Genomic DNA, 144179 nt, shown 5'->3' on the forward strand with positions numbered 1-144179 from the left:
AAAATCCTAAGTTTTCCTAAGTCATCCAAATCCTAAATCATCCAAATCCTAAGTAGCACTGGGCCACGTTGTTAAGACATCCAGAAAGCTTGATTAGGAGACAAGAAGAATGGCTACAAGCAAAACAGCTGAAGCATAACTGCTCAAGTGCATACATCGATTTTGTGGGTTAACCCCTGCAGGCAGCTCAGCCCCACACAGCCACTCACTCACTTCCCTACAGTGGGATGGAGGAGACAATAAGAAGAGTAAAAGTTAGAAAAATGGGTCAAGATAAAGATAGTTTAATAGGTAAAATGAAAATTACCCAGGCAAGCAAAACAAAATCAGGAATTTATTCACTACTTCCCAGCAGCAGGCAGGTATTTAGCTGTTATTTATCTGTTTCTGGGAAAGCAGATCTTCATCACGTATAATGGTGATTTAGCAAGACAAATGACATAACTCCGAACGTCCTCCTCCTCCTTCTTTCCTCAGCTTTTATTGCTGAGCACAATGTCGTATAGGATATCTCTTTGGCTGACTGGTGTAAACTCTCCCAGCTATGTCTCCTCCCAACTTCTTGTGCACCCCACAGCCTACTCACTCGTTGGGCAACGTGAGAAACAAAATAGGCCTTCACACTGTGTAAGCAGTGCTCAGTAATAACTAAAACATTGGTGTGTTATCAACAGTCTTTTGGTCACAAATCCAAAATATAGCACCGTATGAGCTACTATGAAGAAAATTAACTCTATCCTAGCCAAAACCAGTACAATCAAGTATCCAGGCACATGTAAGTCTAGAATAAGAGAGATTATATTTATCTGCAGATTCTGACAGATATTTGCAAAATTTAATCTCTCGCAAAAAAAAAAATATATATATACACCTCTCCCCTGATAAAACTATACAATTCTTTTTTTTTCTTAATTTCAACAGCAGATATACAGAACAGCAAACAAAGGTCTATCCCGTGTAAGGTGCATAAACCACAGAGCCATAAAGAAGGCCTATGTGTAAAGGTTGCTTTGGGGAGTGTTCTCATCACAGCTATCACTTTACTTTGAAAATGTCTGTTTAGTTTCACTCTTCCTTGGGGTCTCAGATTTCTCTGTGCGTTGGCCCTGACCCAGGCTGTCAGACATGCCAAAGACCAAGGTGGAAAGATTGTTAGTAAGAGACCTCAAATAACAATCCTTTAGCAACATCCCTGCCTAAGACTTGTTTTTCAGGGCCCTGAGTGCACTGTCCTGAGCAGCTTCCTCTAGGTCCTCTAACCAAACAGTGATCTGGGAGCTGCATATAAGATCAGGTCCTGAGGCTTGCTCTTTGCCTAAGCTACATTGTATGTATGTATGTATGTATGTATGTACGTACCTAGGTATGTATATGTGCACATGCATTTATTTATATATATATATAAACTGTAACACTCAATAAATAAAACCAATATCCTAATTTCTTAGTGGTCTCAGACAGAAAGCTATATGAACATATTTCTAAATGTATTCTTAGTTTCACTTAATGACACTAAATATCAAAACCTAGAGGAGATTGTCCTGAACCTTTTTAACATTTCAGAGTGACTTTTTGAAGCCTTCCTCTTCCTTTCAAGTGCAAAAATAAATTAGACTGAGTAGACTAAGTGAAGGGAGAATGGCTTATATAGTCCTTTAGATTTGCTAATAAAAGTAACGTTGCCATGGTAGTCCCTTTTCTCTGTACAGAGACCGTCTTCGTACAGAGAAACTGTGAAAATTAAAGAGGTAATAGAAGTGCAATTTTTGTTATGTTGACAATTTTGTATTTTTTATTTCTGTTTTTCTCTTTAGAAACAAAGAAAACTTTGCTTTACTGTATAACTTTATTGCACAAAACCTAATGATTTTTTTTTTTTTTTGAGACCACACCAAGCACGTTTCAAGAACTTTTGTACAGGGAGTTGGTTACCCAGATGGGAAGTTAGCCAGGAAGCCAGCCAATCGGAGCAGCTTGCCAGGTGGGAAACAGGGTAGCTGGACAGCTCTGAAAACTGTGAAGTGCAGTGAGATGGGCATACTGCCCATTCATAGACCAGGATGCCAGCCGACATGCAAGGGTAGGAGGGAAGCCTCTGTAACCCGCCTGGTTTGCATCAAAAATGCAGAGGAACCAGCTTAATCCCAACAAAATAATCATTTTCATAGAACCAGAATGTTCAGATGGGAAACTGTTTTGGAAGTTGTTCAACTAGGTGTTTTGATTTCCATGAGAAACTTAGTGTCAGGGAGCAGCACCAGCAGGGCTGCTCCACAGGGGAAAACAAGCCAGGAGCCCACAGCTCCCCATTGCAGAGGCAGGGCGGTATCCTCACCAACAGAACACTATCCCACAGGGTCTGAGCAGAGCCAGGGTGGTGCCAGTGGCAGGATCCACTGATGGCTGCAGGCAAATTGAGGTAACCTGTCACTGGGACCCATCCACAGAGCTCAGGCAGGCCAGAGTCAGCACAAAGCTACCTGTAATATAGGACCCAGGAGACAGATCTGGGGTTCCTTCCAGGAAGCTCAGGGCAACAGGGCACAGGGTTGGGCAGAAGGGAATCTACAGAATAATTCAGGCCAGGACTGGTTGCCCACACTAGGGCTTACATGGTGTGATGGTGTGCTCCCCACCTCCAACCTGACCACTTTTCCTGTAACCCTGCTCAAGTGATAACCACCAGTGATAGATGTTTCTGGTCCTGATGGTAATGGCAGCATCTGACTCAAGATGGATTTGAGGGAGATAGATAACAGCACAATAGCCAAGGATGGCAACGCAGTTCCCTAACCACAGTGCTGGTTAATGTCCAAGTCAAGTCAAATTTGGCAGAAACTGACATCTGAAGTTGGTATGCAAAATATGACTTGAGTCAGTAGTGAGCAGCCCAAGAGCCCTTTCAGCCTCTCAGGGTTACTACTTGAGGATGAGAGATTTCTTGCACAAAAGATTCTCAGTGAGTGACTAATAGCATGCTAAACTTCAAAATCTTAGCTAAGTGATGCAAAGGATTGATTGTGCATATACAATCCTTTAGACAAAAACCGTTGGTCAAGCCTGGAATTAGGACTGGATCCAGCTGCACCTAGACTCCGATCTAAGAAGGAGTTTAGAAAGCAAGGGGATCCTTTCTGAATCTCATGATTCAATGGGAGGGTCTCCCTGACAGTTTTGTCTGACACTGTCCTCTATGCTATAAATAATCCAGTGTGTATTGCCATTGAATCTTGTTTAATCACTGTCACAATTACCATTTACTATCAAACTTTGATAGATCATTATTTTGTATCAATAAAGTATATTATTGATACTCTCTTATGAGTGAAGTGTATCTTTCCCATTTATGACGCATGGAGCTCTCTGAACAAATGGACACAGGATATGTAGGTAGGGATTCAAGGTGGAGCTGGTAATGGCAGTTAAAGCCAGTTAATGCACTCATAATCATATCACTTAGATAAAGGTAAATTGTCATTTGTGAAGACACATATGTCACATAATGAGGTGGTTTGTTTGCACATGTTTATCATCTGTTTCTATTATGCATTAAACATCAATGTCAAATAGTAAGAGAAAGGATTTAGAATAAGAAAATATAATATGGAGGTTGGTAAACCCAATAGTAATAAATATATTCTTTCAAAAGTAGCTAAAAATGGAGAATGCACTCTTTGTGTACATCTCATACTTTCCACAAAACAATTTTACATAATGGTGTGTATTTTGGACTATGGCTTGTAAAATCCAATTTAAAAATCTATTTTTAAAAGTCTATACTGTCTTTGAAGACAACTCTGCACTGTAGCATATCTTTCTGATGTCAGAGTAGTCTCTCTAGGAGAGAGCAGAATACTTAGTTATATGTCTAATTTTAATCCACTGAAGTTGACGAGCGTGCTTAGGGCATTCTGTTGACTTCAGCTATCCTGAGTACGACTAGGAATATGGGCTACATTTCCAAGTCCTATAAACTGTCATGAAGAGGGTACAATGATTTACGCAAAGTATTATGTGAGTTCCCGGAAATAACACTTCCAATGTAAACTAACTTCTTATTGAAGTCACCAGGGTTTAAATTAATGCTTACATTGACTTATCTTTATCTCTATCTGTTTCACTGAACAAGAATGAATACAAGTGTATGCTTGAAACTGGGTATTTAATTCAATCAAAGCCTGTAAAGTTCCCTTGCCTTCAGCATGAATAACTGGGATTTTGATTTGCAGTGAAATTTTCTTTGTGGAAAGAAGTTGTAAATAATTTATTACACAGATGCAGCAGGATTCTCTTCCCTTTGTCTCCCTCTAGTCCTCTTTTTTGTTGTTGTTGTTGTGGTTTTTTTTTTCAAATAAAGATTCATTTTACTTTTTCAGATCTTTAATCTGTTCTCTTTTAAACCTGTCTTCTAACTTGTGGAGGTAAAAATGTGAAAGCTCTACATGTACAAATGTTATATTAATTTAAGTAAGGCTCAATTTGAATGTACAGCACTTCTTTCAGCTATGTAATGTTACCAGTACCAGAGCAAATAATGAAAATATGCAGGAGGGTAAAGCACTGGGAAACAGATTTTTTAAATAAGGATTTTGGAAATGGTTTTATATATATGTTTCCAATAATTATTAAGGAGTAGAAATAACTGTCTGTAGATGTCTGGCTGGTAGAGTTTCCTCCAGAATGAAAATTTAGATGGTGCAGTTATTTTTATTGCATTGTATTATTTATTCATGTCTTAGGCCCTGATTTTCAGAGTTATGGAGGGGCCCAAACATTAATTTAGGTAAGCTCCTGAGGGGATTTCCACATGTGCCTGTCCGACTGATACCTACTGAAATCCCACTGTCTGTCTGAATCTCATAGCATCTAAATACTGAGAAAAAAAAATTGACCACTCCAAATCTGGGTAATCCTTCAGTAATTTCAGTGTAATAAGGGATGGACTTTATTTCCAGTTCTGGAGGCAAGGTAAGATTCTTATAGCTATTCAGTTAGGGTTTAAATGTCAGTCCTGTGGTACTCATACAGATGGGAGAGTTGCATACCGTCCTGTTCCTGCTTCCTGGAAAACATCTAATTTCAGTTCTTGGTTAACCATAATTACCACTATTTTGGGTGTAGATAACATGGTTTTTGTAGCAGGGGGGCTGCAGGGGCGATCTCTGTGGGAAGAGGTGAGAGACTGTCAGTTCCCACTGGCTCCAATGGATCCACCGCAGGACACACCTGAGTCCATCAGCAAAGCTGGTGGCACCTCTGGGAAAGCATATTTTGAGAGGGAAAAAAATAGTGGACAGACAAAGGAGGAGGGAACAAAAAAAAAGTGAGCAACCGCAGTGCAAACACCAAGATAGAGAAGAAGGAGGAGGAGAAGGTGCTCCATGCTCTGGTGCTTGTATTCCCCTGCGGCCTGTGGAGAGGACCGTGATGGATCAAGTATTTTCCTGCAGCCTATGAAGCGACTCCATGCTGGAGCAGATGGAGGTTTACTGAAAGAACTGCAGCGAGTGGAGACCCAATGTTGGACCAGAATTTTTCCTGAAGGACTGCAGCCAGTGAGAGCTCACACTGGAGAGGGGAAAGTGTGAGAGGGAAGGAGCGGCAGAAAGAAAATGCTGTGTACTAACTCACCTCCACACACATGCCTCCCTGCACTGTTCAGGGGCAGGGTAGAGGAATCTGGAGTGAAGGACTGAAGCTGAGTTTTCTAGAGAGGAGAAGAAAGGTTTTGTTTTAACATTTGTCTTTGTTTCTCACTACTTATATCTATTTTAATTGGCAATAAATTAATGTTTTGCTCATGACATTAACTGGAAAGCAATCTCCATATCTTTGTCTCAAGCCACAACCTTTTCATTCCATTTTGTCCCCCTGTACCACTGAGCAGCTGGGTGGACATTTGGCCCTTAGCCAGGGCTAATGCACCACAATCAGGAAAGTCATATTTAGTTTATTTCCTCTCTCTAGGAGAAGGAAAAAGGCTCCTGTTATGATTTTGTGGCATCATTTGGATTCTTTTCATTTTCTAGGTCTGTAAATGATGCTTCTTCAGATTTTAGTGTCCAAAATTAAGTATGTCTTCCTACTTTTAAAGAAGGACCAAAACTTTGTTGCAGTACATCACTTGTACTCCTACTTACAATATTCTTCAAAAAACTTCACTTTCTATGATTCCAATATAAAGTCCATTAGCACTGCTAGAAACTTTTTCATTTACTTTGATGGGTTCTGAATAGAACTCTAAATGTCAGCATAGTTTTAAGAAAATACAATTTCCAAAGAGCAGTATGGGAAGTAACACTGAAGTTATAGAAACAAGTTAATAGTGAATATAACAAGACTTTATTTAAATAAATGATACCACTATATAGGGAAATCAATCACTTTTTTGTATCCTTTATTAATGTTCTGGGAACATGAAGATCTGGGTTGCTATAATATATATGTCTATGTATGCTGTCATATATAAGTGCGTATGTATGTGTATATATAACATATTTATATATATATAAAATAATGCATTTTGCACATCTTGAACAACTTCTTACAGCAAGCTAAATCTTTATTGCTGGGCAGATTAAAAAACCTGTGAAACCGCTGGTTTTAGCCAACAGCATAAGCATTTCCACTGACACTGGGAGTATGCCCACATGAAATATGCTGTCCATTTATTATTTCATGTTTTCCTGCCATATTTTGTTTTTGTGAATAAGGTGAATAAAAAAAAACATTATTAAAAAGTAGAAGGGTAAGGTGGCCTTCATTTGTGTACAAAGCTATCAATAAAAATGAGAAATGCTTATTTACCTCCTAGTCTTTACAATGATATCTGACACATCACCTCAGATACGGTAGTTTCAAGATATAGTCAAAAAGAGTAAGAAATTAAACAACCCAAAGAAAAAGAGACACTGTTCTATTTCATGTGTAAACTGTGATACATCATAAAGTGCAATAGAAACCTACAAAATTTTAGTAAAGCTGATTTAAATTAGTGGTTAATTTACCAAGTCTGAACACTAGATAATCCTTGCATGAAGCAACATGATTGAACCATGCCACATGCAGAGACCTTGTTTCAGTGTAATCACTACTTTTTCTTGGTTTCTAGAGTTTGTTCATTATGAATATGAATAGTTACCCAGGAATACATGTAAATACCTTAGGAATACAATAGAGATGGTTTATCCTTAAAGTCTACCCTAGGACTATATTAAGGGCAAAAATTATACCTCACTGACTAGCTCTGTGAACAAGGGGAAAGCAATGGATGTTGTATGCCTTAATTTCAGTAAGGTCTTTGACATGGTCCCCCACAGTGACCTTATAACCAAATTGCTCAAATAGAAACTTCATAAATGGACAATTGAATAGAAGAGAGTGAAAAATTGGCTTCCCATTGGGCTCAAATGGTAATAATCAGCAGTAAAAAGTCCAGCTGGCAACTGGTTACTAGTGATATCCATCAGAAATAAAAACTGTGACTTTTTCAAATCTGAATAACAGAAACAGCCAGATTTGCAGGACAGAAGTTGATATGCTGGTATTCAGAGAGACCTGACAAATGGGACTGGAGAAATGGGCTGATGGAAACCTCAAGGAAGTTAAAAAAAAAGCAAATGCGAAGTTATGCACTTGGAGAGGAATTGCTCCATGCACCAGTACGTGCTGCAGACTGACTGACTGGAAAGCAGCTGTATAGAAAAGGACCTGTGGATCCTGACAGTCGCTGCATAGAACTAGGCAATGTAGCCTTGGATCATCAGGAACGGAGCCAGCAGATAGAGGGAGGTGATCTTTCCCGTCTACTTAGTCCTGATGAGGCCACATCTGGAGCTCCGTGTCCAGCTCTGGGCTCCCCAGTAGAAGAAAGCATTGAGTATCCATAGCTCTCCCTTGGTGTCATGACTTCGCCAGCAACAAATGTTTATGTGCTAACTTTTATAAACATTGACTGTGAGAAAGAGGAACTCAGCTTGATTGGTGGAAAGAAGTGAAAAATTTTTACATGTAGATTAGTAACTACAGCAGCCTAAAAGTAACATGAAGTAAACAGCAACAGTAGATGAAAAGGCTGGATTAAATAGTCAAAACTAATATGTAATTCAATGACCCAGGAACTGCATTGGAGACTTACAGGACGAAGCACTGGAGTCATATTCTTATTGCTGGATCCATGACAAATTAAGCTACAGGTTGTACACAAATATGGTGTGCAGTCTGCACAATCCCTCCTTTATCATTGATTTGAGCCAACACAGATGCCCTTTCCCAACTGCCTGACAGCGTAGGTGCACAGAAGCATGACTTCCCAAGTGTAGCTATGGCACGCACTATACATAGGTTATATCCGTAAAAGATCATGTGTGAATGAGACTTCAATGTTGTAAAAATTATTAGAGGTCACTGAATCTGTTAGTCAAGGTTTAATGATCAATGAGGCTGAGCACATATTCCTATATGTGCACACATACAGGCAAACATAAACAAGGCAGGCCACACACATCGACATAGACACATGAGTTTTCATGTGGATAGTATTAAGTGTGACTTATGGCTACATTATTCAGGTATTTGTTTGTTTAAAAGAAAGAGAAATTTAGAAACATTACTTTTTTTGTTCTTGTTTTAAATTCCACAGTCTCTTGACGTTAAAAAAAAAAATTAAAAAGAAATATTGCAAGTCCTTGTAGCATAGGTCTGCCACTACATGTATTTCATCATAATACTTTCTACTAAAACACACTCCCTGTAGTTGTGAAGTATTTGGATACTGCACTCCTGAAGGAGTTTCTGGCACAACCATTCTTCCTTTGGGCTACGGCTTCTCAGGCATGGCCCAGCTCCTCCTGCTGCCTCCCAGGTGGGAGTATGTAGGAGATGAAGGGAAGAATGAGGGGAGTTGCTGCTGCTCCACCAGCTGTTGGGAGAACCATGAGGGCTGCCGGGAAATCAAGAGTTGGGCTGAGAGACTCCTGCTGCAAGGAAATGTTGTCAAGAGGAAAGTAGTTCCCTTTTCACAAGTGGTGACAGAGCACAAAAAATTTCCTGGACATTACCATTTTTGCAGGCAAATGAAAAGAGACAGCAATCTGCAGATTCACTATTAATTTTGTATTGTTTTCTCGCAATGGTTCCAATATTTTTCCAGCTTCAGTGGTAGTTAGATACATAGAAATGGAAAACAAGTGCTGTTTTTCAGATTAGAGGACTCAGACTAACATGTTTTTTTCTCTAAGAAAACAGTTTCTGTTTTCATGTGAATCAAATAATCTAGATAATTTCTTCCCGTCCTCCTTTTACCTCATGTACTGTGATTTAGTTGTTTTTTCTTCTGAGTGAGCATCGTTTTTACCCTTTACATCAAGCATACAATATTATGCAGTATCTTCAGTCACCTCACAAATTCATAGTAGCAGGAGCTCCATACCATCACAAACATCAAGGAAATGCTGCTATGTTCCGTATTTTTCTTAACATTAAAGTGTGAACAAAAATGAAAAACAAAGCAAAAGGAATCAATGATCACAAAAATCCCTGTCATACAAAAAAAAAAAAAAAGCCACCCAAAATACAATCTGACATGCAAATAGAAAAAAACATTGTTTAACACAAATGACTGATGTTGCAAATATATTCACTGTGGGTATTAGAAACAGGAGTATTAAGAATCCCTGAATTTTGCTCTTTAGCTTAATGTTTCTTGGGACTTTTTAGAATCCTTTTTTTAAAATGTTCTCCAAGAGAATGCATAAAACCAGGTGCCTACAGTCCTCAGAATTGCTAAGATAGTTTTTTTTTAATAGCTGTTTTTTACTCCAAGAGTGCTTTATGATCTGACTTTTCTGCATTGATAAAAAGTTAATTTCTATTGTCAGTAATGCTCCTAGATCACACACAGGCTGTAAAGACCCAGTATAATTAATTTCTGTTTGTGTTTTAAAGCTACCACCTTCACCCCCCCCCTCACTAAACAAAACCAGAACATTGTATTTCAACATGCAAATAGAAAATAATTGTTAAGTTGAATTCTGTTTTTCTTCACAAATCAATATTATCTGTCATTATAATTATTTTTGGAGAGTTGACAATGCTTAGGCCCGAATTATCAATGATTTAATCTCTCTTAATTTAAATTAATTTAACTTCTGGGGTATCCATGTTTTTTTTCTCCTTAATTTTTTTATCTTCTGCCTATTTCATTCTTTCTAGTTTGGCCTGATACAAAACTCACTGGACAAGACTGTTTTTCTGACTTATTTGATTCTGCTTCAGGATCTTTTCTCCTCCAACGTCTTTACTCTTCCTTGCCTGATCTGGTTTTCTCAAGTTCTCCATCTTTTTTTTTTTTTTTTTTTTTTTTAGCTGATAGTCTTCCTCTTTTTTTCTATCCCTGCAATCTTAGTATCAATTTCCTTCATCTGGTGATTTCATTATATTCTGCCTGATCTTCAAAACATATCTTCACCACTGCTTCCTGCTTCAAAGATACCTCAAAACCTCTCTCTCCTTTTTTGGGCATGTTGTTCTTCTGCCCCTTTCTTGTTTTGTCTTCTTTGATCCACGATTCACCTTTAAATATACAGGTGTAAAATTCTAAAATTTATATAAATGAATGAGGCAAGAACTTTTGTCTGGAGGTTCTTCAGCTGGAGATTTAATTTCTGGTCTCATCACAGATTTGTGTGACACTGGGCAAATAACTTCAATTCTTTTTGCCTCCGTCCATATTCTTCTTCTAAGTGTTGGGAATAACAATTTCTGTCTTTTTCTTATAGCTTCTGTGGGAATAAACAGATGTAGAATTATAGCACAGTCAGACACTGTGGTGATAGTGTTACGTAGAAATCTCAGACTGATGAGAAGTTTGTGGCATTGTACACAAATTTTGTATAGTCTCAGGACAGCAAAGGCATGTTTGCTATCTGGTGTATTCACTGAGCAATAGACTGAAAAGGATATACTATTACGTTCCAGAGACTACAAACAATAGATGCTCATTCTTCTTCACCTTATCCAGGGTATTATAACACTAAAGGTTTATATCCAACTTCCGAAAAACTTCAGTATAATCATTAATTATCCCAATCATTATAGATATGGAGATGACCCTACAAAAAGATTTACTTTAAGAGTGTCTACAGTTTGTTCTTTCTTCTGCATTTAGGGGAAATAATGATTAAAATTCATTATAATTTCAGAAACAAGAGCAGTTTTACTTTTGTTTTCAAATTATTGAGACAAATAAACTATATCTGTGTATTTTTGATTTTGTTTACCATCCTCTTCAAAAGGGCAAAGAAGGAAATGTTTTGAAAAATTTGCAATTTTATGCTAGAAGTTTAAGAAGTTCCAATCCCAAACATATCAGTCTCATTTTGGGCACCATACCTCTATAATAACTGTTGTTTTTCTAATGTGTTTAAGACAATTTTTTTTAACTTCTCCAATGTATTTGTTGTTTCCTCTCTTATTTCATCAAATCACATCATAGAATCTTTTTTTTTTTAAGACTGATTTTAATTTTCATTTCACAAATGTAATTTGATATTTTTATATGATGCAGCTGAAGGAGAAGGTAAAAATAAAGCAGTAACTAAAAAAAACACTTCCTCAGTAAATATGATCTTATACTTAAACACTACCCATAGAGGCAGTTGCACTCTTTTTTTTCTGCTTTGGTATGTTCTAAAAACCTGAACAAAGTTTCGAAATCCATCTGAAAGCAACTTTCCCTGAGGGAAACCTGTCTTTTTTGCTCTTCATAGATGTTGACACAGTAGGTCTGATGTTTAGTGAAGAGCTATTTTTAGCCACGTAGGAGGAAGAAGAAAAGACAAGTCATCAAGACATAGTCAACCTGTATGTTATTAAACCTTGGGGAGGCAGACAGTGTACCAGACATTGTCCATGTATTCTGAGCTGCAGATAGAAGAACAACTTTTTAGCTGTGTCCACATACATTCAACAAGTTAGTGAATGAAAGTAAAAGGGTTTATATTTGAAATATATATGTATTGCAACTATCCATTTGAGTAGAAGAAATTTGTTAGCAAAGCAGTTCTGAGTTAAAAAAGCCTTTTTCTGAAACAATAATTTGAATAAATGTACCTCCGAGCCTCCAGTATACTACTATTTAATGTGCGAGGAAAAAACAACCAAAAAAAGTTTTTATATAAGAGATCACTACAGCATGATTCTCTGGCTTCCAAGGCACACAGAATAAATCAAACAAATATACTAACATGTCAAATCAAAGTGATTCCCTTCAGGGAAGAGCTCTTTGTTCTGAAACCAAAGGAAGACAGGAAAAAAAAAAAAAGAATAATTGTGAGATGAAGGTCATAATTCTGTTCCACTGGTTTTGTTAGTAAAAGGCTGTAAGGTATGTTTGCAAATTCATCAGTAGCTATACATAGTGAAGTAAACCCAGTGTGAGTCATAAAGGGATTGCTTCATATAATCCATTTTATAGAGTTTCATTTTTTAAATATAAAGTTTTAATATAGAGTTTGAAAAACGCTATAACTAAACTCTGACTTCTTTCTCTTCTTTTCCTATTAAAAAAGAAAAATTAAGAAAAGAGTACTGCAAGTTCTTCACCAAGGAAATTTGAGCTTCAGCAGTTTGCTCAGAACTTGGGCAAAAAGCTCTAGGAGAAAATATAATAATGTTCTTTCTGTATGTTAGGTGATTTTCACAATACAACCTTGTTCTCATTTTATTTAGTGAGGGGGGCTACAGTGGCAGCTTCTGTAAGTTTCCCCTTTGTCCAGTGGACTCGGCCGGGCCTAGGGTGGACCTGCCACTGGCCAGGGCCAAGCCAATTGGTGACAGAATGTTCCCTGATAACGCCTCTGCAATAACGTATTTAAGAAGGGGAAAAAATAGGAAGAAAAAAAAAAAGAAGAGATGATATGAAGAAGCTGAAGTGGGGGCAGAGAGGGGGAGGTGTGAGCCTCGTGGGTCTTGCAGCCCTCACCCTCTGGTCTTGTGCTGGGCGGCCGTCTGGGCCAAACTTGGCACAGCCCAGCTGCAAGAAAGTGGAGAGGAGATGTGAAGAGAACCTGAGAGGCATCTGCCTGAAACAATTTGTGAAGAATTTTTTGTGAGACGAACGGCTGCAGATGCCAAGGTCAGTGAAGAAGGAGGGGGAGGAGTAATGCTGCTCCTGGCCAAGATTCACCTGCAGCCGGTGGTGCAGCCCATGGTGAGCCAGACTGTCCGCCTGCAGCCCATGGAGGACCCCACTTTGTGGCAGGCAGATGCCTGAAGGAGGCTGTGGCCCGTGGAGGGCCCGGTGGGGCAGCCATTCTTGAAGGACTGCACTCTGTGGAAAACATGACACATGCTGGAGCAGTTTCACGAAGGACTGCAGCCCGTGGGTGGGACCCCACGCTGGAGCAGGGGAGGAATGTGAGGAGTTCTTCCCCCAAGGAGGAAGGAGCAGCATAAAGCAACGTGTGATGAACTGACTGCAACCCCCACTCCCTCTTCCCCCCTGTGCTGCTTGGCAGGCGAAGAAGGTAGAGATAATGTTAAGCCCAGGAAGTGGGAGGGGTGGGGGGAAGTTATCTTGTTCCTCTTTCTCATTATCCTGCTTTGTTTTTAATAATAAACAAATTGTTTTCCCCAAGTCGAGTCTGTTGTGCCCGTAATGGTAACTTCAAGAATCTCTCCTTGTCCTTATCTCACATCTCGAGCCTTTTTTTTCTTTTATTATCTCTCCCTATTCCCTTGGAGGGTGGTGGGAGTGAGAGAGAGACTGCATAGTCTGGTCCTGATCAGGGCTAAACTAACGACAGATCTCAGTAGTGAATTTTCAATCTGTCCAAGAATCCTTCTCTTCTCAACTAGAAGCAAATGATTCTACATTATTCTCTGTCCTCTTCCTCTTGAAGCTAGAGACCACATTGATTGGATGGCCATGTACATCTAATATGCACATGGATACATACATACATGATGGACAGATTTTATCCTCTTTTCCAGTAGTTCTACACTGAAACTAAAACAATCCATGTTATGTACTTATCTTTCATGCATGGCGTGTTTAAGTCTATTTGGAAACTGAGAACGGATCATTAAGGAAAGAAATAGTAAAACTGCACAAAATTGTTTGATGTAGAGTCATGGTTTCCACTGATACGGTTTCATATCGGCCAAGTTTGGAATTAATGGCGAGGAGGAAAGCAGATGTAAGAGAAGGTAGCGCTGTTCCGTGAGGGTGTGGTGTTGTGGATGTTTTCAATAGCGAAGGAGTTTCCCCACCAAAGCCTGGACAGTGCGCTGAAGTTCATGGGGAGCTAATCAGACTCACAAAGGGAATCAAATCGATACTCTGTAAGTATTTAGTGTGGAAAGATCACTGAAAAAGTGAAAACAAGGTAAGAAAATATTGAAGAGAAAGACTGGAGCTATTCAAAGCTTAGTTGAAAAAATGAAATATTTTTTCTAAATATCAAGGACAAATGGAGGAAAATAGGACACCCTTTACAGTGTATCTGCCAGCAATGCATAATATTACAAGGAAGCTAATCAGAAGGCAGCTGTATGATACTTGTAGGTTCTGTAGCAGTTTATGTGGGACTTTTTTCACTTAGTGCAGGTTGTCACATTCCAATTTCGGATGAGAGGAAGGCCCCCTTGTGTTCTAGCAGACCTCAGATGAGTCTGGGAGGCTAGGGGTGGCTAGACCAACCTCTCACACACCGGAGTGTGGTTTTGCTCGTATTCTCAGGAACAGAATTAAGACTCAAAATGGAGTCAAGCACCAGGTAACTTTATTAACCCAACAACAAGTTTGCAAATGCAAGGGAAAAAAGAGAGAAAGAAAGGAAAGAGGGAAAAGAGTTTCAGTTGTAATAGCTACCACCACGAAGCTGCGGCATCCCGACAGTCCAGTTCACTTGGTGGGGGAACAATCTGTTCGATGTTGGTTCCGATGTTTCTCCTCCTCCAACAACTGCTTGGTCTCTTTTAATTGTTCTCCTAAGGATTCAACTGCCAGTTTCAAAGAATCTATTATGGCATTATCTTGACACAATCTCTGCCTCCTGTCTTCTATAGCTGCTGCCAGACTTGCTCCTAAAACGGCACAAATTATAGATTTTCCCTTCCTGGGCCTAAGTTTGGAGTCCTGCAATATCACGGTCCTATCCACTATACTCTGCAGTTGGAACCAATTATTTTTTGCCCATTCTCACCCTTGAAGGGACAGGCAAGCATGATAGTTTTCCAAAAGGTCATCCAATTTCTCTAAATCCCCATTCAATACTGTCGCAGGGATCTCATCATGAACATTTCCAGATTTGCAAGCACCCATCTCACCAAAGAGGGGTTATTTCATCCTGGGAGGGCCACACCACAATTTCCTACCCCAATTCCCCCCCACACACACTCTCAGGAGGCCTCACTTTTCAAATTTCACCAAAGAGGGGTTATTTCATCCTGAGAGGGCCGCACCACAATTTTCTACCACAATTCACCCCACACACTTTCAGGACACACCTTTCAAATTTCTCACGAAAGAGACTTGTCTTTTGCCCAATTCTATCACTTTGTCCTTCTCCGGCTGTTTTCCTCACAGACAAACAGAACTGCAGATCCGGACTCCTCACTCACTTCATACCAATGTACGTCTCAGTCACACACACACATACACACTAGAGTCTCTAATAAAGCAACTGGACACTTTCTGTTTCTCCGAGAATCCTGCCAACTACGCCAATTAAATAATGTCACGCTCTGATTTCAGATGAGAGGAAGGCCCCCCTTGTGTTCTAGCTGACCTCAGACGAGTCTGGGAGGCTAGGGGCAGCTAGACCAACCTCTCACACACCGGAGCGTGGTTTTGCTCATATTCTTGGGAACAGAATTAAGACTCAAAACGGAGTCAAGCACCAGGTAACTTTATTTACCTCAGAACAAATTCACAAATGCAAGAGAAAAGACAGAAAGAAAGGAAAGAGGGAGAAAATAAAAGAGTTTCAGTTGCAATAGCTACCACCATGGAGCTGCGGCATCCTGACAGTCCAGTTCACTCGATGGGGGAACGTTCCATCCGATGTTGGTTCCGATGTTGATTCCATCAATGTTGGTTCTGTCGATGTTGGTTCTGATGTTGGTTTCCTTGATGTTTGTTCCCCTTCCTCATGTTCGTTGTTTCTGTCCTTTTATTGTTTGTTTCATTGAATATTCATTGTATTCCAAGAGCTGGTTTTCCTAGCCGCACCCCTCACCTGGCGGTGATACGCATGCCCATTACTGGCTGATATGCATGCCCATTACTGTCTCTGGGCGCATGCCTGGGGGGTAGGGCTAAATTTCTCAGAATCAGCTCTGCATTCAGGTTCTTGCAAGATAATGGGAAGACTCTAGTCCTATGGTTTAACTGAAGTTCCATTGTTCAGGTGGTGGTTTGATGTTTCGACAATGTTGAGACAAATATTCAACACAGTCTTTTACACGGGTAGAGATGGAATTTTAAATTGTATTTGGTAAAATGAAGTGTAGTGCACACTACATAAGTGCAACAGCAGAGAGGTATCTTTTTAATCAAAATCCTGACAAAATAAATTGAGTCTGTAGGCATATGATGGTTGTGTTTTTAGTCCTGCAAAGAATTTAAGGGAGAGCTCAGCATTAGGTGGGATTTCCTTCAAGAATGACAATGCAATAGTTATTACAGAAAAATGTACTCATGAAAAGGACATATAAAGGTCATTTAAGATAAGAAGAGAGATGGAAATGCCTTATACTGGCTTCAAATGTAAACAAACAGTGAGAAAGCTATTAACAGTCTTTCAGTACCTCAAGGGGGATTAGAGGAAAGATGAGGAGAAACTCTTCAGTAGGGCCTGTAGTGATAGGACAAGGGATAATGTTTTTAAAATAGGAGGAGGTAGATGCAGACAACACATCAAGAAAAAAAAAATTATTATGAGGGTAGTGGAACACTGGAACAGGTTGCCCAGAGAGGTGGTAATTGCCCCATAGAGTAGTTTAGGTTGGAAGGGACATTTAAAGGTCATCTAGTCCAACCCGCCTGCAAGGAGCAAGGACATCAACTAGATCAGGTTGCTCAGAGCCTCATCCAACCTGGCCTTGAATGTTTCCAGGGATGGAGCATGTTTCCAGGGATGTTTCCATCCCTGGAAACATTCAAGGCCAGGTTGGATGAGGCTTTGAGCAACCTGATCTAGTTGAAACTGTCCCTGCTCCTTGCAGGGGGGTTGGACTAGATGACCTTTAAGGTCCCTTCCAACCCTAGCTATTCTATGTTTCTGTTGTCTATCTTCAGACAGGCATAACAAAAACAGTGCCATCACATGTGGTATAATCAGAGAAGATGGAATTGTATTTATACAATAGTAGAGGCAATGCTCTAGCAGAGCCTCAGAAGTATTCAAACAACGGTGTCAGGAAATTTAAACAGTGAAGTCACACAGTGATTGTAGTTACATATTGCTTCTAAATATCTGGAATTTCATGCTATACATGTAGTTTGGAAGAGTACAGAGTATAATGTGATAGAAACATCTTAAACAATGTAAAAGTATTAATGGTGGTCCTGCTAAGGTGATTGAACAGTAGCAAATCCATATAGTTATCACCTTGTAAAGATTTCTTTTTCCCAGATATTTTTGCTTGCTTTTCTTTAGTGGGATCCAGGTCTATTTGATTCATGCTAAAAACTGGTAGCAAAAACACCTCTCCACCTCAGGAGTAAAATATACTGAGCAATTTAATGACTTATTTGGGACCCTGAATATCTAAGCAATAAATTCTGATTACTTCGTAAAGAGAACTTGTTTTGAACAAAAAAAAAATTAAGACTTGTATAATACAAACCTTATAGTTGGCACTTATTTCTTTGTATTTCCTAGTAAAGCTTTAAAAGGTGTATAGCAAAATGTAAATGAGAAGGTAAATTTAAATTTTCCTACTTAATTTCAATAATCTGTTAAAGGAAAATCTAGTACTCCTATAGAACAATTACAGATTTTTTTTTCTTTCTCTCTACATGCTTTTATTTTTTTTCATTATATACATTAATACTTTTCAGCTCCACTAATTGGGGAAAATGGATTTGGTCTCAGAGGAAACTTCACATTGCATTTCAGTAGCAATGAGCTGTTTTCCAAAGTAGAGGCTTACCTTAACAAAATAGTTTTAGACATTCAGGGAAAGTGGAGGAAGAGGTCCAAAAAAAACCTCTAGAGACTGACAATGCAATATTACAATACCGATTTCTTAATTTTTCTTCATACCATTATTGCTGGGTCCCTCCAGCAATAGAGGAGCCAGCTGCAATATCATTGTTCCCTGCAATGCTTCAATAACAAATATGATATGTATTAAAATTGTAATGAAGAGAGACTGAGAAAGAGATCTAGGTTAATGTAAAGTGAAGGTTCAATAAAGATATTCTGAAATTTCACTCACTATTTATTTATATAATTCTTAAATAAGATGCATATATGTAAGTATAATTACAGTACCAGGAAAGCAAGGTGTCAATCAAGGGAAAAATATGTATGTAAACAGGGTAAGTAGTAAGTGAGATTATTCACTTTGTAAATTGAAGCATAGCATTTCTGGAGTGAAGCTTAAGATGTTTTGTTATTGGTATGTCCCAAGCTTGTTTTCCTTCTCTTCACTCACTCATATACACACACACAGATGCAAACCTTGAAAAAAGGATGAGCTGCTTCATTCCCTGTTGGAACACAGATGTTCGTAATTTTCTTACAAAAGATGATACATGCACTGAATTTAAGTCCTAATAACTACAGCAAAGTGGTAGATTTTTCACATTACAGATACAGTCAGTAGCAAAGACTCTTTAAATTATTTTCATAGCTTCTGTACATTAAGTATTTATACTTAAGTTGAAGTTGTGGTAGAAGAACTATTACTAGAAGAATCAGGAAATTATATCAAAAAGATGGAATGGACCTTTAATTAATTTTCAGTCTTATTTTAAGAGTGACATGGCTGAAACAGGTAGCCATACCTTATATGTAAAGAATTCTGGAACAAATGTCTTTAGGAATAATAGAGGCAGAGGGGACAATTTATAAAGTTAAAGCTGGAATGAAACTAATGCAATATTGAAAGAAAAACATTGTTATACCTTGATGTTGCACAGAACACAATTACTAAACTATCATTAATAAAACTAAGGCACTATGTATACAAAGCTCTAGTGCAATTAAGGCCTAGTGTGTTATCGCTATACAAATTTAATGAGATGAAAGAATACTCTGCAGAGAGTAAAAGGCCAAACACCAACCATGAGCAAATATATAGGTTGCCTAAGTCTCCATCTCTACAGTCCTGTCATTGGACATAGACTGCCTTTCGTAATAATTGATTTAGACTAAGATGATGATCACATTTTTAGTCTTTGTATGTACATGTGTAGTAGGGTAATAGCCACAGACTATCCTAATGGGTCTCAACACATATAATATCAAAGGTCTACCTATATTTGTACATAAGATGACCAATAACATAGTCTTAGAGGGCTTAAATTATCTTATGCTGATAATAATATAGTTTGTTTGGTTTAATAGCAAGCACACAGCTTGCAGCAGTTTAGCTTTAAAATTTATTGTTGAAAAAAAAAAATTGAAGTTCTGTCAGTTTGTGTACTGCTTTTGTTTTATTGCGTTTTTTTGGTTTCCTAATCTTGAGCCATAAGTAACCTTTTCCCTTTGAGACAAATTCAATGCACAAAGATCTTCATAACATATCAGTTAAACTCTGCTTAGTAGGATGCACTGAAACCTGGAATGCAGTTATTTAGGAGGAGTATTCCTGAATAATCTATTAAATCTGTAATGGTAGGAAGGTGAAATGTTACCAAACCAAAACAGGTAGCCAACCCTTGTATGTTATGAAATTCTGGAACATAAGTTTTTTAAGAAAAATGGGCAAAAGGAGGACAACTGATTAATTTAAAGCTGGAATAACTACTGAAATCGCAAAAGAAAAAAAAAAGTCCATTGAGTCATGTACTACTATTCAGCCACTAGAAGTATTTAACACAGAAATGACCCTTTGCTTAAAGAGCTTCCTCACTGCACTTACAACCCAGCGCGACTGTTTTGTGGTCACACCTGAGGTCCTGAAGAGCTTTGCTGCCCAAAAGTTGTGTGTTACTCACAGCTCTCAGGGCGTGCTGACAGGCCAGCTCTTCCACCCACCAGATGGAGGGCTTCCTCCCAGGGCCACACCACTTACTTCCGCTCTGGGATGAGGCTCACGTAACAGAAAAGAGGATATGGGAGGGAGAGGGAACCATCTAGAGCTTCAGCTTGACTTGGGGTCTGAATATGATCAGGATGTGTATCCAGGTGGTGCAAGCTGAGAAGTGCATAGAAATCCCAGAGTACAAGCACAACTAAGGGTTTATTTGGGGTATTATTGTAACCCCTAAAGAGCAGATTTTGTAGCAAATAGCTCTCTTTGTACAGACTACGTAATTTTTTTCAGGATGAGTGCTACACATTTCTCGTAAGTCAGACCAGCTCACTTTACCCAGTAGAAGCTGCTTAACTTTCAAGAGCAGCTGGGATGTTGCTTTACAACAAAAAAAAAGACATTTAGAGTGTGAGGATTCCCTATCAAGCTGCTGAAAAGTGTAACAGATTTAAATTGCCTGCAGCTGAATAGTCTGCAGGTATCTTTAGGGGAGACTTCATGATCTTGCTCTTTTTCAGCTTTTTCAGACTGATGGTCAATGCAGCTTAACTCTGACAACAATTTTTCTGTTTCCTACAGGAGTTTCTTAACATTCATCAATTCACTTAAGACTGTCATCTAAAGTGATTCTCAGGCTGCATTTGGTATGAGCATTTTAAGTACATAATCATGCTGAATTTTTAGAGCAGAAAGAATTGCATTACAAGTGAAAAAGAGGGGAAAGTTAAAAGCAACCCCTAAATTTCCCTCTTCAGCATTGAAAGGATGTATAATTTCTATAGGCATACTACAATTTGAGTAGGTCTGTTTTCATTTGTTTTCATTATAACAGCTTCATAAGAGCTAAACAGCAGTTGTAAGCATAGTGGTTACTCCATTAAGCAGCAGTAATGTTTCTCTGCTGCTACACTTAGACGATGACTTAAAAAAAAAGTTTTCTTTAGCTAATTGTCACCGTATTATAACATTCTCTATATCATAAGGGAAAATACAGAGATTGGTAAATTAATGACCTGGTTTATATAACACAGAAATGGGTGCTCTTACAGCCTCATTCAGACAAACATTTCTGCTGTAAAATTTTGCTGTCCCACCTTAAACAGACAAAAAGCATTTGCTTTGACAAGGAATTGAACTAAACCTGCTAGTTCTCTCACCTGTTACAATACATTGTTGGTTTGAGCAATAATCTAGTGATGACAATATTTACATGCCTGAGAGATGACCTTCTCATTACTGCTATGTCTACAACCAGGAGATGGCTAAAAACTTTAGAAGTAGATCACTTTATGCACATTCAGTAAATCATACATGTTTGAGCATACTTCCTGTCTTTTATTGACAGTTAGAACCTTTAAATTAGATAATCCTATGGGACCTGATGTGCTCTTGTTTTGAGGGTCAGGGAGCCAGTTTTAACAGGCTGCAATTTATTGGACTTATTCTTCTTCAGTGTATTCCATTTTGCTGTTCTTTAAAAATGCCACTTACCATGATGCATAAGTGTATTCCTCTACCCATCCCTCCCAGTAAAGAATCACTGCTAAATTTCAGACACTACCTTCTTTTTATTCAGTTTCTGTTAACCTCTTCCTAAGCCATTCTTCTCTCTTAATTAAGAGTCAAATCTGTATTCTATTCAGCAAGATTAGTTATTACAAGACCTGGCTATAGAAAACAGTTTGCTGGGTTTGTCATTTGCACAGATTCTTCTTTCTCCTCTGTTTGCTATGTGACAGATGGGACACTAATAATGCACATATTCTATAAACAAATCTTAAAATCCAAGATATTTTTGTTTAAAAAGCCTCAGATATTTAAGATATGAACAAAACATGAAACAGAACTATTTCAAATTTTAATGTAGCAGTTAATTTCCTAGCAGATGGGGTATAAGAGCGGCTTACCCGTAGCTCTACCCTTTCCAAAGTTTTTTTTTAACAGTTCAGCTCAGCAAGGCAAGGACTAAAAATCAAAGCAAACCAGATGAAATAAAATAAGTAACGTAAAATAACATAACCACCAGCACAAACACACATCTAAAGGAAGAAACCATTTTAGAACTTGCCAAGAAAAACTTGTGGAAATTGCCAGTGTGAATTCAGGGAAAGAAAATCTCTGTGGACTTCCACAAAACAGTAAAAAGACAGCAGTTATGCAGACAAGTTATGCAGCTACGTTCTCCCTTTCCAACATGGACTGCAACCTGCCTTGTTGGACATCATTCGTAAGAAAGTGAAAAGATGTTTTCTGTGACAGTTCAGCCACAGTCTTTTGTTCTTATAACAAATCTTGACCAAGTAGTACGTTCAGAAATTCAGAAGAATTGCACAAGGTGGTAATAAAAAGGGGTTTTTTTTTATCAGAACATTATCAGAACATTCTCATTAGTTGTACGCGAACAAGAAATGAGAGCACTGAATAATTTTGATTCCCTATGCTGGAAAGTCTGACACAACTCAGTAATTTGAAAATGAAAAAAAAATACCAAAACTCATGGCTTGCAAATATTCTTATTATCAGGCAAAAATTTGACCAATAACTTTAGCCAAACCCAGGAAGTTTTGAAGAAAGTTATGAATCTCTTGTAAACGTGCTTTTTCAGGATAATTGTAAATCAGTCCAATACTGATATGTGTTATGATGCAAAATGTGTACTGGTAATAAAACATAACTTATTGCTGAATAAAATTAGCAGAATCCTGAGACCGTATGAGGCCATGTCACATTCTAATTCTCTTAAAATCCACTATGTTGAAGACACCACTGTGCAATTTTAACAAGTCCTGGCTTAATAATAATGCTTCTGACAGATCCATACCATTCTATGTAATACAAAATTCTCTGTAAGCAATCAGTTAGGAGACAGGGGGATGCTGCAACAACCTGGCTATGTGCAGTTACAGTTCGGAGGGAAGACAGGTAGCATTGTTGAGGTTTGGCAAATATTCTGCAAAGATTGTTTTAGTATCAAAGTCTTAATAGAGCATGACCTTGAGCAGAGGCAGGCAATTTGTGAGAGACTTTCAGTATGACTGCTTGCTCAGCAGTACTTTGAAAAGATCCACCCATGCAGGTCACAATATGTTTGAAAGCTGCAGAGCAATAAGGTCCTTATATTCAAGCAGTAAGGTCCTTATATTCCAATCTGAACAACAAAAATACTGTATACTGTGCATTTAGGATTTTCAGTTCTTTCCTGGTTATAATCTACAATTCATATGAATCCTGCAGTTTCACAAGGAAGCACTAATTTTATGCGCAGATTTTTACTGTTTTCTGTAATGGATAAACATTGATTTCCAACAGTAAGCCTGTTAGATCTACCCTAGATTCCCAGGGCTAAATTTACAAAAGCTGAAGGAAGAGTTAGCAATTTGCTATGTTAGATCTGTAATTTAAAAAAAAAATACAGTAAGGCTCAATTAGCCATTGAGAAGAGAATTCAAACACTTGAGCAAGACCTTCATTCATTGTCATAAAGTTTTAGTTTTAGGTACTCTAAGCTGCAATTGCAGAAATTTATTACATTCTCCAATAAACATTTACTGAGGTCTCCTTTCATAAAATTTCCTAGAAATCCTCTAAAGCATATTTGCCACAAGCCACTTTCAAACCATGTTTAAAGTATATACTTCATCAATTATTAATCTGCTCTAAACTAGCTTTTAAAATTTTAAATGGCTGTCTGTCGTAGTTTAGCGCCATTCGAGATCAAGCTATGCAATCTCTCACTCACTCTCCCCACCCTCCAATGGGGAGAGATAATATAACAAAAAAAGGCTCAAGATTTGAGATAAGGATGTGGAGAGATCCTTGAAGTTACCATTATGGACAAAACCATTTATTGTTATTAAGAAAAACAAAGCAGGATAATGAGGAAGAGAAAAACATCAACTTCCCTTCACCCCTCCCTCTTCCCAGGCTTAACTTCATTTCAGTTATCTCTACCTCCTTCCCCTCCCCTGAGTGGCACAGGGGAATAGGGAATGGGGGTTATGGTCAGTTCATAGAAGAGTTGGGGTTGGAAGGGACCTTTAAAGGCCATCTAGTCCAACCCCCCTGCAAGAAGTAAGGACATCTCCAACTAGAACAGACTGCCCAGAGCCCCACCCAACCCAACCCTCAATGTTTCCAAGGATGGGGCATCCACCACCTCTCTGGGCAATCTGTTCCAATGTTACACCACCTTCAGTGTAAAAAATGTTTTCCTTATATCTAATGTAAATCTACTTCCTTCTTTTTTAAAATCATTACCCCTGTCCTGTCACAACAGGCCCTTCTAAAGAGTTTCTCCCCATCTTTCCTGTAGGCCCCCTTGAGGTACTGGAAGGTCTCTTCTCCAGATGGAACAGCCCCAACTCTCTCAGCCTGTCCTCATAGGAGAGGTCCTGCAGCCCTCTGATCATCTTTGTGGCCCTCCTCTGGACCTGCTCCAACATGTCCACATCCTTGTTATGTTGGGGGCTCCAGAGCTGGATGCAGTACTGCAGGTGGGGTCTCAGTAGAGCAGAATAGAGGGGGAGAATTACCTCCCTCAACCTGCTGGCCACGCTCCTTTTGATGCAGCTCACAAAGTGGTTATCTTTCTGGGCATATTTCACCATCCTGTATAATACTGTCTTGGTTGCTCTATTCTGGGCTTTGAAAAGACTATTGCGAAACAAATGCAGTAGCAGAAACTATCTGGGTTCAAGATGCAGCCCTTTTTGGTACTATTTCCTATAAGATAATGACTGTGGTGAAACTATTTGACAGAATTAATGCTCTTTTCTATGATGCTGCTGAAAATAGTGTAAATATGCTAATAAACAACAAGATATTCTCAGTATAATTTCAATTTATGTAAGGAAAACTTCTTCTAAGCTGTCCAACCCTATTAGTTTGCCATGAAAGATCAATATTTTTAATAAAAGCAGCTTCACATTTCTCAGTAATAAATCTTTTAACAGTTCATTCTTGCCTTGAGATGGTGTTACTATTATTTTTGTTCTTGTTAAATTACAGTTCCTGTATGTTCATTAATCCATTAACCCACTACACTGTTTTTGTAGACACATTTGGAAGTGTTTATTTCGCGCCCCCATACCTGCATTGTTTTCCAGCCACAAGTGGTGTTTCTTTCTGTGCTGTATGACATCACTTTCTCTTGAAGGTCAAAGAGCATGTTTAAACTATCCACATGAAACTTCTGGGAACAGCAATGAACAATTTACACATAGATGAAAGACCCGTCAAGAAGATTTGAGATTAAGACAGTGTAATTTCATTGCACTATAAAAGCTTTTTGTAGCTATGTCATGAGTTCGATGTGCACTTCTGAGCTGAATTATAAGAAGGATATTGCAGAGGAGGGTCATGAAGATTATTAAGGGAGTGAAGAAGCTTGATTACACACAGGTCCCCAGATTACTGTCTGGGCCCAACTTGGCCTGCCCCACCTGCAAGAAGTGAAGAGAGAAGATGTGAAGAGAACATGACAGGCGTCTGCCTGAGCCAATTGTGAAGAATGTTTTGTGAGAGGAAGTGCTGCAGACGCCAAGGTCAGTGAAGAAGGAGGGGGAGGAGTAATGCTGCTCCTGGCTGAGATTCCCCTGCAGCCTGTGGTGGAGCCCATGGTGAGGCCGGCTGTCCCCCTGCAGCCTATGGAGGCCCATGGAGGAGCAGAGGTCCACCTGCGGCCTGTGTCGGGGCAGGTAGATGCCCAAAGGGTGCTGTGGTTCGTGGAGGGCCCACACTGGGGAAGACGGTTCCTGAGGGACTGCACCCTGTGGAAAAGGACCCCACACTGGAGCAGTTCACAAAGGACTGTAGCATGGGAGGGACCCCAGGCTGGAGCAGGGGAGGAATGTGAGGAGTTCTTCCCCTGAGGAGGAAGGAGCAGTGGATAACCACATGTGATGTACTGATCGCAACCCTTATTCCCTATTCCCCTCTGTGCCACTCAGAGGGAGAAGGAGGTGGTGATAATTTGAAATGAAGTTAAGTCTGGGAAAGGGGAGGGGTGGAGAGAGTGCGTGAGAAACTGCATGGCTTGGTCCCAAATGGGGCTAAACTATGACAATATTATTGAGGCTTATAAAAATCAAGAAAATTATTATGATGGTGCAAATAGGAAAAAAAAACACCAAATAAGAGATAGCAGGCACTCAATAAAATTTGTAAGAGTTATTATTAAAGCAGATAAAAGGATTTCTCTATAGATCAGGTAGTGAACTTCTGGAACTTGCTGCTACAAGGCAGTTGTGGAAGCAGACACAGTAGCAGCAGATTGAAAAAGGCAAAATCATGCCCTACAGCTCCATAAGTAATAATAATAATAATAATAATAAAATAGGCTGGAATTTACTCTCTAACATCTCCAGTACAATAATTGTGGAAGAGCAGTGAACCAAAAAAGCTGGCAAGACCTGAGCATTTTCCCTAACTGACTTGCCACCTTTGAGGCAGAACATGACACTAAACAGATTGTTGACCTCACTAGAAGCACATTACTTATGTTCTCATCGTAGCTTTTCTTGTAATCTGAAAACACGAGTTAGAATAGGCAATTTGGGACTGCTGTAAACTGACCTAAAGTAGCCTAGATCACCTTCATAAGCTGATAATACTGTTACAAATTAATAATTTCAGCTAAGTTTGATCTTTCTCTTCAGCTATTAAAAAGCCTTTGAAAAGCTTCCTTTTCTTCCAAAAAGACCATCCTTATAAACATAGCTAAGAGAACAGAAACTAGAGTTGTTAATTTAAGAGGATATCAATTTTTCTGACAATTATAACTTTTACAAGATGTCTAGATCATACAGCTTAGATTTCAAGCTAGGGGTTTTTTTTCTTTTTTCTTTTTTTTTTTTTTTAATCTTCTGACTACCAAAGTATTTGATAAAAGGATTGAATCCCTCAATAGAATGATTTTTTTTTTTTCCTAGTAATCATGTCCCTGTTTTGCGGAAGTCAAAACATGAAGAAAAGTGAAAGAAACTGGTATGAGGAGTCTGTCTTAGAATGTCTTCCAGTACCCTCATTGGAATATAGCCAATGTTAATGAAGGCTGAACCTGGGCTCTCTAACAGTGTGACTTAAAATTCATTGTGTGCTCTCACGCTGATCTGTAAGAGCGTAAATGAGCCCAGAGCTACCCAGGTTTTTTTAAGATCTCCTTGTCTTCCGTTTGCAGAGCCTCTACTCTCCAGCAAAAAGAAAAAAAAAAAAAAACAGATCACTTTATCATGATAGTGCAAATGTCAGTGAACCATCTGTCTTGCTTTTTCATAAGCTTGAAAAAAAACTTTTGACCACATCACACCTCATATAAATGGCTGTAATACTACTTGTGTAAATGAAGGCGACAAGTGCTGCTGAATGACGCAGTTAGCGAAGCTTAGTTTTTTCTCTGTCTTAAACAGTAACACTTCCTGCATCCTGCTCTTGAAATACTGACCATCAGGCACTGATCCTAATTTTCTAACTAATTGGAGTACAGAAACCGTGCCTGTGGCAAATCATCTGTCACAGAGTTCTATTAGCAGATTTCAAATATTGACTAGTAAAAGAAGTGTCCACTTTCCTGAGATTGTTAACAATCTATAGGATAATATACAATATGTCTACAATTGCCATTAGTGGAAGATTGATGAGGATAAAACTCATTTGTAACAAAGTTATTGGTTTGCAAACACTTTATAAATAACAGACAAGCCTGATTCAATGAACAGCTCCTAATGAGTATTTCAAACTTTATTGATGCCAAGAAGTGAAAGAAAAAAATGCTATGAAGTAGTAATTTTAGCTGTATGTTTTTAGCTATATGGTTTACAGATGTAACAGTCGCCTTGCGATCCTAGCTTAATAAACTCTCCTCACTACACCAACACTCTTCTATATTTTTCTAAAGCATATGGTCTTATTTCAGAACACAGGCAATCAAAAGTGTGAAGCGCACAGATCCGTGCAGGTCCAAGAAACATAGATGCACAGTTTTTGTATGTATCAAAATATTTGTATTTGTATCATTTGTCAAGAAGAACTTTGCTGATGGATGTGGAAATACATCCAGTAAATATGGAAAAAGGTTTTTTAAAAAAGTAGTAATAGAAGTAATCATTTTAATATTGTAACAGGATCTATGCTTGTACTAATGAAACTAGAATTATTTTAACATCCATTTCGTTGTTCCTTAACTTAATTTTTAATGTTTTGACAAAATTTAATAATTCATCTTTTGCATATATTTATGTGATATGGCATATCTCTAACAGTTAAGTAGGTTGGAGCGAGTCAAGAGGAGGCCATGAAGATGATCAGAGGGCTGAAGCAGAGAGCTCCAGCAGAGGGCTGTCCTCCTATGAGGACAGGCTGAAAGGGTTGGGGCTGTTCAGCCTGGAGAAGAGAAGGCTCCAGGGAGACCTTATAGCGGCCTTCCAGTACCTCAAGGGGGCCTACAGGAAAGACGGGGAGAAACTCTTTAACAGGATCTGTTGTGATAGGACAAGGGGTAATGGTTTTAAAATAGAAGGAAGGAGATTTAGAGTAGATATTAGGAAAAAAATTTTTACACTGAAGGTGATGGAATACTGGAACAGGTTGCCCAGAGAGGCGGTGGATGCCTCATCCCTGGAAACATTCAAGGTTAGGTTGCGTGGGGCTCTGATCAAGTTGGACATGTCCCTGCTCCTTGCAGGGGGATTGGCCTAGATGACCTTTAAAGGTCCTTTCCAGTCCAAACTATTCTATGATTCTGTGATGATTCTGTATTTACTTAATTAATTTGTCTTCTATGATGAATATCAAACTTAAATGTCTATTATTTTTCCAGTATTGTAAGAAACTGATTAAATTAATATTTAATTTTTCACTGTTAAAACTTTTGTGTGTGTGTGTTTGAGGGGACAAGTGTACAGTAGCCTTCATCTCCAGACACAGAGAATCAACAGAATCCTGTAGGAATTGCAGAATCATAGAATCATAGAATCATAGAATGGTTAGGGTTGGAAGGGACCTTCAAAGGTCATCTAGTCCAACACCCCTGCAAGGAGCAGGGACATCCCTGACTAGGTCAGGTTGCTCAGAGCCTCATCCAGCCTGGCCTTGAACGTTTCCAGAGATGGGGCCTCCACCACCTTTCCGGGCAACCTGTTCCAGTGTTCTATAACTCGCATCGTAAAAAATTTTTTCCTAATTTCTAATCTAAATCTACCTGCTCATTGCCTGCTCATGTTAAGCTTCTCATCCACCAGCACTCCCAAGTCCTTCTCCTCAGGGCTGCTCTCAATCCATTCCCCGCCCAGCCTGTATTTGTGCCTGGGATTGCCATGACCCAGGTGCAGGACCTTGCACTTGGCCTGGTTGAACTTCATGAGGTTGGCACGGGCCCACCTCTCCAGCCTGTCAAGGTCCCTCTGGATGGCATCCCTCATTTTCCATTGAGATATCTCAGTAACATTTTCACAATTCTGATGCCAGAATTGTTCTTTTCTTGTTGCTCATCAAAACATTTATCTTTCTGCAAAAGGCACATCTTTAGAATAATTGTAAGAAATAGAATAACCATTACTATCTTTTCACCAAGTGGGACAACAATGTTATAATAGACTTGATTACTAATTGCTCTATAGCCTAATTTCTAGCTATTGAAGGAAGGTTTTTGTTAGTCAGCTACTCAAGCAGGAAATTACATGTTGTCTCTAAAGGCAACTGTTTTCCCCGGTCATAAGAAATATTTATTGTGTAAGGAGTCTTTAGAGAATAAATGTATTAGCTCTCTTACTTAAAATAATTTGTGAACCTGCTTAAATTTACCTCTTAGAAAAATCTGATGACAAATTAAGTAAGAAGTGATTTTCCATTTTTTGTAAAAAAACTGTTAAAAGACATGCCTTCACTAATTCTTAAATAAGAATCAGAGAGATCTTTGCTGAAGTTGCCTGTTACCTGTTTTCTTTTGTTGACATCTGTTTTACTATTCAAAGTTTCTTTAGATTGCACGTATCCTGTGCGCTGACTTCTCTGGGAAAAAGGAATAGACACCTCTGATTTAAAAATTCACCTGAATCCATCCCACACGGAAGAATAACTGCAGCATGTGGACAAGCTTGGAAACAGGACTTGCCACCATTAGTAAAACAAGGAGATGGAAGCTCCGAGTTGTTTGTTGTTCAGCTCATTGTCAAGATTAAAACACTAAAAGCTTGTCTGACTAACATTTATGCTGAGATGTCAGAAAATAGTAACTTTAAACACAAGATTTTGTAATTGCCTTTGGTCTGGTTTGTAGAGCCTGTGCCACATTCTCTGTTTCTTGGAATAAAGTTGGAATAGTAGGTTCACTGAGGCATAGCAGGGGCAAGAATGGAATCTTATACCACAGTCACAGGGGGGGTTTCTTCATGTAAATAATCTCCTTTATGTAGAAAACATCTCTTGAGATGAAGAAGGAGGAAATATGAAGACAATATGAAGTCTAGCTGGAGTCCAGTAACTAGTAGAATTCCTCATGGGGCAATACTGGGTTTTCATTAAGGATCTGGATGATGGAGCAGTGTTGTACCCTCAGCAAGTTTGACACAAAACTGAGAGGAGTGGCTGATACACCAGAGTTCCATGGTGCCATCCAGAGGGACCTTGAAAGGCTCCTTATGCAGTTCAGCAAGGGGAAGTGCAAATTTTTGCACCAGTGGAGGAACAACCCCATGCACTAGTACATGCTGGGAGCCACCCAGCTGGAAAGCAGCTTGGCAGAAAAGGACCTGGAGTCCTCATAGGCATGAAGTTGGACATGAGCCAGCAATGTGCCTCTGCAGAAAAGGTGGCTAATGGTATCCTGCGCTGCATTAGGCAAAGTTTTGCCAGCAGGTGGAAGGAGGTGATTCTTCTCCTCTACTTAGCACTGGTGAGGCCACACCTGGAGCGCTGTGTCCAGTTCTGGGCTCCTCAGAACAAGAGAGACATGGATTTACTGGAGAGAGTTGAACAAAGGCTCATGAAGATGATTAAGGGACACGAGCATCTCTCCTATGAGGAAAAGTTGAGAGAGCTGAGACTGTTTAATCTAGAGAAGAGAAGGCTCAGGGATGATCTTATATAATATCTGAAGAGAGGGTGCAAAGTGGACAGAGCCAGGGTCTTTTCAGTGGTGTCCAGTGGCAGGACGAGGAGCAATGGGCACAAACTGAAACACAGGAGGTTCCTTCTGAACATTATAAAACACCTTTTTACTGTGCCACTGACCGAACCCTGGCACGGGTTGCCCAGGGAGTTTTTGGAGTCTCCATCCTTGGAGATATCCAAAAGCCAGCCAGACATCATGCTGCACAACCGTTTCTAGGTGGCCCTACTTGAGCAGAGTGTTTGGATCAAATGGCCTCCAGAGGCCATTTCCTCCCAACCTCAAACATTCCATGGTTCTGTGATTATATAGTACGTATGCAAGGTCAAGCCTGCTTTCTGCAGAAAGAAGGATTTATATCATTAAATGGGTGTATATATGCTGATCTTGCTGTTAAAAGGACAATGGCATTGTTTTCTACCTCTTCATCTAATCTCCAGGCCTGAAAGCAGCAGACTGGATTCTTTAATTAACCCCAAAACAGAGAGCTGAAGTAGCAAGGAAATCACCAGTGGCAAACTTACTGGTATTTTGAAAGTAAAAACCAAAGGCAGAGAAGGGAAACTTTTTGAGGTCTCATGACTGGGCTTGTATAGTTTCCTTGTTCACTCTGCAATATACTTGAAGTCTTCTGGAAATAAAATAGAGATGAAAACTTGGTGAAAATAATCATTTCCTCACAATAAATTGTAAACATTCCTTAACTAAATAAGATGAAAATTCACATGTTCATTGTATGTCCAAATACCAAAAAGCTCTCGTAAGATTACACTTTTTGAAAGGAAATCTAGCTAGATTTAACTTCAAAAATGTTTGTGTTACAATTACAAGTGGAGGTGCAGATCAGTTGTCTTTTCTGTATCTACCCAATTCTCCTAATACATAACGTATAACCATTTCTTCATGGTATCTACATAGAATTACATAGTAATTATTCACCCCAAATATTTCCTTCAAAAATATCTTATGAACATTTATTTTTAAAAATAATCAATTTCAGTATTGGAAGCTGCTAGGAAATATAAATATCATACTCTGTAGAACTCCAGATTATGCTCCATCATGTCCATGATCCAAAGCAAACAAGAAATAATTTTGACTGACACTTCTTTAAAAGTTCAATTCTTAAAGAATTATTTTCTACTAGCAATGAGTAGAAAACAAGATCATTTTATGTTACAGTAGCCTAAGTAAAACTTTTAAAGTTAGGTATCTTGTCATTTGCTGTTATAAAAAATGTTATAGTACTCTAGCATTATTTTTTAAAATGTTTTCTCTGAAGAGTAAATGTTTAAAAAAAAAATGTGATATTGGTACACATTCAAATGTAAAGACAGTTTCACATTTGTATCACTCCTAAACTTGCTGTTAAGTGTTGAATCACAGAATCACCACATAGAATAGTTTGGGTTGGAAGGGACCTTTAAAGGTCATCTAGTCCAAACCCCCGGCAAGGACCAGGAATATCTCCCACTAGATCAGGTTGCTCAGAGCCCCATCCAGCCTGGCCTTGAATGTTTATAGGGATGGAGCATCTGCCACCTCTCTGGGCATCCTGTGCCAGTGTTCCACCATCCTCATTGTGAAAAATTTCTTCTTTATATCCAGTCTGAATCTGCTTCCTTCTATTTCAAAACCATTATGCCTTGTTCTATCCCAACAGGCCCTGCTAAAGAGTTTCTTCTTGTCTTTCCAGTACCTTTCTTTAGGTACTGGAAGGCTGCTATAAGGTCTCCCTGGAGCCTCCTCTTCTCCAGGCTGAACAGCCCCAACTTTCTCAGTGTGTAGGAGAGGTGCTCCAGCCCTCTTATAAACTTGTGGCCCTCCTTTGGACTCACTCCAACAGATCCATGTCCTTCTTATGTTGGGGGCTCCAGAACTGGATGCAGGAGTCCAGGTGGGATGTCATGAGAGCAGAGGAGAGGGGCAGAATCACCTCCCTCGAGCTGCTGGCCACGCTGCTTTTGATGCAGCCCAGGATGGGCTTTCTGGGCCGCAAGTGCACATTGCCAGCTTATGTTGAACTTCTCATCCACCAGTACCCCCAAGTCCTTCTCCTCAGGGCTGGTCTCAATTCATTCAATAATAATTAAAGCAAATAATTTTTCATTTGTTTTAATTATTACCCAGATATGTTTTTTAATTTAATATATTGCTGAATACAAACTACATGTTTAAAAAATTAGGACCTGTTTTTCGTGGTCAAGAATGGCATATATACTGTATTTCAGGAGTCACAAACCAATTTTGAAAAGTAAGAAGAAAACAAATAAGGATTCCATGTTATAAAGGACAGAAAAAAAATCTCAATCAGGGTGAAGTAATGAGCAGAATCGCAATGTTCTTATACTCATCTCTAGCAAGTAAGGTAAAGTTGCCTGCTGAGAATATAAGGCAAATCAAATACTTCAATATGTATCTGAAGAAATTTTTGTCTTATCAGATAATGAACTTGGGTTTTGTGATGAGAATACAAATTAATTCATTTGTAATGTGGATAACAATAATAAAGATACAGTGACTCTGTTGGAAAGATGTATCCTATTCTTTGTTAAAGTCTAATCAGAAATTAAAGTGACAGAAAAAAAAAACATAATAAAAAGACACATATCTAACTTAATAACAGCAACTTACATCTTTGAAAGCAAACTTTGATAATATAAATCCTGAGGTGCTAAGAGACAAATATAAGGAGTTAACTATTTGAACTCTAACTTATTTCTCCAACTGAAAGTTAAAGTAATGCATTTAGAATGTAATCCTGCAATACTTTTTTTTCAAGAGTAAACTTCTGCCCAAGCATATATTCAACCTCAGGTTTTTTATACAAGACAAATGTATATAATAACTGCTTTTTGTCCATAGTCTCTCATTGTTTCTCTGAAATCTGTCACAGATAACTAGTCATCAGATAATACTCAGTAAAACTAAAGAACAGCCTTCTATGCTGAAACCCTCAGCTCCCTTCTGTATCACTGTGGACATCACCATCAACCAGAGTCATCTTTGACTTTGATCTTTCTAACTTGTCACGTCCATTCTTTCCCCATTTAACTGTCTATATAATTATAAATTTTACCAAGCTCATATCATTTTATTTTTGACTACAGCAATGTCTTCCATTGTGGTCCACATAAGCAGTTGTCCTTGTGATTGCCATTCGGAATACTGCAATAAAAGCATTTTTCCAGATCAGAATGACCTTATTTATTCTCCGGCTGTCTTTCTAATGCTTTGTCTTCTCCATCACGTAAGAAACTGTGTTGGATTAGCCTTGTCGAAGGGCCAAAATGCCACCCAGCTGCTCTCTCACTCCCCCTCCTCAACAAGACAGAGGTAGAAAATGTGATGAGAAAGGTTGTGGGTCAAGATAAAGACAGGGAGATTGCTTACCTCTTGCCGTTATGGGGATAAAGACTAAACTTGGGGAAAATTATTTTCTTTATTGTGAATTAAATTAGATATGGATGGTAAAAAACAGACAAACATTAAAACAATACCTTTCCCCATCCTTCCTTTCCCAGGGTCACCTTTATTCCTTCAGTCCCAACTCCTCTACCTCTCACCTGCCCACCGCCCTGTGCAGGGGATGGAGAATAGGGGGGTTACAGTAGACCATAACATTTCTTCTGTGCTGCACCTTCCTTCTCATGCTTTTCCCCTGCTCCAACATATGTCCTTCCCAAGGGCTGCAATCCTTCAGGATAAACCTGATCCAGAATGGGCTCTCCCATGGGGCTACAGGGCAATCTCTGTTCCTGTACCTGGAACACCTCTTCTCCCTCTTTATCTGACGTTGGTACTCGCACTCCTGTTTTGGTTTTTTTAAAAATTATTTTTTCCCTCCTCTGTTGTCTCTACAGTGTTTTCTGAACTTTCTTAAATATATTTTCACAGAGGTGCCACTGACTTGGCTGATGCACTCAGCTGTGTCCTGTGGGTGGTCTGCTGCACTGATGGTTTTGTCCAGCACAGGGCAGCCTCTAACCCCTTCACAGGGGCCACCTCGTCAGTACTTCCACTGTCAACACCTTGCCACCTACATCCAATACAACCATGTAACTTCCCTTTCAAAAATCTTTGCAGTCTACTTTCTGCCCACTTAGGCTCTCTCACTCAGGGCTAGAGGATTAACCCTAACTAGCATTAGGTTCATGTAATCCGTTTCCATTTCTAACTGGATAAATTTTTCAAGCAGTTTTGCCTCTTTTGGCTATGAAAGTTCCCTATAAATATTGCCAAATGGATCTGTGATCCTACTTTATGTTGCACTTAAAACTCCTTTTTGCTCTGACATCCTCCAACAGATTGCTGGAGAGTCCAGCTACTGATATCCTGAAATCAGCCTTATCTCGTGGTTTCCATTCCCTGCATCATCTCACCTTTCTTCACCTTCTTTGCCTTAGAAGCCCTCTGAGTTTTTATCTTCTGCTTGTACAGCATTTAGCTCACAGAGATCCTTGTCGCTGACTGGGTTTCCCTAAGTGCTAGCTTAATCCAGCTATCACGCTAACCTAACTTGTAGGCAATCTTTCAGACTTCTTGCTTATACAGAAGCAATTAGGGGGGGTGATTTCTTGTGTTGTGTGTATGAAACCTCTGTAAAGATTTGTGGTTTTTTTCTAAGTAACCCAGAACTCAACGATCTAGTTCATAATCCTTTTATTAACATTTTCTGAGTAATATATTAAAAAAGCAGAAAGCCATATCTTCCCCTGATTCATATTAACACAAGATTTGGCTGCCATTGTACAGAAAGACCTTGAAGTTATTTTTGAAGTATAATCATATGACAAAGTCTTGTGAAGTAGATTAAGAGGGACGATAAATTTTGTGCAGTAAAATGGCAGGTGCCTGGCAGCAAGAAACAATATTTCTTTTGGTGTAGGATAGAGGAAAAAAAAAAAGTAATCACAATAGATCAAATGTAGAAAAAAAAATAATTAAAAAGTCTTGTAATTAGTGCATCAGCATGTAAATAAAATCTTTTAAATATATTTCATTTAATTTCTATAATGTTCAGTAATATATGAGTTATATAATTATACATGCCCTGTTAAAGACAACTAATTATTCCATCTATGAAAAAAACTGTAAGAAAATCCAGCTGTGCCAACCCACTTGATATTAACTATCTGAAAAAAAAAAAAAAACAAACCCTAATATAGAATCCTGATATTGGATTAAATATTGGTAGGTTCCTGAATTGTTCTCTTTTGTCACAGCAACATTGCTTAATAGTATCTGAAAGCATGTATTTACTCATTTACCTTTCTGTGACAATTTTATTTAGTTTACTGCATTACTACACAGTCTTTAGAGTCAACTAAGATGAAACAGGTTTCTTCAGAAATGCTTATTAAGCAAGGACAAGGAGTTATTCCTGGAGTAGGTCATGAATGAATTTAGCAAAAACATTACAGTGTAGCAAGCCAAGGGAAAGGAAAAGAGAAAGGGAAAGGGAAAGAGAAAGAGAAAAGGAAAAAGAAAGGGAAAGGGAATAGGAACAGGGAAAGAAGGGAAAACCCTCCAAGCCACTGGCCAGCAAAATAATTGATGGGCATCTGCCCAGCTTGTCATCCTTATCTGTGCATACTCTCCATTGCAGAAGGCGTTCCCCTGAATATTTTTTTCCACAATAGAAGTATGATTTCCTCAGGACTATTGCATTACAGTAATAGTGCCTATAAGAGCATACTTTTATCAGGCACAGATGTTGCACACACTGATTGGCTGTTTAGCTTTCTGCATCTGCATTACCAGCAAATGCTTATTGGCCACCTATATGACTATTATCTACTAGAGTTATCTGCTAAGATTTATTTGTTCCCTAGCATGAGATTATAAACTAAAAACTATGAAGCAAGGATTGGAAAAGGAAAATTCACATTTCAACGGCAATCACTTCCAACAGAACCCAGCTTTACAGATGTGATAATGTTTCCTGAATCTGCCAGTGTGAGGCTGTGAGGATAAGAGCCCTTCAGGATAAAAAAGCAAAAAGTACTGCTGTAACAGCCTGGGATTGTGTATGTGGCAGGTTGCACACAAAATTAAAGGCAGACTGTAGTTTCACAAGTGAAAGGCTGCAGACTTACAAATGTAAGACTCTTAGCTTTATATAAGTTCAAGTGCTGTGCAACACCAGCACTAGTGTGTGCTGGATACGAGCTTCTGTCACTCCCCCTCACTTTCCCTTAAAGTGCACTGCTCTAGTCCTGCACATAACAAGACAGAGTCCAGCAGCCATTCCATTCACCAGGTCTCGCAAAAGGGATCTCATTCATCATCCTTTCTTTCCTGAATAGGTGCACCATTTGAATTGATGCATACTTTTGCAAAAAAAAAAAACAAAACTGCAAACCAGTCATAGCTTTGGAGCTAAGTCAATAACTCAAATGTGCCAGTTCATTTCCAGCAGAAACAGATAACTTCAAATGGCTCAAGGATTAATTTTACAGATACAGAAGACAAAAGGGATGCATGTTGCTGATCGTCTAGACAGGAATTCATTTTCTTCCTTTTAGTCTTGCTGATGCCTTCCTTGCTACACCCCTGAATGGGATTCTCTAAGTAGGTAATTTTTAGGCATAAAAATTCATTCAGGTAAGTACTAGTCTGAACTAAAGGAGCCCAGAATTGACCCTAAAAGGAATGTAACCCTAAAATGAATGTATTGGAAATAACTTTTATTGTTCCTGATTGTAGTTGTTATGCAGACAGTGGGAATTTTTTCCAGGTATCTTGTAGATTTGAAATACAACCAAGGATGCTTGTTCATGATTGTTCCAAAGATCTTTTTTATGTAGCTTTCTCCTTAACAGGCATAGTTACAAGCATTTTGAACTATTGGTTAGGAAATATTTATGTCAGCTGAGTTCAGTTCCAAAGGTTTTCAGAAAGTATACATAGAAGTGGTCACTAAGGGTAAAGTTCATACATATGAAAACATTTAAAAATACTCGTGGAGGAATTCTTAAATATACCCAGTTTTATTAATTATTTTTCTTATATTCTTGGCACAGTTATAAGGACATTTTAAAGTCACGATTGCATGCTTTGTTTTTCAGATAGAAACATGAAAAATACTGCTGTTTTCCATGTGTCCACAAATGTTTCTTCAGACCTTTGAATGTAGTACCACTTTATTTAAGGAGGATATTTATAGTTACGCAGATAATTTAAAGAGTGGTCAATGTTTCATAAAGAGAAGGGCTACTTTGGAGACAAAGTCTATCACGCTCAAAGTAAGTTTATATTGCTAAAGTAAAATAAATTTACTATCCTTGAGTTTCTCATCTCCAAAGAACCTAGTTTTGTTTAAGTAGCCAGAATTCACTCTGATACTTTAGCTGCTGGCCTGTGCCCATGCTGCACCCTCTTACACATGACTATTTTTTTAATGATATTTACTTAGTTATTTGAATTGTTTATACCTGAGCCTCTGTCAGTTAATACCCAGTGAATACTGGGAGGACTAATCTGTCTTTTGCAGTACCTAGAAGAAACTGTGAAAAGTCCTGGAGAGATTAGCTGCATTCAAATAGACACATAGCAAATAGATTACTATCACAGAAGTTTTTAGACACACAATTTACTATGAAATCACAAACTTAACCACAAAGTGATAAATAGCAGACAGTGAAATATTAAATAGGAGTCAGAAACCAAAATGTCTTTGAGGCTGTGCTGTTAGTAGCAGATAAATTATATATTTTCAGTTCTTGCCTATACACATTACAAGAAAAATAACAATTTCTGCACATGATGTGACTAAAATGAAGTGAAATATCTGAGTTTTACTATGAATTAATTTTAAAATGAAAATATTTTTGTTCTGACTTTGTACTACTTTACCCAATAATATTTAATCTTAACATAATATTAATAAAATCTTAATAATATTCTTAAGATTTCCTAAGTAGTTATAAGGCAGCTTAATAATTGTGGTGGTTTAGCCCGAGTCATCACACAGTTTCTCGCTCACTGTCCCCCTACCCAGCAGGATGGGGGAGAGAAATTGGGAAGAAAGGAAAACTCAAGAGTTGAGATAAAGACAATTTACTAAAATAGCAAAGGAAAACTATAAAAATAACAGAATATTAATGAGACTTTAATGAGTCTTGGAAAGCCAGGCAGTGCCCTTTGTCTCATTAACAACAAGTTGTATCATCAGAGTGTTTTTATCAACATTCTTCACATACGAAACCCAAAACACACTGGCTACTAAGAGGAAAATTAACTCCCTCCCTGCTGAAACCAGGACAATAATAATGGAATCTAACCTTTAAGATTTCTTAAGCATATGGAAGACTTCCATAAATCTAGGTTTACACATGCTTTAGTGTTTTTTTGATTGCTTAGAAATGTGAAATAAAACCAAATAGTGAAATGGACTAGGTGATTCTGCGCAGTTGAACGAATGGGAGACACATGATGGGAGCCTACTTTCAGTACAGACAGGGGCCACTTCACACATATATGCCTTGTGTCTCCTACCACTGCATTTAAATCTGCTGCTTTGTAAAGACCACCCCTATCAACAAGCAGAAGCAAAACATTAGGAGAGCTGGATACAATTACAGCACTTGACTATGACTGCCATAGCTCCTTCACCCACCAGATGTGGAAGCAGCTGGTTTCAGCCTAAGTACAGATTTCCTATACTGTTTCTTCTCTCAGAGCTGAAAAAATATGGAACTATTTGGCTAGAGCACGGATAGTTTTATAAGGTTGAAATAAACTGTTTTAAACACAGTAATAATTATTCAAATCCTACAAGTGAGACAGAGAATGTGCTTGGATTAATATAGTAATTGGACTACAGCCCAAATATCAAAAGTTTATTCACACTTTTGACAAAAGAAAGCAATAGTTCAGTGCAAGAAGAAAAGGGTCATCTCATATAACAATGCCATAGCTTAAGCATTCACCCCTGCTTTCTTTTCAGTGACATGCTACTGAAACATATTCCTTTCTTAGCACAGCCTGGTCTATTATCAACAAACAGTGTGTAATATACATGTTCACAGGTTGGTACTGACAGAGGTTAATTAATGGCTCTTCTTACATAGATATCTGGACTTAAAACAAAAGGCTCAAAACCTACAATTAACAGTGGTAAGTAACTTATCATTTTTCCAGCTCCTCCACTAATTTTGATTATTATCCACTGCACATTTGATTTCTTGCTATTTTCTTTGACCTCTTCACAGCAGAGATGAAAGCTTCATTGTGAAGGTAAGAAAAGCACCATGTGGTTTCTTTACCACTAGGGACATAACACAGTACCTTCTCACAGTCAAAAAGTTTGTGGATTACTGCCCCACCAAGACGCAGGCTATTAAACATCCTTCTTCACCAATTTTGTTGCAGAAAACGTGCTTGAATTTAGTGGCCCTGATATTCATAGCTGTCAAATGAACTGCTATTAACTGGGAGTTAATAATTGAGTTGGCTTAACACCAGCTTCTGGCCACCTGTAACTCTGAAATTATTTAATGAAGAAAATGCACAACACATTTTAATCACAAAGTTAGGACTGAAGAATTCAGTTTAGGAAAGGTATACTTCTTAGCTTGCAATTTCTACATGAAACATCTTGTAAAAAAAAAAAAATAGAAGCGTAACCAGGAAAATATTTTACATTGCCCTTTTTTGGATTAACGTGCAAACAGTGAGGAAAGGGCTTTCCGGCCCCTAACCATTCTCTGCAGTGCATGTGGCAATACAAGTCAGGATCCTTCTGTCAGTATTTGGAACCTGAAAAATATTCAGAGGACATTAAGATAATAAACTACATCTAGTTAAAACAGAAGTAAAAGTGATCAATGAATCCTTTCAACGTCATGCAGTCAAGTACAAGAGTTTACTCTCACTGTCCAAAATTCATTACACTAAAAAAAACCTGAAGGTTACACTAGTTCTCACCCCTGAAGGGAGATCAAGCAGTATATGGCAATGACATTTTGTCCACTGAAGTCCCTTCAAGCTTCTTCAGTCTCTTCAGTAGGGGACAAGGAGGCAGAATTCTTCCCTGTCAATCACAAAATAAACATATTATGTTGTGGTGTATCAGAAAGAGCTCCCAGGAGACTAATTTTAGAGTTCACAAAAGATACATGAACTGTCAATCCTTATATGTCTCAAAATTCTGCCTATGGTTCTGAGCTTGCCAGAAACACATACACATACAAATACACATATAAACTGAATTATACTACCTTAGTTCCTTCTTCCTTAGCTAAAATCTGGAGTTTGCATCACTAGGTTTTGATCCAGGGAATTATCATATGTATTTCAGACACACGACACAGTGAATCCCATAGCAAAGATCCTTAGACTCTTCTCGCAGCGAAAAAAGAAATGGCTCAGATCCAATTGCCATATTCCTTCCTAACCCACAGTAGCTATGTGGAAGAATGAAACCCTTTGCCTAGAATGATGATTCATTGGGGTAGCCTCTGGAAGTATCTGTGCTTCCTTTGCCTTCCTGTATGACTTTGAACCATTTGGCTTGACCTCAGGATAAACTGAACTCCTGAGTCACAATATACCCCTAGTCCTTAGTATGCAGATTAAATTGCTTACCTTATGCAGAATCATTGATGCTGTTCTCAAAAGTATACTGCGATTTCTTCACAGATTGTCACAAATATAGACACCCAAGAGCTAACAGATTATTTCAGGCTGCCCATATGCATGACAGAAGTTACTGACAGTATATTACTCAGGCATTACTGACAAGGGATCTTTGTCTTCAAATAGTAATGAGATATTAGTCATTTTGATTCAGAAATATGGAATCAGAGTCATTCATTTGTCTATGAAAAATTATTATTCAACCTTTAAAAACTGCAAGTGTAAATTTCATTTTTAAAATAATATGAATATTTCCATATCCCAATGATTAACTGCCTATCCATGTCCTAAGTTAAGCACATAAACACTGTTAGCTTATCAGCCATATGGTATATCTTCACACATAATCCTTCCTAGCTTGAAGACAACTTTGTCTACCTTTATTTGGAAGCCCAATAAGCGTTCAGTTTTTGCCACTTTATACGGGAAGAACAACTAAAACTAGATTGTTTTGTTAATCCTTAGTTCATTGACAATAAATACATCCCTATGTTAATTATGGACAACTTTGAATCTGCTGACATGCCTGTCTTCCCTAGGGATTCTTAAATAAGACCTGTTCTCCAGCATGCCACATGAACTCCTAGAATAATCTCATTCACATCAATGGAGAAGTACTGGAAGACATATCATCAGATTAACTTGTGATGGCCATAATCCAGATAGTAGTACCTAAAACAATATCACCTTAAAAAACAAAGCAAAAACATTTGTGTGAGTTATTCAAATTGTTCCTTCTATTTTTCAGGTTCTTCACGGTCATCTTTATTGCAACAAACCCAAACAGTTGTATATTTCTTGAAGATCTTCAATCTTCTGTTGATATTTGCCAATTGAAAGAAGATAATCTATATTTGCTTTATATTTTGTCTCTTCCCTAGTTTTATGAATTTACTTTAACTTTTCTGCTCCACTTACTAAGTATACTTAATAATCTCACCACAGGTATTGCTAGAACTCTGTGAATGTTCAAGTAAATTATATAATCTTCTTCTTTCTGACAGTTATCTTTTGACACAGTCATAGTATTTTAATGGATCTGTCAAGATGCCTTAGGAAGAATATGCTTAAAAACTGAAGCATTTTGTTTCAAATTACCTGTCATCAATATAAGTCCTGTATAGCAACAGTAAAATTACCCTTGTTAAAAGTATATATGTGACTCCTGGCTGCTCTTTGGGCATATATTTTAGCTAGATTTTTTTTTTTATTTGTTAAATTCATAAGTCCTGAGAATCTTTCCTTTACTCTGATTCTGAGCTCATCTCACATAAGCAACCACCGAGGACTGGAGTTCAGAGTATTAGTTATCACACTATATTTTGTCTCACATAAATACCTTCCTCCATATGCATACTTATTCTACAGCACTTGCATAATACCTAGATCTTTTAATATACATTTTAGGACATAAGGACAATTTGGATATAAAAGGTAAACCAAATCTGTGAAACACAAGGTTCTCTCTACAGCATTACTACCTGCAGAAACCAGCTCTCCATTTTCCTTCTGATCCAGTAGATATTTAGACTTTCCATGGCAAGCGAAACAGCTTCAAGAGAACAGTGGAGTCTGGCTGCCCTGGTGGGCAGTGAGGACTGGAGCTGGAGGATTTGGGTGAGCTTGAACTCCTCAACCAGGATACAGATCTAGTGCTGGTGAATGCTCATATGATCAATGGACTAGAAGAAGTTATCTCTAGGCTGAGTTTCAATCAGGCTTTCAGGAAAAACAGGGAAGGAGTAGGTCCTGATAGGGACAGGGCATAGCACCTGGTGCACTGTTGGGAGGGAGATAAATGTTTCTTAGGGTCCTTCTAAGCATGAAGGAATTTTATTGGCAAAAAAAAAACCCATGACAAACACAAGATTTTGGTTATCTGCAGTGTTAGATGACGTCTGAAAAGAGAAAGTTGAGCACAGTTTTAGACACAAACAAACTGAAATAGGAGATAGGTGGGATTTAGCTTTTTAAAACACAAAATTAATCTGGCCTCAAGTCTCTCTTCTTCTGTTACACAACAGATCAGTAAAACTCTCATTCCTTCAGCTTCTGACACACTTAAAGGATTTCTTGGGTACTTAATCTGGCATAATTTCCATTTTACATTTTACTTGACATTGAGGAAATGACAATTTTTGGCATTGTTGTCCTTTAAAAGTTTCCACGTTTCTGGGAAAACTATACATAAGATTATAAATCAAGAAAAGTTATTACTTTGAAATATTAGTGTAATATGCAAAATCTGAAATGCATATGCATAAATTATGTTCAAGATTTACAGTTTTTTGAAGCCAGATTCTACCTTTTCAAAAGGTGATATGTGGTGGAAATTTTAATAACCATCATATACAATATTGTACATACTAATATTGTGCACAGATGTAATGAACTTTATGAAATGCTCTGAAAAATATTTGTATGCTATTGACTAAAGCCAGATATTCAGTAATATACCACTAAAAGTTTCTAGCAAAAGTCTTTGGTGATAGTGTGGTAGAGTTATAAAATCTGAGGACTAAATAGGAGCTAGCACTAAAACAGGCTAACAGTCATACACAAGTCCTTCTAACAGCTGAAAATGTTCACAGAAATTTTTACTCACACAAAACTTACTACTCAGATAATAAGAAGTCCGTATATCTACTCATGTTGAAATCCGTTCTTATCTGCCTTAGCAAATCTGAAATCCTTGATCTGAGAAGCAAACTGACATAAACATTAAAATTTTTCTCAAACATTCTGAGTTTTGCTGTGCACATTTCTGAATCAAGGGATGACAAGCTTAAACTACCGTATGAATCCTTCAGGATCAAGGAGTTTAGCAATCTGCAGGCTTACTGAATGCACATGTTTGTTACACATCTCCAGGAATATACAAATACTTGTAAGAATTTTGTGCCCTGTTCATGACTGAGGCTGTAGTGTGGGAACACTTTATGGTATATTCTCATACAGCTTCATATTTTAGCAATTTATATTTGTATTTATCTGTCCTAGAAACAGGAACAAACTAGATAGGTAAATGAGTACGATAGAATTTCATAGGTCATGGCTACAATAGCAAATAGTGGGGACTACCCATTGCAAATCTGTAGGGCAAAACAGCTGATGACCTGCTGTCCTCACTGTACACCCTTTTGGAAGGTTTTACTTCATATTAGTTCTTCTCTGATTTGCTTGACTGAAGTGGGTTTAGATGTTGGATCAAATATTTGGGTTTAGTTTTATCCTAGAAGACTCCAGTTGGTGTGCTCTGATTCTGGACTGTGTTGTGAACAAAAATTTAACAAATGGAAAGGATCAAAATATTTTTTTGGAAAGGGCATTCCTTTTCCAAACCAGTATATTAATGTAGAAGTACGCACAGATGCACTCTGGTATAGATAGATACCTTTTCAATACTTCACGTACTGGACAGTAAACTTGTTTGCTAAAACATGCATAAATATGAGAAAAAAAAAAAATCAAAGCAATGACTTCTGGGTCAAACTGTTAAGAAAAATCCTAAACTGCATTTTGAAAGAAATACTTATTCACGGAGAAGTTTACACATTCTAGTTGGTTCTCACATAAGCAGATGGAGTTTCAAAAGATGAATTTTGCTTGCACTAATGCAAAATATATAGATACCTGTTGCTAAGTGGAGGTGGGAGGGAATTCCTCTAGGATTACTCTGCAAATAAGTGCTTAGCTAAAAAGATTTTTTAAAGTGTAGCCATATAAATAAAAATCAGTTACTATCAGTTTTACCTGAGGAAAGTGAATTCAGATATATAGGACAGTGTGTTTTCAATTGGAAACATTAAAAAAGCATGAAGATAAGAAAAACAATTTTTTTTAATGAAACTTTCTGAAACAGTCAAACTGCAATATTATGCTAGTTTCTGAAAAACAAAGAAACAAACAAACAAACAAACAAAAAACCACTACCGATAACCTATTTGGATTAGATAGGCTCTTGTTGCTCACAGGACCAGCCTAAAGAGAGGCTGAAGTAACCTAAAACGCATTAAGTGTTGTACTGAGTCCTCAGCATCACCCGTTTCACTCTATGCATTCATTCCTTTTGGTCTGTGCTGCACCTTAGTGCACACACAGTCTTCCTCTTCTTTGCCCATTCCCTTTCCTTCTGAAATAAATAAAAGGAGAAGCAGCTGTCTGAGAAATATATGTCTCTCTATGCAGATAACAGCAGCTTTGGGAAAGCTAGGTATATATTAAAGTCTGTTTATTTAAGACACACTTCCTTAGAAAAGAACAAAAAAAATGTTTTGTTTTAATGAGTCTGCCTGCACAGTGACAATTTTGCCTTCCCCACCCTCCCTTTTCAAAGCTTTAGTGGGAAGTGGTGCAGCTGCTGTTAGGAGGGGTGTTGCATTGCTGTGCAGGCCTTCCTCCATCAGCTGGGCAGAATAGTTGCTGATTTGGTCTTTGCCAGGCTTTTCATAACCCTCCTCCTCCTGCTTTCCCCCAGTAATTTTGTTCATGAGCTAGATAGATCTCAACACAACTGTTGACATACAATAAAAAAAGATAAAAGCTAAAAAGACAAACCACATCCTCAAATAGAAGAGTATATGCAATATTAAGTGTTTTGCAAGGCATGTGTGGTATCTGACAAAGTCAGTGTAAAATGATTACAGTTATCAAAAACAATCTAGAGACTGAGGAGCTTTCTGCCTAGTTTAACACAGAGATTGTAACTTGTATCTTTGGGCAGTTTTTACACATGTAGTTTTTGTTAAAGAAAAAGACTTCTGTATTTGTTGTTTTATTTAGGCTGACTATGACAAGTCATGGTGACCTTAAATATCTTGCAATACTCTTTCACCTGACTGCACAAATCATACTTGTACAAATTTATGGAGTGAAGCTTGATTTTACTGCTCTGTGTTTGCTAGGTTTGAACAATAAAAGAATAATTTATATCCAGAAAACATATAAAGGTAGCTTTCATATTCAAGTGAGTCATTTACCCTTTAGATGAACCACATGAAAAGCAATTCCACTGTTTCAGGGAAAAACAAAAAATAAACCTTTTTTTTTTGCGATAAAAGGTAACATTTCTGGACAAAACTTATTTTCCTATACATGAACTTCAGAGGAATTCTGAATCTTTCTTAGAACAAACACACATACTTGAATCTCTCCTCTAGAGACTCTCCCCAGCTCTCACTTACCATCTTCTCTCTGCCTTACCACAGTCCCTTGCATTCTCTTCCACCTTCTCCGTAGGACATAAGGTCCCTTTACACTACCACTTCCACAATCTGGCCATTTGCACTGCTACTTCATGCTTTCATTGTATTTAGGACTCTTTACGTGGGGGAAAAGCAATACTTTCAAATTGTATTGAAAAAGGGGAAAAAATGCCTTAAAACTGTACACCACAGCTCACATAGTAGTGTCATATCGCTCCACACATGATAAATAACTTTCTATGATTATTAGTACTATACATCTGCTGACCAGATTTTTAATTGCAAATTCAACATAAAATTCACATCAGATACTGTTCTGTCTGCAACAACATGCAGCCTACAATGTCTCTGGTCTGTCTGTTTGTAAGTGTAACTTACCACACTTTAGTAAACATTTCTATCTACAGAAATAAATTCAGTTTGTTATTGTCCAAGCTGTAGTGAGTGTGAAATACATTTACAAAACAGCTCTGTTATTCAAACTTTGCATCTGTGACTCATTGTGTGCATGTAGTAAATCATTTCAGTAAAGAGGTGTTATCTTTGCATGGCACTCTAGAATACAGTTGCACTGAACATCACATAATAAGAATATGCATTCTATTCCCCTACTGCACAACAAATTTTATTCTTCAGCTCACTGTCATCTGCCTCCAGCTCTTGAAAAAACTCTGTAACTTCACTGAAGGGAAAAAAAACAAAAGGCAGATGAAGTTGGAGATATGATTTTATATTGTTCTTTCTTTCCTTTAATGAATTTTTGATTAATCAATTAAAATCGGATTATCAGGGCATACTTATGTCATTTTTTCTTATGTTTTTATTTTTGTTATACATTTCAGAGGAATATGTCCTCCAAGTGTTATTTCCTTGAATGCTACTGTCTATCTCCCTTTTCTCCATCAAGCAAACTTTAAAAGAGAAGCAGACTATGGAAGCATCTGTAAAGGCGCCTCGATGCACTCATCCAGCAGATCAATGCAGCAGCTTTAAAAGTAATCTTGTATAACTGCTGTAGCTACAAGACTTTATGTGGAGATGATTTTGAAGTTTACAGATCTGAAAAAAAAAAAAAAGACAATTATATGCAAGGCTTCCCGAAATGTTCAAGTGTGTCTATGACTTTGCAATGGAGATGGCAACTGTAAAAGTTCTAAGAAATTAACTTTAAACCAGGTCATTTACTATTACCCAATAATACTTTATATTGTTCCTACATCCAGGCAATATCATTCTGGTTTGAGGTCCAACTCATGTAATATTTACTTCCATTTTTATTATTTTCATAATACCATCTCAGAATAGCACTATACTATTTACATATGTGCTTTAAATAAAGTACTTCAAATAAACAATTAATTTATTTCTTGCCACTGACTGTAATGGAAATCCAGAAAACTGGCTCTGATATCAAATGACTGCATTTCAGCAGATGATTTGGAGAACTGATGCCACATGGCATGTGGTGTTGGTCAGAATCCGAGGATCTGACCCATCAGCTTCTGTGGCCTGAGAACCCTCTTTGCAAAATAATAATAGCTGGCCTGCATTCACCTCATTTAAACAAAGGAAATAAAAGCACGTATCAAATCCATGTGTATATTATTAATCTTTCGCAAGTACATGATAAATGCTGTTTATATGTCACAAAAAAATAACATATCTAACACCTGCTGCTCTTGGTGCTTCAACTAATTGCCCTGTTAGCAGACTGCTGCATACTTCAAAGACTGATGATTATGCAGCTAGTGATGGTGAGGCTCTGTAGAGGGAAGGAGAATAGTCGGGGGATAAGCAATTAGCAAATGTTTTCACAGCCACCAAAGACAGTTAGAGCAGTATCTGAAGATTACATTTATACATTGATTTTTAAATGACTACTACCAGTGCTGTTTTTACAGTGCTTTTGTGGTTTTGTTTTTTGGGTTGTTTAAATTGGTTTTTTTTAGCAGCCATTAAAATGATAATTCTCATTTTCTTTTGGTAAAGTCACAGGTAGATTTGTTAAAACTGCTTTTCAACTCCCTACTAACGTTTTATAAATAACTTAAAACTTGCTGAGTCTTTTCTTTTTTTTTTTAAACTCTCCAAGTTGTGAATTGACAGCTAGTGAAGCAGGAAAAATATTCTGGTAAATCTCAGCAGCCATAAGGACACAATTTAGTGTGCCTGAAAGCAACAATGGTTTGGGAAAAAAAAATATGGAAGGTTTCAAACACCTAAGAAAGACCTTAGGCCTGTCTGCTTACATTGGATAGTAAACCAATGACAGACAACTCCTGATCTGAAAGGTTATGGTAGGTTTCAAAATTTGAGAAGAAGGAAAGTACAGATTTAGGACACTGACAGTCAAATTATTTTTACACAGGTTTTGACCTGGACATAGCACCTTGTAAACATGAGACTATACCAGACAAGTACTTCAGCTCTTCTCACTTGAGTGTCCTGTGACTGGAAAACCAGGAAGTGTTCCTGCTGTTACTCACACTATCAGACTAAAGCAAATCTTTAATCCAGTGTCCAACTATTCTCAGGTCACTGTTTTCTAGAATATAATTCCCTCATATAGTAACATATATTCCTGCTGTATTATATGTATTTTTTATTCTACGCTTCAGGAAACCATAGCTGTCTTTGCCTTCAATCCTGTCCTTCTGAAGAACAACTGCCAAAACTTTGACTGAGTTTTGAGTGCTCAAGTATTTTCTTTATTTGGACTCCATTGAAGTTGAAGCAAACCGTGAACATAGAATGATAAGAGGTGACGGGAATAAGGCAAAAACCAGGATACAAATAGAGCCTTTCTTGGTTTTACTTGTTAGAAACTGTGTGACAGCTCTAATGGCAATGGTATCATTTATTACATTTTCGTCTCTCATCTGATTGCAGTAACTTTTAGATTCCTGGAAAAATCCCAAAGGGTAGTAGGAACATTTCAGTGGGAGAGATGCTGGCAGTGATAACAGTATAGTTCAACAATTGAATTCTTGTCCACATGAGAAATAACGTGTTCAGCCAATCCCTGTCCAGTTAAAATGTTTCTGCTAGAACAACTCCAGATATGCTCATTTTTCAGAAGATTTTTGTAGGTTAGGAAAATTTCCTATTCTATTAATTCTCTTTGAATACAGTTCCATTTGCTCTTCAAATACTTACAATAACAAAACTTTTGAAATAGGACTTTCCTTTTGCCAGCACTGGAGATACCTTCAGGACTCCATTTTATCAAAGGTAGAGCAGAACACCAGACCTTGTAGCCTCAGCAAGTAGAGGAAAGTAGGAAAAAATATAGGGGAAAATTGGTCATAAGAAATAATTTCAGGAGAAAACCACATTTTGCATATAAAAGATTTTGTCACTTTTTGGGGGAAATGGACCCTGTTATCTTAAACAAATGCAGTTCAGGTATACTGTCTGTGAGAGAAGTTCATGAGGGAATGAGGGAGTTAAAGAAATTGACCATCTCTTATTTTTTTGCTGCATCTTATGATAAAAACTGTTGAACAGGAAATGTGGAGATGCATAAACTGGTTTTGAGACAGTACTTTAAATTAAAGGGTTGTAGGGTTTATTTCCAGTGCTTTCAGGTAGCAAAATTGTTTTCAAGAAATATGCTTTTTATTGCCAGTTTTGAAACAATGAAATTCTCAATGGTTGATGAAAGTGTCTAAATAATATGGCTCAGTACGAATTTTTTTTGTACAAAATCAAAGGCAAAACAATTAGTTATTACTGAATATTATGGGAGCTCTGATAAGTAATGTGCTAATATTCTCCAAAAAAAAAGGACTCAAAATGCTAATTCAAGGAATAATCGATTCTTTGTTTCTGATTAGTCTTGGCCTTATAATCTGGTGTTAAAGCATGGTTGAGTAGCAAGACACTTTTCACTAACTTACGTACTTATCTGTTTTTGGGAGGAAACATGGCAATGTAGATTTGTGCAAAGGAATTTCTTTAGGATAATCTTTGGCTTCAATCATAGAATCATAGATGGCTGAGATTGGAAGATATCTCTGGAGATCATCTGGTCTAACCTAAACTGCTCAAGCAGGGCCACGTAGAGCCAGTTGCCCAGGACCCTGTTCAAATGGCTTTTGAATATCCCCAAGGATGGAGACTCCATAATGTCCTCGGGCAATCTATGTCAGTGTTCAGTCATCCTCACAGTGCAAAAGTGTTTCCTGATGTTCAGAAAGAGCCCCCCTGTGTTTTATTTTGTGTCCATTGTCTCTTTTGTGCCTCTTTTGAATGTTTAAATATAATAATTTGGGATGGGAACAAAGGAAGAAAAATCCCTCAAAATTACAATAGCTCACAAAGACTGTTTTCAAGCAAGTATTAATTATTTATTCTTTGTATACAATTATTCTGCCTTTTTCAGCATCTTCTTGAGTTTTTCAGTTTCAGGTTATCTACTGAAATGAAACTATGAACCTTGCCAGGTTAGATAATCTCTGCATTAATTTGTATTTTAGATTCAGATGGCATCAAAAAGACAATGAATTCCAAACATATTCCAAGTATATTTCCCTGATGCCTGATGAGACAAGAGTTTCAGTGTGTCCCTAATGTAACTCCAGTGACGTCAATAGAGTTACAGAAAGGATCAGTTTAATCCATGTAACAATATTACCTAAATTAAAACAGAAATGAACAAAAAAAAATTTCATGTTAGCAACTCATAAAAACTCTATGCAAAGTAGACAATTAAGAGCAATAATGTCGCTGAAATAAATGCATATCTGATAAATATGGGAGTGCTGGTTGATGAGAAGCTTAACATGAGCAGGCAATGCGCCCTCGTGGCCCAGAAGGCCAACCGCATCCTGGGCTGCATCAAGAGAAGCGTGGCCAGCAGGTCGAGGGAGGTGATTCTCCCCCTCTACTCTGCCCTGGTGAGACCCCACCTGGAGTACTGTGTCCAGTTCTGGAGCCCCCAACACAAGAAGGACATGGACCAGTTGGAGAATGTCCAGAGGAGGGCCACGAAGATGATAAAAGGGCTGGAGCACCTCTCTTATGAGGACAGGCTGAGAGAGTTGGGGCTGTTCAGCCTGGAGAAGAGGAGGCTCCGGGGAGACCTGATAGCGGTCTTCCAGTACCTCAAGGGGGCCTACAAGAAAGATGGGGAAAGGCTGTTTAGTAGGGCCTGTTGCGATAGGACGAGGGGTAATGGTTTTAAAATAGAGGCAGGTAGATTTAGATTAGAAATTAGGAAAAAATTTTTACGATGCGAGTTATAGAACACTGGAACAGGTTGCCCAGAAAGGTGGTGGAGGCCCCATCCCTGGAAACATTCAAGGCCAGGCTGGATGAGGCTCTGAGCAACCTGATCTAGTCAGGGATGTCCCTGCTTCTTGCAGGGGGGTTGGACTAGATGACCTTTGAAGGTCCCTTCCAACTCTAACCATTCTATGATTCTAAATCTTCTGAACTTTTGCTAAAATTTTTATCTAATATTTATGTCAAGAGTACTAGAGTACTGGATGAAACAAGCACAAGCAAAACCAGATGCAGATGGCTCTTTCTGGGAGTAGAGATGAATTGTAAATGAAATCTGAAATGTTCTCTCTAAGGTGGGTACTTCTGCAGCTATGGTTGGATTTGACCACTGGAGTAATATTAAAATTGTTATTTATGTGAGTTGCTCAAGCCCACCATTTTGAGATGTATTTTGAAGAGAACAGGCCTAAAGTAATATTTTATTCCCATCACTACCCAAGGCAAAAGCTGATGGAAAACTCCTGATAAATATATGTTTTATAATAATATCATGTAACCTTTCGGCTGGCTCCAGAAGTTAGGCAACACTACTTTCACAGTTTATAGATGTTAGTAAAGAAACCCAAGCTATTTATTTAAATTAAGTAGATATTTTTCCTAGAGCTTTTAGCAAGAAACAGAAAGTACTCATCTGAGTAAGAGGAGGGAAAAAGAAATAAATGTGAGAAAAAGTCCAGAAAAAGAAGGACATTTTTTTTAAAATGTTTAATTGAGTTGCACAGTTCCTGTGGCGATACCTCAATTTCAAATACTTATCCATGCCATGCTAAATGTAAAAGAAATATGAAACAAAGCAAAAGTGAAAATATTACAAACATTCAAAAATAGCATCTTCCTTGTGGATTTTACATTGAATTAGAAGCTCTGGTCACTCACTTTCCCTAATACATTTAATCTTAATGAGTATTCAGAATCTTTATCATAGAGGACATGAACATGGCATGCAGGCAAAATCCTGTCCCCAGGTAAATGGACAGACTGGGACTGGAAGCTGCATGCTGTTCCTTACTGTTACTGCAGCGCTACAAGTGCCACGAGTGCTCTAACAGGAAACAAGCGTATGTGTCTCTTTCAATTACATTAGAAGCATCTGATCTCATTTTAGGTCCCTCAATAAACTTGCTGCATGTAGCTACATGCCCACAGTGGAACACTTCCTCCTTTTTTTTTCTGAAAAAGCTGAAAATAAATATGTATTTATTCTCACCTTTTTTTCTCCCCTTTTGCTAAATAGGATAAAAATATTAATCCTATTTTTCAAGTAGCATAACTGAGCTGTCATAAGGCAGAGCACAGAGCCCACAGCACATCACAGAGGTTAATCACTGCCAGCCAGGAGCAGAGCTGAGCCTTGCAGCACTTCCCGGGCTGTGTGCTACCATTTCCTTGCTCAGCGTACTAGAGAACAGTTAACAGCTGCCTAGACCAAATCATCCTTGCAATCACACATAACATTTTCAACACCTACTCCTTCATCAGAATTCTAAATATCTTCCTTCTCTTTTTAATTCTCTCCTGGCATTTGGCACTACCAGAAAATAACAGCAAGAAAACACTTTTTTTTTCCTAAAAAAGGTAACTTGATTTTAGCAGAACTTTTAAAAAATTCTAGATAAGTAAATTTGTTTCTCCTCTGTTTTGTACATTACCTCCTTCAGTGGGATGGAATAGTATTTACCTCACTTCTGCTTCTAATCTCTTTTTCTTTTCAGTATTTTCCTGTGCTGCTCTTGACTAAAGAAACAGAAAGATTTGCAGACAGTTTGGATACAAGTCAAAAGCAAGAGGAAATATTTATAGCTGACAACACACAAGAATTTCAGCAAATTCCACACAGAGAATGAATAAAAGGACAAAACTTTCCAAAAAGGTTAGTGACAGTTTTTCTGAATCTAGATAATGCAGTGCCATTTTCAGGAGCCATGCGACCAAGTATCTCAGGATTCCTCCAAAAGAACTACCTAAAATCTTCTATCTTCTTCATCACCCCGTTCTTGTGGATGATCTCATTTGATGGGATCAGTGGGAGCACACACTGGAGGGAGCCTCCAAAGTCCCTTAGAGGGACTAAAGATGAATGGGATATATACCCCTTGCAACCCCTTTGAAATACAGTTTCTGTAGGAGAGTCCTTACTTGAGGAAGGAACAGGAAATTTGTCCTTCTTTATAAACTGCTGTGCCAACACTACAGGATTATGCAACCTATGGGAGAAGTGAGGCTGTCTGTCAGCAAAAGCTGTAAAATTGTCATCTATAGGGATCAGTTGTATGAAGGTACGGCCTTCTTCCACCACACGTCTGCTCTGCTTTTGTATATAATGTTGATAAGCACCAGTAGTATGGTGTATCTGATATCCTAGTAATGGCTGTGTCTCCATGACTCACATGGAGGTAAATGAGTAAGCACTTCCCAGCTGAAATCCTTACAAGACCTTTGATATTGGATTTGAACATAAAATTCATGAGTCTGGGTTCACAGCTACAAGAGGCTGTCCTTCCCATGCAGCTACATCTTCCCTACAGAAATCTGTCTTTCATGGCCTATAGTTGGATATTTTATTTTTCTGGGAAAATCAAAACCATTAGTTAATAGGAAGGTTCTGTGGAACATTCACTTTTCAAGCAAGTAAGTCAAGTGACAGAAAAACTGTATCAATTCCTTAAGATGACATGGGAAGTGTCTTTACCTGGCTTTAAATGTAATACAAATTTCAGGTTCGTTGCTGCAATCATATCAACTTCCTTTCGTAAGAACAGTTAGTCTAGTCTAAGCACGTGTGCTGAAATGGCTTCTTAAGGTGATGCTGCTCTGTGTACCTTGAGTAAAAATATGCCATCTCATTTAATAGCTTCATGTGCTTGATATACCTGATACATACACATAAACCTTCTCAGGTTTTCTGTGTAGAAAGACCATTATTTTTCACCCTGGTTGATACTGAGTCATTCAGAGGAAGTCGGTGACAAAAGAGACTAAGAACTTGGTCTGGTAAGGAAATGGAAGATTTTAGACTGTGAGAGAAAAAAAAAAAAAAAATTCCTGTAAAATACATAATACATGCCCCAGCACAGTCTGGATGTCAGTAACTCGTCCTACTGACTATCCAATCCACATGGTTTAGCGTGTTTTAAGTTAACTGGTTTTAGTTAAGAGTGTATATGTAATTGAAGAGTGTTGTAAAGTATTGACTATTACACAGAAATCTGTTGTATAATTCATTGTGCAGCTTTAATAAAAAGCAACTTAGACAGTTTCAAAAGAGGAAAGACAGACTCATGGATTTTGCAGGTACTAGAGTACTCGAAGAAAGCACTGAGGTTCAGTGCCTCCAATAGATAACATTGCACTCATACTGATTCACATAAAAAACTATCTTTGCAGGTTTATACAGTCTCCACAGGCTCTGGATGATCCAAATGTAGTTCACTTTGTGCTCAGAGAGAGGATGAAAAGAAGTATTGTTTGAGCAAGCCCACACTAAAAACGTAGATGGCATAGCACAACAGTTTATATATATGACTGATATTGCTACTCTTATCTTTCCGAGAGCTCAGGAAAACTACTCTGAAAGAAGCATGGGTTCACAATGTCCCATTTGGGGTTCTAACAACTTTTTAATAATAGTTTGAAATTCTGCTGCATGGTCAAAGGTGATACCTACTAAGAAAGACAAATAAGAACACTAGCAATTCTGCTGCTGGGGTGCCTGCCTTTAGTGGTGACAAATGGTAGAAATGACCTGTGCTGTACTGTCATGACAAGGCACTGCATCATCCCTGAATTATTTTGTTAACTTTGGATGGGAAGCCTGCTGTCTTTCATCCACAATTTATCTGCGTGATACTGAAAAACTGAGCCTACTGACAACACATGCAATACTTCAGAAAAATACCAGGTGAATAATGAAGATTCAGATTTTGCAACACAAAACTGTTTGAAGGTCTGGAACAGAGAGCTTGTAGGATGGGAATGTTTGGTCATTAGAGTGGTAGAGGATGGATTTTGACAGTATCTAGCAAAGATGTTTTCTGTGATGCTTTTTTCTTTTGATTCTATTCATAAGGTTAAAGGGCTAAATCTCACCCTGTTTCTGTGTAGTTTGAATAGTGAAAGAAAAAAAAATACAGTCTTTTAGTGGCTTCCCTAATTTTAACAAGGTTTTGAGGAGTCTTGGCAACTTTATCCTCAAATCTGTTTTCTGGTGTATTTAAATTTCACGATAGATTCTCTGCAATGTCTGTTTCAAATTAAACCTTTTAAATCTTATAAATGGAGAAACCATGCAAAGGTTTTAAACAAGGAATGTGCTAATTAGAGTATGAATTAGAAGCATGATTCAAGAGACTTTAAGTAAGAGGGGGGAGAAAATTTCTTGAGCATTGTGTCACTGTATGATGTCCCAGAGTCCAAGAAGAAGCAACAGGAAAAATAAGTCTTTCAAAAGGCAAATAAATGAAGCTTGTTTGACCTTAAGATAGAGAAGAGTATTAGGTAGATTTAATGATAGAGGGATATGTTTCAGAAACATTTTCTTTTCTTATATGTTATATATTCAATTATTTTTCCCTTTATATTTTTGAAGTTATAAACCCAACTCTAAATACTCTGACAAACAGCTCTCACACCACACCTCTGGGCACTGCAAAAACATTTTCAACAGCAAATTCCTTGAATGTTTCTCACCCTAAAGGTTGTTGTGCTTCCAAGAATCTATAGAATGGTCTACCACTAAATATCAAAGGCTTCGTTGCAAATAGAGTCATAAATTGTGAAGTTATGAACGGATATATTTCTTGTCAAGGGAGCTGACAAGTTTCTTCAGCAAGATGGGAGGTACTATGCAGGAAGCAGGTGAAACTCTGCACTAAAGGTGGGTGCCACTCCGAGCTCCCATAAGATAAACCCCACATTTTAGCAGTTACAGTTTGGGATTGACACTCTTGCACAGCCCCAGAATGTCTTTCTCTTTTTGCCTCATTTTCAGTGGTTAGGATCTGTTTCTTAATGTTATATAAATGAAGTCCCAAAAGATAATAAGATAGTTTGTAAACAAAGCAGAATAGCTCAGTAAGGGAGACTGAGAAATATGAACAGGATATGATACTGATGATTAGAAGTACTTACTAGGATCAAGTCCCTCTGTAATCAGTTGTTAAATACTTGTACAAAAATGAAACAGCTTTTATGAAAGGAACTGTAACAGCTCCTCTGCAGAACACTTTATCATCTAACAGGACAGTCATTAGAGTGGGTGAGGCTTATTTTCAAGTCAGTAATCCAGTCCATGGACATTAGGTCACTTGCATTTTAGGAGACAGCTGCCACCATTAGGTGATTGGTTATTCTATGCTTTAAGTTGTGGGATGTTCTCTCTCACTTTGACCAGGAAATTCCATTACAGAGGTAAAATCCTACTCAGCAGAGCTGACATATTCTTGCAAACATACCAAATAGTGGCTCAAAGCAAACCACGTTTATAGTACCCCAAAAATGCCTTACTGAAAATATCTGATTGCTTCTCATAGAGGCTGCTGTCCTCATTTTCTCTCATTGTCTTGGCTATTCTTTGAAGAAAGCAACTCCATTAATTTGGTTAGAACCAATGTTTTCCATCCTGATTTTTTTAAAAATTATAACAATGATAAAGCTACTCTCCTTCCCTCAAATCAAACTGTAGTATGGTTAGTAAAAGAGAAGCAGTGTGTTCCTTCCACTCTTTGTGCCCCAAAATAAGGTTGGGACTCATCTAATACAAAAAATTCCCAGGCTGTCTGAGATAATTAAAAAAGTCATAAAATCAGAGGAAAATGTTTTGAGGGAAAGTAAAAATGAAAATATTATCTATTCTGAGGAATATAAGTGATCATTCAAGACAACACAGCCAGGATTACTGGTGCGCAGAGAGAGAGAAATGCTAACTGCAGCAGAACAGCTGGGGCTAGAAAACAGAAATAACTCCCAGAACCAGAGAAGAGCAAGGGGACTGCGAAAGGCATTCAAAGGTGAGAAGTAACCACTTAAGAATGAACCAAAGCCTACCTCTCAAGAGCAGTCAGCACTTCTACCACAAAAGGTAATAATAAATGTAAAATAGATCAATACCATAGTTCCATGAATCAACTTCCCATATAACTCTCTTACACCAAACACACTCATCATTGCCACGATGCTTTCTCCCTAGTCATAACACATTACCTAGCAGTTATATAATTGTAAGAGTGCTGTTTCAGCCCATGAACCTGGTAAAAACTTTCTGAGGACACCTAAATCATTATGTTACTTTCCCCAGACTGTCCCTCTGCATCCCAAGGTCATTGAATGCGTTATTAAAGAGGCTCGGGCTGCAATTCCATTTCATTTTTTTTTTTTGTGTTGATGGAGTTTCAGCTCAGGCACCTGTATTTCAATCAGCTAGGCAGTATAATACTAGAAAATGTAAATTTCTCTTCTGTGTCCTCCATTTTACAGGTAAGCCCTTCAGCCCTTCCAAGAAACAAACAAACAAGCAAAGACAAATCAAACAGAGGTCCCTGAATAACCAACAATTTTAACTGTATAAGGTAGGGTCTTACTGACTTCCACAAATATTACAACAGGATGTTTGGGTGGTTTAAATCAACAGAATCTTTTTTTGCCGGTGTAGATTCATACATTTATACCAAATTTCCTAAAATGTATGACTGCTGAACATAATCTTAGCTGCTGTTTAACATTTGTCTGTTTCTAAAGACGATATTTCTGACAGTCTTCGTGTTGAGCTTCAGGGATAATTTTGCATTAGACCTCCTTTTCATTATATAAACTCACTGGTTCAGATGGTTCCGTTCAGCATCTGTATTTGGTGTCCTTGGAAAGACCTACTGTCACGGAGAGAAACAGCGTTGCCTCCTCCTTTTTCCACAGATCAATAGACATTCTAAATGAAAAACAATAACTAGGATTCTTCCATATGTTATTGCTATTTTATGTGGTTTGAGAGAAAAAAAAAAACAAACAGAAGATTTGAATTTTCTTTATGTGCTAATTATGTGTTGCTTTTAGTTTGTTCACTTCACCAGACAAATGCAGATTATGCAGCTATGTCTGTCAAGAAGCTGAGGGCAGTTAAACCTTCTTTCTCAATCTCATTTTTCCAAGGTAGGATATTTTTTTTGCATCCTTGTAATAACCCACACAGAACAGCACAAATTTCTGTAAATTGTTAGATGCTTTCTTTCATATTTGGTTATATTAAAATGAAATCTGTTATAAATTATTTTGGACTTGCTTATATTTAGTCTTACAAATTGAATTTGCTTTTTACTTTGTAACAAATGCACACTAACTTTCTCCCATTTTTATCTTGTAGCTGTTGGATATAGCCCTCATAACCTTCCTCTTTGGAGCAACCTTACAGCTTTCTAAAAATAATTTCCCTGCAGTTAACCCTATTTCACTGAGATTTTCCCTCTGATCTTGAAGTATGTACATTCAAAAATAGAAGAATACATTAATTAGATATGCAATTTACTTCATTTCCACTGCATAGAAATAAACATAAATATGCAATTTACTTCATTTCCACTGCATAGAAATAAACTCATAACTATTAAGCCTAATTTTCTTCCTAAGGTAAATCAAAATGGTCCATATTTAGGAGGACGGGAATGATTCTATTTTTTAGTATAAGCCTTCTCTCCAATTCCTAAATCAACATGACGTATATATTAGGGCTTTACCAGATGCCAAAAGGGTAGAAATGTGTGAGTGTGAATGTGTGCGCACATGCAGCTGGTGAGTAATGATTAATGATGATCATGATTATTACAGTCCTTGATATTTTGGGGATTCTCACCTCCCTGTCAGATCTAGAATAGATAATATATGTAGTACACAGCTGCACACTGCAATTTAGATGTCTTCTGCCTGCAGTTCTGTGATCTGATTATCAAAGGCACAGTTATCTCTAAGTCCTGCGGATTTCTATATAAAATCTAGGTGCTCAGAAAATATTTTACATGTCAGGTTTCTCTTTCTGTTTTTCTCACACTGGACATTTATACTATTTGTTTATAATTATGAATTATTCTAGATTATTACTTGATCAGACAAATTACATAGGCTAGGATCAAATAGATCTGCTGAAATTGTTTAGAACAAAAAGCTGTAACAGATAGGCAAATTCCTGAGTGCTGAGATGGCTGAAAATGTCAGGTGGAAAAAGCAAGTTCAGACTCCTTCAGGTAAATGAGAGAATGAAACCTACTTCTCATTCCCATTAAAGCATCATCCAGAAGATAAAAAATGGATGCTACTTCCCTCTCTACAGCAATTTGAATTATTTCCTAAATAGAAAACTCTGTTAAAAGTCTTTATTGAGTTCAATTATTTATGAAGTGTCATGTGAAAATAGTTCCAGGATAACAGAAGGTAAGTACTTTTTTTTTTTTTTCCAAATTTCCTATTACTGAAAATTCCCTCAGTGCACCTAAGTTTCAGAGATCTGACAGCTCAGTGTCTGCCATACCTTGTATCAGCAAAACAATGGTCATCTGAGGACAGACTCCTCTCCACTAAAATGTCTCCTGCAGAAGTTGGTTGAAGTAACTGACTCATCTACACGCTCTCTTATCCAGTAGTTCTAAGCATTTTAGTCTTCCTCTATATGAACAGACCACGCACACACATATATAGAAACAAAAGGCAAAGTAACATTTTTGAGTCTTTTTTAACACTTCAGTTATAAGGATAATGACTTGTTCTCTTTCTTCTGATAACTGCTTTCTTTTTTTGCCATCAATTTATTTCAGCACTAGCAGACATAAGGAAATTTGCAAGCTGACTTCCCAACAGATGAGATTTGCAAATACATTGTCTGGCTATTTCCTACATAAAATGTATTTTGTATATACATGCTCTGTGGCCCTGGAACAGGACACAGGTGATCCTGCCTTCCACAAAGCTTCCCCACACTCAGCAAAGCCCAAGTCTCAGAAGCCACTAGACCCCAAAGACTGTCACCCGCTACTGATGTGAAGAAAGGTCAGATTCTGCTATCTGCCTTAGCTTCCCTCTAATGGCAGAGGGAAAAGCCTTAGTATTTAGAACTTCACTGATGAAAACTTAACAAATAGTGAACTTCCCAACCAGTCTGTAACAGCAGCTCCAGAAGAGCACCATCATCTTCTCTAAGAGCTTGGTGTGAGAATGAAACCCCTCAGAGGAGGTGTTCACTAACTATCTGCACATTGTTATCTCGATTCGGCAAAGTCCATCAATGGTTACTGCAGGGTACATTGCTTATGCTTGCAGGTAACTGCAGTCTGCTTGTTACCACAACTGTTAAATCTGCTGTTTCACCATTAATATTGATATGATTAAAGATAAACCACTTTGAGCACTTTTAAATACTTTATCTTACAATGTAATAAAATGAAATAATGGAAACATTTTAATATCAAGGACATTATTTTTTGTCCTGCATCAGTCACATCCTCCTATTTATTTGGAAAAAACTAAATGAATTTTAAAAAATCAGTATACCTAAGTGTTACACAGTTTTGGAGATTCCTATCAAAATCAATGTAGCACATCAAAATAAATAAAACTATGGACCTTTAATTTACATTTCTTCAATTTTTCTGTAGGACATCGTAGAGCTGTTGTACAGTACATCGTTTTCCTTCTCCTTTTATTTTATATTTAAGACATAATTTGACATATAGGTTACAAACAAGGGACCCTGTGATGTTGTATCTTCAGACTTCGAAGGAAATGTTCTCACTTGCCAACAGACTGAGCTGGCTGGTTGAATCAACAGAAATTGAGTGTCCTATAATGGCTTAAATGAAATAAATTTACTCATTCATTCACAGAGACAAAAGTCCCAGAGAAAGAAGGATCATTAATTTGGGGAAGATTAAAAATTAATTAAATTATTGCTTTTATTGTTATATGGGAACATGTTCTTTCATTAAAATGGAAAATAATGAGAGAACAATATGTAATTTGCAAGAAGGAAGGCATAAGAACAAAAGCCTGCATTTCTAGCAAGCCATCTTAAGCAGAATCGTTAAGAGCCTATGTGCTATGAGAATGCAAGTGAAGAGGATAGGTAAAATATGAGCACATAGAGAGAAAAAAACAAGTTTCAGGTTTCCTTGTAGCTATTATTTCACCTTACATAGTAAGATAAAAGATTCTGTTATTCATAATCATTGCAGTTTTCCTTGGAGTGATTATGACTTTTAAATACAATTTGCAGCTTTCCTTCTTTCATTTATCTGTAAAAGTGGTAAAAACTTTGAGAATTTATTCACGCTTTTAGATATTTATATTATTTCAAATCATATCCCTTCCACCTAGTGTATCTTGTGGGAATGCTGAGTGTTACAGCTGTACACTGTGAAATAAGATGACACATTTATTCATCTACAGTAGGATACAGTAGTATCTCTACTCTGAACAGACAGATGAAATTTAGAATTGCAGAATTATAAACAAGCATCAATTATAAAAAGAAAAAGAAATGATATTAAGTGAATGATACACATTCATGAAAAGTAATAAAGCCTTCAGAGATGCTCTAGGTACTGTAGGAATTCTAAGGATAACAGTTCCATTAGAAACAGTACTGGAGAAATGGCTAATGCAACTAATGAAGTAATAAATGGAAAAGAAAAAAAAAAAGAAGATAATAGAGTTTTAATCCAATATTTACAGAGAAAATCCAACAAAGTTAAAGCCAGATCTTATTCCCTCCACAGTGTAATAGTTGTTCTGAGGGGTGATCAATCATTAAAGGCATAAGCTATGCATAAAATTCCTATCATGAGCATATGGTCCTGACTTACCAGTCCATTGTATCAGTTTTTCTCTGTTATAATTACATCCCTTTCAGTGAAGTCACACGGATGTACAAGTAGTATATCGTAGTATATCACATAGCCATTCTCCTAAATTAGAGTACGCTGAATTATTTCTCCCTCCCCTAAATAGACTAAATTTCAATTGTCCATTTATTATTTCATCTTGCTTGATCAACTACTTGAATAAATAGGAATATGGGGGAGGTAGAGAATGTAATCAGAGCAGATATTATTTTTTATTCCCACCAGTTCCAATCTACCTTCACAGAATCACAGAACAGTTAAGGTTGGAAGGGGCTTCTGGAGATCCTCTGGTCCAATTCCCCAACTCAAGCAGGTCCACTTACAGCCAGTTGTCCAGAACTATGTCCAGAGAGCACTTGAATATTCCAAGGATGGAGACTGCACAGCCTCTCTGGTCAGTTTGTTCTAGGTCAGACTGAAAGATACCACAAATATCCCACTAAACACGTGGGCAACCTGTACCTTTTGGTATCTCTGATCTTTCTGATTGAGTTTTGGTGGTAATAAGACAATAGATAAGAAAAGAGATAGATACGGGCCCTGTTGAATCAGATGCTTACCATTTCCATTCTAGCAAATGGACTTAAATCAGATATTTCATGATTTTGTTTTCATAGACTGGAAGGATTCTGGGAGCACTTAGAATAGTGCATGAGATTATGTGAAATAGAAAATAATCTTCTTTTTTTTTTCCAAACAATCAACCCTTTTCTTTGCTTTTAAAGTCCCAAAAAGAAAACTAATTGGATATCATTGCTGTGAAAGCAAAGAAAGATTTTTCCTCAAAATTTTGAAGATTAATTGTGATTTCCGTAAGAATTATCATTCCTTAATATTGCAAAATATCTTTCATCATTTAAAAAATGTAAAAAAATATTTTTTTTTTTGTAATTTCATTCCCATTCATCTCCTTTACTTTTTTCTCTCTTTCTTTTGTTTCTTCTTATGAAGAGAGTAGCATTTGAGCAAAGATAATGTCCTGAAAATAACCAAATCTTTTCACTCTTCTTCAGTGGAGAACATAGTTTAAAGGTTAAGAAAATGCTATAATTATGCAAAACCCCCTAATTTTAGATTTTATTTTACATTTAAAATATCATCTAATATCTTCAAAAGGAACCTAAGTAACCCATCAGGCAAAGCTAATCAAGCCATGCAAATTTCTGTGGTCAGGGCACTAACTGGAAATGTGTAATGGCTGGTTCTGACTCCCCAGATTACTCAACTGGTCTTAACTTTGCCATAAATCTGGATCAAGATTCTCAATTACATGAAGTTATTGCTGCACTGTGACTGCGCTCCTGAAAATTAAATTCTCCCAGTTACAAACTCAGCTTGCCTATTTATCCATCAAGGTAGCTGGCACTGAGCACTTCTGATGTATAATCACCTCTAGTAGCCTGTACTGTTTGAGACAAAGCAATTCTTAATTTGTCAGGCTCCTGACTGCATGGGAAGGGACAGGACACCTTCCCTTCTGCACATAGCCTGCTAGATGTACTTTAGAGATGGCAATGATCCTTGTTATTACACTGTTTATGGCATTATGTATTAAGAATACAACTCACACAGCTGCAAAAAGCCTTTGAAGTATACAATCTCTTCTTTAAGCTTACACCAGTGTTCTCACTTTTTTTTTTCCTGGCTAGTTGAATAAATCTTTTATCTTTATGTTCTTATTTCCTGAATAACACGTTATTATTATGAAGAACAGTAGTAAGTATTTTCAGTGCCTGGAACAGGAAAGGACAGGCTGGGGACTCTTCACAGCTCTGGAGCTAGACTATTGCTGAATTTAGCAAGAGGTGTGAGCCAGCAGCAGATGCTGTTCCACAGAAGAAAGATCTTTTCACTGTTGGAAGGGATGGGAAATCAGTTCACACTTCCTTATCACTTCTGAGCTTTATGGAGGCTGGGGAATCCCTCCGTTCATGGGACGTGAGTGGCCAGCTCTGACTCTGCCCGGGGTTTTGCTTTCCTGGTAGGTCAAGACATCCTAGTGGCTCTATCTGTCAATTAGCTTCTGCCTTTCGCAAAGGTAAAAAATCTTATTTCCTGTGTAGGATAATTATTTTGCTTATTCTTGTTTGAATGGGTGGTGGTGAGCCTTCTGTCAGGGTGCAGCAGGAGGGAGTTGCCCGAGGAGGCCGGCGAGGGGAGTGACAGGGCCATGGGACAGGCTGGTGCAAGGACCTCAGCCCATGGGCTCTGAGGTGACCAGAATTCTGCAGATGACACCGAATTGGGTGGGAGTGTCGATCTGCTTGAGGGTAGGAAGGCTTTGCAGAGGGATCTGGGCAGGTTGGATTGATGGGCCAGGGCCAATTGTATGAGGATTAACAAGACCAAGTGCTAAGTCCTGAACTTCAGTCACAACAATCCCATGCAACACTACAGGCTTGGAGAAGAGTTGCTGGAAAGCTGCCCGACAGAAAGGGACCTAGGAGTGCTAGTTGACAGCTGGCTGAACGTGAGCCAGCAGTGTGCCCAGGTGGCCAAGAGGGCCAGCAGCATCCTGGCTTGCATCAGGAACAGTGTGGCCAGCAGGAGTAGGGAAGTGATTGTGCCCCTGTACTCAGCACTGGTGAGGCCGTATCTCAAATACTTTGTTAGTTTTGGACCCCTCATTACAAGAAGGATATTGTGTTGCTGGAGCATGTCCAGAGAACGGGAACAAAGCAGGTGAAGGGTCTGGAGCACAAGTCTTATGAGGAGCGGCCGAGGGAACTGGGATTATTTAGTCTGAAGAAGAGGAGGCTGAGGGGAGACCTCTTTGCTCGCTACAACTACCTGAAAGGAGGTTGCAGGGAGGTGGGTGTTGGTCTCTTCTCCTAAGTAACTAGCTATAGGATGAGAGCAAATGGTCCTAAGTTGTATTAGGGGAGATTTAGATTGGATATTAGGAAAAAATGTCTTTATTCAAAGACTGGTCAAGCATTGGAAGAGGCTACCCAGGGGAGTGGTGGAGTCACCATCCCTGGAGGTGTTCAAAAAATGTGTAGATGTGACACTTCAGGACATGGTTTAGTAGGCATGGTGGTGTTGGGTTGACAGTTGGACATGATAATCTTAGAGGTCTTTTCCAACTATAATGATTCTCCCCTCCCCTCCCCTCCCTTCCCTTCCCTTCCTGCACCTTCCCTTTTCTTCCCTTCCCTTCCCGCACCTTCCGTTCCCTTCCCGCACCTTCCCTTCCCTTCCCGCACCTTCCCACACCTTCCCGCACCTTCCCTTCCTGCACCTTCCCTTCCCTTCCTGCACCTTCCCTTCCCTTCTCATTTTTCCTCCCACACAGGATTTTTATTTTCAGTCTTGCCTAGATTTGGATTCTTTGAATTGTTATTTGGTTTCAAGACCTTAACTGGACATTTCAATGACTCCAGAAAAAAATACTTATCACAGATAAGTATAACAAACTACACATACTGGAATTTTTTTCTCTCTGTATTTTAGCTCTTTAAACATTTGTAACAGTGCAGTTAATAATATAGTCTTTTACACAAACATACACATAGTTTTTTTCTTGTTTATTTGGGGATTGTGTTTGGTATCTGAAAAAACATTAAAAAATAAAACAGCTATACAATCTTCTGAAATAAATAGAATGTTAGTTAACTAATATTTTACATATTCTAGCAGGAAATTATCAAATTAAACTCTAGTGCTACATAGAATTAATTTCATATAATTAGAATAGCTGACAACAGAAGACCCCATATAAGTACCAGAAAACCAATCATTTTAAGACTCAAGCTAAGGAAATACATATTCCTCAGATGCACATTCATAATCAATTAAGAAAAATATATCTATCTTCCAAACCTCTAAAATATTATCATCACCCTCCCTTTCTCTCCCTAGATAAATATATGAAGAAAAGTGAGCTCTGTGAAGCTAATAGGTACTACCGAAGAGTAAGTTGCATTCTTCATTCCCTGCTACCACTTTTAGACCACCCTATGTCACAGAAAGCAAAAGCAGGGACTGGGAGAATGAAGAACTGCCCACTGTAGTGGAAGAGCAGGTTTGGGAACATCTAAGGAACCTGAAGGTGCACAAGTCCATGGAACCTGATGAGATGCATCCACAGGTCCTGAGGGAACTGGCAAATGAAGTCGCCAAACCGCTGTCCCTCATATTTGAGAAGTCATGGCAGTCTGGAGAGGTTCCTGATGACTGGAAGAGGGGTAACATAACCCTTATTTTCAAAAAGAGGAACAAGGAAGACCCAGGCAACTACAGGCCGGTCAGCCTCACCTCTGTGCCTGGCAAGGTCATGGAGCAGATTCTCCTGAAAAACATGCTAAGGCACATGGAGAACAAGGAGGTGGTTGGTGACAGCCAACATGGCTTCACTGAGGGTAGATCATGCCTGACTACCTTGGTGGCCTTCTATGACGGGGTGACAGCATCAGCGGACAAGGGACAAGCAATGGAAATCATCTACCTGGACTTGTGCAATGCATTTGACACTGTCCCTCATGACATCCTTCTCTCTAAACTGGAGAGACATGGGTTTGGCAGACTTGGTGGATAAGGAATTGGCTGGATAACCACACTCAGAGAGTGGTGGTCAATGGCTCCAAGTGGAAAACAGTGATGAGAGGCATTCCTCAGGGGTCAGTATTTGGCCTGGCCCTGTTTAACAACTTTATTGGTGACATGGACAGTGGGGTAGAGTGCACCCTCAGGAAGTTTGCCAAGGACACCAAGCTGTGTGGCGCAGTCAACACGCTGGAGGGAAGGGATGCCATCCAGAGGGACCTTGACAGGCTGGAGAGGTGAGCCTGTGCAAACCTTATGAAGTTCAACCAGGCCAAGTGTAAGGTCCTGCACATGGGTCAGGGTGATCCCAGGCACAAATACAGGCTGGGTGGAGAATGGATTGAGACTAGCCCTGAGGAGAAGGACTGGGTGTGTTGAAGAAGGGTGTGTTGATTAATCAGAAGTTGACCAGGAGCCAGCAAGGTGCACTTGCAGCCCAGAAAGCCAACTGCATCCTGGGCTGCATCAAGAGGAACATGTCCATCAGGCCAAGAAAGGTGATTCTTCCTCTCTACTCTGCTCTGGTGAAACCCCACCTGGAGTACTGCATCCAGCTCTGGAGCCCCCAACATAAGAACATGGATCTGTTGGAGAGAGTCCAAAGAAGGGCCACAAAGATGGTCAGAGGGCTAGAGTACCTCTCCTGTGAGGACAGGCTGAGAGAGTTGGGGCTGTTCAGCCTGGAGAAGAGGAGGCTCCAGGGAGACCTTATAGCACTCTTCCAGTACCTCAACGGGGCCTACAGAAAAGACAAGGATAAACTCTTTAGCAGGGCCTGTTGCAATGGGACAAGGGGCAACAGTTTTAAAACAGAGGCAGGTAGATTCAGATTAGACATTAGGAAAAAATTTTTTACAATGAGAGTGGTGGAACATTGGAACAATTTGCCCAGAGAGGTGGTTGATGCCCCATTCCTGGAAGCATTCAAGGCCAGGCTGGATGAGGCTCTGAGCAACCTGATCTAGTTGAAGATGTCCCTGTTCCTTGCAGAGAGGTTGGATTAGAAGACCTTTAAAGGTACCTTCCAACTCTAACTATTCTATGATTCTATGTATTGTGGCCTACAGACTCTTTAAATCGATCCAAGAGGAGCTTGTATTTTTGACCACGTACCATCCCAGTAGAGTAATATATTAATATACTTATCTCCTACACACAATGTTTTTTCAGTTACCCAGACTGTGTGATTGAACTCATTATGTCTGTGTATGCTGCCTCCCTAGAGGTGGCCATAAATTGTAGGTAGGTGAAGCTGCCGAGTTCACAGAGTTTTATTTACTGTATCCATGAGCCAAAGGGAAGAAATGTGGAAAAAAAGCATTTGTGCAGGGTCCAGATTCTGCAGTCATCTCATATAAGACCATGCAGCATACCTAGCAGAGAGGAAAGCATCTTTCAGTGAGAAACAGAGACACACAGGCTCTGTGCTGCCAGTTCCTTGGCCATGACTGTATTATAATGGAAAACTTACTCAGCTCATCTCAGTCAACCACAAGGTAGTTTTCAAGAAATGAACTCCAGAAATCTAACATATCTGTCCTGAACTTACACAAATGCAATGTATATTTTTTGCTTTTCAGGACCTGAAGTAAGTTGAGAAGAACTGAAAGAGGATGAGATGTATTATTGGACACAGAGGTGTCAAAAAACCACTCTGACCTACGTTTTTTAGATTTTCCACACCTTGAGGTTTTAATGTTTAATGCAAAATTTACATGGTTGAAGTTATTTAACATTGCATAGTATTTAACAGAGATATAGCAATCATGACACAAGTACAGCACTTTAATCACAAGTACAACACTTAGAGCATAGCAATTGCAACATGCATTTGACTCACAATACAAATGTGATTCTCATTACCGGCTTTTGTGATTTGCTCGCTCTCACAATGCCAGGCATCCCCAGCAGCCAGGAAGGAATACAGGGGTCAAAATCAGCTCAGGACTGGTGCCTGGAGCTCTTCTTGATTATTTTTTGGTGGGGTTTATACTCTCTTGGGCTGAGCAATGATACATTCCCCAGTGCTGGCTAACTCAGGAAGATATATACTTGCATATTTTTTTTATTAACTCAGGGATGTGTTAGGTGGTACCTGAATCCAGTGGGCTTTGAAGCCCAGAAGACTCCTTCTGCAGCAATCTCTAGGGCCTGAATTCCTTCCAGCCTGACCCAGCTGAGAGCAGCAGCTGCTGCAGCAGTGCCCTGGTCCCTCCAGTAGTGAAGATGTGTGTATGCTGCCAATAGGCAGCTCATACTAAACACTGTATATGTCTTTTCACATTGTTACTGACCACACACATCAACATGATTAGACAGACACACTCAGCACGTACATGAAGAGAAACAGCACCAATGGCCGCATCCTGTTCCCCTCTCTGGCCAACCCAGATAAAGGTCTATTAGTGGGAATATACACACACATATATGTATGATGTGGTTCCCTCTGGCAGCTGGGCATCACACATGGAATCTCCAGGAGCTCCCTGGCCCCTTACTCTCTGCAGCTGCTGGCACTTGGCTCATGAGCCCCCACAGCTGCAGCCCCACTCCAGCTGCTGGTACAGATCTTGCCCCTTGGAACACTGAGGGCCTATGGTCTCCCCAGCAGCTGGCCAGGACTGCCTCAGTACCCAGTGGCTAAATTTGCCCTGACCTCACCCTTATAAACATAGCTGGCTCCCAGGCCAATTCGTCAGCTCACTGGCTAGTGCAGTTTGATCTAGTGCTCACATATTCATTTGCGCACCAACACTCACTACAGGTGCTGCACCACGGACACAAAGACCTCTGGCCCCTGGTCTGACTATGGTGACTGGCACTTGGTGTCATTCCTGTACCTAGGCACACCTGGCCTCCAACCCACCATCCCAGCCCTGCTGCTGACACCAGACCCTCACCTGCTGCATTTGCTGCAACCACAGAAACATGGCCCCTCTGACCCATAAACTGACGCCAATTGCTGGCACTCAGACCTCCATATACACAAATGCACTCAAAACAGACACTCTCAACTCAGAGAAGAGTTGGGCATAATGTTTCATAAGAAGACAGAACACATTGCCATGATCAGGTCCAGAAAAATGTAATGATCTGTTCCTACTTATCAGCAACTGGCCCTTTTTATACACTTTTCTTCTGTTTTCCCATGCTTCTTCCTTCTCAAATCACATAGATCCCTCCCTTTCCCCACCTTCAGTTCCTCCCCTAAACATCCTATAATAAGTCTTATGCAAACCCAAAATATTCTTCCCATTTGTCCCATCATTTGCCCATACCCTTGAGCAACAACCTTCCTCAGGCCAAAAGGTACTCCAGCATTGACTCATCTTGATAAGTTTCACAGCTGGACATTGAAGAAGCAGCTCTGCTGGAACAGCCCTGGGAGGGACCCAGGCAGGGTATCCCTTCCTATGCATCTGTAATTTGAGTTCCCCTCTGCTTGCCACTGTGCCCTTGTTCTCCTCTGTGTTTGTGTGGATGGTACTTTGATGGGTTGATGGTACCTGGAATGGTTCTGGGAGCAGCTAGGCAGGGTATTATTTGGGCATCTCCTTGAAACTTCCCTAAGTTTTCAGTCCCTTCACAAGAAAAACAATATTACAATGTTTTTTTAAGTATCAAACCAACATATTACTCCTTAAAATTGCTCCTACAGAAGCCTGAATCTTTTATCTGTTTGTCTCTTTCCTCCCTCTCCCTTCCCCCATAAAGTAAACAAGAACATTTCAGCATAACTAAGTTTTTATAAGGACAGAAGCAGCTGAAAACAATGCAGAGTCAAGCCACTAAAATAACAGACGGTTTTAAGCCTTCCTTTCTATTTCTTTTGGGTGTCAACTTTTAAACTATTAAAAACAATGTATGATCTTAAGTAAAAAAGTCTCAGATACATCACAGACAGCTATAGAAAATAACCCGTAGATGGAAGACTACATAAACAACGATATATTGGCAAGATGTTTGTGCAACTGGATTTTTTTCAGTGTATTCATCTACAGCACTATACTGCAGCTAGCCCCAAATAACAAAAATTAACTGTGATATTCTTTAAGCCCACAGATAAGTTGAAAACACAACTTTGATAGCTTTAATGTCTTTTAACTTGGTCATCTGATATTTGTTGAGAGCTAAGATTTGCAAACCAACTTGCTAAAGGAACAAAAGAATGTTACATGTTCTTTGACTAACTCACATTTCACTAAGGTAAGTAGACCATTATGATTTTGACTTCCATTGGAATCTTTGATACTTTTGATTCACTTAAATTTGAAACATACTTGGAAAGCGAGAACTTTTTGTCTGTGGCCAAAAGGGAAGATGCAGTAAACTAACTTTATTTCCTCTACTTACAATTTATTTTAGTCAGCAGACTAGCACCTATTACTATAAATTATTATAAATTTAGCTATGAGAGGCAGGTAGGCAAAAAAATGTAGGAGAGGCTGAGGTAATAAAATTTATTTTAAAAAAAATAAAGATCTTTCAGACATTGCTGTGAACACTCATGAATACTGAGTTTTACTACAGTATCTGCAAAATATACTCTGTGCATAGGACCTACTGTTTCCTGTACACTAAATTAATCTAAACTTTTCTATAGTATACCTATATCACTTTCTAGCAAAAGACTGAAGAGACTGGCATGTAAATAAACTGCGAAAATATTTCATAAGCAGAAATACCAAAGACCATCCAGAGAATCAGTTGTGATGTTGTTACAAGGCAGGCCAACATAACTTCCCTCACTTCTGGAAACTTTTTAAAGTGTTGGCTGTTGACAGTAAGATTTATTTTCCATATATCTAAAGTTAAACATGTCCTGCCTGTAGAAAACCAGTACCAAACATTGATATCTTGAAAGACTTCTGTCTAGTAAGCTTTATATAGCAAAGGGCTATATAAGAGAGACATCTCTTCAGAAAGAATTATTCTGGCCACATATTTCCTATTGTTTCATGAAATATGTCAGGAAGAGTGAAAACACAATTGTGGAGCAGATTTGGAGATGGGGTCATGCATTTAATGGTAACATACAATAACAAAATTCTGGTCACTGTCAAATACCAGTGTAGGGTGTAATTACTGAAACCATGAAATATAAAACTTGTTTTTGGCTTCCCTGCTAATATTCAGTCATCTACCAATCTGCAGGTAACACTTACATGCTTTATACTCATCTACTGAAAAAAAAAATCATATTACTAATATCTGATCTGACTTCTGAGGATAAGAATAATTTTCTAAACACAATAAAGAAGAAAAGAAATCTTTAATACTGCATGTCTCCCATGGATGGGCTCCTGCTGAGAAACTGTGTTGTACTAAGTCAATCAGGTTACTTAAATCATAGTATGTGAACAAGTATGAAATGACGTATCAAATCATAAGACTGATGCAGAATCATCACAGTTATCACCATTTCCAGATATACTTCTTTCTTATGTATTTTTTAATTTGATCATGAAACCAAAGTATTTCAATTAAAAACAAACAAACAAACCAGTGACCACAAAAACCCCAAAACAAATCACCACCAAGGATAATTAAGCATTAGTACAAGTTGTCCAGAGAGGCTATGCAGTCTCTGTTTAGCAGTTTACAAGACCCTGCTGGATGCAGCCTTAAGCAATATGATTAGACCTCTCAGCTTACCTTCTTTGATCAGAATGTTGGACTAAAGATCTCCTGAGGTCCATTCCAACCTGAATTACTTGGGGACTTTATGTTGAAATTTTAAGACCATGAGAGAAATATTTTCAGTGGTTCAAAGAAGGAAAAACTCTCTACTGCTTTTGATTTTTATATACGTGTAGTATATATATTTGACATAAAAGGATTCTGAAGAATCATCTGTGTGAAATAAAATGAATTGGAGCATGCTCAGCAATGATTTGACCAACATTTTATATATTTTCTGTTAAACAAGTTTTTGTACAACTCTAGGGAATAAAACATGAATCTAGACATGAGATTCTTATTGACTGAGCATTTTCAGATACAAGCTTCATATTTAGCCAGCAGGTTAGCACACTTATGTATTTATGGTTATTATTATTATGGTTATTTATTTATTCAGACAAAATTATCTTCAGATTTCAGTGATATTTCTTGAGCCTGGAAAAGAACTAAAAAGTAAATATTAGCAAAAATCCCAGAAAAATTACTTTATAGTTTAGAATTTCAGGAATTAAATGTATTTTATGATTCACTGCAGTTTGTTGCTATTTCAGGCAGATCAGGAAAATGCTAAATTTCAATTTTAATGAAAAGCATCAGTGAAATATTTTTTACCTACTGAGCTAAGACCAAAAAAAGAAAATGTTAACAGTTAATACACTGAAAAGTTTGGATGAAGGGTGAAATAGCCCTCAGTGAACTAGTAGTAACACACTTAACTCTGTGAATACTACAGCATATGCATGAAATGCTTATTCTCTGTTCTGGAGCACAGTTTTCTAAGACAATGCTATTGAATAAATAAAATAAAATGCAAGTTTTGATATCAGCAAGTTACAAGAGCAACTAACTTTTATTCTATTCAGAATTCACCTTATATTTGGCTGTGAGAATAATGAGATTTGAGCTCCCATTATAACATTCAGAAATTACCTCTTCAAATTCTTCCAGGCAACACTAGGAAATAGAAGTTTTTCAAGTGTAGTACAAAGCTGAAAGCATGAGTCTGGCTCTGAGGATGCACTCACAAGTTTGTTGGTATATATGCAGGGTATTCTGAGACCTGATTCAGCTCTAAATAAAGTAGCTAGAAAATTTCCTCCTGATTTCAATGAAAGATGACTGCCTTTATAAGCTTCCACTTGTTGCTGATGAAAATAAACAATCTCCAGTTTCTTGTTGGATTAAAAAAAATATGTTTAATGTTTTCAGACTCCAGCAAGATGAATCTTTAGGCAGAGCTCCTACAGCTGTGTAGATCTATTCTAATAAGCTTACTACCAGTTTGTGTGCAGGCAGGAATCAAAATGGAGTGTTGTCTTGGAAGTTAACTCTGACTTCCTAAGTGAAGAATTTTCAATGTGTGAGAACAAATGCAGCAATGTAATAAAGCAAGAAAATGATGGCCCACAGCATGCAAATGAAACATAACAGATGCAATACTAACTGCTTAGTAAAGTTATATTTATATGAAAAAAAATAATTATTACAAGAAGATTAAATACTTTTGTCATAGTTCAGCCCTGATCGGGACCAGACTACGCAGTCTCTCTCCCACTCCCCCCACCCTCCAAGAGAATAGGGGGAGAATTGGTAAACAAAAGAAAACCAGAAAAAAAAAACACATGGGTTAAGATTGAACAAAAAGTAAATTTAACAGCAATAACAGAAGAAAACAAAACTGTGATGGAATACAAATACAGTATAATACCTTACAACAAACCTCCACACCCACTTTCTTCCAAGTAGCAGGAGACTTCCTTCAGCACCCTCCTTGCTTATATACTGAGCATGATGTCAGATGGGATGGAATAGCCCTTCGGCTAATTTGGGTAAATTAACCCCAGCTGTTAGCTAATTAGTTAATTATCCCAGCCATAGGGGCTACCAGCTTCAGTTCTCCACCCAGCTCAGGTGAATATTAACTCTATCCTAGCCAGAACCAGGACAACTTTTCATTGAAGTCTGTATCTGAATGTTAATCATAAAGATATTTAAAACAAAATATCAAAGAAAATAATGATTTAGTTTCGTGAATCATAAATATGGATAGTTCTGCTGTTGGATGTCATTATGTTTCTGGCATTAACTAAGCTCCTAATTGACATTCCTTATGCACAAAATGACTTCGGCGTGTAATGATTTTAAAGTGTGTCCATAAACACCATTGACTTCAGTGGTATTTAGGGGTATGTGTAATGTTAAACACATACTGAGTTGCTTTCCTGAACATGGATGTTTTCTAGTAATGAAGTCTAAGAGGATTTTAATAACTTTGGTTTTATTGATTTAATGGAAAGCAACTATAATTTTATCTAGCTATAAATAGTAACGAAATTAATAGGGCCATAAAAGAAACCATAAATGTAAGGCACCATGAAGAAGTACTTAAAACAAAAAAAAATCAGCCACAAGCCCTTTGTGAAAATGACTTGTACCCAGGGGAATCTTCTTACTCTTTGTAATGAGAAGTGATTTGTATTTTACTGAATAATAAAAAGTATAAAGAATTCTATATTATTATTTCAAACAATAATAGAAGATTTTTTTAATCCTTAAAAGGAGGTGGGAAATTCTAGGAAAAAATATAAGAAAAATAAAGTGTGTGTTTTTCAATGACAATTGTTTCCAAAAACCACTTAATTACAGTAAGTGAAAAAAAGCATGACAATATATGTATGCTTGTCCATTTTCTATTGGAATCAATTTGTGGATGTACTCATTATGTTTTTAACAGTGACCTAGAAAATCTCTATAATTGCATTTCACACTACATCAAAATTATGTCAGGCCAGAGAATTCTGAGAATTTAGCTTTATACTCAAGTCCCTCTCTTATTCATTTTTATGCAGACATTTATGTTATTGGCTACATATCAAAACAGCTGTTCAGATATGTTAGTAAAGATATGCATTTGGAGGGTACTCAGTGTTCTATAGTTATCTGAGAAATATCCCACCTCTGATTTTAATAATCTAGATAGGATTTAGGAACCATTGACTTGATTTAGGTGACCTATGCCATACACAGAATAAAAAGGTATTGTGCTCTGAGGTAAGAGTAGCGAGAATAGTTCAAGAACAGTTCATTATAGGAAGCAAATTTGTCAAATATTATTAACTAGTAAAAATAATCAATGCATTCATAAAAGCAAATCTTTTTGATGGATGATTTTTAATAGAAATAAAACATTGGTAAATTATTTTTAATCTGGACCACATCATTGTTTTTATTTACAAGATAGTTTACCTTTATATCAACAGAGTAGGGTAGGTAATAAAAGATAATAATGGAAGAGGAATTACATGTTGGTGATGATTACTTTTTCAATCAATTTTGTACTGAGAAAAAGATGAATAGCATTGTATCCTGAGGAAAGATTCAAATAACAGTTAACTTTAAGCTTGTACTTCTCTAAATAAAATATGTTGTATTTCTCAAGAACAGTCAAGTATCTTACAGTTTTATACATTGTTCTTTGGGGTAGAGAGAGGAAAATAGACGTGAAATCAAAATGTTTTTGTAACAGTTTTACTTATTTACTAATATGAACTGACTACCGTAATTTCAATTTTTTTAGGTGTTCTGTGGTATTGTCGATAGATAGACTATTAAATACCACTTTACTTGAGAATAACATAATTTAATTTTTTTTTCTTATTTGAAGCAAGAAAACGAATTAATATATCCAGTCTTAATAGGTGTTGTTAGGAGTTCAAATATTTAATAATGCTAAGTCATCTTATTTTGCACCTTGCTCTGACTGAAAAGTTTCTTGGTTTTTTGTGTTTTCCCATCGTTGCATACAATTCTAGATTCCATGAATTATCAAAAACTATGTTTTGGTTAGTTTGCTTGCACTGAAGTGTCAGAGGAACAAGCAGAGAGTGAGCCTGCTAATTTAGTTCACTCATGGAGAAGATACTGCTTCACATGTCATTTGACGGTTGGGTTTGTCTAGCACAAGACTTGTGCATCTTACTCCACTGGGCATGGCTAAATACACCAACTTTAGGTTGTTTCACATCTCATTAATTCCTCTTCTTGGCATCTGGCAAACACTGGACAGAACACTTGCTATTTTTTTCAAACGATTAAAAGCATAAGAGATGATTCAGTCCCAGCAATCCATGGGTTACTTTGCTTACTTCTTCCTCTCTGCTATGCACACACAAAGTGACAGAAGATGCTGGTATTCTTAGTAACTATATGATTCTTTTGCCCTTACTATGATACCATTCCTCTTTTAAAAATTACAGGCATTTGGCTAATATATTCTTGATCTTGTGTAAAAATATTAGGTACAGCATGTTGGGGCTCAGAGAAATAATCAGTTATTGCTAATGATGGCTAATGAAAAAGAGATCATTAGTAAAAATACATGTGGTGTAATCATAGAAGTGGCAATAGCTGACTTATTTTTCCTGTTTAACTGTCACAAACTGTGCAGATACGAAAGTTGTGTTCTAGTTCTTCCCAATTGCAAAGGAAAACATGCAGAATATTTTCATAACCACTAAAATTTCATAACCTCTGAGACCGGAAGATATAGCTAAAAGTTTTGCTCTCCAATTTAATATGGACAGATCATCATGAATAATACACCACAGTTGCTCCAGTTTGCTTTGAAAAACTAATGCATAGACTGCATCCCGCATGGCAGGCATTGGTGGTTTAGAACCAAATTTCTAAAGCTGAATTTATTCCTGGCTTTTAATAAAGTCTGCTGTAAACTGAGTGAAAGAGTCAGCTAGGTTTTTTTGTTTGAAGTTTCTGTGATGAATTTTTTTCCACCTTCAAACGTAATTGAACCTTCAGAATTGCTGTGAGAAGAGAATGCTTGCAACATCATATTCATTCTTCTTCACTCTCAGAGATTAAGAAAAGTGTGTTTACTTTTTTAGAGATTACCCTGTCTTCAATTTCAATCTGTCATCCATTTCCAATGCACTTTAATTCATTTTTATATAACAAGCTAGTCTGTACCAGAGCAACAATGCAACTGAATGAAGAGATAGAGGTATAGATGAAAAGTTCAGAGTCATTAAAATATAACACTTCTTCCTTTTCAGGACCACACTGAGGTAATGAAATGCATTAGTTTTAATCTAATCAATGGGAGTGGCAGCTTGGTAAGTAAGCTAAGCAATGCGTGAGATACGCAAAATTCTTACTGAAGAATTCCATTTTCCTGATGACTTGTGTTTTACTCTGCACAGTTACTTTTGTTTGATGTACAGTTTTCCCTTCACAGCTTCCCAAAATATTTTGGATCCAGACTGAAAAGATGGACAAATATCTGCTGATTCAATTGGTATTGTGTTAATCAAGTAATAATTTTAGCTGTACTTAGCAATAAAATACATTACAAAATCCTTATCAGTCTCCTTACACAGACCTCACTACACACAGGTCTGAGCATACAGGAAGGATCAGTAAAAACAGTGGGACTATTTATTTAGAATTGTAGCCCTTCTTAAGAGGTATTTGTATCTATTCTGAAAAACTTTAATTCCAGTTTAACAACAAGCAAGAGTTTCAGAAAAATCTTTCTCTAATAGTTGATGCTTCTTCTGATAGTAGAGTCATAGAGCCAAGAAGACCATGATAGTGTTCATCTTCTCAAAGTTAACTGAAAGCACTCACTGGAATTTCTTAAAGTGCAACCATGTAGTAGGTCATGGGGAATCGGAAGCTCCCTTGTTTTTATTCCTCCTGGGCAGCCTTTGATTGAAACTTGAGCGATTTGTTCTGATCTTCTTTTAATTTCAAACAAAAATTAAAGAGCAGATGGAATGTTTGGCAGCATAAATTTCCTGGGGTAAGACTTCTGTTAGACAGCTTCACAGAACTAATCACATTCTTCTCCAGCTTTTTAATAGTTTCAATTTACAGGAAATCTGCAGTAATATGCTTCTGGAAGTTTTCTTATTCAGTCATCCTCAAAAACAAGTGAGAAGGATGTAAAAGATTTTACCAGTTACAAATTCTGCATCCCTCAGCAGTTGCAAGTCAAAAATAAATAGTTTTCTACAAGTGGGTATAGCCAGAATGTTTTCACCATTAAACTGTTATCTGTAGGGGGGCATAGTCAGAACATCTACTCTATTGAATTACTATTCGATGGAAAATTAAATTTTCAGCTGAATGCATACATACAGAAAGATTTCCACACAAAATTTTAACATCAGACTGCTGTATAGCAAAGATAGAAGAGCTTGAAAGCTGAAAACTTCTCCAGGAGGGCATAGTGATTGGAAACAACTCTTTCTATCAAAATGGAGATTCTAGTTGGAGAAATCCTGTTAGCATCCAAAAGACGTAGAAAGTTTTTCAGGCAGGAAAGCTCCATAAGTCAGCACTGCAGATTCCACCCAAGAAATATCAATTAAACTCTGCAGACTATAGAGCTATTTAAATGTGATAGAACACCTTTCTTTTTTTTTTTTTCCCCCACACTATGCATCCTTCTGATTTCAGCTACAGCAGAAACTGTGAAGCTATTGTGACTAAAGTGCTCATAAAGAGTACAACAGGGTAGCCTGAATTTAACTGATTCTACACTGATGCAAGGAGCAACAGTTTCACTGGGAATAAAAGTTCTCAGTTTCTGGCTTGGACAAGCTACTTTTTAAATTACAAAAGTCATTTTATCTTAAGAACATTTTAAGACACCATAATGAACAAAACCTGTTATGTGTTGCCCTCACTTGAAGACAAGAAAAGATGTTATGATTAACATTTCAAACCACTAAACTCATTATTTTTGTATAGAAGAAATTCTAACATCCGCATTGGGACAACTCAGATCCATTGTACACATGACCAGTAAGTTGCCACAAATCAATTGTTCTGGGAAGTGAATGCATTAGCATAATAAGTAAGGGGTTTGTAGGTAATACCATGTATCTAATTACAATGAAAAACATATATGTGCCTGTCAAAGCTGAGAAAAATACCAAAGGCATTTTTCTTATCAATTTTACAATAATGTGGAAATCAACATTTATTAAGAATTAGTATATACTTATTTCTGACTCTATATCAATCATTAAACTCAGTTTTATGATTGCCAGTTTAGTTTATATCCACTTTTCATATCAGGACCAGTTAACTAATATTGGAAATAACAAAATATTGCAGGATTTTTTCCTTAAATGTTTTCAGCCAAGAAAAGATTTTTTAAAAAATTATTTACTGCAAAAGAGAATTCAGATTTCTTGGTTTGTCCATTTAAACCTAGGGCTCAAAGTCTCACTGTGCTACTGTTTCTCTGAGCCAAGGAGAGAGTTCTGAGACCCCTCTCTTTTGTATATCAACTTTTTTGAGAAGAGTCGGAATCTTATCTCTACGTTTAACCTGGAACAATAGAATCCTTTAACTTGAAGAGTTTGGGTATCTAGCTCACAGGGCGTGCTTTGAGAAGCCCGGGCTGCTAGGGGCGGATGGCGTGCAGCTAACCAAGTGGGGGAAGAGTGTGCTTGGACAAAGACTTGCCAGGCTCGTCCGGAGGGCTTTAAACTAGTGTTGCTGGGGGAGGGGGAGCATAGTTCAGCCCACTGCTGTCAGCATGGCACCAGTGCCAGCACCGAGGGTCCAGAAGCTGAGGAAGGATCACAGATAAGTGCAAATGAACCTAAACTGCGATCCAATAGCACCCCTGTCACTCCAGCCAGCAAGTCGGCTTTGTCGGGGGCCCAGCTGAAGTGTCTCTATACCAATGCACGCAGCATGGGGAATAAACAGGAAAAGCTGCAGATGCGTGCACACGAGCAGGGCTACGACCTGGTTGGCATCACGGAGACGTGGTGGGATGACACATACAACTGGAGCGTCAACATGGAAGGGTATAGGCTTTTTAGAAAGGACAGGAAGGGGAGACAAGGAAGGGGTGTTGCTCTCTACGTCAGCAACCGCCTGGAGTGTGTGGAGCTCCGCCTGGGGATGGAGGAGGAGCTGACAGAGAGCTTATGGGTCAAGATTAGAGGATGGGGACAGACAGGGGACTTTACGGTGGGGGTCTGTTACAGGCCGCCTGGCCAGGAAGACAGAGCAGACGAAGCGCTCTATAGGCAGATAGGAGCAGCCTCACGGTCACAGGCCCTGGTCCTCATGGGGGACTTCAACCACCCTGACATCTGTTGGAGAGACAACACAGCAGGGCACAGGCAGTCCAGGAGGTTCCTGGAATGCGTGGATGACAACTTCCTCCTGCAGGCGATAGAGGAGCCGACAAGGAGGGGTGCCATGCTCAACCTTGTGCTCACCAACAGGGAGGGGCTGGTGGGGGATGTGAAACTAAAGGACAGCCTTGGCTGCAGTGACCATGACATGGTGGAGTTCAAGATCCACGGGGCAGCAAGGAAACTACATGGCAAGCTCTCTGCCCTAGACTTCAGGAAGGCGGACTTCGGCCTCTTCAGGGACCTGATGGGCCAAGTGCCATGGGAGGCGGCCCTGGAGGGAAGAGGGGCCCAGGAAAGTTGGTCCATATTCAAGGAGCACCTCCTCCAAGCTCAGCAGAGGTGCATCCCGATGAAGAACAAGTCGGGCAAAAAGGCCAGGAGGCCGGCGTGGATGAGCAAGGAGCTCCTGGACCAACTGAAAGTAAAAAAGGAAGCCTATAGAGGGTGGAAGCGGGGACAGGTAGCCTGGGGGGACTACAAAGAGGCTGCACGAGTGGCCAGGGATAAGGTAAGGAAGGCCAAAGCCCTGGCAGAACTGAATCTGGCCAGGGATATAAAATGCAACAAGAAGAGCTTTTATAGGTACGTAGGGGACAAAAGAAAGTCCAGGGAAAATGTAGGCCCCCTCCGGAAGGAAACCGGTGTCCTGGTTACCCAGGACATGGAGAAGGCTGAGGTTCTCAATGACTTTTTTGCCTCAGTCTTCACCAACAAGAGTTCCTGTCCCACCACTCAAGCTGTAGAAGGTGCAAGCAGGGACTGCGAGGATGAAGAACCGCCCATTGTACTCGAAGAGCAGGTTCGGGATCATCTGAGGAACCTGAAGGTGCACAAGTCCATGGGACCTGATGAGATCCATCCGCGGGTCCTGAGGGAACTGGCAAATGAAGTTGCCAAGCCACTGGCTATCGTATTTGAGAAGTTGTGGCGGTCTGGTGAGGTCCCCAATGACTGGAAGAGAGGGAACATAACCTCCATTTTTAAAAAGGGGAACAAGGAAGACCCAGGCAACTACAGGCCAGTCAGCCTCACCTCTGTGCCTGGCAAGGTCATGGAGCACATGGAGAGCAAGGAGGTGGTTGGTGACAGCCAACATGGCTTCACCAAGGGCAGATTGTGCCTGACCAATTTGGTGGCCTTCTATGACGGGGTGATGGCACCAGTGGACAAGGGACGAGCAACGGATATCATCTCCCTGGACTTGTGCAAAGCTTGTCCCTCATGACATCCTTCTCTCTAAACTAGAGATACATGGGTTTGATGGACGGACCCCTCGGTGGATATGGAGTTGGCTGGATGGCTGCACTCAGAGAGTGGTGGTCAATGGCTTAGTGTCCATGTGGAGACCGGTCACGAGTGGCGTCCCTCAGGGGTCCGTGCTGGGCCCGGCCCTGTTCAACATCTTTGTCGGCAACATGGACAGTGGGATAGAGTGCACCCTCAGCAAGTTTGCTGATGACACCAAGTTGTGTGGTGCCGTCGACACGCTGGAAGGGAGGGATGCCATCCAGAGGGACCTTGACAGGATGGAGAGGTGGGCCCGTGCCAACCTCATGAAGTTCAACCAGGCCAAGTGCAAGGTCCTGCACCTGGGTCATGGCAATCCCAGGCACAAATACAGGCTGGGCAGAGAATGGATTGAGAGCAGCCCTGAGGAGAAGGACTTGGGAGTGCTGGTGGATGAGAAGCTTAACATGAGCAGGCAATGCGCCCTTGCGGCCCAGAAGGCCAACCGCATCCTGGGCTGCATCAAGAGGAGTGTGGAGAAGGTCCGGAGCAGGGCCACAAAGATGATAAAAGGGCTGGAGCACCTCTCTTATGAGGACAGGCTGAGAGAGTTGGGGCTGTTCAGCCTGAAGAAGAGGAGGCTCCAGGGAGACCTTATAGTGGTCTTCCAGTACCTCAAGGGGGCCTACAGGAAAGATGAGGAAAGGCTGTTTAGTAGGGCCTGTTGCAATAGGACGAGGGGTAATGGTTTTAAAATAGAGGGGGGTAGATTTAGATTAGAAATTAGGAAAAAATTTTTTACGATGCGAGTTATAGAACACTGGAACAGGTTGCCCAGAAAGGTGGTGGAGGCCCCATCCCTGGAAACGTTCAAGGCCAGGTTGGATGAGGCTCTGAGCAACCTGATCTAGTTGGGGATGTCCCTGCTCCTCGCAGGGGGGTTGGACTAGATGACCTTTGAAGATCCCTTCCAACCCTAACCATTCTATGATTCTATGATTCTATGATTTTGTGCACAGAGCAGAGGAAATGTTTTGGATGTTTAGAAATAAATTAATCTCTCGTACATTTTAAAAATTTGTCTTTCTTCTTGTATCAGTAGGATACAAAGCAGGATCTTGCTGTCTATTGGAACACCCGATAGGCAAAACTCACATTTAAAAAAATCTGAGCACATAGCAAATACGTTCAGAAGCTTTTAAATTTACACTTAGCAACTCTTCTGTTCCTCAGAGTGGGAAAAAGGAACAGGAATAGTACTGCTGATAAGAACAAAGTTACAGTGCATCAGATGTGTAGGTAGGTTATGGATACTGATAATTGTTGTGATGCCTTTGTCGAAATGTACGCTGTCAAATAATAGAAATAGCTCTCCATATGAGTCTTGTGTTGGCGTGTTCATCAGAGCTATAGCTTGCAGCTGTCAGAATAGAAAAAAAGGTAAATTTTTTTCATCACATTTTAAGCTGAGGCTCTGCGAAGAGTTTTACTCAGCGGTGAGACAGCTCGCGGCATGTTAGCAGTGCTGATGTGCAGCAAAAAGCACATTCTGACAATGATACATTTTATTCCTCTTATTTTCTTAGATTATCTTCTGCATATAGGCAACTGTATTTTTAGCTATTCAGGTTTTGTTTTTTTTTTTTTTTCAGGGGATAACCACTTTAATATACTCTTTATTTCCTAGCTGCTCTCAGTAATATTTCACTAAAACTTCCATTGATAGTCTTACAGACCAGAGAAGATACTTGTGGTGGGGAGGAGTGACCTAAATACACCGTATATAAAAAACAATTTCTACATATTTATATCTCCAGATTCAATCACATTGCTGTAATTATTAAAAAAAAACAACATTGTGTGGTGTTACTTAGTCTGCAAAATGTTGTACACGGGTTATTTCTGAAACACTAGTCACAAACACCCATGCAATAATGAAGTGTTTACATAAATGCAGCATATAATTAGTGAAATTAAATATGTACAATCACTGGTCTCTTTAAGACAAGAAAGTATGTTGGATATCTGAGGTGTGTTAACATTTGCTAACAGTCAAACATCCGCCCAGCCAGTCACTCAGCCCCACTTTGTGTATTCTTGAACACACAAAAAAAAAAATAGATGGGATCAATGACCAAAATAACCTTTCCTACCTCTTTCAAAGAGACTCACTTATCATTTCTATTACATATGTTTATTTTTCTTTGCTACATTTAGCAAACTGAGAAGAAGTTCTACTTGTGACTATTTTTGCATTGAGGATAAAGCTTCCAATTTTAAGGTGCACAAATTCTCTCTTCTGCTACATTATTCATGTGACAAAGGAGAAACACAACCCTCATTTTAAAAAAAGGAAAACAAGGAACATCCAGGGAACTAGAGGCTGGTCAATCCCACCTCTGTGTCCAGCAAGGTCATGGATCAGATCCTCCTAGAAACAGCCAACATGGCCTCGGTAAGGGCAAATCATGCCTGAACAATTTAGTGGCCTTCTATGATGGGATTACAGGATCAGTGGACAAGGGACGATCAACTGATGTAATCCCTTCCAAACCTAACTATTCTATGATTCTATGATCTACCTGGACTTGTACAAAGCATTTGACACTGTCCTGCACAACCTCCTTGTGTCTAAGTTGGAGACACATTGATTTGATAGATGGATCATTCAGTAGATAAGGAATTGGCTGGATGGCCACACTTGTAAGACCCTACCTGGAGTTACGCATCCAGCTCTGGAGTATCCGACTTAAGAAGGATATAGATGTGTTGGTGTGAGTCTAAAGGAGGGTCACAAAGATGATCAGAGGGCTGGAGCACCTCTCCTGTGAGGACAGACTGAAAAGTTGGGGCTATTCAACCTGGAGAAGAGAAGGCTTTGGGTAGACCTTATCACAGTCTTCCAGTAGCTAAAGGGTGCTTATGAGAAAGACAGGGAGAAACTTTTTAGCAGGGCTTGTTGCGAAAGGACAAGGCAGAATTAGGCTAGATACAAGGAAGACTTTTTTTACGATGAAGGTGGTGGAACACTGGAACAGGTTGCCCAGAGAGGTGGTAGATGCCCCATCCCTGGAAACATTCAGGGACAGGTTGGATGAAGCTCTGAGCAACCTGATCTGGTTGGAGATGTCCCTGCTCCTTGCAGAGGCATTGGACTAGTTGACCTTTAAAGGTCCCTTCCAACCCAAACTCTTTTATGATTCTATAATTACCACTTCTCATACCATAATCAAGACTTTCAGATCAGATGGAAGAGACAATATCTTTTATTTTTCTGATGCCTCTGAAAAAAAAAAAAAGATATCTTGTAAACATGCATACTGATATTAATTCTGAAAAAGAAGTTGCAGACTTCAAATTAAGAATGAAGTAAAAAGGAATTTATGTCTTAAGTCTTGTTTCCTTTTTCCAGGTACTTGGTCTAGTACCTTAGGTAACATCTCTCTTCCTACAAACCTTGAGCCATCATATTTACAACACTGTTATCAAGAGATTTAATAGGTTCTAAATGTTAAGTAAATTATTATGACTTAGTAATTTTAAGAACAGCTGAGAAAAGAGAGCAATGCCTGAGATTTGCTATCCCCAGAGATATTGTGAAGAAACCCAAAGATTCACATCTATTTCTTGCTCCTGGCGCAGGGGCAGATATTAAATTCTGCCATCCTATCCAAAATTCTGACTACCTTGCATGGACATACTGGCTGAAATCCACTGACTACAGAGCAAAAGAGCTGATGCTTAAAGGTCAGTTTGCCAATTCTCTGCAAGAAAACACGTTCTTGCTGTTGCTTATTTTTCCCCTTGCCCAAGGAAAGCAACTGCCACTCAAGGTACTCTAAGGACCTCTGTAATTCCTGTATATAAGACCAAAATACTCAGGGGACCTTTCTAGTTCTTGTATACAAGACCAAAATAAATGAATGCACTATTCAACTGCAGTTTCCCATCAGTCAGAAAATGAAGTGCTGTGGATTTGGCAGTTAGATGTGTATGCAGCACTACTGTAGTTTGTGAGGAGCCTCACAAACTTCAACTGGCTTTGAGTAATAGTTCAACTCCACCAATTTTCTGGAAGAAAAAAGAAAGGCCTCGATCTCATTTCCATTCAAAATAATGGGAAGGCCACCATGGGTGACTTTGGACTCTATGCTAGCCCTACGTTAAAGAAGGCAGAAGGCAGGTGGGCTGGCATAGGCCAGGAATAACTCTTTGAGGACTCCTTTTAACTCCAGTTTGTCCTTGGTCAGAACACTGATATGCTGATATCATTACCCAACTGAAATATCTCTGCTTAGACACAAGGATACGTGGCCTAAGTAGATAACGTAATATGAAAAGTCTGACTAGACATAATAAAAAATAACTGAATGTCTGTCCAACACAATGGAGCCTTGAGGGGCTGAGATGGAGTCCTGTGCTGTGGGCAGGGTGAGGGGCATCCCAGTGGGGCTGGGCAGGGACAGGCAGGGCTGGGAGTGCCTTCAGGACCCAAACATGGTGTAACATATATTTCCCTAGGAGAATAGTTCTTAATTATCATAATAATTTGTCAATTATAATATAATCTTAAGTCCATATTTAATCAGTATTTCTTCTCTACTATTGAATGTACTATGAAACGTCTATTCTTTCAATTTTATTTTATTTTATTAAGTGTTTAGCATGCGATTTTGCTACTCCAGTAAAAAAAAAAAGTAAATATTAAATCTTTCTTCCTCCTTTCCCTGTTTTGTTTTGCCTTCAATCTCCAAAACAGTAATTGAAAAATTATTAAATTTACATCTAAATAGATAACCTCTGTAATACACCGGTAATCATTTTCAAAGGAATATATAGAAAAAAAAATCCTTAGCCTTAGGAAAATCATACACAAAAGCCAAAGAACAATTTGGTAATATAAAGCATAGTTTTTAATTTGCCTTTCTGAAAGACTATCATTCCCTGTTCATTTTGTAGATTAAAAGACAAATAATCAGGTTGCAAGAGAAGATTTTGCTATAAGATTAACTCTCAGAGTCCAAGGCAGCTTCTTTCTATCTGCTGAGAATGAGCAGCCAAGCCTCTCACACAGCTCTGGGAGCTCAAGCTTCGAAGACCTGTAGGCTTAAGGAAGATCACCAAACCATGCCAGTCTCCTAACTGAATTCACTGTTCCTGTTTGCAGTCAAATTTTTAGTCTCTAACTCCACTTAGGATTACTGGTAGTATTTACTGAGCCTCCAGCTAGGACTGCAGCTGACAGAGTGCTGTCTGTGCACTGCATCTATAACACATTAAATTCAACGGTTTTTATTCAATGCTTTTCTATTGCTGCCCTGTTTTCTACCCTTAAGTCCATAGTTTTATTCTGTTTGACCCCTCCAAACTCTGCTAGGCTGAACACAAAAATCACACACAGAAGGCAAGTCTCACAAAACTCCTGTTTCTCTATCCGTCACTAGTCTTTGTTTCATAAATTCACAAGCTTAAAAAAAAATATTTTTATGAACATGAAGTGTCAACAGCTACAAAGGCTATTTCAGAGGCGGGGGGTTGGGGGGGCGGAGGAGACCTTATCAATTGTTACCACAAAAAAAAACCTTGAAACCCAAGCATTTTCAAGGTGCCCAACCCTTACTGCAAATGGTGGAAAGAAGTCAGTTTATATTAATCTTCCATGGCTAGTCAAAGCTGTATATTATATGTTGAATTTTAATCTTAATTTAAAACTAAAACAAAGACATCAGGGAATCAGCGGTTAGATATTAACGTGCTAATTGACAGCAGTGTTGCTGATCTTAGTGACAAAGCTAATAGTGCATGGTAACCCAGTGAATACATGTGTCTTGTCCAAATATGTCTTCCCACTCAGTGACCCAGAACATACTGGAGATACCACAGTCGCATAGTGGCCCATAATTAAGTCAGGTATTCAGATGAAATTTCACTCTAAAATACGCTTTCTGCATACAAAGTTCTCTCTTTAAAGATTATATATTAAATTATTTTCTCCAGGGCAGTTCTTTGAAATACTATTATATTAATTACTTTATGACTGAAATTATTATAGTAAACAACATATCCTCATTAACAAAGTAGATAGAAATGAGAAAATACCATTTTGCAGTAAAAACTTCTGGAATAAAACACTGATTCAAGAATAGTAGAGTGATTGCAAACATAAAGCAAACAAAAAGGTTTCCATTAGGATTTGGAAGAAGCTAGAAAATCATATAAATGAGCAAAGTATTCATTCTGAGACTCTGCTTAATAAGGTCTTCTATTTCTAGTGTGTCTTTCAGGGAGTTCGATAAACTAAAAGTTATACCTTTTATAGTAAATAGCACCTGATTGAAAAAAAAAAAACAAAACACCAAAAAACTAAAGAATCCTTTCCTTCTTGGGTAATGAAGCATAGCATCAATCCTATAGGAAAGACTAGCTTAAACTTATTAATTGAAAACTCAGAAAAGTACAGAAGATTTTCCAACCCAAAGCCTTCCAAAACATGCTCTAGCAATTGAGTGATACAGGAATTTTGTTTGATATTTGGCTGGAAAAAAATGTCAGATGAGTTTATGGATTAAGAGAGAGCAATCAGGTTCAGTTCAAGCTTAATAAAAATCTTCATGAGCTATGCTTGCTCTGAAGAAAAACAAATAACTTTAGGCACTCTCATGAGCTTAAAAAAGGGCCAGAGGTTTTACAGGCTGTCAATAAAGAACACTTCAAAATATATATTATTATTATATATTATTATATATATTATATATTATATATATTATTAATGATGTTTCTTCAGTATTGTAACTAAAATAGCAAGCAAATAATTCTTCGTAAATTGCAGAGCCTTTGTTCAAACAGGTGACAGTAGAAAAATGTTTAGAACACAAGCTCAGCAAAGCTTACCATATTCAATCTAAGTGCATTTACACATGAAGGACTGTGGCCTTGTTGTTCTGTTAAATGTCCTCACTGAAACATATCAAAGTCACTTCACTGACAAAGGTATGAAGGATATGTGCTTTATGATCATAGGATAACACAATAATTAACTTATGTGTTGTATAAGGCTCTCTGGACCCCTGTTGCAGGATAAGGGTTAGCATAACCCTACAACAATAAAATATGACCAAAAAAATATCATCTTTGCTTTGATGACATGACAGAATCATAATTTTGGTCATTGAAGACTTAAGTACGCACCTCATTGTATTCATTTTACAGCACTGGATGCTCGGTTTGGTCACCCTTCTTCACAGTGTCGACGTTTATTATCATATCCTTACGGATGAATAAGAAATGAAAAGTAGATGTAAAACTTTCAGGAATCCAGGTGATCCAAGTGGAATAGATTGCGGTGGCTTATTTGCTTTACTCTACTTATGTTTTAGTCAGCTTTATAATTATTGTATATCAGCTGATAACCAGGAACTAGAACATGTTTTTTTTTCCCGGTCAGTTAATAACTACCAGAAAAAAACGTAATCACTTCATTAATTCTTCAGAAAATGATCTTCACCAAAGTTACTAGTGCTTGCATCACTTCTGTAACCTATTTGCCTTTTTCTTACCTTGCACCATCAATCTTGCAGACTGTATTGAAGTAGGAGGCATGTTGATTGTCAGGTATTACTCCTGCATCTTGGGAATTAAAGTATTATTGAAGTAGTAAATGGTAATTTTAGATTTAGTTTGCAATATTGTGTCATGGTTGTAATTAGTAAATTACCACAGAGCTCCTATGGGAATCACATATTATAGCCATGTGATTACTCAATTTGTTAACTCACGATTAATACTATTACATTACACATAAAAGGAAATTATTAATTATTTATCTGCAAATTGCTTTATACAGCTGGTAATGGTGCAGGATAAAGAAGAATGTAAGTTCACCTATGTGCTTGGAAACTAGTTCACATAGATCAGGGAATCTACGATAGTGTTGATTAATTTTCTAGTGAAATGAAACAAAAATAATTGTCCTTCAAGGAAGAGTAAATACATACAAATTATATGATAGAATCATAGAACGATTTGAGTTGGAAGGGATCTTAAAGATAATTTAGTCCAACCCCCACTGCCATGGGCAGGGACACATTCGACTAGAGCAGGTTGCTCAGAGCCCCATCCAGCCTGAACATTTCCAGGGACGGAGCATCCACAGCTTCTCTGGGCAACCTGTTACAGTGCCTCATCACCCTCATAGTGAAGAATATGTAATTATCATATGTCATGTTACTTCAAACACATCTGTCAAAATACTTACATAAATGAAAAAAAAAATATTAATGCTTCTTTATACTCAGCTCTTGGAGTTTGCAGACTCTTAAGACACTTCATACACTAAATTTCTGGCTTGCAGCAGAAGCAAACAAAATAACAAATTATAGTAAGGTTTAGAAATAGGCCTGTTTATATATTTAATTACATAAGCAAGTTGTTTTTTCTAGTACTTTTGTCTTTCAGGTGTGTATATATTAAATAATAAGGTGGATATATTTTGTATTATTTGTTCCTAGCTAAATTGCTATAGTTTAGAGGCCTTGACACAAGATGGTAAAAGTCATTACATCAAATTTGCATTGTGTTTCTCATGAAAAAACAACATCCTCAACTTGCACTTTTCTGCTGAAGGTTCTTTTAAGGGTGAAGCAAAGACGAGAGGTGAATTTAGTGTTCATCCTGATTAACACGTTAACTCACATTAAGATTATTGTAGAAGATAGCCGGACCTGATAGACTTCAGGACTAAGCAGAATTCTTCCCAGCCCTGTAGAGATGACTTTGGTCTCTTTCAGACCTTGGAGTATGGTATCCACCATCCAAGATCCATGGATGCAGAGGCTCCCTCTGCAGCCAGCAGTGAGGTGGAGTACACATTTCTGGCACGCACACACACTTGTGCACATACACACAGACCAGAATGTAAGCTCACTAGTGGTTCAGTATACATACCCTCACTCTCTAGATTTACAGGCACTCCACATCCATAGATGCCTTGTGTATTAGTTATCATGGACTCCAAGTCCATCTAATATCTTTGCCCAAATCCCAGGTCCCTGACCCAGTTACTGGGTCAGATCTTGAGACCTTGAGTATTTCCAGGTGCTGGTGTCTTTCTACTACATGCTAGTCCAGCATGAAATCTGCTGGTGCTTCACCTCCACAGCTTCTCACACACGATATGGTTGCCATCAGTAGCCGATTCCTAGACCTATGGGCTCCTCAGACCCACAGTTTCTCTTTCCAGTGGCTGGCACTTAGATGTCTCATACTACTTACTGACTAGCCCCTCTTGAAGGTCACTAGTGATTCACATGCTCATATTCAGAATAGAGTGCACTCATACAGAAACTAGTTAGGAAGAGAATTGAATAAAAAGACAGGGCTTGACTAAAGAAGTATAACAGCCAGCAGCTTACTTGCTCTGGCTTGTATTGGCGTGTCTTGTTCCAGCTCGTCTCCATTTCCCATGTTTGTTTTTCCCATCCACCTTGACCCCTCCCTTTCTCCACCTTTGTTTCATCCCAGCCCACCTCTAATTACTTTTTCCCCACTGGACTCACTTCTGTTATATCTGTAGTCAAATTTGGTATCCCACAGACTATGGTTGCTGAGGGTCTGCTGACCTTCACATCTCAAAAGATCCCCAATTGACCTTCCAATTATTTATGAGATTTGGCTGTCTCTCACCTCACTCCCCCTTAACCATCTGTGAAATCTGACCATTTCTCACAGCGCAACCCATAAGGTTTGTCAGCTTCTCACTCTGTCATCAGCCATGTTCAGCAATTTCTCATGCCATATCCAGCAGCTTCTCATGCTGCGTTTAGTTAGCTAAACCCCAGGTCATATCCTAACATGTGCCACTGTGCCTCAACACCTGTATTCTCCCCACTCTTCACATAAGTTTCACTTCATGTTTGTCCACCGAAATGAGTTAAGAAGATACCTTTTCCCTGCAGGTCAAAAGACAGACAGATTGGATTAGTAATTTTTAACACTTACTGCTCAGCATCAGAGACTTTTTCTCAGCCTCAGTGACTTTTTCTCAGCCTCAGCCGCAAAGCCTGCTTGTGCCACAGGACTCTTAAAAGAGAAAAGCCAGCTTCAACCGTGAAGCGCAAGCACCCATTCTGCCAACCATCAGTGCACAGAAAAAGGGAATAAGCCAGAAATAAACTGAACATGGAAGTGAAGGCAAGAAGGAAGATCTGAGTCTTTTAGTTACCTCTGTTTCCTAAATATCAAACACATGATTGTTGGCGCATAAGAGATGAATTATTAAACAGTACAGCTTCTCAAAACACCTTCATATTCTCTTTTTAAAAGGAAATTTTAATTTGGAAGTTGTATTCAGAATATGAAAGTGATGCTGGTTGTAGGTAGGAGAAGCAGATAAAAATTTGTGTATGACTAGGGACCTATATTCCTAGAATGGATGGATAGCCTTCTGAAAAATCAGCATATAAATGGAAACCACACAATGCAAATGTATCAGTGTACAGGAGAGAATGAACACATAGTAGCAATACACTAACTGTATGCCTTCTATTTGAAAAGAAGACATGGAATCATAGAATAGTTGTGGTTGGAAGGAACCTTTAAAGGTCATCTAGTCCAACACCCTGCAAGGAGCAGACACAGCTGCAATCAGGTCGGGTTGCTCAGAGCCTCATCTAGCCTGGCCTTGAACACTTCCAGGGATGGGGTATCCACCACCTCACATATATCATGCTTATGCTTCTACAACAGCAGCAGAAAGGTCATACAGTGTCACTGTATCGAAAAAAAAAAAAACAAACAGTGCTAGATAATTAAAAGTTTATATAATCATTTCACAGTTTGATGTCAAGATAAGTTTGGAACCCAATTAAAGAAGATAATTTCTTTTTTTTTGCTGACAGTGTCATCTAGCAAGCATTTTCACTGAAAAGTTATCCATGCCTTGGCTTTCTTATTGCTAACCTGAAATATCATCTGTGATTAATCAGAATATTTTAAAGAAATTTATACTTTTCTCAGCGTTGTTGATCTTTGTTCAAATAATTTGATTAATAGTATCATCAGTATTTGAGCTACTACTATTAAAAAAATAAAATAACATCAAAGCTACTATTCTTATGGTGCTAAAAAACTGATAATTTAGAGTCTCACAAAAACACTGATGTGACATTAAGACCAAAGAAGCTGTTCTGGTGATCACTAGGCAATAATATCAAAAAGTTTTCATTGTTAGATGCATAAATAATATCAACTAGAATATATATTATAGATGAAAATTTAACTAGTGAAGTTAGCCTTACTGATCCTGAAAACATTATGTGTGTAAAAAGCAAAAAAAAAATTATTTTCCTAATTACTACCATAATTTTATCCAACAGCTATACTTTCTCAAGAGGACCTTAGATGAAAAATATTATTTGCCTGGCACTGACGGACTTTATGATAGTGTTTTTCAATGCATATATATATATAGTTGTGTCCTTCATTGAACCACATGCTTGCATGATGACAAGTCCAGGAATAGAATTTATTTCTGCCAAGATGCAATGGTTAAATGTATAATTGTTTATCTAGACAATGACATTATTTTAACTTTCTTTGCCTGAAATCTCATTAACAGGTCAGAATTAAAGGGAGGAGAACATGCAGAGACAGGAGGAGTTTGTAGGAATGGTTCAGCCCAGTCAAGCAATAGAAAGGATGAAAAAAAAGAACTGAAATTTGAGCAGATGTCTCAATACGTAATGTTTGGAGAGTTCACTTGCCTCATCTCTTGCTCCCTACTTATTTGGTATACCATACCACCTCAGCATTTTGGTTAATGTCTGCAGCTATTAGAAAACAGCATATGTTTTTCAGAGAATCAATACTGTAGAATAGTCTGTTACCTCCAGGGCATACCAAGTCCTCAACAAACAAACCGGATTGTTTCCCCTCCACTTTATGGTTAGCCTTATATATTTTTCATTATTCCTACACAATTTAAATTGCAAGCAAGCACATATGCTGTTAATTCAGGACAAGCCATGTCCAGAAAAAAAAAAAAATTATAAAAACCAGACAAAAACCTCTATATTTTTAGAAAGTGAAAGCTGGAGTGTGTTTTTAATGATACTGGAAATTCTTCTTAGTTGCTTAGCAATTTTTTCAGCTCTCTCTGAACTGCAGGCTTGTAGCTGTGACGCTGACCCTGCACCTGTCTATGGAACTGCAGATGGCTGATGTAACACAGGCTATTGACTTCAAAACAGGAAGGAGGAGGAGAACCAGATTGCTTGTGTGAGATGCACACACATTTCCAAAATGCTAATTATTTGTTCCCTAAAATATTATGAAGGCTTTTGCGTTTACAACTGAGATTCATCTTCATGCATCATTAAAGTCCTAATGCATACCTTTGGTGAAGGAGGGAAATCTGGCCAGAAATTACACACTTTTAATTGTACACAAAGTGACTTGCAGTGTTATTTAATAGTATAATGAGTTTCTTTCAGTGAATTGAAAGAATCAGATGCAGGAAAACAGTTTGTAGAGTAACTTAAATAATAACTCAGGTATGTATTTCTTTTTTGGAGAAATGAAACTGTACTGTGAAGTAAACATACATCAAGTATGCTCACCATCTTTAGCTTTTAAAAAATAGCAAGGAACTTAGCAGTAGCTAAAGGCCACGTCACTGTCCTTATGCAGTTAACAAGAGACATCAGAATATTTAATTAAGAATAGTGGACTATTAAATGTAGAACATTAAAAGTAGAACAAAAATTGGTACCTTTCCAAAGATATAAAATGGAACAGCAATAATATCATTGTCAAGCAAAATAATGGCCATTTTTCTGATAGAGGATAATATTCTGAATACAAACACACACATACATACATATATACAATTAAAAATTTGAAAAATGAATATTTTGAACCTCGTTAATTCTCTAATTTATTTTAATATAGAAAATATTGTTAGTCCCCTTTACGTGAACTATGAGTATCTTATACACAAGTATATGAACAGAAAAGCTAAAAAATGTGATTTGTTACATCCTGTAGGACATCATTTCTAAGTGTAGAATTTAAGGCCAATTGACATTGTATTATTAGGAGTTTAAAGTCATCCTGATTAATCTGAATAATGTATTTATTTTTTTTTTTTAGGTTAAACTCTTGTCTTGAAAAGTAAGATTTCTTCTTGGAAACGATGGGTTCATTTTCCTTCACTACCTTTCCATTAAAATGGGAATGATGGAGAGGAGCTCAGGTCTAGGGGCAGTAAATCAGCAGCTTCCATCTTGCTTGAAGTAAAAAATATATTACCTGTTGGATTTCAAGTGCGTGATCCACCGAGGCAAGTCCTGTGTCAAAGACGATATCTAAGTTAGAGGAAATGGTTCAGGTACGTGCTGTGCCCCACATTGGGATAAGAAATAAGGCCATTGCTCCTCATTTGTGGGAAGGAAATCCAGGCGTATAAACTGGAAGTGACCTCTAAATGACCTGTTTAAATGCTTAATCCATAAAACTTGGAGACCAATACATGTCATGAACTACAAACTGCCCTTGGTCTAGATGCAGTCTGTAAAATGGACATTGGAACGTAAAATTTGAATCCTGCACTTTTTTTTTTAATGTATTTATTGTACCTAAGTCACTAGAATGCAGAATTTCAAAGGCCAGCCTATGCAACTACAGACAGTCCTTTCACTGGCAAATTCAGGATACTTGAACTTTACCTGGCTGTTCATTTATTATCCTATTAACTTGTAGTATGTGAGTAGTTTTTGAACCAGAATCTTTACTAGAAAGCCTCCATGTTTAGGGTGCCCAGCTGTCTTCTGAAGCCTTGGTCCAAAAGGGCATCCATAATACAAAGGATTCCTGTTAAAGTGTTATCTCATCTCATTTGGACTGTGAATCAATCTCAAGAATAAAACTACAGATTTCTTTATGTTAAGCTAAATAGACTGAAAACTGATTATAATAAAAAGTTTTGTGATTAAGTCAGATAAGTCACTTTTATTTTTCGTTATCTTAATCAGTCTTACGATTGCTATTCACTGGGAACTAAATTATTTATTTGTGTGTATTGGGTTTACACACATGGTAAGGTTTTGGTAGCAGGGAGTGGGGTTGTAGGGGCTGCTTCTGTGAGAAGACACCAGGAGCTGCTCCCACATCAGACAAAGCCAGTTCCAGCTGTCTCCAAGATGGACCCACCAGTGGCCAAAGCTAAGCCTATCAGTGATGCTGGTAGCACTTTTGTGATAACATATTTAAGAAAGGGTAAAAACAGCCATTGTGAAAAAGGAATGAGAAAACGTGAGAGAAACAGCCTTGCAGACACCAAGGTTGGTGAAGAAGGAGGGAGAGGAGGTGCTCCATGAGCGGGAGCAGAGATTCCCCTGAAGTCTGTGGAGAAGACCATGGTGAAGCAGGCTGTCCTCCTGCAGTCCATGGAAGACATATCCACATTGCAGCCCACGGAGGACCCTACACTAGAGCAGGTGAATGTGCCCTGAAGGAAGCTGTGACCCCATGGAGAGCCCACACTGGACAAGCTCCTGGCAGGACCTGTGGCCCCCTGGGAGACCCACGCTGGAGCAGTTCGTCCCTGAAGGACTGCACTTCATGGAAAGGAGCCATGCTGGAGAAGTTCTTGAAGAACTGCAGCCCATGGGAAGGACCGGCATTGGAGAAATTCATTAATAACCCCACTGTGGAGCAGAGGAAGAATGTGAGGAGGAAGGAGCTGCAGAGACAACACATTATGAACTGACCAAAACCTCCATTTCCCATCCCTCTGCACTGCTCGGGGGAAGAAGGTAGTGAAGATGGGAGTGAAGCTGAGCCAGAAAAGAAGGAAGGTGTAGGGAGAAGTTGGTTTTAGATTTGTTCTTATTTCTCATTATCCTACTTTGTTATTAATTGGCAATAAATTAAACTATGTTTGCCACTCGTCTGCTTTGCCCTTGACAGTAAGTGATCTTCCTGTCCTTAGGTCAACCCACGAGTTTTTCCATCATATTTTCTCCCTTTGTTGTGTTGAGGAGTGGAAGTGATAGAGTGGCTTGGTGGGCATCTGGCAGACAGTGAAGGTCAACACCCCACACTGTGGAAAGGGTAAGCACACAATACGTACCACAGAATACAAATACCTTCTCCAAACAAAATTTAGTTAAATGCTTATGACTCCACTCCAGCTGTAGTTCTACTGTGGACTTCCATGGACACTGTAAGGGAATGCAATCTGAGCAAGCAACACAGCTTATAGAAAGAATGGGGGTAAGCAACTTCTATTGTTGTGTAGGTTAATTTTTAAGGAATCTGAAATCATATTGTTTCAGATTCAAGATTATTTTATTTTATTTTTCTGTTTTAAAAAGTGCTTGACATATCAAGTTTTGCCTTAACACAGATAATAAAAATACTATATTTTTTTCAGATCATTACAAAGTGCTCTCTCCTGGCAAGAAAACTTAACAATTAATAACTACATCCTTTGACTGTAGGATCTTCTCGGATCACAGCAGCCGTAACTCAGTTTGATATCTACCTATATTACAGAGTCATTGTGTAATCATCCATTTTTTAAACTTTTTTTCTGTTTTTTTCTTTAATTCGAGCATTTAATTACTGTATGTGAAAATACACTATATCATCACTTGATGTAATCAAATATTTAGGTCACATGAGCAACTTTAGCTCTATCTTTCAGTGACAACTTGAAGGAGAAAAATAGTTAATTTAAAGTATCTTGAATTTAACAGGAAAAAAATAAAGGCAAAAATGCAGGATGAAAGTTGAGTTAGTAGTATTAATTTTTTTTCTTTGTAAACTTAAATTTATTTTGACAAACTTTTAAATTCTCGTGTTTACAAAATATGTTTTAATATTATAAAAATAATGAATGTAAAGATAAAATAACAACAAACTTTGTCAATCCTTTATTCTCATCTAATAGTGGGGGTTTTTGTTTATCTTGTACCAAGGAATAAATATAAGTTTTGTATGTTAAAAATATTTTTTAAATCTACATTTACTCGCATTTCATACTTTCCAACAAATACAGAGCCATAGTTCCTGGAATATCATAAAGACAACATAAAATACTCACTCTTTGTTAACTTATGAAGAATAAATTACGTTCAATGGATTTCACTCATGTGGCCCAAAGTCATGCATTCCATAAAGTGTCATGGGCAAAATTTGTGCCAAAGCAAAGGTGTTCTTCTCAAGAAGAACACAAGTTGTTGGTTTTGGTAAAAGAGTGTGAAATTTGATGGCAGGTGATACAGAGAAGATCTTACCAAATCAATAGATTATTTTTATTCTTAAATTCTCTGAATACTGGAGTTGATGTTATCAACATCAGCTCCTTGGTAATGTTCTGATAATTCTGCCAGGGCATATTTAACATTATTAGGTTTGCAACACAAGCACTACTTCTTTTGAACCCGGATGTTAAACAGAATTCTGTTTTATATTTACTATCTCCACTCCAAATTCTGAGTTCAATGGTTGGATCAAATAGAATACTGTAATTCTTTAGAGTACATTTTAAAAATAGAAGTATGTCCTAAATACATTGTTTGCTGATCTCTTTGTATCTCTGCAAACATCAAAGAAATGCACAGAAGACTGGACAACAATAATCACATAGGTGTTTTGAGACTACTCATAAGATAAACTATGCGTATGATATTTAGGTCAACTAAGAAATTATACATAGCATATGGAAGCTTGTACTAATAAATGGCTAAATACAGCCACTTGGCTTTTGAAAGAGAAATGAAAATTATATACTTCTGAACAAATATTATAAAAGAACCCAATTATCATGTGTGTCAGGAAGAATTTTGCTTTGGAATAATGATGAAAGCTGCCAATGATTCTAAGTTAAGCGTCTTCTTTATCTAAGTTTTTGCATTGTAAGACTAAGTTTCTTGCTTTCATTCTTCACATCAAACAGCAACAGAAAGTAAAATCTTCCTTCTTCGAAACACTGAAGCTGAACACTTTAACAACCCCTGGAAAAGCCTAATAGTTGTTCAGCAACCATATTGCAATGTGTTTTGCCATTTTATTCCTTCCTCCTATGTCAAAAGCCAGCAGGTTTGTAGCAGAGAAAGACAGAGCTAGACCTGCATGTCAGTCAGTGCTAGCATGAGAAATTAGCTCTGTAATAAATAATCTTATGTCCATACTGTTTGCAATATATATTTCATAACAAAAAATAAAATACACCTTTGCAAGGTAAGAAATTACTCTGATCTACTCAGAAAGCAAAAGGTAAGAAGTGTTTACCACAGTTTCACACATATGATGGGAACCCCTTTCCACTAGTCAATGCAGCTCCTCTGCAGGAACTCCTCTGTTCCTTACTTCAGAATTAGTTTCATTCATAGTAAGAGAAGGACAAATCTCAAATAACGTGCAAATTTAGAAAGGGTCTGATAAGCCTCTGAAATTTGTTGTTTGTATGTATGATCTATATCGTAGAGTCTCAGTGTGATAGACTCAGAAAATCATAGATCTATAGAATGGCTTGGGTTGGAAGGCACCTCAAAGATCATTTAATGCAATACCACTGCCATGAGCAGGGACATCTCCCACTAGATCAGGTTGCTCAAAGCCTCATCCAGTCTGGCCTTGAACACTTCCAGAGATAGGGCAACCACAACTTCTCTGAATAATCTGTTCCAGTATCTCACAACCCTTATCATAAAAAAATTTCTTCCTTATGTCCAATCTAAATATACCCTTGTTCAGTTTTAAACCGTGACCCTTGTCCTGTCACCACAGTCTCTAGCAAAAATTCTTTCTCCATCTTTCTGTAAGCCCATTTTATATACTGAAAGCCACAATAAGTTCTCCTGAGGGCCTTCTCTTCTCCAGGCTAAATGACCCCAACTCTCTCAGCCTGTCCTTATAGGAGAGGTGCTCCAGCCCTCTGATCATCTTCATGGCCCTCCTCTGGACTCACTCTAACAGGTCCATGTCTTTCTTGTGCTGGGGGCCCTGGTGGTGGATGCAGTACTCCAGGTGGGGTCTCACAAGAGCAGAGAGGATCAATCAGTTCCCTTAACCTGCTGTCCACCTTTCTTTTTATGCAGCCCAGGATACGATTTTCTTTCTGGGCTGCAACTGCACATTGCCTGTTTGTATCCAATTTCTCATCTACCAATATCCCCAAGTTCTTCTGTGTAGGGCTGCTTTCAGTCGGTTCATCCCCGAGTCTGTACTAATGTTGGGGATTGCTGCAACCTAGGTGCAGGACCTTGCACCTGGTCTTGTTGAACTTCACGAGGTTCACATGGGCTCACTCCTCAAGCCTGTCAAGGTCCTTCTGCATGATAACCCTTCCCTCAAGTATATCAACTGCACCACACAGCTTGGTGTCATCGGCAAACTTGCTGAGGGTGCACTCATTCACACTATCTGTGTCATTGATGAAGATATTAAATAGTATTGGTCCCAGTAATGGACCCTTTAGGGACACCACTCATTACTGATTTCCATTTAAACATTGAGCTGTTGACTGTAAGACTGTAACTCCTTGGACACAGATATATGGTAATGGCTTTAAAATAGAGGGGGGTAGATTTAGATTGCAAATTAGGAAAGAATTTTTTACGATGCGAGTTATAGAACACTGGAACAGGCTGCCCAGAAAGGTGGTGGAGGCCCCATCCCTGGAAACGTTCAAGGCCAGGCTGGATAAGGCTCTGAGCAACCTGATCTAGTTGGGGATGTCCCTGCTCCTTGCAGGGGTGTTGGACTAGATGACCTTTGAAGGTCCCTTCCAACCCTAACCATTCTATGATTCTATGATTCTATGATTCTATGATATATATATACACATGTAAAGCAGTTTCCATTGACATTATTGCAAAATATATAATATTCCCCCTTAAACCAAAATGCATATATAGATAGATAGTGGTGTAGTTTAGCCTGGCTTGGGATCAAGCTACACAGTCTCTCACTCACTCCCCCCACCCTCTGAGGGAATAGGAAAAAGATAATATAACAAAAAGGCTTGAGGTTTGAGATAAGGACAGGGAGAGACCATTCAAGTCACCGTTACAGGCAAAACAGACTCGACTTGAGGAAAACAATTTGTTTATTATTAAACAAAAACAGGACAATGAGAAAGAGAACAAAACCAACTTCCCCCCACTCCTCCCTCTTCCCAGGCTTAGCTACATTTCAGTTATCTCTACCTCCTTCCCTCCCCCAAGCGGCACAGGGGGGAATAGGGAATGGGGGTTAAGGTCAGTTCATCACTTGTCGCTTACCATTGCTCCTTCCGCCTCGGGAAAAGAACTCCTCACATTCCTCCCCTGCTCCAACGTGGGGTCCTTCCCATGGGCTAGTCCTTCATGAACCGCGCCAGCATGGGTCATTTTTCCGTGGGGTGCAGTTCCTCCAAAACGGCTGCCCCAGTGGGCCACAGCCTCCTTCAGGCATCCACCTGCCCCAAAGTGGGGTCCTCCACGGGCTGCAGGTGGATCTCTGCTCCTCCATGGGCCTCCATGGGCTGCAGGGGGACAACCCGCTCCACCATGGGCTGCACCACAGGCTGCAGGGGAACCTCCACCAAGAGCAACATTACTCTTCCCCCTCCTTCTTCACTGACCTTGGCATCTGCAGCCATTCCTCTCACAACAAATTCTTCACAGTCACCTCAGGCAGACGCCTCTCAGGTTCTCTGCACATCTCCTTTCTTCACTTTCTTGCAGTTGGGCTGGGCCAAGCCAGGCCCACACGGCCATCTGGCAGGAGGCCAGAGGGTGAGGGCCGCAAGGCCCACAAGGCTCCTGCCTCCTCCTCTCTGCCTCCGCTTTTGCTTCTTCACTTCATCCTCTTTTTTTAATCTTTTCCTCTTCTTAAATACATTATCACAGAGGTGTTATCACTGAACATTTTGTCACCAATTGGCTCAGCCCTGACCAGTGGTGGGTCCACACTAGACCTGTTCTGTCCACTGGACAAAGGGGAAACTTCTAGCAGCTTCTTGCAGAAGCTGTCACTGTAGCCTCCCTCCTAAACAAAACTAACACAGATAGTTATTATTATATCTATTCATATATGATTAATGAACCTGTGGTGCTTGTCAACTAAAATGCAAGATATATATGCACACATATATATAAAAGATTTACATACTGTAATTCGAGAGGTGTTTCTAGATTTTTCTCTTTATAAACCTCTGCTAGGTATTTTCTTCCATTATTTTGGGGAGCAGTCTTCAAACCACAATTCAGGCCGCTACTAATACAATTATCTCCCTACTGTTTGAAGCACAGTACAATCTTATTTTTCTTATGGATATCAAACAGAATGTAGGCTACTAAAACATACAGAAATAAGCAGAGTTCTGACACCCATGAGTAAGACACTGAAGTCAGCTTCATTTGTCAAATAGTTGATGCAGCAGCTAAATAAAAACCTCTTAATGAAACCTGAGATATCCAATTTCTTTATACAGGCAAACCAGATTCTGCTCCTTTGTATTCATTCTCTATCTCTTCAGAATGCTTACAGCTCTCAGTAATGTCTACTGTCATAAAGTCTTAGGGTCAGCATCAAATCCCGTTAAAATAATCTGAGAGACTCCTTTTGAGTTCAATGGGTTTTAAATCATACTCTTATTAGACTCACCTATTAGAATAATAAATATTCATAGATGGATGAAAGAACAGAAAATCTCTCCAGTAGTTTTGAGTCCAGCAGGAAGATCATTCGTTTGGTGAAGGATAATCCGCTTGTAGACCAGGAAAGACTCATCAGTAAAGATGGAAATTTACCCTTTGGGGATATGCAGGATATGAACAGATAGATAAGGCAATAGAAAAACAAAACCATAGGAGCACATGCCTTAGATTCCAATTGAATCTCTGCAAGATATTTAGCTTTCTTATTCTTTCTTTAAGCTAAGTATAATTAGAATTCTTATGAATATTAATTGATTGTTTTTAACAATCACCTATTATACTAAATAGCATAAATTTACACAGCTTCAGCGATCAAAATAAAGCAAAGAAATTTCTAATTCTGCTTCTAGTGTTTCCCACAGCAACTCTTCTCAATTTATATTATGCAGCTGTCAATGATTTAATCTTGTTCGGGTTCATGTTGTATAATAAAGTCTTACTGACAGGAGTGAATTCAATGTTCTCTATTGTACATAATAAGATTCAAAAATTGGTTTGTTTGAGTGGAGACTTGGCTGGAAAACCTAGGTGCACTTTCTTAATATCTGAACTTTTCATTATGCAGAGTGATTAAGAAAGGGAAAGGCAGAGGATTTGAGAGAAGTTGAGAGTAAAACATCATAAGCTATTAAGAAAATAGAACATTCTGGTGGGGGATAGTCTCTACTTCTGGTACAACAGGTAGGCAAAAGTACTCTCAAGATGCAAACGTTGCACAGCTTTTACAATTGTTTCATATTAGCATATAAACCATACGTTAAAAAAAAAAAAAGGTGATGCTGTGTTTCTGAAGTGCTAACTTGATGTAACGACAGCATGTTCTAATTATATCCTTTGTTTATGCAGAGAGAATACACTATACTTCTTTCTTTCGTCACTCTGATCACAGTGCCATCTGAACATATGGAAAGAAATCACTTATCGAACAGGTTTCATAGAGGTCTGAAAATTCACTTTTGTGGATTGGCATGGTGGACAAAGATTTTGCATATAAGCTTCTATTTTAGTTTAACCCCAGTAGGTAACTGCCCCACACAGCTGTTCGTTCACTCCAACACAGTGAGATGGGGAAGAGAACCAGGAGAGTAAAGTGGGAAAACTTACGGGTCAATATAAAGATGGTTTAACAGATAAAGCAAAAGCTGCACATGCAAGTGAAGTAAAACAAGGAATTCATTTGCTACTTCCCACTGGCAGGCAGCTGTTTAGAGCCGTTCCCAGGAAAGCAGAGCTCCATCACGTGTAACAAAAGATAAATGCCATAACTTTGAACATCCCTCTTTCCTTCTTCTTCATGGTGTGAAGTGTCTGTTTGGTCAGTTCTGATGGTCTCTCTGGCTGTGCCCCCTTCCAACCTATTGCACATCCCTCAATCTACTCTCTGGCTGGCCAGAAAAAGAAAAAGCCTTGATGCTGCATAAGCACTGTTCAGCTATAGCTAAAACATCCCTATGTTATCATCAACACTATTTCAGACACAAATCCAAAACATAGCACCATACCAGCTACTGTGAAGAAAATTAACTCTGTCCCAGCCAAAACCAGTATAGCTCATCAGAGAGCAAATCTATGTTGTTTTCAGCTTCAATAGTGGCTGAGGTTTTTTGGCACAACCTTACAATAACAAAGTACCCAGTGCACAGCAATGTACTTTGTATCATTGACACTGAGTGTTATTGCTTTTGTCACTTAGTGCCCTTCCCTCAATTTAAATGCTATATGTTTCTATAAGAACATCTTTTAATTCTGTTAAAAAAAAAGAGGGGAAACATTATGTTATGACATATCTAAGGAGCTACAAAATATAATGCACACAAAAAACTGTGGGCATATATAGATACAGAAGTAAATGCACTCTTTATTTTCTTCTTATTATTGACACTATTCACTCTTCAGTGGATTCACCTGGCCTAATATAAGTACACTATGCATAAATGTAGCTTTGAAAAGTGGTGTGACTGTTTAAATGCACAGTCATAAAACGTCTCTACCAGCAGAAAAATAACACTTTAATGACATTAATTGTCACCTTACCTGCTAGTTTTAGCAGAAAGAGAAAGTGGAAAATTATTCTGTCTCAGCTGCTCTATCAGCTATAGGCATCCTCCCCTATTAACAGATAGTAGGTGTACTGGCAGGATGAGAATATGACACTAACTCTGTAGTTGCATGGGCCATAGACTAGATAACAGGTGTTCTCTTGTCATGTCCGTTTATTCAATGTCTATCTAAGGACAATATTCATTTTAAAATTGTATCTGCAAAGAAAAATCCAAGTTCCAGGAGTCTTTTCAACAGTTGCCAGTGATCTAAAGCAATATTCTTCACTACTGTTGTTAGAACTAACGTTTATGTTTGTTTTGATTCCTCACTGGAAAATCTAGAAGAAATGCTCACAAAGCATTAATAAACATAGATCTAATTAGTATTATCTCACTTAATTTAGGAAAAAAAAATAATGCAATGTCCTCTTTCAGGTAAGGGCTACAAGTATACAGACTTACAGAAAAAAATGTGATAAAGACAATAAACTGAGAGTTTAATTAAGTAAACTCAGGCTGACTTCTCATTTAGTATGTTGAGTTTATTACATTGATGTACTCTATGCATTGCTATGAGACGTTTCTGTTTTAAGTATTTTTACCTGTCAGTTCTGGAGATTAAAGGTAGTTGCCATGTTGCCTTCAGGTGACAAGTAAGAATTAAACTCAACTTTGCTATGAAAGAAAGTTTCAAATATGCTTTTTAAGAAAATGACATCATGAAAGCAACTTTTTTATCATGCTAGCAGAGATTCTTGCTATGAAGATCAGCTTTGGCCACTCCTGCACTTGTGAAGTAAGAGAAGTGCATTTATTCCTCTGAGAATCCTGGCCTCAGTACTTTATAGGTCTTTGTGCTCCCTGACATAAATACTCACAAGCAGAGGAGAAAAATGACGGGAAACAGAAGAAATGGACAAGCACTAGTTGTTAGAACATGACATAAGAGGCATTACTATTGCTTTTACTTTTTCTTCCAATATGCAAAGCTTAGATGCTGATGGTTTACATCCATAATATAGTCAAAGGTCAATAGATTGTGAGGAATCAGAGCTCATCTTTCCGCAGAGCTCATTCTTCAGCCAAAGTAAACCCTCAGTCAAGCCAAACCTACCCCACAACTTTCTCAGCTATGATGAAATAGCACCTGCATTTAGCTTTGTCTTGGAGAATATCACGTCCTGAAAATCTGCCTGCAGAAAAGCCATCATGAGGAGTTAACACAATAGCTTCTTGTTCAGCCACAGAACACCTGAGGCTGCAAAGACAAAGGCTGCTTTTTGTCTCACAGTGGCAAAATTCATGTGAAAAAATTCATGTGATAAGCCTTAATGAAAGCTAAATTAATGGAATTCTGATTATGAACACTACAAGATAAAAAGAAAAACAAGATACAAATAGGGCTACAGGACGTAGCTTTGCAAGGACGAAGCTATTGCAGTTCAGTGGGCTCTACAGACTACTGGAGATATCTAGCAGGATAAGTATATTAAAAATTGTGAGGAGTGTTAATACTACTAGAATAAATGGAAGCATAAAGACATAAAAAACCCCAGGTAGACTGTGTGCTTAAATTCTTCATTTTTGTAAGAAATTTTCCTGAAATCGAAGTGAGGTTAGGGATAAGTGCTGTTATTGAATTTGACAATTTGTATTGATAAAAATTTTCACCATAGGCATTTCCTGAAAAAGTTAATCCTTTCAGAGAGTTTATATTTTCTTATACAGGATTATTTCATACAATGAAATGTGTCTTTGCACATACCCTTAAAGGAATATGAAAATACATACAGCAAAACTGTGAAACTTCATATGGGAAAGAAACATTGGATTTAATAGAAAAAGCACTGTAAGCATTCTGAAAAGTCTACCTTTTGACTACCCCTGAAAAACAATAAAGAGTTCTTGGTGTTTTAGAGGAATTCTGAAAAGAAGTCAAATACACAAAATATTCTATCATCTATCTAGAGTTCCTGTGGAGTTATTTAACTGTTTAAGTCACTGTTCTTTCAAAACTAAATATTAAATATGTCCTGTCCAGTGATTAGTTTTGTAAAAAGTATAAGAATAACCTAAACTCCTGACAATTATTTTTCCAGAAAATAAACTATAAATCCCGGTGTATTAGGTCGCATTAAAAAAGTACTGAGAAAGCTCTTTTTCTAACTTGGCCTGAGTCTCTAACCATGAGTTTCAATGAGTTTCAAGGTCACTTTTTATTTTTCTCTGGCATTTGCACAAAAGCTGAAAAAGAAATTCATTTAAAATTATCTCTTATACAAAGAATTAATAGAATGATAAGGTGACACTGGTAAAGAATTATGCGGTGTCATTTGATGCTTAATCTTCTGTGGCCACATTGCTGAGATGTAAAGCCATGCTGGAACAAGCTCAGTGACCTCATTTCTATATCTAACATATTTTCCTCTTGTTCTAGAATTGATTTTACTTTGCTTCTGCACCTGAAGATGAGAAAATTGCTGCTGTCTTTGAAGAGGTCTCTTCAACAAGAGACGTAGCTTGTAAAGTCACAAACAGTGGGGATCTACAGGATATAACCCAACTGAACTTTTTGTTTTAGAAAATGAAAGATTTTCATTCAAATATGTGGTTTTCCCTTGTTAGTCTAATTACAGCAGCTTCATTCCTGTGGGGTTAAAGGGTGTTCCTCACACATTCACGGGTTATCCATTTCAAAACATTAATTGATAGAAGAGGCATGGTCCTTGCAGAATTAAAGAGATAAAAAAAAAATTAAATCAAAGCAAATATACTAATCATTATGTAGGAGAAGAATGTTTATAAATATTATTTCTTAGTTCTCTTTAATTTTAGATTTTATATGAGCTCAGCGTGTTATAAAGAAGACAGAGCAAGCAGAGCTGATCAGTAATTACAAATTCTATCAACCTTGTTAAGGAAAATGGAAGGATGAAACTCTGTTGTGGCAAAATTCTAAAGCAATCAGCACATAGAATTGAGCTGTCACAGATGACAACCGTAAGTCTACCCAAGCATGAAGCAGATGGAGCTACCTCATTATTGGATGCAGCCTACCAGTTAATAAATAAATACATTTAGCTTGTAATCACGGATTAGAGGGAATACATATTGTTTTAAATATCTGACAAAGAATTTGGGTAATGATTAAAAAGAAAGAAAACAGATATTTCCCCTGTAATATGGTATGCAGTTTGTAATTCAAATCAAAGGATACTCCAAAAATCAAAAGGAACTTTAAAGAGATGCTATTAACATGACAAAAATGCATTTCAGTAAGAAAACAATTGGTTGTTTAAGGTGTGAAAGGAACTAGTTTCTCTTTTTTAACATGAGTTTAATTTTGGTCATATATTTGTTTGTAGTTTTAAGTGTTTTGTTCAAGATGCTATCCCTTTTCCAACACTTCAAGAAATGCTAGAATAACCACCTCTAAAAAAAATAGAAGGAGACAAAGACACAGTGGGAAATCATCCCCACAGAGGAAGGGAAGGATCATGGCATGAAAACCCATGGAAATGTCAGAGTTCATTGTGATGCAGTTTAACAACTTACTGAATAGCAGTAAGTTAAAAAAAAAAATAGATATATTCAATTTTAGTCACTGGTGACTTGTGATAATTTGAGCTGGTATGTACATTCCCCAATGAACTCACAAAGGAAAGAAAATAGCTCTACTTCACTCCAGCATTCTTATGTGTGGATGAATCCCAAAATAGGAGTGAAACAAAGATTAACTGTGTCATCAAGATAAACTCTGAGAAGCAAATTGCAGTTGTGGTGCCTCACAAGAAATGGTAGAGTATTCCATAAATGAGGCCAAGTATTGTAAGAACCAATACCTGCTGCATTAAAGAAAGGTGTTAAAAGGATCCCAGTTAATTGCACTCTAATAAACATGGCATAAAACTGTTCTTTTATTTGTCTCTGCAAGTTAATACATTGTCTCTCCTCAAATATGAGATATTATTAGGTTTCTCAGCTAGCATAACTTGAAAGCAATTGATAGTCGCTAAAGCAATTGATACTGATTTAGTCCATTTTAAAATCCACCTGCATTTCTCATTCCTTTAAACTTCTGAGGCAATGAATCCCTCAGCTTCACTAAATTGCACCTGGAGTAGTTTCTTTCTTCATTTAATGCTTTCCTTTCTAAGGCTTAATTTTAGTTCCATTCTAATTTAACTTGTATCATCTTTTCTTTACTATCACTCAATGTGTAAATTAAAATTTTTCTTTGCTCAAAGCACAGGGGACTTGTAAGATGTGGTGCCAAAATAAAAGGACTGTGGCCAAAGACATTAATGGCCTGGTGGCTTTCAGTTCCTACTGAGCTCACACCTAATAGAAGCTGTGAGCTCCTCTCACAGTGCAAAATTCTGTAAGGAGGATCTTACTTTGCATTATGAATTTAATGGGAGCCAGGAGCAGTTGATACTGTGATAGGACAGTTTTGCTAGCTGGTGAGCAGGATCACATCTAGGTCACTCTGAAAGGCAAGTAAAACAATGGCAAAAGTCACCTTACCCACCAGAAAGCCCCTGAGAGTGGCCCGGTGTAATTCCTCACTATCAGAGCTAAAGATTTCTTATTTTTCTTAATCTTCTCTTACCAGAAATTTGTGCTGATGTTCTTTCCCTGCTCTTCAGATACTGTCCTGAGCATGTTTCTTATTGAGCAGTTTTATTCTGTAGTATTATACTCTGATTTCTGAGACTTGGATATAGATTTTAAGGGCTATAAATGGTAAAAGCTTATTGATCTCATATCTATTCATATTCAGAGCTGTGAACCACACAATAATCCTGATGGAAGAATTCATTTCAGTGGCTCACACTTTGTTATTTCATTAAGATAGAAAACTAAACAATATGCCTGGAGCACATTTTAATTTTAGTATTATTCTCAGCTAGCTGATTCACACACTGCTTTCTAGAAAAACTTAAGATTTGGAGGGTAACCAATGATTTGAGGGGAAAGTACTTAGTAAACTTTCACATCAACTGTTTTTTAAAAACAGACATAGAGTGCATACTTTTTAATGTGATGTAGAAATGGAGGATTAATGCAACAGTGAACTTAAAAAGTGCGGGTACTCTTAGGTCTAAAATATGTGTTGTCCCAGGACTGCATGTTTCAGATGGGTGTTTTTTAATTAGTGCTAGTGCCATTTGCAATGCAGTTGTTAAATGGATGAGCACCACCACGTGGCGCTCTGATGGGTACAAACACGAAGTAGAAATTACAATGTTAGCCTCAACTGATTTTCAAAGCTAAAAACCCACAGTATTGTGACAGCTCTGTAGAATTGTGGCTAGAAGAATACTGATGTATCTATTTCTAATGAATCTTCAAACAACCAATTTTCTGGAATTAATTTAATGTCCAATGATTTATATTTTTATTAATTTCACAAGGGAATTCCTGGAAGATTTTTTTCCTGATAAGTTTAAAGTGTTTTAGGTATTCCAACTCTATCATTATGCCATCAAAACTTGCCATCTTCCATCTGCACTATTTTAGAGCACTCCTTTTACACTACATTTACACTATCAGTTGCAGGTTTTTTGCTGGTAACTTTGAATATCTTATTTCTTGGGCTGGGTGAGAGGTGATTTACTACAAAATCTTCAGATGGAAAAGTGATATATTATCATTCCCTTGACAGGGTGCCATTCATCTAGTAACATACAGAAAAATAAGTGATGAATAGATACGTTTCTAATGCAGGATAGATAGTTGCATCCTCAGGTGCATACTGGTTTATTCATAAGCCCATGTTTTTTAATATATCAAATATGATACCTACAGATAGGCTCAAATGCCAACAGGAGCAACAAAACTTTCTCCTTGGCTGCCTTAAGGACATAATAGTTCCTCTGCTACCAGTAGTTTTTTACTATGGTGATGATTGTAGTGATAAAATGGGGAAAGAGTCTGAATAAATTGTGGGTATTAAGAGTATTAGGGAGATAAGATCAACAGAAGATAAGAGTAGTCAGAGCCTGGAAAGAAAGCAAGCACATCATCTAAACTCTCTCAGACCGAACCAACTATGCTCAGTCTCTCACTCTCACTGTCCCCCTTTCTTTTTCTGTCTCTCTCTGTGTCTCAGTGATGACTATCTAGAGAAAATAATTCACATTGTCAATAACAGGGTTTTGAACTTTGTAGGGACTTCAAGTGCATTTCTGTACAACAGAAATAGAAAACATACACTCTAGAGAAGCATTTGTAGCGTGTCCCTCGGCAGAAAGTAAGAGGGAGAGCTGAGACCAGCTGGAAACACGTGCCTAGAAGCTCTGAATATTGGAAATGCCACCTGTGCTCAAGGTAACTGAGATCCTGTGATCATGCTTTGTTCATAAACACAACGTTTTCTTTCAAAGATGCAAACCTGAACAAAGTCCCTAATATCACATTATTTAAGCAAGACAAACACTCTTCACACTTGTTTCCTCTCTTTGTAAAGACCCTCTTAAATTAGCAGGTGTAGATAACCTGAACGAATCCAAGAGTCTTAAAGATTTGGCTGAGGTTCTTTCCAGCTTCCTGCTATTTATTTTTAATCAATAATAGAATAGAGGTGTCATTTCTGAAGATAAGAAGACTTAATAGTATGCCAATGGAGAGAGCAGGATGATCCAGCTAAAGTATAGGTTGATCACCATGTTATCATTCTTGAGCAGAAGAATGGAAAGCTGACATGTGATTGAATCAATACATAATTAAATTAAGAGGAGTATAAATGCAATAAATATTATAGAGAATATGTCTTATCAAACAAAACTGATTTCATTTTCTGATGCGAATACAAGTTTGACTGACAACGGTGACTGCAGGATACTTAGGATGTTACAAAGGTATGATTTAAAGTCGCACAGACTTAAAAAATTAACATGTAAGTTTCACAATCCCTTGAAAAAGGGATTCAGAACTGACTAATTGGCAGAGGGTAAAAGGTAGTGTTTAGTAGGCAAATCAGACGTATCTAAGGAGTTCCATTAAGTGTTAACATTAATTTTTACTTTCTTTTAAATTCTGAACTACTGATGTAAAAGTAAATTTAAAGATTACTTCAGATATAATTCATAGAGGAGGACACAGTACTGATCTGCAATGTGGATATGGCACAGCAAGAACACAGGCCAGTCAAGAATACAAGGTGTTCTGAAGTACAAACAGAACCATAACAAAGAAGGGAAAGTTATTTTTACCTTTTATAAAAATGTCAATGGGATAAATGGAACAATGAAATTCAGTTATAAAAATCAACTTTAGAAAGCAGTGGAGAATAAGGAGAAAAGAACCACAAATTACAGGGCTACAAAACTTTGTTATTGTAAAGACAGATTTTAGAAGCTCTATGCATTTAGCTCTAAGGCCTAAGAAATGGAGTAAGTCTTCTTCACCCTATAAAAATCTTTCTGAAGGACTTGTTAATCTAGTTGAGAAAAGCATAACAACATTAATGACTCAAAGTCATATTCAAATGAGGAAAAACCAATTTAGTTGTGAGTATGATAGCCATCAGAACAAACTAGAATGAAGAGAAATTCTAGCTTACAACTCAAGACTATTTGTCTTGATGGAAGATGATATTCTAGATCCCCATCTGAGTAAGAATATGCATGACAACTATATAGAGCACATGATAACTAAAGTTTACACATCAACCTTATACAGAACTCAAAGAAATACATGTTTTATATTAATTTTGAACATGTAGAGTTACAGGCTTTGCACTTAGAAGTTGCTGGACTTCATGCAAGAATAACAAAAAGTTCTACATTCTGAATTGCATATGATATCAGATTAAAATCACTTGAAGTTGAATTCTGGCCTCATAATCTAAGCAATCACTTTGAAACTCAGGAATATGAGATATTTCACTACATTTGGTTTAGGAAATTTTTCTACACTGGTCCCTGTCTAAGGAAAATTTGCTCATCTCAGCAGATATTGTAAGAAATATTCTGTTCTTTTACTGGCATGTTGAGGATTTCAGTGAATTTAAATTCTGGCATCACAATCTCACAGATTTTATACTTATTAGTACACTAAAAAGAATGTGCTAAAGCTGCTGCCACCATGAAATTCAACTTTCCTTCTACTCCGTTGGGTGTCCCCACTTCTGCAGTGTGATAAACACACTGGCAAGGTGCAGTATGGAAAGCTTGCTCAGCTTCTGCAGAGGAAGCAAACAAATGGATCTACTCACCACGGCAATCAGTTGACAGCCTTCCTGAGCAACACGTTGTTTAGATATTAAATCTTGTGTTAACTGTAATTCTTTCCTGCAAGATGAGTCTAGATTGTAAAGGCTAAGTTCTTGCACTCACATGGCTTTCATTATTGCTTAATATTCCAGTTACATTATTTGGAGAGCATGCCCATTAATGTATGATACATGATCATATTTTTTCTAATTAATAACTTTGAGGAAGGAGAAAATTAATCTCTTAAAAATGTTACAAAGCCCATGAAACCTTCATTTGACTATTATTTAATATCTGCAGTGCAAAATCTATCTTTAACTAAGATTAGGCTCACAGCTGTTCTAAGGACTTAGATATAGGAAAAAAATACATTCTTATACTGGGAGAACTATAGAACTCTGCAGAATTGACACTTTTATATGCTGACCTTATGACTTGTGCCTTTTCTTTATAGGATGCTTATCTCCTGCCTCAGTGTAAGATGAGAAGATCAAATAACCATTAATCGAAAATGCTAATAAGTGTTATTATATTTTACTAAATTGCATATTTATTTTACATCCTCTAATGACAGAAATTGTTTTGAGCAGTTAGTCTTTCTGAATACTTCATTACACATACTTGATTTGGCTGCTGCATACATTAACAGTAGCTGAATGTCATATCCAGCTATATTGGGAAGTAAACAGAAGCCTCTGTTAAGTCTAATTTAAGCTAAAGTCTATTTTTTAAAGTGGTGAAACGTTTGTTTATTTATTGTACCAAGGTTAAGCTAAATTAATATTTTTTTTTCTATTTCCTATTAGTGTTCATGTAACTTAATCTCTCCTTACCCACACTCTCAATGACAAAACAAAATAGAAATTTGGCCAGGTAATAATAGGTGGAGTGACTTCAATAAGATTCGGTAATGAGGTAGCTGATGAGGTTTCATGCAAGGGATGTCTCATTGAAACTGCATTAACAGACAATTAGCAATCTTAAATTAAGAGGTAAAGAGAACAAACAATATGAAGCCAAGCAGGTGGTAAAGAGGAAATACTAAGGAAGGAGCTAGAATGTAATAAAGTTTAGTGCTGAAATATTTCCTTACTACTTAGAGAGGGATCATATAGATCCTTTCTTTAGTACTTCAGGGGAAGTAAACGTGAAAATCAATTAGTAGAACAAACATCAACACTTCAGGTGACAGAAGTACTCTAGCTAAAGCAATAAAGACCTTGGGTCATAGAAATCAGGTGCACAGCAAAGTAAATAAAGCACTAAAATTACACCAGCTTATGAATTACACAGCAATTAAACCATTGCTGTCTTTGCATGGAGAAGAAAAGGAAGGCCAAGCAAAAGGACTGAAAACATCAATTCATATAGCACACATTTTCTTCTAAAATCCTTTACATTTTGATTTTTCTATGGTTATCTCTAAAACAATTGTTTTTACATAAAATTGGAAAAGAAAATGTCATGATCAACATACAAAAATTGCGTGTTTTGCATGACTGTTTGCATAGTGGCTGTGCTTTACTTAAGCTTTATTCTTGCTTTTCAGTTATCCAATTAGGTCACCAGGCTATACAGTGTGGTTACAGAAATAAAAATATGCCAGCCTTAAGGCATTGATAGTAACTTATGAATTCTCAGAGAGACATTACAAAAAGTGCCCAAAGGAACCATAGGCTTAAAAACTTGTTTGCATAAGTGATGACTCATGATTACAAATAATTAAAATCACTACAAAAATCTACTCGTGAGTAACATAATGACTGGAATATAACCTTGAGATCAGCTTTCCTAAATGACAATAAATTTAATTATGGAAACAGTTACTCTGAAAACCATGTGGAATTCCCAATTTGGTAAATATTATTATTTTTCTATTATTTTATTTATAATATTAGCCTATTAATAATTATCAATTATTAACTTGAAACAATAATTAGAATATATTGTTTAAATTTTATTATTTATTAATTATCTGATTATTTTCTGCATCATGACTCTCCAGAATGAAATTCATAGGGAAGATGAGTCATGAGTATTTGTATAATTTAATGTCCTTGCTCCTTGCCCAAAATATTCTTCAACTTTGCTTGTTCTTGATGATCTGAATCTGAACCTGCTGATGTAACTTTCTGGCTTGTCCTCAGTATGGGCTTTCTTGGCAATCACTGGACTCCTGGCTGGCCCTGGTTACCATCCCTGGAACTCATCTTGCACAGGTCCTGCAAGATCTCATGCCTTGTTGGTGTGGCTGCCCTGCCTGTGCCTGACCTGTTGTCACCCTCAGCTCTTGGTTCTCCTGCCCATGCAGAGCAGCCCAGGGCAGTATGGCTCTTACAGGCTTTGTCAGTGTTCAGCTGCATCTAGGATCACATTTCTGTGAAGAGCACACAGATGGCTTTAATGAGCATAGAACATGAAGATATCTTTCAAGATTAACTTTTATTTGCTTGTGACTCATAGGTGTGTGTGAACTTCTCACTGCATAGGAAGATCCACAAAATGATTGAGATAAGAGGCGGCTACCGACACCATCTATTGTTTTAATTTCTTACAAAGACATTTACATCAGCAAACTTAAAAAATGTCCCGTTGGCTGTAGCAACTCCAAAATACCTAAGTTGTCCATTGTACAGGAATTTTAAAATGCTGTAGATATGCAAACTCCTTGTTCTAGAACTTGGTATTTCCAGGGCACACACTCATGCTCCCTCTGCAGGCTTCCTCTCATTGGACAAATTAATCTTAGTGACATGGTTTCAGCAAGAGACATGAAGCCCACGCTCAGCTCACTGTTACAGATGAAGGCCAGGGTGTGCCAGGAAGGAAATCACCATGCATCCTTCTAGAGGAGTGTTGTCACCACTGTCATCAGCAGAAAATAACAACTCAGTCTTGTGAGGTAGACAACACTGTCGGTGTTGAAAGAACATTATATGTGTTATAAAAATGCTAAATCTTCAGAAACTTAAGTTGAAAAACAGCTCTCCTCTGGATCCTTACTTTAATTTTAACTGGATTTTTTACATTGAGACAATCAGCTTAGTTCTAAGTTGTCAAGTCATTTTTTTTAATATTCTCTTAGGAAAACTCTCCAAACTCTGGGATCTGGAGCAATGAGTTCATGAATCTAGAAAACACTGAAAGTGAAACTGAATCATTATTGGCAACTGTAGTATTTCCAGAGTATTGCAGGCACTGTTTCTCTTCCATCCACAATTCCATTTAACATTTTGTCACAGCAGTTCTTTAAGCTTCCTCTTTCCTCATTTCTACCAATCGCCCACACTGAGCTTAAAGTTTCTCCCATATGTGTGTCAATGGGTATATGTGTTTATAAAATCTTGAAAGCTATTCTTTACAGCTGACAAATAGTATTTAGTATAGTATTTAAGGAATACCCCACAGCTCTTACTCTTTTCGCTTTCTATCTTGACAATATTTTAAAAATATAAATAATTTCAAGCATCTAATAACACATTCAACATCCAGTCCTTTCAGGAAGGCTTTTCAGAATGAAGGTCATTAAGATTATTGTTCCCTTTTGACCTAAGTTATTTAAATCTAGACACTTGCTGTAGAATTACAGATCGAGTCCTCATCATAATAGCAGCTAATTTGCTTTTCCAAATCCCAATATAATAAAAAGTAAAAAAAGAATTAGGCAGTTTAAAGCCCTAGTTTAATGAGTAGAGTATCTTTCTTTTCATAACAGAAGGCTCATCAAGCTGACTTGTGGCACCAAGTTGAAAGGCAGTAACTCCTAGGGAAAATTTAAAAGTACATTGGAGAGATTTTTTTTTTGTTCCCTTGTAAAGGCATGACAGAACAAAATAAACAACTCCAAAGTAGAGAGAATTTTATTCTGGTAATCTTCCAGAAGGTTCTTGGAATGTGTTGATGATAACTTCCTTCTCCAAGAAGGAGGAGAGATGTTGTGCTGGACCTTGTTCTCACCAACAAGGAGGGACTGGTGGAGAATGTGAAGCTCAAGGGCAGTCTTTGATGCATTGATTATGAAGTGGCAGAGATAGAGATCGTTAGGGCAGTGAGGAGGGCTTATAGCAAGCTCACTACCCTGGACTTCAGGAGAGCAAACTTTGGACTCTTCATGGACTTGTTGGTAGAGTACCATGGGATGAAGTCCTGGAGGAAAGAGGGGCTCAAGAATGTTGGTTCAAAGAACACCTCCTCCAAGCTCAGGAGCGATGCATCCCTACAAAGAGGAAGTTTGGAAAAAAAATGCCAGGAGACCTGCATGAATGAACAAGAAGCTTCTGGAGAAACTCAAACATTAAAAAGGAAGCTTACAGAGGGTGGAAGCAAGGACAAGTAACCTGGGAGGTATACAGAGATATTGTCCAAGCAGCCAGGGACCAGGTTAAGAAAGCTACAGTGCTATTAGAATTAAATCAAATACTTGTTGCCTTGTATGTCAAGGCAACAAGAAAAGCTTTTATAGGTACATCAGGGATAAAAGGAAGACTAGGGAAGATGTAGGCACTATCCAGAAGGAAACGAGAGACCTGGTTACCTCGGACATGGAGAAGGCTGAGGTACTCAATTACTTTTTTACCTCAGTCTTCAGCAGCAAGTAGTCTAGCCGCACTACCAAACTCGCAGAAGGCAAGGTAGGGACTGGAAGAATGAAGAACTACCCACTGTAGGAGAAGATCAGGTCTGAGACCATGTAAAGAACCTGAAGATGGACAAGTCCATGGGACCTGATAAGAAGCATCCGCAAGTCTGGAGGGAACTGGCAGATGAGGTTACAAAGCCACTATCCATCATATTTGAGAAGTTGTGGCTCTCTGGTGAGGTTCCCACTGACTGGAAATGGGGAAACAAAACTCCCATTTTTTAAAAAGAGGACAAAGAAGACCCAGGGAACTACAGGTCAGTTAGTCTCATCTCTATGCCTAGCAAGATCATGGATCAGATCCTCCTGGAAACTATGCTCAGGCACATGGAAAATAAGGAGATGATTGGTGATCGCCAACATGGCTTCGCTAAGAGTAAATAGTTAGTGACAAATTTGGTGGCCTTCTACATTGAGATTACAGTGTTGGTGAATAAGGGAAGAGCAACTGATGTCATCTACCTGGACTTGTGCAAAGATTTGACACTATACCGCACAACACCCTTGTCTCTAAATTGGAGAGCCAAGGATTTGACAAACAGACCATTTGGTGGATAAGGAATTGGCTCAAGAATTGTGCTCAGTGGTTCGATGTCCAAGTGGAGACCAGTGATGAGCAGTGTTTCTCAGGGGTCAGTATTAGGCCCAGCCCTGTTCAACATCTTTGTCAGCAATGTGGACGATGGGATAGAGTGCACCCTCAGCAAGTTTGCAGATGACACCAAATCGTGTGTTGCAGTCAAGACACTGGAGGGAAGGGATGCCATCCAGAGGGACCTTGACAGGCTGGAAAGGTGGGCCCATATGAACCTCATGAAGGTCAACAAGGCCAAGTGCAAGGTCCTGCACCTGGGTCAGGGCAATCCCAAGCACAAATACAGGCTGGGCAGAGAATGGATTGTGAGCAGCCTTGAGGAGAAGGATGTGGTTGATAAGAACCTCAACACGACATGTGGCAAAGCTACTTGTGCTCTACTAATGCAGAAATCCCTTACTCCATTGTCTAGCACTTGTTTTTATTAAAGAGCCTGATTCAGCCCATTGCACATTTGTTCTATGAGACCTGATTTTATTGTGTTCACTTATTAAATATATATTATAAGAAATCTGAGAGCTGATTTTATTCTGTTCACTTATTCTTAAATATATATTATAAGAATTCTGAGAGCTGATTTTATTCTGTTCACTTATTCTTAAATAGATATTATAAGAATTCAGATAGTCAGACCAGAGCATTTTTTCTTCTCAGATACCATTTTACTGAATCAATAAACAGAATATACTGATATGTATGTAAAGCAGTTCACAGATACATGGAGTTTAACTAAATATATTGATGATTATAATCTCTTGGCCAGAGTTAGCTTCTAATTTGCAAATAACCTTGCTTCTGCAAATTAACCTGCATTGCTGTTTTTTCATCAAGACAATTATTAAAGGATTAACAGTAGCGGATTCTTCAATTATCCTTAAATAGAGTCCTATATCTATTTTCCAGAACACATCTGCTGCACCAGTATTCTAGCTCGCTACAAGTAATACAGAAATATCCTGTCTGGTCTCCTTGGATCCTTTTAGACCATCACCATCTTAATAGGGGATAAGATAAAGCAGAATGTATGTAGGCAAAGAAAAGAAAAATTAGACCTGTTAAAAGCTTCAAAATCAATCCCTGCTCAAACAAAAACTGAAGAGATAACTCAATAAACATGACCTGCTTCGTAATAAATGGCGACATCATTTTAAGAGGTAAGCAGCACTTGTCCTGTCTACAGATGACAATGCTTCTACCTGGAAGCTGTTTCAGAAAAAGCTGCACACAGCTCTTGCCAGCTGTCCTAACAATGAGTAGGAGGAGAGAACTTCTTAGATCACCAGAAGCTAAAAAACATCTACTTCTATAAGTAGAGATCATCACACTTTTTTTTCTTTATCTGAAGAGAAATACAAAACTGGTATAATACAGTGAAATACAATTGTGACAACAATGTCATTAAGATATAAAGCATAGGAGACTAAGACTAAATCAAATAATCTACGGGAGAAGATTAAGTCTCAATCTACCATGAAAGATGTGTGACGATACGTCTACGTACTGCTATAAAACTGAAGAGATCAATATGGTGTTTCACAACAAGGAATATGCATCTATATTTGAATGGATGACACATATTAGTTTAATGAGTGACATTCAGGATAGTTTACATGAATTGTACTTTCTGCTTTACTGCCCTTTTCCTTCTTACTGGGATAGTGAGATTTCCATACAATGATTTCTGTCTTAATAAAAAAGCTAATTCATATTCGTAGTTATTCACAGTATTTTGACTTCCTTGAATTCCAGAGTTTTAAAAATAAGAATAAAATGAAGACACTGCAGATTTCTGAAAATAATAATAATCAGGGATAGCTTTGCAATGACCTTGGCCAGCTGCCTTAGCACTTATGGGAGCATCCCATCAGGCCTATGCATTTATGTCTGTCCAATTTGTTTAAATGCTCCCCAACCTGATCATCCTCTACGAAGGATCTCAGCACAGAAGTTTTCTTAACATATTATCTTTTTCCCTCAGCTAGGATTACATTTGAAGACTTATTCTATGTACAAATACTCTTGATGATCTTTGCCTTAAGAAACGTTGCAAGTTATAGATTCTCATAAATCTTATTTACGGATCACATAATACAGAGCTAAGCAGAAAGATCTATCAATCACAAGAATCCCAATGAAGAGAGAAGGAGTAAGAATGATAATTAATTCCTTTAGGTTCCATCAACCACTTTTATTATTTTGTTATGCAATAAAATAGAATAAAAAATTGTTAAAAAATGTTTCTTATAGTATTCCTCTATACAAAACATTTCTCAATAACACTCAGCACTGCTGTAGCACTTATATTTTGAAGATTTCAGAATACTTTGTAGATACTGTTTTTTGAGCCTGAAGGTACTGAGTAAAATTCTATGAACTTCAAATTAAGTATCTATACTATGCAGTGTTATACATATGTACATTTATATACAGATATTTTCAAATATGCAAATAGATATATATCTAAGCCTATATCTACAGATATATATGGGCCATACTCATGCTTAACACCCATAACCATTCGTACTACTATCACAGTCTAATTTTCACAATGAATACAACCATTTGCATAGAATCATAACAATCTGTTCTTTATTAAGTTTTTCCCCTTAACTCTCTAATTTCAAATAAAGTTGACAAAAGAGATGGAGTCCTGTGAGTATTTGTATGGATGGAAATTCTATACACAGAATTTTCTGTGTGTCAGGAAATTCACATTGCAGCCTTCCTTATTTTAGTTGTTAACAGAATGATTCATTTCCACTGGTAAAGGTATGTACATGCCTGTATATAGAGTGAGATTTTACAGACTTCCTAGTAGCGGTCTGATTTCCATACAGAGTAGAATTGCTGATACACTTTGTGTTTTGCTATGTTTTGTTTTGTTTCTGTGTTTTCCATTGATTGGTTTTGTTTTGTTTTGTTTTGTTTTTCATTTCTTCTTCCTTTCTACTATTTACCTTTATTCAGCAATGATTTTTATATAGTTCTTGTTCTCCATCTCTCAGGGATGGGTATGTAGCTACCTACCCAGAGGACAGTACTGTGTAGTAGGAGTCTCCTCCACTCTTAGAACCAGGGCAACTTTCTGCAAGATAGTCATCTACCACAAATGCATCCTCTTCTGGATCTGGCTATGAGGCTTCTGCCAGCTCCTAAGCCTGTTGCATGTTGGTTGTTACTGCCTCCTTCAAACAGATGCCTCCACTACTTCTATAAATGTTTCACGAAGGTATTTCAGTCTAAAAAAGCCAGATGATCCTAAGACATTTTAATGAGTACTCTTTGCTAACATCCTCCTTTCATCTGATGTAAGACTATGAACATTTATAAACCTAAGAGCAAAGTTACTTCATTGGAGAGCACAAATGGAAAGTCAAAAGGTGTATGTCTGTAGTCTTGTATTAAAGGAGAGATGCCACCTCCACATGCTCCTTCTGTTCTGACACATCTATTGTAAGTAATTTCTCCTGGGCTACCTTTTATAGTTCAGTTAAATCCTTACTCCCCCTGCTTCCAGATTTACTTCTTTAAATTAAATTATTTCCACTTTTCCTCCACTCTAGTATTTCTTTCTTCCTGCTATGTCCCCTGTGCCCTTAATCTCTGAACCACTTCCACCCACCCACAGGTGTCCCATTTATGACTCATCTTGTTACTGTTCTATTCTGTATCACTAATCATGGTGACACTCAAAGACTCCGACACTTCCAGCATGCCCTGCTGTATAACGAGGCTGTGCTTTAATGGCAAATTCTGTTTTCATTGTATCACAGTATTTTTTGCTAGCAGTGAAAACAGTAAGCCATACTGAAACTATACTGTCTCTTACAGTAAATTCATTTCTAAGACAGATATTAAAAAGGTAAGATGTGAATTAAACAATTATTTCTAAAGTTCATCTGTGTATCTATGTTTTCCCAGTAAGTTAAGATTAATGTACTTTGCTTTTCAGGATAAATTAGTTTTACAGATTAGATAAAAATACTTTCAGCCAAATTCAGAAGTGGTCTGTCATGTGCTATGAGCTAGAATCCATTAATGCTAAAGTGGATTCCATTAGGTACACAATTCAACCAATATGTAATAAAACCCCAGCAATTATAACTTAAGTGTCAAGAATTCAGAAAAAGGGGTAATTTCTCCATAGAAACATGGAAGGAGCTGTTTTCTGGAAGATGCTTGTCACACTGACACTATGTGAAAAATGTGAAGGTGAAGCTTGTGTCTCAATCTTCCAAAAGCATCCACTTGCAAAACTGCAAAAAAGCAATGTAGAAAATAGTGTTAATATACATATATCTCTGTGTATATATACATATAGATAAATGCATATACATGAAGGTTTCCATATATCTATGCACATAATATAAAAGCAACAATCATAGAATCATAGAATGGTTAGGATTGTAAGGGACCTTCAAAGGACATCTAGTTCAACCCCCCTGTAAGGAGCAGGGACATCTTTGACTAGATCAAGTTGCTCAGAGCCTCATCCAACCTGGCCTTGAATGTTTCCAGGGACAATGAACATCTTTGTATCACGCACTGTACCCCTTTAGTCCTGTAATATGCAAACCTTTATTGACCTGCCTGCAGCTTTGCCTCCTTCTGAATAAGTGAGTACAGCTAGTTTGTTTTATTTCTCCCGATGGTACCATGGTTTTATATAGATACTGCAAAGTAGGAGTTCAGAGAAATAAAGACCAGGTACAATTGCAGAGGCTTAAGGAGTGGGGGCACAGGATGAGGCATGGAAAGTATAGGAATGGGGTGATAGGAAAAGGGCCACAATCTTGGCACTGGCAGCCTCACAGCTGTAAAGTCACCAATGGTCAGTTAAAGAAATGCTGACCTGAAGCAGGACAAAAGCAATTTTTAGGATAAATAAGAGAGTAAAAAAAGAAATATCCAACATATGTAAAATGCACCATATAATGAACCTGAATGTAATGTGGAGACACAGGCCATTTAAGAAATAGTAAGATGTATGTCTGTTGGCAAACACATAAATATGACCCCATGTGGATCCCTAATGTGAGGAAGAAGAAACCATAAATATGAACATAAATTCGTACCATCAAAGGACTCCAGGTGCCAATATCTCCCTGTAACACCCTACCACCACCACCAGAGTGAAATCATCAACATTAGGGTCCACAGGAACAGTGGAAGGTTGAGCATTACACCAGGAAAAGGGTAGAAAATAAGTGTGTGTTTTACAATTTTAACTGTATTATTACAGAGATTGTTTTCTGCATTGAAGGATTCTTTCATTTTCCTATATTAAATAGATCTGGATTATTAATGATTTTTGGATTAGATTATTAAAGCACTGATTATATCAACAATAAATTATTAACTTTATATATAAAGTGTGTTTCCTCTTTGCCAGGCAAAAAGATCTTGAGCACAACATGGAAACATATACAGACAGACATATATACATATATTCAGCAAATGTTCTAGGCTCTCATCTAACCTTTGGGCAATCTCAAAGGTTTAACTCTGCTTGATTCACCCCTACCACTGTGTGACCTTCTGATCTTTTGCGTCTCTTGCTGTGTTCTCATTCTATTTACCTTCCTCCCACTCTCCTCCCCAATACTGTAAAGACATCTATGAGAAGAAACATTTAAATTTGCAGTACATATGCCTTGGAACATGTAAACAATAGACCTGAAACTGTCACTTCTCCCTGCAGTCACATTCACAGGGGTCACAGGTGTCTGCTTTATTGTTATTAAATACCCAGATGAATTATGACAGTAGGTGTTCAAGTCAGTTTGTGATTTCAGTTTGAAATTTCTCCCTGAGGCTGAGCTGTATGAGTAGGTTTTCTGTCCCTGGAGCATGGCCATCTACAATTTTCACTGTCAGCAGTCTGAATGTACAGTCACAACAGTAAAAATTATCAGAATGGTAAAGTATGCAAATAATATGACTCAGGATGAGGTAAGCAGATGTACATATTCAAATGTGGCACTGTATCGCTATACCTATTCTGATCATTTTTACATGCACTGAGTCTAAAAGCACTTGTGCTGAGTCTAAAAAAGGCAGGAAATGAGGAACAGTATCAGCAACAGCCTGAGGATCTTGAGCTGGAACAGGCTGTTCTGTCATCTGCCATTATCCCTGCTAATTGAGAATTGCTCCTGACATATGTATTTTTTTACATTTACTGTTTTATATTTCCCATTTTAGTAGTACTTTTGCTGATTTTTTTTTCCATTTGTCAGTTGCAGGTATCTCTGTTTGGTGGTGATAAGCATGCTTTTGAGAAATGCTTACTTGTTTTCCTTGTTCCATTATACCAGGCTTTCAAAAAGCATTATTGTGCTGCTGCATCAGGTCATCCGCAGTATCCAAATTACCTTTTCAATATATATTTTTAAAATATATTTGCATCCTCTGTAGATCTTACATATGCCTTCTGCATAAAAAAAAAAAAAAAGCATGGGCTAAACACTTGGAACCACTAGCTGGTGAGAAATGTGTCTATGCAATGAGTGATGATGGTAGCTATAGAAAAATATCATACGAGAACTTGAAGATTGCTTTAGCATCCTGGCCATTAGCAGCTACAATGTAAAATAGCAACAGAATGACAATGGCAGACGGGACATGATTCCTTTGCAATTCATTTACTGTAAATGACTGCAGTTTTGTGACTGCAGTACATTACTACTCTGCATGACAGGCAGTAGACAATCAGGTCCATACATGTATGGGATAGTTTCATTTTCAGTATGAAAACAAAGAAAAAGAACTATGCTGTTGTAGCTGTAGCAAATGCCTCTGCAGCAGTGCTAGTGACAAAAACCGTATTAGTAATCCAGGAAAATCCAAAGCAGACTTAACTATTTTAAAACAATTAAGCAGACTGCCGTGCCATGACATCCATTCTCCATGTAAGGTGATTGTAATGGAACACACATTTTCAGTCAATCCCTCTTCAAGGAACTTGTGCTGCTCATTCAGGCTGGGTCAGACAAGAGCCTGCGCAATGCATCTCCTGCCTTTTTGCCTGGAGGCTCTTCCTGGGAGACAATCATGCGAGAAGGATTGGGTATTCATCTAGTTTAATAACTCCTAATCTCCCTGGGGGAATGAAGTATAGGGAGAAAGGGATCAGCTAATTATAGTTAATTGTATTAGCTGGGAGAGAGTGATTAACATAATCAAGATAGCCTTACCACTATGGCAGGAAAGTATTCTTGGAAGTAGCAGGTGAAAAGCAAAATTTAAGTATGAGTTAGGCAATCTACCTAAAGTCCTGAAAAGATTTATTTTTTTTTTTTTTTTGACAAACACATGCCAGAGAAAGTGCACAAGACAGTTGCAAGCATGCAAGGACTGTAAGGGAGGCAGGTTGTACAGAATTAAGGAAGATTGCAGGTTAATGCACTGGAAAGTTTACAGTGTATAAGTAATGTCAAAGAGGTAAGTACACAAGTTGCCTGGAAACAGAGCCTGTGGGCAAGGAAACAGGTACTGATGTAGGGTGAATATAAACATGGAATGGGAGAGTGGTTTTATTTGGTATTACTGTTGTTAGCAAGTGGATTTATTTTTTTTTCCCTCCTCCTCCCGCAGGATTGAGTGTAAGTATATGTTATGAAAGGCAAACATATTTCATGGCATTATTTCTTTTTGGCAAAATTGTGTCTGACAAATTTGGTGGCTTTCTACATTGAGATTACAGTGTTGGTGAATAAAGGAAGAGCAACTGATGTCATCTACCTGGACTTGTGCAAAGATTTGACACTATACCGCACAACACCCTTGTCTCTAAATTGGAGAGCCAAGGATTTGACAAACAGACCATTTGATGGATAAGGAATTGGCTGGATGATCACACTCAAAGAATTGTGCTCAGCGGTTCGATGTCCAAGTGGAGACCAGTGATGAGCAGTGTTTCTCAGGGGTCAGTATTAGGCCCAGCCCTGTTCAACATCTTTGTCAGCAACGTGGACGATGGGATAGAGTGCACCCTCAGCAAGTTTGCAGATGACACCAAATCGTGTGTTGCAGTCAAGACACTGGAGGGAAGGGATGCCATCCAGAGGGACCTTGACAGGCTGGAAAGGTGGGCCCATATGAACCTCATGAAGGTCAACAAGGCCAAGTGCAAGGTCCTGCACCTGGGTCAGGGCAATCCCAAGCACAAATACAGGCTGGGCAGAGAATGGATTGTGAGCAGCCCTGAGGAGAAGGATGTGGGTGTGTTGGTTGATGAGAACCTCAACATGGGATGGCAATGTGTGCTTGCAGCCCTGAAAAGCAACCACATCCTGAGCTGCATCAAAAGAAGCAGGGCCAGCAGGACTACTGGACACTGCATTCAGCTCTAGGGCCCCCAGCATAAGAACATGGACCTGTTGGAGTGAGTCCAGAGGAGCTCCACAAAGATGATCAGAGTGCTGGAGCACCTCTCCTGTGAAGACAGGCTGGGAGGGCAGAAGCTGGGGTTGTTCAGCCTGGAGAAGAGAAGGCTCCGGGGAGACCTTGTAGCAGCCTCCCAGTACCTAAAGGGCACCTAAAAGAAAACTTTTCTCAAGGATGTGTAGTGATAGGATAAGGGGTAATGGCTTTAAACTAGAAGAGTGTAGATTTAGATTAGACATAAGGAAGAAATTATTTACTGTGAGGGTGGTGAGGCACTGGAAGAGATTGCCTAGGGAAATTGTGGATGGAAGTGTTCAAGGCCAGGTTGGACGGGACTTTGAGCATCCTGGTCTAGTGGAAGTTTTTCATGGACATGGCAGGGAGGTTGGAATGAGATGATCTTTCAAGTAATTTCCAACTCAAATCATGATTCTATGAAAATGTCAGGCTTCTTGTTCCCCCTGCATTTCCTGTGGTCTTTCATAACAGTAATACAATACAATTTTAAACTTGGGAAGCCTGAAAAGGTGCATAGAAAATATAGCAGCATAGCTTTTCAGTACTTTCAGGGCAGTAATAGGGCAGTAATCCTCAGCTACTAATTTAATGACATCTGAGAATTTAGGAGCTATGCAAGTGGATTTGTAAAATATGGTTAAGAAAATGTTTTGGTTTTTTTCCCATTTCTGCATTTTTCTCCAAAGAGGTGGAGACTTTCTATATCCAGAAATAATAAGAAGAAGCCAAAAAGTTTGAGTAAGGCATGCTTCAGCTTATCCCATAGCCATTAAGAGTTTCTTGGGTTGAACTTCCAGGGCTATGCCTATGTTTTTCTTTTGTATGTCTATGGTCTGAAACATTTTACAATGAGCTTTTGTCTTAGCTATAATCCCAAGCAGTCCAGATTGTTCCTACAAGAATCTTTTTTAAGATGTTGTACAGTATAACTAAGAGTTCATTGTGATCTTAATTTTTGTTTGATTTCTGTAAACAAATAGCTTTGCCATAAAAAAAAAATATTTTAATTTCACCTCACCTAATTCTTATGCTGTGTCTCTTGTTTCCTTCCCTGGAAAAACATGGCTCAGTATAATTAGGAATTTCTACTCCTCTGGTAGCTAAAAGGCAATGTAACAGAGATGTCTGTTTAAATTTCTTATAAATAAGTTTGCTTTCTGGGCTTTAGTGTTCCTCAGTTCCAACAAAATAGGTCAGCTCTCTCCAGAGCCTTTGCCCCTCTACTGCCTTGCAGTACCACTGAAACAAAGCAAAAAGGACAGTGGAAAACATCCTTACTATCACAGAAGAAGCTATGGATAGTGATCATAATAAATCTTCAACAAGAGGGCTAACCCAAGAATTTTAAGCCTATTGCTAAGCCATCATTAGAAAGAGTAAAAGCAATGGAATAGAATAATGTATCTTAAAGTGTCCTTTCTAGACAGGTGTATATCTTGTGCCTCCTGAAAAGAGACACTGATTAGGATCAAGATATAAATGATAAGTATGGACTCAAAAGCTTTGACTTGGTGGTGGATTAAATCTATACCTTTATTTTCATTATCAAACCCAGGAGTTTCTTACTGCTCTAAATTCAACATAGTTATATCTATTTAAAACAAGAAAGCAAGTAGAAAAGCTTGCAAATTTTTTCTACCTCTGTATCAATATAGTCCCGGAGAGAACATGCCTTGTGTTCTGTGAGGCTATCACATTAGGAGACAGCCAAATGAGTCATAGAATCATAAAACAGTTAGGGTTGAAAGGGACCTTTAAAGGTCATCTAGTCCAACCCCCCTGCAAGGAGCAGGGACATCTCCAACCAGATCGGATTTCTCAGAGCCCTGTCCAATCTGAGCTTGAATGTTTCCAGACAAGGGACATCTACCACCTCTCTGGGCAACCCATTTCAATGCTTCATCACTCTCCTCATAAAAAAAAAGTCTTCCTTATATCAAGTCTGAATCTGCCCTCTTCTCGTTTAAAAGCATTACCCCTTGTCCTATTGCAACAGGCCCTACTAAAAAGTCTGCTCCCATCTTTCTCATAAGCCCATTTTAAGTATTGAAAGGCTGCAATAGGGTCTCCCTGGAGCCTTCTTTTCTCCAGACCAAACAACCCAACTATCTCAGTCTTTCTTCATAGGAGAGATGTTCCATCCCTCTGGTCACTTTTGTGGCCCGCCTCTGGACCTGATCCAACAGGTCCATGTCTTGCCTGTACTGAGGACTCCAGAGCTGGACACAGTACTCTAGCTCGGGTCTCACAAGAGCAGAGTAGAGGGGACATATCACCTCCCTTGACCTGCTGGCCATGCTTCTTTTGATGCAGCCCAGAATATGATTGGCTTTCTGGGCTGCAAGCACACATTGATGGCTCATGTCCTTTTTTTCATCTGCCACTACCCTCAAGTCCTTCTCAGTAGGGCTGGTCTCAATCCCTTCTTCCCTCAGCCTGTGTTGATATCAGGGGTTGCCCCAACCCGGGTGCAGGACCTTGCACTTGGCTTTGTTGAACCTCATGAAGTTCATATGGCCCCACTTTTTGAGCTTGTCCAGGTCCTTCTGGATGACATCCCATCTCTCAGACATATCAGCTCAGCTGGGTGCTATCTGCAAGCTTGCTGAAGAGTGCATTCAATCTCACTGTCTATGTCACTGATTAAGATACTAAACAGTACTGGTCCCGATATGGACCCCATAGGAACATCACTTGTCCCTGGTGTGAACACCGTTGACCAATACCCTCTGAAAACATTTACCCTGTGGAAATGCTTTCCACAGCCTCAGGACACAAGTCTACAAAATTATTGATGGAAAATACATTTTCAAGTGGAATGTGTGCCAGTCAGATATGCTGATCCAACAGCATAAGAGTATACGATGTCATTCTTAACTAAGTTTACATAATAATTCAAGTCTAATGAAGCTAAAATGCATATTGCTTTCAATTCACTTTTCAACAAGGTGCTATGAAAAATGCATATATATATATATATACATATACATGTATATATTCTGTTTGGTATTTTGCCACTTCACCAAGCTTCTTGCAAATAAAGGATTAAAGATTCTGTCAAAATGGAACGTTGTAATGAAGCCTTAATTGTAAGGCACGTTCAAAGTGACCGTAAATATTTAAAAAACAAATAAATAATTTTTTTAAAAGCAACTTGAAATTTGTTGTGATCTCAAATATTGCTACAAAAATTACAGCTAGAATTCTAATAAGAAAAAAACAGTAGTCAATTGATAATATAATAATCTTATTTTTAATGTGAATATTATATTTCTAAGAAGTATATTACATTAATTTGCATGTATTATGAATACATAGCTCTTAGTGATTCAACTTTTTGTACTTTCAGAGGAAAAAATGTACTTATAAAGTATAATGAAACACTCAAAACCCCTAAAAAGCTTTGCTTGGTTTTTCTGTTTGTTTGTTTTTATAAAAGCCCCTCTACTAGCTATTTTCAAAGTAAGGCTCAGGAGAATCAGCTTTAACATACACTAGACTTTTTATGAATATTTATTAAGCATTTTGGTTTAGTGTTCTAATGCAAGCAATAATTTCGGAGTTTTAAAAATTATAATGCGTTATAAACATTAATAGAAAGGAATACTCACCATACAAAAAGTTGAAGGTGAAATACATAACGAGATATTTAATGATTTAACTGTCATTTCAATTTTTAAAAAATATTAATGAAAATGCATGTATTCATTGTTCCAGACATATGCACATTCAATAAAACAGTAATAATTAGATTTGGCAGCCTACAAGCTGGCTTTTCCTGAAGCCTGAACTCTTCTTGACATAGCTACCAGCTGTACCAAACTTCTCTCAAGAGTTCATCTGTTTTCCCTCAGGAAAATCTTGGGGGAGGAGAAATAGACCTAGCGGAATGACCTAAAGTCAGCAGAACTGGTCTTCTGTAAATTGAATAATGCTATAATGTTTTGCTTTTGTTCCTCATAATCAGAATATTTTTCCTTTCACAATGCTTCACAAATACTAGCTGTAATTTCTTTACTGAAAAAAAAAAGATAATAAGTGAACTTTCGAAAGTGCACAGTGCTATGATATTTTTTATGGAATCAGAAGAAATTTCCCCTTGATATAAGAGGAACATTGTAAAAAAAAAAAATCTGTAATTTTAAATGGTAAAAGTATTATAATGTGAGTTCTCCCAGCCCACAGATTATCTAGATTGGTACTTTACACAGCTGAAGGAAGGAGATCACCAATTAATACAGAATGAGAAAATATAGACAAGGAATAGATTTTTGCCAGTTACAATAACAGTAAAGCACAGATTATAGTTGACAGCAGCACTGTCAATGAACCAAAATTCGATATACATCCAGCAAAATGTCCTGTGTTTATCAAGAGAACCTTAAGTTTATAGCAAAAGGCAACTTATCGATAGAGTCTCATGGATTTGAAAAAGAAAAATGAAATTATTGCATGTATTTTTCTAGAAAAATTGTCAGGAAGATAGAGTAAATACAAGGATAATTAAAAAATAAGAAAAATTACCCAAGAACGTTATGTTCAAACTCCATTGAGTCATGTGAGTTGATCTGTTCATAACAAGATATAACTAAAGGAAGGACAGGCTATAAGGGACCTATATAAGAAAATAAGTAGCTGGTGTTTAATGCTATAGAAAAAGCTGTAAGGAGAAAGGCAGGCTGGTTATAGTTGGAAAGATGCTAATTGCAAGATAATTTTTAAGGCTTTGAAAGCAAGATGACATTTGAGGCTGGAGAGAGAGGAAATGCAATGTGAAATGAGAGTCTAGTTCCTTCACTTTCCCCTAAAAATATTTTTTTTTTAAAAAAAAGAAAAACCAAAACAAAAATCAGCCCCCTTGATGGTGGTTTCAAAGTATCAAATCTCTTTCAAGTTTCAAGTACCCAATTCCTTGAGATACTTTCCTCATAACCTATACATATCTATATTTTAGTGAAAACCTTTTTTTTTTTTTTGTCTAATCTTTATTACAACTATTAAAACTGCTAGGTGCACACTTTTGGGTCTGCCTCTAATGTAAATGAAGTAAGTTGAAACTGTATAGTCCTATCCCTCTCTACATTACTCTTCCATTAATCTAACTGCAAACTGAGACAGAAAATTTTATCTATCTGCTGCAGTTTCATTTGTTGATGCATTCATTTTCAGATTTTAGGTATAATATAAAATTAATTTATTCATCATGCTGCATTTATCAACCCTGAGTCTCTGAAGTCTCAACTTTGCTGACTCTGCTTCAGTCATGTCATTGCTTTGATGTTTCTTTAAAATTGACTTGGCTCAGACCAAAGCATTTCTGGAAGGAGAGCATTTCTTGTGTGTGTGTATGTATATACGTAAGTCCACACAAATGTGTGCATTTATACATGGAAAAAATCATGTTTGAAAAATTATACAGTCTCTTGATTAAAGGCAAGTTTCTTTTAAAAGTGCTCAAATATTTTTCCTGTAAATTTAAAATAATTAAGACTGTTGCTTTTTTGAAATTGGTAATTGTATTTTCATGTTTCTTGTGTCACCAGAGAGAATTGTGCTGAGGATTTATGTGCTGGTTTGCTCTTTGACATGAACTATCAGTTAAGTTTGTGTAATTGTGCCTGACTGATGTGTGCAGGAGGAGAAGGAGGGCCAGCTGGAAAGAGAGAGGAAACCAGACAGCATAGCTGCAGGGAACGAAAATGTCTATCCTCTGCATTTTAACAAAAATTTATTTTGGGTTGTTAGAATAGATCTGCCTCTGGGACTTTTTAGTGGCCAGTTAAGCTTTTTGTATGCTGGTTGCTACTGTATGGTGTATGGTAGTGGGAAGTTTGGTAAATTATTTAAGCTGCTTCTCTTTCTGGTTGTAAGAATACTCTTCCCCATCATTGCACAGGATGAGTTCAGCATGTTCTCTGTCAGTGAACTCTGGATTTCCACAAAGCATTGTGTTTGGGTCAGCTGGGCAGCACAGTTGAGCTGTGGTGACTTTCACAACGGACGGCGTACAGTCCAAGAGCTGCACTCTTAGCAGAGATGAGGCCAACAGTCCCCATATCCTACAAAATCTCATGATTGCTCAGGAACAGATGATTGTCAGATAGATCAGATTAATGTTTGCTTTACTAAATCAAGATGTTTTAGTGAAATTGTCTCAACCCTAAATGAGATGTAAATGGAGACATTCTTGTCCATTTTTATGGCAAGGGAAAACACAGGAACACAAAGAATGGTCTCAGTCATTTGTCTGAAACTTAATTTTGGTGGAATTTATTTTTCTATATGAAAAGACAAAGAATTAAAATTTCTTAACTGCTATACCCTGACTTTCCTGAGTCTTTTCTTTTTTATTGCTGAAGACCTGCTCTTTCCTCCTCGTCTCACAGCGCTATTTGCACTACAGTTATTTACAAGACAAGGGTGGGAATTTTGAGTTTTGGATTGATGCTTAGACTGATACACTTTCTGTGACAGCAGACAGTTTCTTCCCTTTGCCAGAACAGGAATATATACTTGTTCATGGTAAATGGAAGCTGTACAAAGTAATCTACATCGATATGCAGTGATCAAGTGGCAAAATAAGGAGAAAGTCCTGTGAGGTTAAGTAGTATAATCTGAGTTTTCCTGAACTGAGAACCAGCAGCAGTCCAGGAAACAGATAAAGACTCTCTGTAATTACCTATGTAGCATGACATGCCTAAACTGGGTGCAGAGCTTGTCTCCCTTTTCTTTTCATCTTTTTATACCTTTCCTGACACCAGTTAGGAAAGTTTTTCTAGTAATCAAATGAGGGAGGGTTGTTAATCTTCAGACCAAATAATTTTAAATATATTTGAGGAAGAAAGTGGGAGAAGCAGGCAGAAAGGCTGCTAAGTAGCATTTTATCTGAAACACATCCTGGTCCTCGTGCTGGCACATCCCCACAGTGAAGCTCTGCTCCAGGTTGCTCCCTGTGGCCCTGGTCCTCCACATTTCCCGGCTAAGTGTCTTGGGGCTGCCATGGGAAGGGAGTTTAGGAACACCTGAAAACAGAGCAGCCCTATGTCCTCCTCTGGCTGCAGTGAACACTCTCAGGGAACAGGATGCTTTGTAAGGAAAGCCCTGCCCATAGCAGGACTCTGCCATTGGAGCTGATCAGGGAGTCAGCCAAAAAACTGTTGATTGCTGTGCAGGAAAGGGGCTATTGCTGACTGCTATATCTACACAGACTAGGGAAACTGCAAGCTAGAGATGTAGTGAAGAGGGCAAACTGCAGATGTGTTGAAACCATTGACCACTGGACAAGAAATACTCAAATATTCCGGAGGCAAGAGAACATGTACAGGTCTGTACTTGTATTGTATCAACGTTTCTTGCTGCCAGCATAAACAAACTGTGCTCTGTCACAAATCCCTGCAGAAGTGCCTCCACTATTGCACGTTTATGTAGATATTTGTAGCAAGAAAGTGCTCAAAGTTTTAGTACACTAGCAGAAGCCCAACACTGCCACTAACTACTCTTTAGGAAAAAAAAAAAAATTTAAAAAAAAAAGGTTTGAACAATAGGAGCACAGAGAAAAAGGCAGAATGCTACTTCACCTTGGGAGATTAAAAGTGCACTGGTCCAACATGACTACCAGGCTTGACCACATTCTAACAATAAACTGCTCATTGCCCATTTTAATTACAGAGTCAATTTTTTTTATGTGCGCTATCCAAGATTTCCTGATACCACCTTCTCCTGAGCATAGAAATTCCTTGCCTGTGTTTGGTAACCAATCAATTTTGCATCAGCTTCATAGGAGCTCTTTTACTTCTTCCCTGTGGATTGTATAAACACATTGCAAGCTTACTAGTCCTGTCACACTGAAACAATTCATCAGCATCACAAAGAATCCTACTGGCATTGTAATTGTATCTAATAATAAAATACCAGTAAAATCTTCAAAATCTCACTTAAGACTCTGGAGACTCTGGTCAGCCTGCCATAAATCTCCTCTGGCATTCAGGTGTCCAGGGCATTTTATTTTTTGATCTGAAATTGCAACTAACAATCTCCTCACAGAATGTTAAACCAAGAAGAAAGTGGGAGCAAGCTTTGAAATTCCCATATTGCCATTGAGAAAGCTCATTCTAAAACACAGTTGATAGCTGTAAGCATATACTTTACTCTGGTACAATATGTGCTGTATAGCTATTATCCAATGCAGTAATGATTTAACTGATGCCACTATAATTACTGTAACAGATTCCTTACCGTATGCTTCCGTCAGAATTTTTAGAACTAGATTCTTCAGTCAGTAATTAATAGTCCTGAAAAAGCTTTTACTTTTTGTATTTGATCATGTGAATAAAATGTAGTCCTCCTACTTGAGATGCACTTAACTGTGCATGTGTCCAAATCAGTGTCTTCCCTTTCTTCCAATTTAGCATATCTGAACTAATTAAAATACACCTTATCCAAATACATTATTATAGCTGGGAAGTAATTTTGTAGCATCAACAAATGAGTTGCCATCCATGCATCTAATTAAAAAATAACTTTAATATTGGAATTAATTTTTAGAATGAAAATAAAATGCTGATAGTCTTCAGTGCTTCTGGAATACAGTATTCTGTTACCTATGCTTTAGCTATGTATTTTCTCAGGAAAAACTCAGATAGTTAAATATAATCTGATACGGAACATCAAAGTTTTTTTATGTTTAAACATGTTCTTCCTTTTCCTAGATGTATGCAAAATTCAGTATCTTATTTAACGTAGGAGCCCCCCTAAAACCAGTTTTTCCTCCTAGATAAGCAAAAAAAAAAACCTTTAGAAAACATTTATCCTGGATGCATAGAGAGTGCTACTGTCAAAAGTACAAGTGCAACTTGTAGGTCGTTTACCATTATGTACTAATTCATTTCACGTCAGATGTTCTACAGCAGGTAAGGATATTTTATTTCAGATTTAATATCCTCCATCAAAAATGAAAAAAAAAAGAAGTTAAAGAATATAATATTTAACATTATGAAAAAAACCCTACATTATTAGTTTAAAATAGTTCTATTTACTTGTAAAGTAATAGCAGTATTTTAAGAATCAAGGATGGGTGACAAGGTACTTCTCCCTGACTGTGTGTCAAAGGACAAAATTGATCTTTTTAAAAATCATTATTTGCAACCACTAAAAACTGTTAGTATAGCATCTCGTCTCAAAACTGTATCAAAGTTTCTGCAATATTGTAACAGAGAAAAGGCAGATGGAAGGAATATATAGAAGAATTTTCCAGGTATTAAAAAAAGACTCAGATACTTCAGAGGACTTCCTAAATTTTAAGGAATGTTACTCTTAATAAGTTTTGCAATTCCACTAATGTAGAGAGGATTTTTCTTCCCGTGAATGATAAGACTAAGTCAAAGGGTAAAAACAAGGGGAAGAATAAGAGTTCAACATGGTTACAGAATTTAAACTAAATAAAATCTATGGTGGAGATGTGTAACATTCATGAGATGCCAATACTTGTGATGTACTTCAGCAATTTAAACAGTTTTCTGTCATGAACCAGATTGTTACCTAATATTAGAAAAGTGCATCTGTTTCTGTTACGTTTTCTACTTCTTTTTCAATATGTGAATAGTCTTCCTTTGTATATAACTCCTTCTTTTGGAGGGGGTTTTGTTCTGGTTGGGGCCAAAACAGGATGCTGGGATGTTTGAGTCAAAGAAGAATGTTAAACATTGAAACTCTTACCTGTAATTAAGAAATTTAGATCAGCTTTGGATGGTGGAAGGGAAATAGGAAGGGTGAAAATTATTTTTCCACACAAAGGGGCTGACAAAATAATTTGAATTTGTCTCTTCGAGTTTTACAGCAAAAAGTTTAAAAAATATTTGGCTTCTAGAGTTCTTATACTAAAATCCATTTCGTTTTCAGACAATAAAATATTTGGACAGTAAGACAGCATTTTTACTGAAAACACAAGGTAATGTAAGAATGGCAAATTCATAGAATTTAAATTAATTTGCTTGGTCAAAAGCTTATCATACCCTTATTCAACTAGATTATTTATTTAAGCATAAACACAGATCAGATTTATCCACATTCTTGTTGAAGTGTATTTTTGAAATGCTAAATATTTTGAAATCTTACACATTTTATGTCACAAAAGAACAGTAACAGTTAGCAATAAATGGGACTGTTGGCAACTGTTATATTCTGGCTGTTTCAAAAAATAGCAGTCGCATTTTCTGTACACATTTTCTGTGTCTTTTACCTGGCTTAGCCACTAAGAGGACAGTTATTGTTCAGCTCTGATCCAACAGATATTTTTTTTAAACTAGCAAGTTAGATTATCTTAAATTTTCAATAATCTCATTAAATTTTCAGTATCCAAATTATTTTTGTTAATTTTAATCTAGAAAACTACAGATCTTCTGAGAAGCAAAGAATTGCTTAAGCAAAGGAGATAATAGAATGCTACCACAATTCGTGTTTAAATAATGTTTAAATGCCATAAAACTATTATAACACTCATTGAATGATGTGATTTGGAAAACAACTTAATCTGCAATATCATACTCTTATTTGTTAATGGCATTAAATGACAGCCTTGTAAAAACACGATGTTCATATTACCATGTTACCAGGAAGAATATAGTTTAAATAAAAATATCAGCAGAATTAAAATAATTTCTTATCTCCTAGTACTTGTATACTTATTGAAATCTAAATATTTTCCGTAACACTCACACTTCCACACCATCTGCTCCCAGATTCATTACTATTTATCACCCTCTCCCCAGTTTGATCCACTTGGAAGCTTTCCAACATTAACTTTCTCCCTTTAGCAAGACTGGAATGTAATTGCAACAAAACATTTGGAGTAAGAATTAAGACTTGATAAAAGGAGCTTGTGATGAGCTACTTGTGCTAAAAAGACTTGTAGCATCTTATCTAAGATGAATGACTGAATGGATGAGTAGGAGTCAGACCTAAAGTTCAAGAATTTGTTAGATTTTCTAATCATTAAGCAAGCAGACAAAAATGCAAAGAAATATAAGAGGTTTTCAGAGGAACTTAAAGAAACATGAACGAAGGATGAAAGGCTTTGGGTACTGTTCAGTGAACAGAAAGTGAACAATGGAAATACATGGGCAGTGACATGCACCAGGAAGCATAAAATACTGAGAGGAGTTGTGTAAGGTTGATGGAGGGCATGGAAATAGCAGTAGTTAAGTCTTACAGGAATAAAAATAAAGCATCTAAAAAGGCTACGATTCTGTTCCTCCATTCTCAGTTTATGAATCATAGACAAATAGTGTACAAAACCTGACAACTTCACTGGGCTTAACTATGTGAATATCTGTGAGGTGGCAGACTATGACTTACTTGAGAAAATGGCTTGAGAGCCAAGGGAGAAATAAAAAGATAGAACACTGAAAGGAATGAGAAGCAGAGATTAGATTAAAGCTATAGAAAAAACTGCAATTAAAATGACAAATGGGGAAAAAAATAGATGACATTTAAGGAGCTGTGAAGTGCAGGAAGCTGATGGTTGGAGCAAAGGAAATTAGGACAGGATCCTGGAGTTGAAAGCAACAAAAATGTTTAGAAGTGTTGAGATAGGTGAGAGTGAAGGGAAGAGAAAAAGATCTTCTCGCTGCTGCTGTGCCTGTAGATAGCTTGCTTTATTTACATCCATTGCCATATTCAATTGCAAGTGGGCTTTGACTTTCCTACTTCTATTCCTGTATGCTGAGACTGTATCTCTATGTTCCTCCTGGGTTGCCCAATGCTGCTTACAGTTCTTGTATGCTTTCTTTTTACATTTGAGTCTACTCAGGAGCTCCTGGTGAATCCAGTAAGGCCTCCTGCTGCCTTTGCTTGATTTCCTGCATGTTGGGACGGACCATTGGAGGCAACTTTTGAAAATCAACCAGCTTTCCTGAACTTCTCTTTTTTTTTCCCCCAGACTGTATTACATTGGATTCTTCAAAGCAGGCCCCTGAAATGGTGAAAGCCTGCTTTCCTGAAGACTAAGGATGTGATCCTACTTTTTGCCTTGTTCCCTCCTCTGAGGATCCTGAACTCCATCCATCATCTCATGTTCACAGCCAAGGCTGCTGCCAATCTTCACATCCCTAATCAGTTCTTGTTGTAAGACTCAGACATATCAGAGTGCCCTCTCCTTGTTGGCTCCTTAATCACCTGTGTTAGGAAGTTGACACCACTGCAGTCCTAAAACCTCTTGTATTGCCAGTACAACACAGCAGTGTTGTCCCTCCAGCAGATTTTGGGGTGGTTTAAGTTCCCCATGAGGACCAGAGCTGGCTAGCATGAGGATTCTTCCAGTTGCCTGAGGAAGATCTCATCTACTACTACATCCAGATCACGTGATGTGTAGCAGACATCCACCAAAATATGACCCACACTGGTCAGCCTACTCCTGACCCAGGTCATCACTGGCTCATTGTCCATGTCTAAGCAGAGCTTCATGAATCCCTCTTGGTCACATAAAAGGAAACTCTCCTTCCTTACCTTCCCAATCCATCCTTCCTAAAGAGCCTGTATCCATCCATCGTAGTGCTCCAGCTGTGTGAGCTATCCCACCATGTCCATGTCATCCCAAAGAGATAGTAGTCCTGTAATTTCATGCAGACCTCTGGTTCATCCTGTTGTTCCCCCAGGTGCTTCAGAGAAGTACCCAGTCACGTTGATTTCCCAGAAAAGGTACGGGAGCTTTCCCCATGATAATGTCCTGCGGGCTGTACCTTATTTATGTGCATGCACTTGAGGTAGGACGCTTTGGCCATGTATTGCTGATCACAAGGAGTCTCTAGTACACACCACCTCAAACTTTTGCTTCCCATCTCAGTCCACCTTTCCTCCTCTTTCCCAGCTGGTGGAAGAGCAGCAGGGCCAGAAAAATAGTCTGAGGGCCAGAAAAATTTCAGCAGCCTCACCATTAGCAGTTTGGTCTGTCAAGAAGATGAAAGGCAACTGAAGCTGAAAGGCTATAGGGTGTGTTAGAGGTAAAATACCCAGTACTAACTGTAACAGAAAGGTCATGGGAGCAACCTATAGGTAGAAGTGCATGGATCAGTCTGAGAAAACTGATAGAATATTGTTTTCCGCCTCAGAGATCCTCAGAAGGGAGCTGATGGGAAAACAATGGGGCTGGCAGCAGCCTGGAGAAACTCCTGCTCACACAACTGCCTTCCAGCAGCCGGAGTGCCACGGGGGACAGGGTTAAGAGACGTGATTCATCTTCTCCTTGTAATTGGAGCTGACAGAAGTGGCATGTTTTTCTGACAGCGTTGGCAGAGCTCTTGCTCGTTCTCCACTGGACTCCCTGGGCATCTGTGGGAACCTGCAGTGCAGACCCCAGCGAGCTCCCCAAGCTGGACAGAGCCTGTACTGCACACAGGCAGGGGAACCGCACTTGTGCTTATCGCAGTCCTGGGTAGATGTGTATAAGCATCCGCATCAACAAAGTCAAAATAAGCTGCTTGTGTTGTAGGGCAATACTGCTATGTAAATGGTACAAATTCACCCTCAAAATTACTTTTTGTAATTCATTAAGAAAATTCATTAAATGGGTCAAGAGCCCCTTTAAAGGAAGTCTGCATGTAATAATGTCTTTTTTATCACATTTATGTTTTAAAAGTAATTTTCTAATACTTTTTCAGTAATTTTGTCACTGGTTTTGTGTATAAGGTGGAAATGCATTTTAAAAAGAGTCTATATTTAATTGTTTAAGAAAGGTTTTTAAGTTAATTATCTTGCCCTGCTAGTTAGACTAAATAACAGTGCCATCTGCTGAAAGGTAGTAGTGACTTGCAGGAAGAGTTTACAGTCATTGTACTTTATTAAGCAGAAATATAAAGAGAGAGATCAGAAAGGGAGACAGTGATAAAAGGAAAGAGAAAATAAAAGCAACCTGAAGAGGCAAAGATATAGAGGTACAGGGAAGTATCTTCAATAAAAGGAGGATGAAAACAGAACAATAGTATCTGAAAATGAAAAAAAAAATAAGTAGGCTGAAAGAGAGCAAAGTGTCTCTTTTTAACAGTATTGATTTGAGGTTTAGAAAACCATCAGAGCTTATTTTCATTGAAGTGACCTCTCCTGTCAAATTCCTACGTAGTTCATCACCCCAATGGCAGTGGTCTGCTCACATTGATAATCTTCAGCATCAGTCTTGCAAAAAAAATTTCCGTGTTAAAGTCTTTTAATCAAGTGAGACTAATAGCAATTAATTGGGATGTAGTTGTGGCCTGTATTAAAAAAAAAAAATCTACTTATACTTTCCAAGCAGTTTCTTGACTTCTGACATAAGACTTTTTATTATTGTTAGCTTTTGGAAATAATAGTTAATGAAACAAATATCTAGGCATGGAGGAGACAGTATTGTGTGAAAGAACCAGCAAACAGAGAGCCCATATGTTGATAAAACCTCTGCCTGTTATATTAACTCTAGTTTTCTGAATTTTTTTAATAGGAAACTGGCAATTTATATCTTTTCCATTTTTCAGTAGAAGATGGATATGTGAAAGGAATCTTGTCATACATTTCCTCTGGTTTCTATCATATTACCAAAGGGTGTTTTGGGGCCTTTCCCCCAGGTTTTTTCCCTGTATGACCACATTTACAATGTGGACTTCTGAGCATGAAAAGCTGCATGGTTGTTGTAAGGAATTTAGTTACCCTTTCTGAATCCCAAGAAGTGACATGTAACACTTCATTTCTTTAAAAGAAACAGAACTTTGATTAAGACATCAAAATGGAAAGTGCTGTGATTTTATCATTAGCTATATATCTTGGTGATAGCATTTCCTGGAGATCTAAAAATATATGTATTATTTTAAGAAGAGTGCATAAATTTATCATGTAGAACTTGAACTGGCTTTTGATATTGCTTCTGTGCTTTCAATGTACTGTAAACATGCCAATGAACAGATTTTCATTATCCTTAATAGTGTCTTGTGTTGGTTTACTATTTACCCAAGAGAATGACATTCCTTTTTTTTACTGTATTTAAAGAAACTGAACATTTGTCATAAAGTCTTACATCCGATAGCAAAATTGTGGTAAAAATCATAATATGCATCATCTACATAATAGTGCAAACTCTTTTAGTTTATCTCAATATTTTAAATAGTGTACATTTTTTTTTAAAGCTTCAGCTCTTGGATTCCTGTGATTGTGAAAGTCCTAGAGTGCTAACATTTGATTTTGGGTCTAGTGTCCTATTCATTCTGAGGTAAAAACGACAAAATTTGAGAAGTTTTAAGGATTAAGAAGGTGAAGCCATCTAAAGAGATTCCCCACATCTTTATTGGTTTAAATCTCACTTCAATTTTTTTAGGAAAGTCTAAAGTCATAGAATTATTTTAACTTGAATAAGTAAAAAAAAAATATCCTTTTTGTAAATGTGCAAGACAGAAGATTAAAATACATATTTGTGGTAGACTGCTTATGGTTATCAATAAAATCTATTAGGTAGGTAAAACAGCTTAGGAAGGAACTCAAACTAGACAACAAATGACAGAGACAAATTAGTGTGATTTAGAAGATGGAGTATAAAAAGTGTTGTGAAGTAAACTTTGAGATAACTTTTATCTTATGATAAAACAAAAAGGTAAGAAAAAGCTGATGTTGAGAAAAGAGACGGTTGTTAAAAACCACCATATAACGTGGTGAGGAATCCTAATGTTTCAGAATTTGAAAGTTGGTTGGTTGTTTTTTTTTTTTTTAACTTTGGTACTGAAGCCTTTGTTTGGTTTGGGTTTTGTTTTGTTTTTTTCTAATTTAAGATTTTCTTTTCTGTATCTAAACCTGAAGCATACAATTTAATTAAATGCATGAGATGGATAAATATAAATATGTTGTTGAGCAAATAGAAGATGGATTAATTTTAATTAAATATACCACCTCTTCCTGACAAACCTGGCCACCTCTGGTTATGGAAACTCAAGTCATCATGGGAGTTAGAAACAATCTTTTCAAAATTTGACCCAGAGCTGCTTAAAATGTGATACTGAAGGAAAAGTTTAGTCTCTCTCCTTTTCTTTCCTCTACCATCCCCAAAAATGTGTTTTCCTTAAAGTGTGGAGACTTTGTACTTGCACATAACCAGTTTAATTTAGTTACACAGTGAACTGTGAGAATTTGGTTGAAGCTTCAGCTAGCCATGGACTTCTCTGTCTCCTGCAGTTCACAACTCTATCTTTTACTATTTAAGATAACCTGCAGTCTCTGCAGGAGAAATCATATACCTGCACAGAAGTGACAAGCTCTTCCACCAAAAAAAAAAAAAATGCTTGCAAAATTTTGAGCATCCATATATTTTAAGCTTCACAATTACTTCAGTTCTTTTATTCTCAATAGTTTTAATCAAGATTAGAATTTATAACTGCAAGAACTTCAGAAGTGACTATTTCTCTTGGGTTGCATATCAAAAGGGAAGGTAATATTTTCTGAGAGCTGGTTCCAAGTGCAATGCAGGAATGTTGTAGAGGTTAATGGCTAATATTAAACTCCTGTTGTTATCAGCAGCTTGACTCCACAGTTCATTACTACTGCCTTAATCTGTTACTGATGCTTTTCTTCTTTCTTATGTGTTTACGAGTTAGTGAAAAAGCCTTGCAAAG

This window comes from Chlamydotis macqueenii, chromosome 1 (genome assembly GCF_036417535.1).
Source record: "Chlamydotis macqueenii isolate bChlMac1 chromosome 1, bChlMac1.mat, whole genome shotgun sequence".
NCBI lineage: Eukaryota > Metazoa > Chordata > Aves > Otidiformes > Otididae > Chlamydotis > Chlamydotis macqueenii.